Source organism: Diadema antillarum, unplaced genomic scaffold (genome assembly GCF_040938485.1).
Source record: "Diadema antillarum isolate AM-2024a unplaced genomic scaffold, OU_Dant_1.0 seq00001469_RagTag, whole genome shotgun sequence".
In the NCBI taxonomy this organism is placed as follows: domain Eukaryota; kingdom Metazoa; phylum Echinodermata; class Echinoidea; order Diadematoida; family Diadematidae; genus Diadema; species Diadema antillarum.
Genome location: NW_027272208.1, coordinates 979,068 through 1,099,253, shown reverse-complemented (window position 1 = coordinate 1,099,253; position 120,186 = coordinate 979,068). Strand labels below are relative to the sequence as shown.

Genomic DNA, 120,186 nt, shown 5'->3' with positions numbered 1-120,186 from the left:
GTATGGTACTACACACTGTGGCTATTTTTTTTTTTACAATGTCATCAAATTCAGTTACACATACATGTGTGTATGTGTAATGTAACGTAATTGCTGACTAGTCATGAGGGCATTCCTTTGTAATGCATCTAATGTTTCAGAGATCTTGCCGAAGCATACAGAACACACCTAATGCCATCAGAGGAGAGAAACAGAAGAAACAGGGCAGGGTATGGACTGATGTGGCAGCCAAGTTCATGAACTTCCTGGCATCACAGGTAATTCTATCCCAAATAATAAGATATTTAGTGCTCATTGTTGTCTAGAGAGTTCTTTAGTGTATTCAGTGCACTCGAGGTGCACCATAACAGCCTACCATCATCTTTTAGTGTGTGATAAAATCCATGTCAGTTTGTCTTTGTCTTTTTTCTGTGCAAAAAAAAAAGGTTTATTGAAGATTAAAGTTTGTTATGTGAAGTAGCTGGATTTGATCACTCTCTCTTTATTTGTCCCCGCCGAACGAGTTCGAGCAGGGGACTATGAAACGGGCTCCGTACGTGTGTGTGTCCGTGTGTGATCAAAATGCTACAAAATGCTACTCCTTCGCCATTTCTAACCCGATTTCGATTCCGTTTGCTTTATGTGATGGCACAAGGTGAGGGCTTCAAAGCTCTTACACAGAATTTTGACCTTTGACTTCTTTGACCTTTGACCTTGATTTTTGACCTGTATTGTACATTTTGCTACAAAATGCTACTCCTTCGCCATTTCTAACCTGATTTCGATTCCGTTTGCTTTATGTGATGGCACTAGGTGAGGGCTTCAAAACTTCTACACAGAATTTTGACCTTTGACTTCTTTGACCTTTGACCTTGATTTTTGGCCTATATTGTACATTGGCTACAAAATGCTATTCCTTCGCCATTTCTAACCCGATTTTGATTCCGTTTGCTTTATGTGATGGCACTAGATGAGGGCTTCAAAACTTCTACACAGAATCTTGACCTTTGACTTCTTTGACCTTGATTTTTTACCTATATTGTATATTTTGCTACAAAATGCTACTTCCGGCGGGAACATATATTACGCACCGCGTAATTTCTACTTTTCTTGTTTTTCTATGTTGTAGGTCAATGACGCCAGCGTGATACTTGGACTTCCACTACTGAACTCGGCCTTCATTGCTAGTTTCAAGTGAGTGAAGCTAAGTTTCTTAGTAGCAACTTTCCATTCACCATCCCTTACTTGTTTTTCCAACATTGTGTATTATTTTGGTCGCACATCGTTGACATTCTATGTATCTCAGTTATTAATTTACCCAGAAAAAAAAAGCAACAACTTTTTTTGTCACTTCCCCTTATTTTCCTCTTGCATCTTGTGACATGTTTTCATTTGTATTTGACAGCACTAAGATGACTGACAGTTATAGCACAGTATGTGATCTAATTGGTAACGACCTGACCTTTAGGCCCATTTGATCACACACAGAATTTACTTATTTGGGGATTGCTTTTCAAGACTTGCTTTTTATTTGCTGCCATTCACACATACAAAAAAAAATAATAAAATAAACATCACTTGGCTGCAAATGAAGCTTTTTACATTTAAGAATAAGAATAAGGGTTTGTAAAAGTATTTTTCCTGCCATAGAAACAAAAGGAAATTGATATTTTAAACAGTGAGAAGTGAAACAAAAGTGGGTACCCTAAAGCATACTTAGCTGCTAATATAGAGCTAATCATGTGTGGAACCCATTTGTTCTGAAAATTTCAGGTTGGAATTCTAAACGTTCTCTTTCATCTGCTTGTTTTTCCGTGAAAGCAGAGATCATTGTAGGATTTGCCTTACAAACTTTGCTTTTTCAACTATGTTGATGTAAGCAATATGCAAATTTTCACAACAAATTCTCCTTTTGCTGGTAAAAATACTGAGTCTTTCTGTATCTCTCTTCTTTCCTTGCAAGCTGAATGTCAATATCATAGTATGCATGATTATATGCCTTATTTCTTTCCTATTAACCCTTAAACCAGACCAGGCTTTTTGGCCTGTTCTGTGACCGGGAAAGGGTTAATTCAACCCCCCCCCCCCCCCCCCCCCCCCCCGAGATCTCAGCCATCAATTGCGGAGTCGCCCTGAAAATTGGCACATACATTACATTTTATTTCCCTGTTTTTCAACCTTTTGTTTTTTCGTTTTTTCTTCCACAAACTTATTACAGAACCTATTTTAAACATAATTATACTTAAATAAATTGATTTCAGCCATTGAAAGTGAAAATAATCATATCTTTTTGAATAAGGTGAGAAAACTGTATTTACATAGACTTTGTACAGAAAATCACGTTTTTGAGCCATTTTCGGTCTGACATGCATGTATGAAAGGTCGTGCAGCGTCGGAGCGGTATGTCCGATTTTCACGAAAATGGTGTCATAAGATGTGCGAGACTTGAAAGTAAAAAGTCAGCGAGCAGCGCGGTCAAAGGGGTTGATTCAACCACCCCTCCCCTGCCCTTTTAGGGTTAAAGCAAATGTGGTAATGTTTGACACTGTAAAATTCAACTCTTCTTTTGTCACACTATAACCAATTTTACATTAGTTTTCATTTTTTTTTTAACCAGTCTTGTTTTGTCAAAGTTGTCATGTATGTACAAGTCAAATTCAGAGGGGCCCAAGAGAATCCTTTCTACTTACACAATAGAATCAACATATTTTTATATCCATCCATGGTAGAACTTTTCTTTGACTTGTGCGAGGTTGACCTAAGCAATGTGGACTGTACTCAACTCTTTATGTGCCACGTTTGCACGTCCGACTCAGTCGATGGTGTGCCCAATCCGATTGAAAAGTTGCCAAATGTGATACAATGAAAGCGTTTCTCGCACTTCCGTTCCTCTCTCATATAGCTTTCATTTTATGTGGTGATTGAATATCAAGCGGTGTTCTGTAATGGATTTGCATGTAAATTTTAAGTTTTTGTCACTGTTTTGTGTGCAAAAGTCATGCCTTTACAGTGATGTAGCAACTGGTCATGTGAAAGAAACAGTCATAGATTTGTCATACAATGATACAGCAAAGCAACGCTTGGTATAATTTCTCCACAATTTTACTCTCTATTTGTCCAGCTCAATAGAAATCTGTAAAAGTTACATAGACTTGAAAAACAGAACGTTATCTCAAAGCATGACTACGTTTGTGTCTCAGAATAATGTGGCACACAGGGGGTTTCCACTATGACACATGAAGAGTTAACATGATATATCCTTTTGCAGGCCATCTCCCAACTTGGCATTTGCGTTGCTGCAAAAGCTGTGTAGTCTATTGGCTACAGAGGGCAGCAGTCAAGCTATTCCTGACTACAACGAAATGTGTGATGTGAAACTCGAGACAACGCAGCATCTTCTCAAACAGGCAACTGACCATCAGTGCTATGCTGTGAGTGTAGTTATGTCGTGTTTGAGTTCCGAGACCATTTTAGTCCAAAGTCATGTACACTATTGATAATTTAACTAGATAATGCAGGCAACAAAACTTTCTGGAAAGCATTCATGCACCTTGAAATAGCTATATGAAATGCGAAAGAGATGAGCATGTGTCTCCTCTCATGTCAAATTGTGTGTACACCTATTCGTGCATTTGTGAAAAATGTACAAAGTTTCATGCTGTGATAAGTTTTATAAATTTTTTGAATAGTTTACATGATATTTTTTCTTGACAGTTTCCCACACTCAACATCTTTCAACGACCCAAATGTGCCTGTTAGGATGACGAGAGCAGGTTTTTGACCTTCATGTATCAAGTATTTGCTCTGCCATACTGCCATACTCAAATACTGTATACGCTATATATTTAATGAGTCTAATTTTTCGCCCATCGGGACTTCCAACAATATTGCGAATTGGGACTTCCAACAATTTTCGCAAGTGGTTCAATTTGCGATTGTGGAGTACAGTATTAAATGCAGAAATGTATGCGTGCGTGCACATCACATTCATGTTGGAATCATAGTTAATAATTTTGTGTGTTTTTGAATTCGACTCGAAATTTGCAAGAATTAAAAACCTCGCAAATTATTCAGCATATTATATGGTAGTTGTCAAGTCTTCAGAGGCAAATATCAGGTGTAATTTTGTTTAACCATTTCTGCCCCACATAACTCTGTGTCCTTTAGGTCACTGAGGATGACAGCACAAGGAGTAAAAAGCTGGAGTGGTTCCAAGCTCTCTTCAGTACTCTTCTGAAGACCAAAAGGTAAGCAACGTCCATACTTTTTGGCTATTGTGATGAAGTATCAAGAGTGGAAACTGAACATGGATTTATTTGCAGGTGACATTATCACCTTGTCTTTTTTGCAAGATGTTATAATATCATGAAAAAATGTGTGTCATTAACCTGTTGAGAATGAGTCCTGAGCATACTCGGGCAAGTGTCTATGGGAAATGCATGTAGTAGCAAAATCAGCCCATCCTCAAGGCATTTAAAGAGAACGAAACCCAAATATATATTAATTGAGGGAATGCATCAATGATAGTGAAACTCATTAATGAAAATTTAAGGAAAATCCATCAAAAAATTATGAGTTTTTAAAGTATTGGTGCTGCCAATTAGAACAGGTGGAATTGCATGTCAGAGTAACAACTGAAAAGTCATGCAAAAAGTCAGAAACCATGAATGACTCTTTTCACAGGAAGCACAATCCAGCTTGGTACAATAGCCTTTGCATCCTTTTCTCTGTGGACCATAACATCATGGCAACTCATCTCCAAGAAGTTTGGCCCTGTCTCCTGGCAACCAGCATCCTTCAGGATTCCTCCTCCATGACAACGGCAGGAGGAGAGATGGCATCAGTGGAGAAAGTGGTGGAGTCCAGAGATGCCTTTCAGAAAATAGTGATAGAAACCTACACCAAGCTTAGACAGGTCAGGACCTGCTCTCAGATCTTTGTCAGGGGAGAGACTGTGATGGGTTTGGTTTGGTTTGGGTTGGGTTGGGTTTGGTTGGTCTGGTTTGGGTTGGGTTGGGTTATGTTGGGTTGAGTTGGGTTGGTCTGGTTTGGGTTGGGTTGGTCTGGTTTGGGTTGGTTTGGGTTGGTTTGGGTTGGGTTGGGTTGGGTTGGGTTGGATTGGGTTGGGTTGGTTTGGTTTGGTTTGGGTTGGGTTTGACTTGGTTGGGTTGGGTTGGTTTGGTTTGAGTTGGGTTGGGTTTGGGGTCGGGTCGGGTCAGGTTTGGGTTGGGTTTATATCTATCTTTCTTTACTCTCCACGTGGAGTGACAAATTGAAACAAAGTATGCAATGAAGAGTGAAATGTACAAATCAGTATCTAAATTTATTCATTGCATAACACTGACCCTGATAACGTAGCATACGGGAAAATAGCAAAATTGTATTGCATACTATAATCATATATAAACAAGGGAGAGAAAAAAGCAAATACAAGAGACTGTCATCTTAAGCAGATCTTGATTTGGATGTGTCCCATATACATTTACGTCATTATACTGTACTGTTACATATGTATTTGCACTGCACATGTATTCATAAGGAAAGGCGAGAGATTGTGGGATGATGACTTGAGTGTTTAGATATGTGGTAGGTTTTGGGCTGTGTGGTCACTGTATTGTGACTTCATGTGAGAGCGTGTGTGTGTGTGCAAGTGTGACAATTCAAGACATTATGAGTTCTGAATGTGCATGGTTGCAGTGTAAAGTTTTGCGACTGTGTGGGTGTGATAGTATGCAAACAGTTGCCAGTTTATAAGCTTTGATGAAGAAGAAGGGTACAGATTTGCTTCTCGTTCCTCCCCAATCGATTGCCAAATTTTAAAAGGTGCATTGTTGGCCACAAAAAGTGACTATTTGCTGCTCAAGCATGCTCCCTCGATATGATACACAGCTACGTATTTTAGAGTTGAAATGGTCTTGAATACTTTGGTGCCTTGTATGCTCATATGTTCCGTCGAGCGTAGATGAAATGGTGTGTGATGAGAGATTGAAGCTGTTGTTGACCTGACTGATCTAATTCTCGTGTAGAATCAAATGTCTTGATATTCCTATGTCATACCTGACAGATGGATAGACTGGTGAAAACGCTCCTGTCTGCCATCTTAACAAGAGAGGAATTTTCATTGAAGATTAACTTACCAACCAGCTTCCATACAAGGTATGTTTTAAAAACATGGATACTACTATTTCCTTTTATATAGAGATAATGACTGGCATGGAAAGGAATATACAGAAAGATTCATTCAAAAGGTTTGGAAATGTTGTTAAGGGAGGTTCCAAGTCCCAAGATGAAGTTTAAGATTCATAACTTCCCCAAAAAAGCATTATAATCCCTAAGGTTAAAACATTGTATACTCAATAACAAAAGTCATCATCTATTTTATGCTGTGGGTTTAGTTAAGATGTTGAGAGGGTAAAATCATACTAAACCTCTACTGTCGACTTAAGTTTTATGTGGTAGCCATATTCACAGAATGATAGTTGCTAAGGAAATAAAAGTATTGGCATATGTTCAGGACACTATTGAGTTGTTTGCAAGGGAACTTAAAGCAGCAAAATGTGCTGAAATGTCTGTTTCTCTCTTTTTATCACCACCAAGCTTTGCTCAGGCCGTTGAGTCACTAACACCTGGCTCGTCGGTAGCCATATGTGATATGATCCTGGAGGATCTGTTGACAAACTACGTGCCAAAAATTGTGACGTCTCTTCGGACTCGAACAGAACCAGCAAGGAAGAAGAAGAAGAAGAAACTCACAGCTGATGACATTTCCCCAAAAGTCCATGATGAAGAGGATGTGCCTTTGCGATTTGAAACCGTGGCAACCATCTTGGACATCTTTCTGCGGAATGCCAAGCTCGTGGATGCTGCAGAGGTGGGGCATATCAAGAGTCAAGTGTCGTCCCTCCTCCGTAAGATGTCCCATGATGTGCTGAGGCCTCTGTTAAAAGCTGTCTGCTCAGAAAATCAGGTGAGCTCGACATTCGAGGAATCTGGGCCCCATTTCATGAAAAGTTTATACTGTGATAGCAATTCTTGCTGGGATGGTAACAACAAGCTACCAGCTTCCTGATTGGCTGTTGCCATGGGAATTTGCTATTCTAGCAAGAGTTGCTATCCTAGCAGCTTTCATGAAATGGGACCCTGATGTTTGCATCAGCTGGAATTGTTGATAGAGTAGAATGGAATTGAAATACTAGAAATCTGAAACTTTGCTAGTGACCTTGGACACTTGACAAGGAGTTGGTATCTTTCATTTGTTTTCTCTTTGTATTTTTGTGAGATGGACTGGTTCTCTAGGTTTTGCTGTCTCCTCTTCTGTAAGGAGAAGTGAAGTGACATCTTTTACTTCTTTAGATGCAACTGTCTCATACATGAGACCTTTATATTATATCTGAAGCAGATGGACTACAGACTGTGTCACTTCATCAGAAAGAGAATGATTGCTTTCCAATTCTTCATGAGAAGGCATTGGTGTTTAATGATGTCAACACTGATATTTTCACATACAGATATTTTGATGAATTGACAGTCGATCAAACATTTTCACACATTTTTAATTTCACACTTTTTGGCTTTCCAGTCATTGTTTTAATTGAAAAAAAAAGAAGATATTACACAGACTTTCTTGAAGAAAGTGTGAATTCAAATCATTCTGCTAACCCGTTGAGGATGGACTGATTTTGCTACAACACGTATTTCCCATAGACCCTTGCCCGAGTTTACTCAGGACTCGTCCTCAACGGTTTAAAACATTGCTGGAAATGATATCAAGTCTATCTCAAAAAAACACTTGTATTCAAAGGATATTAGCAAGTAGCCATTAGCTTCAGCATGTGCATAGCATTACATCAGTGCCAGACTAGACTTGACACGGCCAGTGCAGTGTTATGTGAATGTGGAGCAAAATTTTGTTTTCTCTTTTGTCGTTATTTTCATGCAACGTTATTTTCTCAATAGAGGGGGTATTCTTGAAATTTACAAAAACAAAACCGCCATGAAAATGTAAGTGTTTATATTGATGGTCTCATGCATGTAGTTTATTACATAAAACATTCGACATCTTCATGAGATCCGTTCACACTCTCTTGTATGAATTTAATTGTGCAGAGCTTCACTCGTGGAGCTGTCCTATTGTGCTATAGCTGGGGAGAACTGCTTCTGCTTCTCAGACAGCACACCAACCTCATGGAGAAAGATCCCCCCACCAAGGGGGAAACCCCTCCAGAACATGGATTCTTCTCCTATCTTCACAGCTATGTGGATGCAGCAACATGGGCAAATGTAGTTGACTTGATGGATCGGACTGAAAGTGGAGAACTTCTTGTTCTGAAGGTGAACTTTAGAATGTTAGAATTATTGTTAAAGTAATAGCGTTACTCAATAGGACAGTGATGTATATTTTTGGGTGATGTGATGATGAAGACAGTAAAGTGCCTATACTTTAATAGCATTTAAGAGTGTAAATCTTGTGAGAGAATGTAGGAATGTTCTGCCAAGTGTCATTGTTAATGTATTTTCATCTTTATCAATTCAAAATTCTATGGAATGCTGCTGTGAGGTCAATGTGATTTTCATGGGTTTTTGGTTTGCAAGTCTGCAACTAGTGTACTGCAGTGCATGTGAGCAAAATATTTCAGGTTAATAATTGAGATGAATGTATGTGTACAACCAACATATACATAATTTCTTCATCTGCATTTTATAAAGCTTGCTCGTTTTTCATGATTCTTTATATCTGAAAAATAAGGGTCAGTTGTTGTGGCAACAAGCCAGGGGGCTGTCTTTGTTCAGTGATGTGAGGAGTGTTGCAGTCAGGGAGAGTCTTTCTGGGTGCATCTTACAAGCCTTGGGGCTGGCAGAGGAAGGATCTTGTCAGAACTTGGGGACCTGGGATGGTCTGGTGAGTTTGAAGTGATGTCCCTTACGATGATGTAAACCATGGTAGATGATTCTTTACTTTATGTGATGTAAACCATGGTAGATGATTCTTTACTTTATGTGATGTTGTAATGTTAAGAGTTTAGCTTGCACATTTCTATGTGAAATGTATAACAGACACATTGATTCTTCCAGGGTTGCGTTTTATACGATTTTGTATATATAAAACGTGTTCCAAATCACAGTTGTGTTTAAGACATTCAAAACCTTGCTTCTAGTGAAACACCATTTTGAATCACACCTCCACAGTGCGTTTCAAAACCAAGTTTCAAGACCATGTTTGTAATCACAACTACTGTTTGTAACAAAATATAAATCACAAAACACAGTTTCAAAACCATGTTTCAACCCAGAAAAGTTTGCTACTATATAAATGCACCTCAGGACAAGTATGGAAAGTAACATCGCTGCCATGAAGCCAAAAAGGTACAGATTATTACTTTTATAGCGAACAGAAAATAGAGTTGGTGAGATTTCATAATGTTAGTGCATGATGGTAACATGAACGTCATAACAAAATGTTTCCGAGGAGGAATTTTCTTTTATTGGTACTGCCTGCTACTTCAAAAATTCAATCAAGCTGAATTCTTCCCATGGTCTTTATTCCCTATAATTGCATAATTTTGTGGAACGAGAATGATTTGTCATTTTTGTAGCTTTTTAATTGAATACTGATCACTCTGTTCTTATTGCTTGTCTTCCAAAAGTTTGGTCATATTTCCAGGTCAAATCACTACACAGCGATGCTGCATTCCACTCTGCTTCAAGTCCCTACCCTGCTGGCATTCTTTGATGATGCTCAGTGCCAAGCTACAGCTAGACTCATCTGCCAGGCAGTTTGCACGCAGACAAGCAGCAGCGGACAGTGCGGGACGGTCACGGCATGGGAAGCAGCCACAAGTTTCCTGGATGCAGAGGCTTGCAAGGAGTCTAGGGGAATGCAGACCGCGCTGATAGAAACTGTAGGAGAGCGATTGAGGGAGATTCTCTGTCGGAGGTGAGGGGGCAGCCAGTCTAGTGTAGAAACACGTGAGGGAGTGGAGAAAGCAAGTACACACAAAATAGAAAGAGTGCACTGTGATTCATCCTAGACAATATTGCTTCAAAGGATGTGTTTGAGCGCTCTGAAGTGAACCAAAGTGAACCAAACCAAAGCGTACCGTACTGAACTGTGCCAGTTTTTGTTCAAGCACTCTGTTGAGAAAGCATACCTCGTGAGTTATTTTTAGAGGGGGTCACGCATTTTGTAGCAAGAGGGTCATTCACCTGGCGCGCTTAAACTACTTACAGCTGTCCAGAACAAAGAAAATGAACTCTTTGCATTATGATGTATGTGCATGTTACACGCATTCTTCACATGTTGACATTTGGTACGCTTTTGGAGCACATCAGGAAGTGGTCCACTTTTGGCTTGGTTCAGTTTGGTATGGTACGGTTCAGTTTACTTCAATAGGAGCGCGCTCGAACGCACCCAAAGATGTCTGCACCTTGTGACTTGTAAGAGGAATGTCACTATTTTGTGTATGATTCAGTGGCCACAGAATGTTTTTTAGTGGGGGAGGGGGTGAGGGGGTAGGGCTGGTAGTTGATTGGGTCAAGGGTCAGTGCCTCTTTCCCCTTCTTGATGGGGATAATCTTGAGAAGGAACCCTCAAATGTTGTAGGTTTTATTGTTTTTTCCTGTTTAGTATGGAGAGCCACAAGTGTGTGTTTGTGTGTGTGTGTGTGTGGGGGGGGGGGTAGGGGCTAGGATTTCAAGGTCCCTTTGATTCATATGAGAAGTATGACAATGTGTTATTGATTTTGGTAGGTGTAAAGGCATCTGGCTCCCAATGAAGCATCCATTCAGTCAAACTACAGTAAAGAAAGAAACCTCATACATGTGCATGTCATTGAAAAGCAAGAGGGGCTCAAGCCCTGCTGATCTTGACTGAGCATACGCCATCTTTGCAATCTAAAGTAGTCAGATGATGAGTTGTAAGACATCCAGCTTCTTTTGTTTTAATGACTGACGTGAGTTTGGAATGACACCTTTTTCTCCTCGCAGCATATCTCCACTGAACGCAAAGAAGGTCGGGTTAACAGGTGGCGTCAAACATGACATGATGCGTCTCAGCAATCTTGCCTCTGTCTCTCACCAATCGAAGGAGACCAAACTCATCGTAGACTTGTTAGAGCAAGGAACCTGTCTCTTGGAGGTAGTGTGCCAAGATTTAGATAAAGATATTTCAGAATAAACTTAATGGCCCGAATTCATGAAGGTGGTACAAATGAAACCATGGTGTAAACCATGGACAGAAACCATGGAGCGCCAAGTGTCACATGGAATATTTCATTATGAAATCAGTCATTTCGTCGATGAAATGATTATTTTGTAACAAAATGAACATTTCGTCCACGAAACGATAATTTCGTTAGCAAAACGGTCATTTTGTCAACGAAATGACCAATTTCTCAATGAAATATTCTGTGCGACACTTGGCGCTCCATGTTTTTTGTCCATGGTTTAAACCGTGGTTTCATTTGTACCACCTCCGTGAATTGGGGCCAATATGTCAATTCCTCTCCCAACAGGATTAAGATTCAAAATGTGCACACAATATCATGTTTTTTTTAATTACATTTCATTATGTTGTTATTTGATGGTGGTGATCTAATTTGCGGTGTCAGTTTTACAGTATGAAGATGATTTGAATGATTATTGTAATATGCCTAGACTGTGGGTGTAATTTTGTTTTGAGCTACAGATTGTACATCTGGACCCCAACATGAGTTGCAAATATGGGAAACTTCCTTCGATACACATGTGTGATCCCTCCCCCTTTTTTATTGCAATTTCTTTGTAGGACGACTTTGCAGCCCCTTGTCGCATTTACTTCCTATTGGAATATGTTTTAAGTTCTCATGCACTGTGTCTCATTGTGGTATGTGGAAGCACTTTCTTAACATAGGTCTCAGGTTACAAGATAGCTCCATCAACTTGCGAGATCTCCATTTGTTATATCCTCATAGCATGTATCGCTACAATGCATGTTATGTGTAAATGATTGCAGTCTTCATTTCTCATTACCTTGTTGAGCGAATATGGAGAAAATATATTACCTTAAAATTCCTCTTCAGCTACTTTTATGACTATCTTTTGGTTGAGAAATGATTAGCCAGATACCCAGTGGCTTGTTTTGAAATTACAATGCCTCTCCTTAGTAGAACAGAAATGGAAGTCAAAAGACACTCTGATTATTGGTATGTTGTGAATTCAAATGTGCACAGGTGCTGAGCAACCTTCCCCTGGCCCACCTGTCTCCTAGCAACCAGACCCAGTGCTTGGTGGTGCTCGGAGCTGTGGATCAGTACGTCACCCGCCTCCTGCGTTCGTCAAGGAAGACGACGAGGTCACGTGACCTGCTTGGGCTGTCTGCGGCACTCAGAAACCTGCAGGCGGTCATCTTGAGAGGGGTGCACAGTGTGGATGTCGTAGCAGACGATGATTTGAGTGGGCTGTACTCTCGGTTCCTGGCCATCCTGGCTGAAACCAGTCTGGAGGTAAGACTACCTATATCCCAAACACATTCTGGGAAACTGTCAATGAAGTATACTTTTATGTTTTTGCCCTCATATTTTAACCCTAACTAGGCCGGGGGGCCTCCGAGGCCCCCCCTCGACGTTCCGCGCGATGTATCGCAATCGCAAAAAGCTATCGCCGCGACGTTTCATGACTTTTTTCTTTCGAGTCTCCCACATCTTTTGACACCAAATTTGCGACGCCCGGGCGCGCGGTTCCGAAGTTACGCATAAATATGTACATGCATGTCAGACCAAAAATTGCTTAAAAACGTTAATTTGTGTACAATTTCAATGCAAACTGTGCTTACAGGCAAATTTCATAAAAGCATGATTATTTTGGTGTTTTATTGATTAAAATTAATGAATAACGTATTTTCTTGTTCGGAGTGATGTGGCGGACAAATTTCATCGAAAAAACAATGAAAAACATAAAGTCGAAAAACACAGAGAATTTTTTCTGATATCACAATTTTTTTAAATTACATTTGCTAAGGACACTAAAAAGAATATTTACACAAAAAATGTGCCTGTTTTGAGCTTTATTTTGTGATTTATACCAAATAGTCTGATTTTATGCATCATCATGCATAAATTAGCATAATTTAGCATAAATGATAATTTTTTTTTTAAATAACTTCATGGTATTTTAGATTACATCATAGGCAATGCCTGGGAGCCCCCCCCCCCCCCCCCCCCCCCCCAGCTCTATCAACTACCTAAATAGCCTGGCCTAGTTAGGGTTAAATGTCTACACTGTTGATTTGTTATTGGAAGAAAACTGAGAAATAAAAAGATGTGGCCAGTGGTCTTGCAAAGCATTTGGGAATTATTAAAATGAGATAATCATGCGTGAGTGGTCAAGAGTACAAGTGTAACAGCATCAAATGTGTGTGTATGAATAACGGTATACTATTGCTCTTTATAGAGTTACTTGACTTAAATTTTACTTTGGAATGTTATTTTTCGACCTTGTTAGAAATAAAAGAAAAAAAAACCTGAAAGAAAAAGAAAAGAATATCAATGTAACAGCATCAAATGTGTGTGGATTAATCAGGGTTTACTGTTGCTTTTTATAGAGTTGCTTGACTTAATTTGAATTTGAGCATAAAGAAATGTATTCATTCAATACTTTAATATCTTATGAATGAAATAGTATGGGGACAGGACTTTTATATAAGGCATAGCCTTTCTGTCTGTCTCCGAACACTTTCAAATGTATTGTATTTTTGTACTGATGCTTATTGTGATCATTCTTTTCTTGTTATTATGGTGTTGTCAATTTTCTGTATTCTCCTGTTTGTTTGTTTTTTACTGAAAGTGTTGAATAAATCTGAATCTGAATCTGAATCTGAATTTTACTTTGGAATGATATATCTCTACCTTGTTAGAAGTACAATGAAAAAAATGCATAAAGTATGTTAAATTGTTCATCTTCCATGGTAAAGCAACTAGAAATATCACAATTAGTGTACGATGTGAAGTTTATCTTATATTTTTGTAGGTATGGCAAAATGTCTGATGGAATGTAAATGTGCCTTTGTTTGCCAGTATATTGCATCTATTTGTAAAGATGGCTTCCTAGCACCTTATTGTCTTCACAACATGAATATCTGTCCTGAGCATTTGAACTTTTTTTTTCTTCTGATACTGCATCTCTGTGCAGGTTGTTTCCATGCATGATGGTCCAACTGAGTTCACTGATAGTACAGAGAACTTGGCTTTGTTGTGGCTCAAGAAGAAGGTCAGATGTAGCACAGCCTCGGACGATCTCAGCGATTACCTGATGAAGGTATGGTATTGGCTGGCTATAGTTTGTTGCAAGCATGTGAATGATGGGAGGGGTTTACTGGATGGTGTATTTTTGGCGTGATAAAACTGCAGTGCTACTCAGCTGGGAGCATTGCTGGACATGCTTTTATTCATGCGAGCACTTGTTAAAATGCTATGGATGCATAAATGATATACAACTATGCTTTTGATTCTGACTCTAGGTACATGTAAATAGCGCTCCCAGATGAAATTTTCAAGGTGTCTCACTTGCCAGCATGCAAAAGCTATAACAATATCTCTCCCCGACAAGTACTATTCGTTTCATGGTTTTTGTATCAAACGCTTACAGATTTGTGATGGACTGACACCCTGCATCGAGACGCTCCAGTCTTCCAAAGTTATACGTTCACCGCCAGGTGCTGCGTTGCTACTCTCAGTTGGAGCCACACTTGTACAGCAAATTCACCTTGCTGGTCGACGCAGGACTCCTAACGGGGAGTCTCGGAGCTCTCCTGCTATGATTTCAACCAGCCAGCTGAAGGCGTCGCTCGTCGGGATTCTTAAACGTCTGCTGGCCACGCCCGAGGGGGTCGTGCCTGATGAGTGGTGGATGAAGAGTGTCATGAAGGCTGCAAGAACACTCCTCATGTCTCGGCACTCGACATCATTCCCACAGAACATGGACAAAGAACAATCGATCTCTGAAGTGATGCCTGACGACGATGCTGCTGCTGATGATGAGGATGATAATGAGGAAGAGGAGGAGGAGGGGAAGGGCAAGGAGAGAGACGGTCCCGATGACTCACACAAAACCAGCGAGAGCCACTGGCAATGTTTCTCAGACTGCCATGAGAGGGCGCTCTCACTGTCCTTGCAGAGACTCGCGAACATGGAAGAGAATGACGATGATCACCTAGGTGTGACAATTTCTTGCCTGGAGTACCTGGCATCTTACTGTACAGTCAGAAAAACTTCTTCAGTGGCTCAAAGAGTGTGGGATGCGCTACACCCGGGCCTTATCGCCAAGTCTCCTGAAGGTATGCAAGCCAGAGAGTTAGTAATCATTACCTAAAAAATATGTCTGTATTTCCTTTATTCAGTTGATGCTGTTTAAAAAAAAAAAAGAAATGTATACATTTTCTCAGTGAGATTTGCACATAAAATAATGATCGGTTATAACACCCGGGCCAGCGACCAATCCTCAGCACCTGGCAATCAGTAGTTACAAAGAATACAACCATTGACACAGATGGTGATGGTGGGGTCCGTGGCGCGCGAAGTGGAAGCTGCTTGGCGTGGACGTTGTTGGAAAGCGCGTAGAATCCTGTCGCGATCCTGCATACGGCCAAAACGAACAATAATGGGGTCGGACTTGTTGCCAGCTCCGGTGTTCCCAGCAGGGGCCCTCCTGGGAAGCCTGTGGGCATTGATGAGGGGTATGGTGCGCATAGCTTCTTCCACCGGAATTTTTAGTAGCGTAGCAAAGGTAGAGAAGCACTCACCGTAGACATCCTCCCGTGTAGAATTGGGTTTCCCGTAGATTAGGAGATTCAGTTTACGTTTGTGAATTTCAAAAAGTGTGAGCTTCTCATCCAGTTCGTCTTTAACTTTCTCCAGTTTTTTTATCACGTCAGGGATTCGGTTGCTTTCAATATCTCCAATCCGATTTGAGGCATCAGTAGCAAAGTTTTCCAGCTCGTTAACAGTTTTTTTGATACCAGACATTTCGGATTTCAGAGAGTAAACGTCAGATAGGAGAGTGTCCAACTTCAAGTTGAGCTGGGCGTTGTTTGCTTCAGTAGCTGTTTTCATACTGGTTATCAGTACAGCCAGGTCGCTATTTGATGGCGCCGCGGGCGTGTCCGAGACTGAAGACGCATGGTCGAGTTCCGGGTATGGGGCGGCTTCGCTGTCACTGAATGTGTCAACTGAAGTGTCACTCAAGAGGGCATTTCGCCCTACAGATTTACCCGTTTTATTTCCAATTTTTGCGCGAGTATTCATGCTGATAACTGGTCCTTTTCTGAATGATGATATTTGCAGGTTAATTATAATACAGTTCGTTGATACAGCACCTCATGAAATGGTAGCGAAAAAGGTAGTTTGGAGAAAGTTCCGGGAGCTCACATTAGCTGCGTCCGTCTAGTCCGACATGCTTTATTTATTCGATTCGGTCAAATGATACTTGTACAAATTCAGGAATTTTAAACACTAGTGTCAAAAGACAAGTGAAAGGTACCTAAATTTAGACTATTTTTTCATGTGCAGGTTGTAGAAATTTGAAAGGACAGTGAATGAAAAATATATTTCTGTTCTATTCTGTACTAATTAATACCATATTTGTTTTTGATGTTTCATTGTTGTGTTTATGTAGGCTAAGACATTGACTTTACCCCTCGAAGTTCACTAAATTTTTCCTTGAAATTAGTTAGAAATCATTGCCAAAGGAAATTAGTTAGAAATCATTGCCAAAGGAGAAGGTCAGATAAAGTACATGTGGGTATATTACCCAAAGAAGCCTTGAGTTCTGGGATCTAACTTATAGTTATTATTGGCTGATCAATATTGATAAGGACAGGACGCACTCCAAATTGATTCTTTGTCATCACCAAAACAAGGTCGTCGGTCAGTGAGACAGCAGCTAGAAGGCCTGCTATTGGTCACTCTGAATGCCATGGCGACAGCTGATCTGAGGTCAACACTTCAAACGTTGCTCACTCAATTGGTAAGTGTTTGTCGTACTTCAACTTTTGATGCACACTTGGTACTCTTTCTAACTTACTTGCAAGCCAATCCTTTTTTCCGTAGCAATTTCAAATTAAAGAAGTGTTAACTGCATGTCTACTTTTGTATACTTTTATGAAACTCATGAAATTCTGCAAACCCAGTATGGAATAGATAATTGTTGATCCCATTCTGTTGTCTAAGTGTAGGTTGAACACAACTCTAGAAGCAGGCTTAATACCATATTTGGTTTATATACTCCATGTACATAGGGTTCATGCTTGAGGAGCTAGATATCACACAGTGATTCAAATGAGACATGGTTCCTGTTATTTTATATCCCAGGACATGGAAACAGAGAGTCGGAAATTGGAGTCTCTTCTTGCAACCTGGCAACTGTTGCCATCGGCAACACTTTCAATGGAGAGCTACATGGTAGTCGTTGAATTTGCACCAAGGGTGAGTTATCAACACTTCACCACTGTCTGTTTGTGCATGTGTGTGTACCTTTGTGTCTGTGTGCGTGTTTTCTGTGGATGTTTTATAGGCAAATGTAAGTAAAAGTAATGAATGTTTGTGCACCCCGAATTTCTTTAACACATCTTTTTTTTTTTTTAAGCAGCCATAACTAAAGCTTGGAAAATCCAATGCCAACATAAATTTTGTGAAGGATAGATGTGAATTCACACATATTTCATTTGTGCATGTTGGGTGCAGGGTCAATCCCAAAAGGTTGAAGGTCAAGATCAGTGAAGTCCATTTGCATGTTTCTAAAAAAGTAATTCTCCTGATTTATTGAAGTGACCATTTGAGAAGGCAGAGTCATCCAGTCAATGATTTGCTGCGATCGAATTGCTGTAAATTGTACTTTTTTTCTATGGTTATAACGACAATGCTATGTTTACACTATGTTCCTGGAAGCCCACTGCAGCCCAGTTTGCCCGAAACGTAGTACATTGTCCTCCGTGGGTAGGTGTGATATTCTCCTTCTTTACCCTCTCCGTATTCTAGTCTTGTTATTTCCAGTCCTCTCTCCAGGGAACATGTAGCCGCATCGCAATACGGACCACCTTCAAGTTTTGTTACGACCTTTTACAGGCTGTCATATTTTGTCACATTCACTACATTTTATGGCGGCCTGCTAGGTTTCTCATGAGCACCGTGACTGCTGTGGCAAATATTTTGACAGTTTAAAAATCTGATTCGGCATCCACAGCAATCACAGCCTGTCATGTTTGCCCATCCCGTTCCCCTTCGTTGTCTCACGTCCATCCCGTTTTGTCCACGGTGGCCTGAAACATAACTGCCATGGCCGCCGGGAACATGATGTAAAAAAGCAATAATTAGTGTAAGTATGTATTCATTTCGTCAATCATTTGGCACCCAGATTAACACAATGCTGCTGTGAGTGATATCATGCTCCGAACACTTGTGCAACAAGTAGAACTTCTACATTTGATGATTGCATCAGCACTTCCTATCATCGTATTTCGTGGTTTCTCTTTCTAGGTACTCCGGAGTTGCCAAACAATTCTACAGCAGACTGTGGGTACACATTCTACAGAGGGCGCCCTCCTTGCTGCACTGCTCTCAACAGTGGCAAAATTTGTTGCGCAAGGGAAGGTATGACATTGGGGAGCTTTATTTTACCTCTTGATTTCACATTAAGAAATACAGAGTGATGTAGATAAGTTTGTCTATCTGTGTCCCCATCATTGGCAGCGATGGTGTTTAACAACTTACCAGGCTGTGATATGACTAAAGTACATTGTAAGGGATTTATCTGTAATCTTTTATATTCACAATTTTCATAAACATGAATTTAAAGGGATGTGCTTTATTCTTTCAGCAAATTATAGTCATGATGTAGTTGTGCCACCTCGGCGTTATTGAATGGTCACATTTGCACCCAGTTGTGCATAATTGCCTGCAATAGCGAACCAAATGTACTGTGCTGGGATTTTCCATTGTAAACTGGAAAAATAATACTGTCTAGACAAGAAAATAGAGTCCATACAGAACCACTATTTGGATTTGTGAGGAAGATGTTATGCTTCAGCATCTGATGGTAACTATAGGTGAGGGAGATATGATTTTTTTTTTCCAACACATTCATAGGACCTGTTACCTGTGGAACATGCCCTTCCCAGCATGCACCAGTGCCTAGCAGTGCCGTTCCACACCATGGAGGCAGTGTCCTTCCCAGCATGCTTCACTGCCGCCTTCCAGATCCTCAACAGTCTCCTCTTGTGTTACCCTGGTGCCGTCCTAAGGGCTCTGCCAGCTTACATCAGCTGTGTCAATCATATCCTTTCACTCACTTCACATACATGTACTCATACGATCAGTAGACCACAGTGGCCCCTTTGCACTTACACCCTTCAGAGTACACACCAAATTTAAACCTAGAGGGGGCATGTACTGTGTAATAAGTGACATGTTTTAGCTTTCTACAATAACAAGTCTTACCTACCCTTGATCACATGCATACTGAATATCAGAGAATAAGAAGCAACCACTAGTTGGCCATTCTGGAGAGGATTAACAATAGTTGGCAGACAGGATCAATATTGCCATAGAACAGCAAAAGAACATACCTTACCTCAAGCCTACTCTCACGTTGTATATCAAGCAACTACAGACTAGAATCTTTCCATAATTTGGAAGATTTTCTTTACGTGCACATACAGGTGTCTGCCAGTTACTTTCAGATTGATAAGTAATGTCTCAGCTGGAATAGCATTGGGAATATAATTTGAACTTCAAAAGAGTGGCTCTGGAATATTTGTGTGTGTATGAGCTTGGCTTTTTCAAAGCCGTCCTTCCCCTTGAAAAAGGGTCAAAAAAATTGTTTTTTTTTTTTTTTTAAATAGTAAAACGAACAGAGTATGATATGATCTTGCTGGTTTCATTATCATTCGCAATGTTGTTATATTCTTGACTGCTACCCCCATACGACTGCTATCCACCCTGATGGACCGGAGTGCCCAACAGAGTGGGAGGAGAAGGGAATTGTCAGACGAGCAACTCTTTTTGTGTGCCGAGAGCATGCAGAGGTGAGATCAAGGGGGGAGATAAAGACCCTTTATACAGTAGCACAATGGTGGGGAAGTGGTGATTGGGGGATGTTGCAAAAAAAACAAACAAACAACTGAACCACGGCTGTTTCATGATGGTTTGGGGATGTCATGAACAAAAAAGTTGATTAAATGATGTTCTGACGCATGACTTTTACAATTCTCAGTTGAAACTAAGTCTTTTTTATGACCATAATGTAGCATTTCCTTTTTGAAAAGTCAAAGAAACTGGAAATCTGAATGAGAGTATGAGATGTACATGAAACATAGGTGAGATTAAAGGACAAGTTCACCTTCATAGACATGTGGGTTGAGTGAATGCAGCAATATTAGTAGAACACATCAGTGAGAGTTTGAGCAAAATTGGACAATCCGTTCAAAAGTTATGAATCTTTGAAGTTTCTGCTCAGTCATGGCTGGATGACAAGACTACTATAGCTTGTGATGTCACATGAGTACAACGATATAAAGAAAGAATAAAGAAAATTCAACATATTTCCTTTTTTCTCGCATAAAAAAAGAACCCTCGACTTCTCTCTTTCAGAAGGCAGGGGGAATAGTATTACCCTTAACATACGTCAGTAGCAAGTCGAAGAAATGTACACTTTATTCAAAAAGTAAAGTTTTGTGAAATTCTCTTTTTATTTTCCTTATATAGTTGTACGCATGTGACATCATACACTGTAGTAGTCTTCTCTTCCAGCAGTGACTGCGCAGATACTTAAAATATTCATAACTTTTGAACGGATTGTCCAATTTTCCTCAAACTTTCACTGATGTGTTCTACTAATATTGCTGCATTCTCTCAATCCTTATGTATATGAAGGTGGACTTGTCCTTTAAAGGAAGAGTAACATTTGTAAAAGAATTTGAAAAAAATAGTCCTGTCTTACTTGCATGCTAACTACATTTAGTTTTTGCCTTCGAAACAAACCATTACATTTTTCCCACTTTAACTGTGCGTCTCCTGCCTAAAAATATGATATCTCCCGCTTATAATTTAGCTTTCTCCAACCCAACTTTAATTTTGTCATGATGTTAAAAACGAAGGCTAAAATAGCACCAGAATACATCAAGTATAAACTAAGAACTTCCAGGGCCCACCCTATTCTGACGGGGGGGTCAAATTGACCCCCCTTCGACATTTCGCGCCATGATTCCGCAATGCGCAAAGATTTTGCCGCGTCGTGTCATGACTTTTTTTCATTGAAGTCTCGCGCATATTTTGAGACCAAATTTGCGACGTCCAGGTACACCGTTCTGAATTTATGTAATGTTTTGCATATGCATGTCAACTCGAAAACAGCTGAAATTCATGATATCATGTGCAAATCCAATGCAAATTGTGTTTTGGGGTTAAATTGATATAAGTTAGGTTATTTCAACTTTTAACCACTGAAATTAATCAATTCTAGAGTAGATAAGCTTGAAAAAGTGCCTGCAACAAATTTTGGCAAAAAAAAACAATAGAAAACAAATGGTCGAAAAAACAATAACATACATAAGAAATTAACAAAACAATTTTTAAAAAAAGAAATTGATTGTGCAATTTTTTTACAAGAAAATTGTTTGATGTGTCTTGAGGAACTCTGACACAAAAATTTAGCAATCGTTCAATCTTTTTAATGGAGTTATAGGTGAAAATATGATTTCATGCATAAATTTGCATAATTAATTTATTAAAAATAGAAGGCCAATATTATTCTATTGTATGACCATGTAATCTTGTAGTTGACATCCGGCTCTATCTTTAAGCAAAATTTTGCGGCGATCACGCGATCGGCGGCCGAGATTTGAAAGGGGGGTCAAATTGACCCCCCCAGCAAAAACTTGGTCTCAAATAGCCCAGTTAGAATAGGGTTAAGCGGGCCGTAGACCCCAGTAGCAAGGGATGTGGCCCTTTGTGCACATAATATTGTGCTCACATTAACATGATCAGAGTCTCCAGTATGGTAGGGAGGTCCAGGGCCCTGTTTCATAAGGCTGTCCATAGAGTTACGCATGACCTTATGAATGACTGGAATATGAATTGCCAATATGTGTGTCCATTTTTCTTTCTTTACGTTTTAACAAAGTATGACTTTGTCAATATTTCATCTACATTTGGGCCAAGACACACTTTCAACTAAAAACGTGTGTTAATATGTAAGCATAATCATTATTGTCTGCAAATGTCAACTTTAGCTTTATACTGTAAAGCGAGGAATATTCGCGTGCATTTTAATTTCGCGAATTTCGCGAGCGCAAAGATTTGCAAAATTAAGATGCATGTGAAAGTTCTTGTCTACGCTGTATGCATTGAATGCCAATGGCGATTCGCAAAAATTTCATGCCGCAAAATAGGCCGTCGGCTCCAATTCGCGAAAATTTCTTGCCGCGAATATATCATGTTTTACAGTAATTTGAAATTAGCAATGATAAGGAAACCCACTTGGCTTGCCATATATGAGTTGTTCGTAAGTCATACGTAACTTTACAAACACCTTTATGAAACATGGCCCAGGTGGGAGAATCTCCAGTTTAAGTGACGCTTAGGTTGAAGTCTCTGTGGAGAGCTACATAAAGACGATGAGAAGCTTTGCACAAGAGCATTAATTGCTGCTGCCAGCAGATTTTTAACCTTTGACCTTTGTTCATCTTGTCACTTGTTTCGCCCATCTTGTCATCCATATTCTGTGTGGCATTTCACAGGCTGTACTCCCTCCTGGCCTCTCTGAAACGAGACCTATCTCAGTATGGAATCTACCTGGTGACAGAGTATGTCAGTGGTTTGCAGAGGGGCACTCTGCTTCCCCTGGTCAAGGTGGGTAAAAGTCTTGCTCGAAAAAACAGAAACATTAAAGGCATCAAACTTTCGCAAATTGGAGCCGACGGCCTTTTTCGAGGCATGAAACGTGCCGCTCATATGTACTGGATGGTGAAGGCATGGCTCTTTGCAAAGTTTGTGAAAGTTTCATGCACGCAAAAATTAGTGGTTTAACAGCATTCAAATAAAGTCAATAATTCACCTTAAAATAATGCTGACACCTCCTACCTTTTACCGCAGTAGGTCAGGCAGGTCTTGCTGAAACTTAGAATACCGGCTTTGTCAGAAAAAAGAGGGCCTGATCAAAGCACAAATTACAGCATTATGATTCCAGCAAGATGTAGCATTTATTTGGTAGAATAAGAAACTTCTTGCTAGGTTGTACAGTGGACTCCCGTTATACCAAAGTCCTCGGGACCGGCAGTTTTCTTTCGTTATATCAAAATTTCATCATAACGGAACATACAAACAATAAAAAACATAGAGCAGATAATGTTTTGGCCCGAATTTTTACTTCGATGTAAGCGGAATTTCGTTATAACTGTGTTTGTTATAATGGGAGTGCACTGTATATGTCTTGTAATATGTAAGACAATGAGACTAAACGGCAAGACTATTGTGCTGTGTGGGTCACGTTCGGTAATTTGGCAGTGTAATATTTCGCAGTTTGGGACTTGTAAGACAGTGTAAGCAAGTGGTTGAGTTTGCAATAGAGAACCATGTTGATGGCATGAGAAAAAGTGTTTTGTCTCTTCGGGAAAATAATTAGAATTTCTCCCCTTGGAGACAGCATACAGCACGGCTATATTATGGGAGGAATTTTTAGAGGGACTTTTAAATTCTTCAAAAATTGAGTAAATGAAATCACCCTGAACTATCTTTTTTTCTTTTTTTTTACCATGTTCTTATTTTGCAATACTGTACTTGTGAAATTACAAGTTTCAAAAATGTTGCCTGCCATAACTCAGATGTATAGTGTAATGGTATCCAAGATGAGAAATTGCTAATTTTTGCCTGGAAGGTAATAATACTTCTTTCTCAGACCATCGGTTTCCAATCACCCACGAAATTGTCATACAAGTCCCAATTTGTGAAATATTTTCCTCGCTAAATATATGGAGTATACAGTAGTCTTCAAATTGTATTGAATGACTTTCATTCACAAACTGTTAACTCTCAAATAGAGTTGCAAGGATTGTGTTAGCAGCAAAGTGACTAATTACAAAAAAAATACTCGAAAACACTTCTTGCCTCTTCAGTGTACATTATGGCTTTCTGTCACAACCCTCTGTAACTGTTTTCACAGAAACCACTGGTGGAAGGAGTCTACAAGATCGTTGATGTGTGTGATGACAAGACCCTCTCCCTACTCCATGTCACGCTGCCCGTCAACTTGAAAGAGATCTTCAAAGCTTTCTATGCAGACTACAAGAAGCACCACAAGTACACTGGACATGTCTGAATACGCAAAAGATGTCGAACTGTCAACACCGGTTTTGACTCCTTTCTTTTTTCTTTCAGTGCCATGAAGAAAGCCTCTTCGACATTATTTTACCAAAGTGGTAAAAGTGTTTGGAAGTCACAGGGTAATGACCGTGAGAAAGTACACAAATATATTGGCTTGTGTGAATCACTTAATATGATTTGTCTGGTATTTTTAAGGTTTCATATTCATTTCTCATCTTTATGGTTTCAATTGAAATTATATTTTCACAATTTCAACACGGTCTTTTTATTCTCTTTAATAGTAGCTGAAGAAGGAATTCATGGTTGCTTGATCATAATACCCAAAGTTATTATCAGAACATAACATATTTGGTTAAATATCCTTTTATCTATAGATGGCTGAAAGAAAACATACAGATTTTTCCACCTTTTGTACAACTCGACCTAAAATGTTTGTGGCATCAAGGATGTTTAAGAGAATGGAGTCACAACCGTTTTATTTCCTTTGCTAGATATTCAATGCCGCCACTCAAAAATATTTGAAGCATGTACCAAACTGGGTCTGCCGCGCAGACAGGAAGACAATTGACTCATGTCTCACTGCATAATCACCAGCCACTTTCTAGGGGAGATATGTCTTTGTGATGGTAATTTCTTTTCGCCAACCCTACTTGTAAAAGATATATAATGGTAAAGACACGGGGATGCGCGCATAGAAATTGAAAAAAAAAAATGAAGTGAAAATAAGAATTACTCGACTTGGCAATACCCAATTAAGTATTATACTTGAAGATTATTCCATATCAGTTTTATTTGTGGGAATTAAGGGGAAAAGTGATAAAACTGGCTTTCCAGAATGGCACAGTTCAAAACACTTTCACATGATACAGCTCTGATTTACACTTTTGCACAATACACTTTTGCACAAATTTCTGGACGGGATTGACTTTCGTTTTATATGGTGTATCATTAAGTGAGATTTCATTTCATTTAATATATAAACAAGTAAAATATAGCCAACATTATGTTAACATTCAAAATGAATCTTCAGATTGCTCAGCAAGACGCTGGCATCGAACATCGATCATCAAAGGCACATATGCACCTGTGGAATTCTTTTGTACATCAATAGAAAACTAACAACTGTTTGAATAATTACAGCCAGTTGGAACTCCATCTCTTAAACCTCCTTGGTGGCATCATATGGTAAAGCTCATCATGGTGTTTGTTTGTTTGTTTGTTCGTTCGTTTGTTTGTTTTTTGTTGTTTTTTTTTGTGTGTATGAGCATTTTTTCCTTTTTTTATTTCTTTCTTTTTGGGGGGAGGGAGGTGGTTGAAAGAGAGGGGGGTGTTGTTAAACCAAAACAGCATTCAGAAGAGCGTAAAATTCATCTTTTACCATTGAGAATTTGCTTGCAATGCAATTGCGCATCAAAAGGGTCTACCAAGAAACTTGTCTAGCAGACATGATTTGTTGGAATATTGAGTTGTTTTGGAGTAATATGAGATCAGAGGTGTAAAATGATTGTGATTGTAGTGCACAACTTTTATTCCTGAAGCGCCCTCCCTATTTAGTAGTTGGTGGGTAGACGGTTAGAGTATACAAATAATGACTGCTATGAGGGGCACAGTTAAAATTATAGGCCCAAGGTGATGTGAAAACCGTAACCATGCCCGAAGCGAAGCTGAGGGCATGGTTATGGTTTTCACATCACCGAGGGCCTACATAATTTTAACTGTGCCCCGAATATCAAGCAGTCATTATTTGTTTTATATACCGAAAATAAAGATTCCGAAATATAGATACCGAAAATATAGATTCTAGTCTCTTTTACAGCACTCGTAATCAATGCTGATCGACAGCGCGGCGGTCGTATCATTGGTGCGTACATATACATGAGTGATCATCTATTATGTGTACAGTGTACGGGGTTGCGACTGTCTCCAAACCAGTCCGCTAGTCTCTTTTACAGCACGCTGATCGAATGCGCGGCAGTCGTATCATTGGTGCGTACATATGAGCGATCTATGTGTACGGGGTCGCGACTGTCTCCAAACCTATTTACTAACTGTGCCCGCGCCCCGGTCACAGTAGCTCAAAAATAGGGCACAGCTACAAATTGTATTTTCATGACTCCCCTTTTAACCAATCAGATGAGAGGATTCTAGAAATGAGGTACATGTACATAATATGTGATACTCAATTGTGCCTTTGCAATCATATTTTCCAACAAGCTGCTTACGATTTACAGTAACGTGGAAGGTCAATGGGTATTGCTGTGGCCCGATTTGTGGATTATCGATAAAAACTGGGTATGCTCTGAGATTGTAGGACTTCCGGCGAACCTTTTTGGGATTATTTCGCATTTTCATCATTACCCAATGGAAATTGTGTTAATACAGTGTTATTTCACACATTTGTTTTGCATATTTTTACATCATTTAGAGCAAAAGTTGACAGTTCTGCAGGCGTCTTTTCACTTTAACTTGAGGATCGAGTGGGGTGTACATTATATGTATGTTACACTTACAGTACATTGCTGGTTATATCTATGTGGGCATGGTTGAATTTCTCCGTGTAGAATTATGTGCTGGCATGGGCACTTTACAAAATGTCTTATGCTCCAAACCTCATGACAGATTTTTATCTGTACAAATGTATCTGAAAGATCGCAACCGTTGATCTATATTTTTTTATAAACATGTCGGAAAAAGGAACCCATGAGGTTTAAACCTGTTATTAATTGCTGTTATCTAGGACAATTGATAAAAATCCGTCGTAGCACAATCTTCACCTCTCTGCTCTAATAATCTCATGATTTAATGTCGTATGTTGTTCCTTCCTGAAGTGATTCTCTGAACAGTGCATTTCACATGATTGGTATTCCATTGTGGAACATTGGTCCTTTTTTTACATTTTGTAAAATTGTGGTAAAAGCCTCGTCTGTGGCAATATGATAGGACAGCTCTTACTTTTGCTACGCTTCCGAGAAATGAAAAGTAAATTGGGAGATATTATTAAAAGGCTTTCAGTGAACAGCTGACTGTGTCATGATTATTCAAGAGTTTTCACATTGACATAGATGAAAAAAAAAAATGGAGTGTCTGTGAGACTGAAAATTCAATTTTTTGTACAAATCTAAAAGTATGCCTACGCTTACATAAAGGGTGTCATCGTCAAAATATTAGACATTGAACCAAGAATGAAAACAATATGCTTGTACTCTTTCTCATGTAACAATATTGCAAGGGCTATTCTTTTTGCAAGATACAGATGTTCACATTCCTCTGCGTGTTATTAAGTCCAGTAAGAGAGAATGTTTCATAAAGATTAGAATACTGCTCTTACTAAAAGAAATACAAAATATAGAATGTGACATTGACCGAGAGTAGCTTTTTGATTTGTGTGAAAGTGTGTTTTAAAGTGCAAGTGGGTTTTGCCCACAGCTTCCTGAACATCATGATTCTGGTGCCATTGGAATGAGCCTGCTACGCACTAGTACTCATTGTCACTCCATAGCAGCTTCAAATGGCTGCCTGTCAAATTGTCCTTATAAATCCTGCAATGAAACCACACACACACACACACATACTTGCAGCAGCTTGTAGCATGTTGGCTCCATTTCATAAAAAGTTAATATGATAGCAACTCTAGCTTGAATGGCAGTTGTCATAGTAATATAAAGAATCCAGCTTCCTGATTGGCTGTTGCTAATGTGAAGTTGCCATTCCAGCAAGAGTTGCTATCCTATAAACATCTTTTAAGAAATGGGGCCCAGAACACAGGACAACATCCATCTCTGGCTGAGTAGAATTGATGCAAGCATCTGTCCAAGTGCCCAAACTTGGCTAAAATGTATCATACACATTACATAGACTTCAACTGTAATGATTTCATGGTACTGTTCCAATAAAATATGATACCCCCCCCCCCCCCCCCCCCCATACCACATTCCTCTGGAGATACACATCAGAAATACCACCATCAGGTCAAGGAAGTTGCTAGGCATGTCATCTCGTCCACACTTTCAGAGCAGGCGAAAGGACATTACGAAGTCTCATTTGTTTCACTTTCACACGGAGTCTACAGCATACGTGTATATTCTCACGTCTCCAGCAGCTTCACCAGAACATATTGTCACAATAAATATACTTCAGTAGACCGTTTCTGTACTGTATTACAATTTACTTTCAATTACAATTTAATTTCTTTTCCTGCAGCCTAGAAACGAAGCATTTCATTCACCTGCTCCCTCCAATTGCGTTCCATAGGCAGGAATTCACTTAGTTGTTGCTAGGTAGGGCAAGCCTCCAGAGAGCTTTGTGGTTGCTAAGGGCAACCTTCGCAAAGAAAGCATGCATAAGATCTGAATACATTACAGAACCAGTCAACTACACCATCGACTCTTCTCTCTCCATCAAGCAAAGCTGCTAGTTTACACTGATCAATGATCATCCTTCCATTCGGCATACAACTGATTCACACTGATATGACCACCGTAGTATACGGACAATGAATACAACATAAACAAATTTGACAAGACCAGAGAAAGGTTTCTAGCACATCAACAATATTTAATATCTCTTATATAATAATTCATATAAATGGATGTTAAATACACAATAGGTCATGGGGAAAAGCAAACTGCAATTCAGGTTAGTGATAGATTTGAAATACAGTGAATGGAAACGGAAGAATAATACAAAATTATGCAAATATAATATATTTCTCTACGAACTCCATTTATATACTGTAGGGTACATAAAAAGTATGGCATTATATAATGCAACTAAAACAAGTGCAACTTTATGTTATATACATCAGCCAGCCTTCACCCAATTTACATAAACCCTGAGTTTTAAAAGTTTAAATTTGCATACTTTCATGACACAATCAATTCCATGAAAATGTATGCAATTTAGATATTAAACTCGTGTCTGTTCCACCTAAACCTCTCTAGACAAAGACAAAAAGCCTCAATAAGTCAAAGTTACCGGTAAAATTAGGCCCTGTGAACTTGTGCTTGAAAAGTTTGCATACAGATTTGGAAAATAGAGGCTTAAAAGAAAAAAAAAAATAACCCAAAGCAAGGAGACTTTGGACTGTGCATAAAATGATGCTGCTCACCACTTCCACTGTGGTAAACAGAGCTGGAGTCAAGACGACTTTCACAATAATATGTGAGAAATGCTTTCTCTTCAAGATCCGTGTCTCTGTATAATACATGCTGTTGGTACGGCCTTCTACCGCACAGTCTCCAAGGACACCAATAATGACTGAACATCATATGCAGGGCTCAACACTAACGGTGGCCCAGGGCCACTAACGGTGGCCCAGGGCCACCAAAAATGCACGTCGGGCCACCAAATTTCAGAAATGAAGAAGTTGGTGGCCTGATCGGGCCACCAAAAAAGGTCGGATGTTGGCCTTTGGGCCACCAAGAATAAAAGTTAGTGTGGAGCCCTGTCATATGTAAATATGGCTGAACACACATGGTAAAGTACATATGCTACACAGCAACAACAAAAATAATCATATCTTGTGGTGATAAATGAAAATTCACACATTCTTTGATATGCATGTGATGGTGCTCAACAATAAATGCCGCACAATTGTAGACACAGGATTATTCACCTTTTTTTTTTGAAGCCGATGTGGCACACCTGACCATAACAACCACATCAACTTCAGAATGACGCAAAAGGGCATTTCATAATCACGCATTCCAGGCAAGGGGCGACCGCAGAGAAAAGCGCATCAGATGTGACCTGAAGCAACCGATCCAACTTTCATTTTTCGCAGTAAACGGATTCAGTAAAAATGCAGCAATATACATTAGCCCATCCTCTTCGAAAGGATGATTACAAAATGTGTTATGAATTCTACAAAATATGTACACATATGTAGGAAAAGTGTCTTTGGTAATTCAAAAATCACAAGTCATTTACCTCAGATTCAAAAGCCTCTCTATTTCAGGTGCATGAGGACAGATGCAGTTGCAACAATGCGTTAAATACAGAGAAAAAAAAGGATCTGTCCATTTGCTATACATGACTACGTAGCCCTGCTCATACACTGTATATGAATATGTGCAATTGTACCTCATGCTCTCGATAAATATGAATATATGTATTTGTCACAACAAAACAAAAAACCAACAACAATCATCGACATACATATTGACACGTATTGTAATCATCAACATCCACTCAGAAAGGCAGTTTGTAGTTACTTGATGAGTGGCTGCTGCATGAAATCTACAGCTTGACAGGTGGGTCTCCCAATGGGTGGAGCAAAATGTTGTCATGGTCTGAAAATGAACCTGACATGAAGCAGTCATCAACCAAGGGGAAATGACCAGAAAAAAATGACAAGTTGTCCGTCATCCCCTTTAAATTTGTTCCCTCTCTTCGACAAGGCAAGTGCAGCTGCATGAAACCATAATAGATACAAGACACTTTACATGCCCGTCTCCCGAGTCTTTAACATCAACTTTCTCAAAAGATTGTTCTTGGCACAAGTAATTTCCTTGCTTTTGTTCATTACAAAAATACCCTGTTTTCACATGGAATGGAGCATCTTTATGGCACAAAGAATCAGCTTTCATTTTGTTTTGAAACACATCTCACATTCATCAACTCACATTTTGGGACAAAAGGTCAAAATTAGAAGTCAGGAGCAGGTCACATACTGATGGCAAATAGGTCTCTAATAACAAAAGTGATCACTTGTTGATGTGAAGGTATATTTTGCACAAAGCCAAAACAGGCATTTGAGCTGTAACCATAATGGATTTGGGTGACTGTAAAAATGTTGTTCATGGATTGCCCAACCATGCAGCAAGGTCTGAATGAAGACACATACATACCGATGCTATACCTGGGACTATGAAGTAATTAATCTCCTCTTAGACCTCCCTCAACTCTTCCCTGATTAGCACTTCATACTAAATGGATTCTTAATTACTTCAGCAACCCTCCACTCATGGGGTATGTTCAGGATCACTCCTTGGACACAGTTTAGGTTTCACCACGGAGCTTTACAAGAAGCAGTAGCTCCATGGTTTCACCCTGCTGATATGCAGACAGACACATAGCAGGGAGGATATAATGTATTCAGTGGAAAACAACGAGTTAAAGGGTGTGTACAGTTCTGGTCGAGGTGAGGATTTAGCTTTTAACGTTTTGCGAGATATTCAAAAATCACTCTATGAGATGTCAAAGAGCATGCAATTCTAAGGGGTATCAAAAGTTTATTTGATGAAAATCGGTTTTGAAATGGCTGAGATATCCAAAAACAAGGTGAAACAAAGAGATCCTAATAAAGTTGTGGCCTGTCGCCTTTTATTATTATCACTTTTTTGGATATCTCAGCCATTTGAAAACCAATTTTCATCAAATAAACGTTGAATCCTACTTAAAATTACATGCTCTTTCATATTTCATAAGAGGCTTCTCATCATCTCACTTAAGAATGATCAAAACATGAATCCCCACCTCAACCAGCACTGTACAGTCCCTTTAAAGTGTAAAAAATACTTAGACAGACAAATAGGTTACTGATCTATTAGAACTAAGCATTGCCTAAACATGGTGAATGCTCATGATGGAAAATGCTCGTCATAATCGGTGGTTGGATGTACCCTTCGTCAAAAGAAGCGATCTAAAGATAACATCTGATGATATCAGGGAGTTGAGATGAAGTTTCTGTCCATCTCCTTGATATCATCAAACAAGCACAGAATTAATGTTGATATATTTTTTTTTCAGTTTTTCTCCCTCATAAAATGCAGGCCAACCATATTCAAAATAGAGTCAAACACTGGCACTTTTACACACATTAGTCGGACTGAGCTTAATGCGTTATACTACACTGTAGAATCAATACAGAGTTTGCTCTATACAAAATAACATCTGTCACTGATTTTCATAGGGTGCATCACGTGTGTCTATATTGACAAGAGAAATAAGCACTAAAATATTAAAGAAAAACTTCATTCTAATAATAGGAAGCCCTCATGACATGCATTGAATGCATTTGGTACAGAGTCTATATATGAATTAAATACATGTATCTACAAACAGAACTCATTTTAATCTTTACGGTGCAACCCATATTTCAAGGAATCTATCACAATATCTGCATGTTGACATCATTCACCAACATTTTATGGGTCAAAACAGCTGGCTACAGTTGGAGCAATACACATCTGAACTTTGTTCCATAACTTAAGTTCTATCTGAATGACATTCTGACCAAGCAGGTAATCCTAGATTTGTGCTTTCAGCTATTTACCACAAGAATGCTTTTCTGGTGCATAAATACAACTTGGAATAAAACCAGTGATTTGAAATTCTCATTGAAATTCAAAAAAAAAATTAGATGAAAAATTGTGAATATATCATTAAAGTGGTAGAAAGTGAAATGATAAATGTTTAATGAGCAAAATATCTTCTTCTCAGCAAGAGACACTAAATCTGTCCAGATCAATAGTACATGACATATTGTACACCTTCAAAATTGTAAGTTTATGGGTAAACTATTGACATAGTCAGTGAGCAAAACAACTTCACTATAGTCATTCTACATGGTAGGCCTCCTTGTCAACAGCAAAATCTATGCATATCCTGTGTATGGACAGTTTTGAACTCCCCTACAACTACAGACCCCACTACTTTCAAGTTTATCAAGTGAAGCCAATTTATCTAGTGTAATGGCAAGTTGATTATTTGTGTGAGTATGCGTGTGTCTCATTTTAATCCTCACTCCTCCCAAACCATCTTACCGGAGATGTTGAGCAGAAATAAATGACAGACAATCTAAGCATGAAATAAAATCTCATGCACTGAATATGTTTTGTAAGTCACTTCAAAATCTTACCATGATTTATCAAGCTAGTGAATGAAACACTTTCAGCATTATCCGACAGGAAGTTTTACAAGAAGATTATAAGAGCATATTCCTTACTGATTGATAAATCCCATGGGTATTTCTGCACTAAAATTTGTCGGACAGGACAGATCGCTCTCACACTCACAGTCATCATGAGATAGGCTGTGAGGAGTACTAGTATCAGGCAAGGCCTGCTCATGATGTAATAAATTCTCAGCTGGCAAGCAAGCCTGGCTTAACACAAGCTGGTGTACACACTGCAGCTACCACAGCAAATATATGTATATGAAATACATGAAATAATGATAACAATAATAATGATACTTGCCATTTACAGCCTCATTAGAAGTAGACCCTGTATGGTATAGATTAATTACGCACTAAAGTGCACACTTCCTGTCATTCTTACTGTTTAACATTGTCCTATATTTTCTAAGTGTAACCTTGCTATCAGCAAGCTTTCATTATAATTTCAAGAGGATGCATATGGCAATACAATATACTCGGCACAAAGTTTGGTGGGTTTTTTTTGTATATTTTTTGTGCCTTAATTCTGAGATTTCTTAAACACAAAAAACAAAACAAAAAACAAAAAAAAAACTGCAGATTCAATTCTTAGATATAATGAATATAATAAGGACATTAGAATTACATTTACATTATTTACATAAAATCTGATTCAAATGATTCTGAAATGAATTAAATTACATCTAATTAAAGTGCGTTATGTACATAAACGTGCATTTTTCCTACCGCAAGGACTGAGGGAAGTATCCTGAAAGTTACTCTGGAGTCACTCTAGGACTACTAGATTTAACAACAACAACAACAACAACAACAGGCATTTCATGGAATCAAGATGATATAGATTGTCTTGAAATATTCACTAACTCGTGGTATTTCTACTGATTGTCGTCACAATATCAAAACGTGTCGTCTCATATGAGAAATTCTCATACAACCAACGATGGCATGAGTCCCCCCACTGATCAGGTCTGCCACGTACAACACCAGAAGGCCTCTTTGATTAAAAAAAAAAAGAATATTAAAAACATGGATTTGTCAGTGATTTCACTGTTCCCTGTTTGTTTCTGGCAACTGTCAGTTGTCAGTTGAGTGTACATATACCATTCATCAATTCACACCAACAATCTTCATTTATATGAGATTACAATGTACCTCCACTTGTATATATAACCACAGAGGAACATCATTCAAAACTAAAAGAAGATCAATGTCATTATCTCTGTATCACACTTGACACTGCTGGCTTAGGCTAATTCACGTGTAAATGATTCCTGCAAAAGGCACCCACCAACGACTAAATTCATACCTCATCGGGATCCTTCATAATGATGTTAAACATATGACATTTACCAAGATTGACGCAAAAGCAGTCATCAAACAAGGCGATACATAGTATATAAGATTTTAAAAAACAAACATGATTTTTAAAAGAAAATCATATTTACATTAGGCGTCATTCTATCATATAGTTTGATTAATGGAAGCACGATTGAATATACTGTAATGGTGACTTGGGTGACATAGATTGTAACTGTAAGGATATTAGTATTCATACACCACTTATGCTGAATTTTGACAGTTTAAAAAAATCTCTCTCTCTCTGTCTGTATCTATTCTTACTGGCTCGCTCGCTCGCTCGCTCTGTCTCATAAAATCGGTGATTGATTCATTGGTAAAAGTGCACACAAACTCATGATATACAGTCATACAAGAGAACAAACCTGACTATCAGTACTAGCCATTATATATCGACAGGAGCCATCTCCCATGAGGGCGATCCTGTCAGTGTAGTGGCAAGTGACGACAGAAAACTGCAATATTATGAGCAATACCAGTGCTATTTGTTTTACAAAAATTTGTGCAATATAAAAAGAAAAAAGTCGTTCTCACAACATTTTCCAGACTGAATGCCCATGCACCATGGGCTAGCTTTTGATGTATGTCCCTTCCAGTTGTTAACAGTGTCTGGACTACAAGTGAGCATGGATGGCTATATGGCACGTACATTATATTGTGAAGCATGTTATCATGCATGCCAAATTTTGTATGTACACATTTAAGAGAGATTGAATTTGCCGTATTGGACATGGTATGACTTCAGTTAGCAAACTTTTGCTAAATGCAGTCATCTTTCCCACTACAAAATGCTCATTGAACAAAGTAGTTGCTCAAAAACAACAGCAAGGATACTCATTTGAATTGACGGTGTCGATAATGTGCAGACATACATAAGTACAATGCTGCACTTCAGGGACGGGGGGTACTGGGATAAAGTGATACCTGATGCCCAAGTCAACCTCTTATGATGCAGATTAGCGACAGCAAGGATCAGCTTGCCCGCAGTCTTTCAGTTACCTTCCACAAAATCCTGCAGCAATCAACAGTGTGGATCGACTGTTACGCCATGGACTGACGAGTAACAAAACCTATCTTGTCCCATTCCTCCCTCTACACAAAGGTTGCTCTCAATTTTCTGCCGTCTTTCGAGATGATGACAGTCTCCTTGCCCTGAAAGTTAGTGTCTCCGCTGGCTGCACTCTTTTGGTAGGCACCACCACTGGCAGGCATGGTGTAACCCTGTGCCCCTGTTGACGAGCCACCGCTGGCACCACCTATGGTACCACTGGACGAAACTCTTGGTCTTGCTCCTGCTGCAGAGGGGTGGGACCATGTTGGGTGGCCACCAACTTTCTTGTATGGGATTTGTTCGCGCGAGCCATGCAACCCTGGTGTGGTCTGGGCATCGGCACTGGAACTAGTCACTCTGGACCAGAACTCTCCGTGCTGTGAACCCTGTCGACCGGCAGGCTGAGTGCCACTTGACAGAGCGCCCGTGGAGTTCATACTTGGTGCAGAGATAGTTCTCCCTATCCCAGCACCCCTGCTGCTGTGGTACGAGGGAGGGGGCTTTAAGACCCGGCTGTACATCTGGCTCACATCCGGCTGTGCCTTTGGCGGGGCTTCAACTGTGGGACTCAATCCGTAGAAGCTCCCATCAGGAGTGGTGGGGATGGGGCAGTAGTTTGAGTAGCAATTGTTTGTTTCTGTTTGTATGTCCGGAACACTCTTGGAAGTCGGGAGGAAGGTGTTGTTATTGTTGGAGCAGGACAGCTGCGCGGCAGAGACGCTGCGCGAGTAGCCATTGGAGGCATAGCTACCGGAGTCCAGGATGGGTTTGCTCAGTAGATCTGGCGTGTGACCTGGCAGGGTGCTCCCAGCACTGAAGGGGTGTATAATGGGGGTCTGCCTGGGGGAGCCAATGTCTCTGCTAGGACTCTCCTGCTTGTTGTTTAGGGAAGGGGGAGGTGTGTAGTTTGCCATGGTCTCCTGTAAGGTAGAGTCAAGGTCTGACACTGGGGGCAGCGGGAGCTTGGACTCCGATGGGGAGGAGGTGAGAGTGGCATTCAAACTGGGTTGGTCCCCGCTGCCGTAAGAGCTATTAAACTCCAGTGAGTAGGCGGTGTTGTTGTGCCCACGGTCGGTGGAGTCATTCCCATCACTCAGACTGTGTCCGTAAGCTCGTGGACTCAATTTGTCCGCTTGATTTGCAGGGTAATTTCCCAACTGGTAAGAGTCTGGTGTCATAGACAGAGGCACCATGTCTGGTTTCTGGCTGTAGTTTGCAGTAGACGTGTCATCCCACGAGGTGTCCCGGTAGGTGCTACTCACGACAGTGTCGTTGAATCGCACAACCGGATTCCGTGGATTCGAACCGCCGAACAGTTCCTCGGCCTGAGAATGCGTGGGTAAGATGCCATCAGAGAACACTGCCCCACCATTCACCACAGCGTTCGGTCTGGGAGGCGTGGACTTCGGACGTAACTTGAGAGCTTCGATGTCGGCTGCCGTGAGCTCTTTGTGCTGATGGTCCTTGCCGGAGGACTCCAGTGGTTGCGTCCCGTAGGGAAGACCAAGAGAACTCTTTGGACGGTTATCAATGGGATTGGCGGAGGATGAAGATGTGCTGGGCACCTTCAGAAAGTCTGGAAGCTCAAGATTGCGGAGTGTGAGGCCCCTCTGGTCATCAAGGCGTTTATTCTGGGCTTTTGAAACCATGGCAATGAGATCTAGTGAAAGAGATGCAAGAGAGGAAAAGAACACATCAATGAACAAAGGGTACACCTTGAAGAGTTTAACCTTACCATCTTCCTCATATCAAAGTAATACCTGACAAAAATGTACCCAAAGAGTGCAATCTATTGACATTCATTTTGTGAATAATTATCAATGAGACACTACTTATCCACCTGCTTGTAGTGAACATCATACATCACAGGTACATGGACATCTCATTCCCAGTAGTATTACATTTCTTCTTTGAATTCCATGTAATTTCTGTGCTTTTTATTTCGACTGTTTTCGTGCATTGATAAACTTAGCCAGCTTCTTTCACCAGAATGTGGACTCAATCTTTCTTTGTATGCTTTTCTAGGTGATGAAAGTCTTTTAGGATTCTCCTATGCATTCTCCTATATATACTGTATTCAAAAGTACCGATACTCAAAAAAAAACTTGATTTGAGTGTTTTGGAAACAATATAAAACAAAACAAAACAGAACAAAGTGTGTAAGACATGTATGCAAATGAGCATGTTACTTCTGCTTGGCACTCGGCAGGGGCCTGAAGAGACAGTGCATCAAAAATAATTTGGCAACTCGTAACAGCGTGATCCCCAAAGCAAAAAAAGAGTACAGAGAGAACTTGCTAGTGGTCCGCATGCAATTCTGTGAGCCCTTAACCATAAGGTGTTGTAAGATTAAGATACATAGGAAAGAATATTCCCTGCACAGCACTACGGAATATGTAAGAAAAAGTGGGAAACACAGAAAGTGGAAATAAGAGAAGTTTTATGGTCTTTTGAAGTATTGAATGAATTAAATCAAGTGAAAAAAAAAGGAAAATTAAAAAGACGTCCTTACTAATATTTTCACAGAGCAGAAATAAAGAATGTCATGTTATCATACCACACTGAAGTTTTGACAAATATTACATGTTAACTTCATTATGACTGCAATAGATATCATTTAAACAACAGCTAGCATAACTGTTATGACAACACTAATATGTAACCAATATACAATGTAACCAATATACAATGGCAGATGTGTAATCCTTTTTCTGAATGCTATTGACTATACTAATGTGTTATCAAAATTGTAACAATATGTGAGCTTGAATAATGTAAAAATAAAATCAACAGAAATGATGGCATAATTGGCTGAGCTGAAACAAAATTGAAAAGCCACTTGGAAGGAAATGAACGTGCTATGTCATACTGCCGGTATGCATAAGGACGCAAGTCCATAACACTTGACTGTCGCAACTTTCTAGTTCATCCTCCCCGCCTGGGCTTCATTTGGGCCCCATCAAGTTTCCTAGGAGGAATGGGCTGTGGTATCATGGTCATATTGCCACTCTGGAACCTGAAGGACATGTGTTTAGAGCCACTGCAGTGCCTATGTTACTGCGTTAAAGGGAAACATCAGCTCCACTGCATCCCAACATGATCACTCTTTGATGGATGGAAAGACAAAGGTCATCCCCTAGGTTATAGCATTTAACTTTTAGACTTTGCTTGATGGCTTTAGAATTAAGTGGACCATGAACATGTTTTTTTTTTCTTTCACTGGTCTGTGGTGTTAAGGCTTCAAAACAAATATGAGTGAAGTGAGGTAGGTGATATCACACGCTGCGCTAAGGCTAGCCTGGCTTATTCTGTTGCAGTTAAAAAGTTGATTCCTACCTTTCAATTAGTGTTAAGATTTTTAATTCTTTTTTTTTTTCCAAATGCACATATTGCTAGCACAAACATTGTCTGCAGGTAATAGCACATCTTCACAGAGCTGAATCTGCTGCCTAGTATGCATGGACATTAAGCAATGAACTTTAAAAAAAGAGAGAAAAAAAAAATCCTTTGTGCAGTGTTGCCCTCTACAGCTCCTCATTGCAACTCCCAAGCATGATTGCCCATACTATGTCATCTCTTATGTTGGAGTGCCTAAATCTAATTCTTTTGAGGATTCTTCACAGGAGTATCAGAGAGCAAAATGTTACAAGCGCTTTCCCTCACTACCCGCACAACCTCACAATCCCGACTACATGACATGACATGATAGCCCATGTTCTACAATGCGGAGCTTGGACTGCAAATGAGTAATAAACAAGAAAAAAGATAGCAGCACAGATGCAAAAACAATCACTCATCCCAGTGGTCGCAGTAAGCTAAGCTTGATAATCTGTCTGATTATTTGTGCTACTTGATGTATAAAAGGCCTTAATGCTTGAAACTTAATGGAGTCATTGATGTAGTGATGCATTGGGACAACAAAAATATGAAGATCTACTCTGAACAAATGCACACTTTTGCAGTGAAGTACAACATCACTTGAATCTCATTTGTGTGTAAGAACCAAAGGACACAGTGTCTGAAAAGACTCATTCCGAGACATTTATAAGATGCCCCTCTAGTTTCTATGAGACTGATCACACCTTTCTTTTTTTCTTTTTCTTTTTTTGGTTGCTGTTGCATTATCCTAAAAATGGTAGTTATGAATGATACATACATGTCCATCAATTCTTACATCATTTTAGTAAAATTCCCACAATTGGGAAACAGAGAGATAATATGAATTTAGTCATTCATAGCATTAAAAAATGCATGTTAATGGGCTTACACTAGTTTAAAAGAAACTAATGACTGCTATTAATCAATATCAAAATCAATCATTGCTGGAACTACTCATATCTGGTATCATTAATATTCAACAATGTCACACTATAACTGAAGAGTAGTATGAAAAGAACATGGTAGGTACAATGTAGTTAAACATAATTATACTCTAGGAAAACAAAAGATTATGAAATAAGCACTTATATCGGCATAATCACAGATTCAACATTAATTTTTCACAGACTAAACTCTTTTTAAACAACTGGCTAGTCTCAATATGCACATGGCATAAGGACAGTTTGATTACATTCAAGGTACAAAAGAATGACTAAAACAGAATGAAATATTTAAGTGCCCTACGTTTGTATTTTGAGTGCACTTTTATAAACTCATAAGATTATGAAGGAAAAAGGGCAAGATTGTCAAACTACATACAGGGTATAAACACAAATGTTTGGATGATTTAGTAATGCAGTTGTTAGTAAAATGACTTCTCTCATAAAAAATGAAATAAAATAAAACAAAATTATCTAGATATTCTAATGACATGTGGATAGACCACATGCTTCTCACCCTTGGTGATTTCTGACCAAAATTTAACGAGAAATGGGTAACAAGCAAATTTGAAAGCAGATCTGATGAAAGTAGCTGGAAAAAAGGGCTGATGATGCAAGACTAAACAAACAAAAAAGAAAAGCATGCAGACCTAATTACAATTTACAACACTGATGATAACAGAATGTACAGCAGATAAATAAGGGGTGTGTATACATGTGTATGTGTGTTACGGCATGCATGCACCTGTGGACACATCACTAGAGTTACAACTGGGGAGAAGAATCCAACTTTTCCCTACCAATCTTTTATTCTTTTTTCAGAGTCGATGCAGATTTGCAAATGTTGATGCCATAGCATCAAACAAAGACCTCTGGACAACAAAAGACATAAATACATAGAAAGCATTGCATTAAACCACAGATAGCATTAAAGAGATTTGACTGGTAGAGCAACATACAAAATTTATCATGTCTGATGTATTTTACTAGAAGGCTGAAATCTACTCCTACAAGATGAGAGAGAAAAGAAGTAATATTCACAAAACCACTTCTTCACTGAGGAAACACTAGCTCTTCAAATACAATTTTGATGAATATCAATGCAGATAGACGGCATTATTCTGTTTGTGCTTTATCATCTCGATGTGATCGTTGGATGTATCTTCCAAGTGGATAAGTGGGGGAGAAGCATATTATATATACTTGTAATTCATTACAGCTAATAACCACACATTTTCTCTTCAAAAGTAGTTACGCATCAATACTTGTCAAAATCAATTTGCCACAGTAACCAGTCCAGCTGTGCTAATTCCATGATGAACAATAAATCAACCAAAAAGCATCTGAAGATCAAATTATGCAACCTTCTTTAATGACATGGGTCTCACATGTATTGCTTTAGCATTCCTTTTCAGACCAAGATGCATCCAATACATCAAGTATTGCCTTTCCTTCTTCATCTTTTTTTTTTTTTTTTTAAGGAATTTGCTGCTTTTGCTGTTTCCTTCCTACAGTGACAAATTACAAACAAATCCCCTCTTACTATTGAGATCGTCTGACCTGGCAGACAAAGTTTCAAAGAAACATTCACTAGTAAGTTAGTTACAGGGAGACGAGGAGTAACAGAAAGGAGGTGCAGAGCCTATCTACCAAGGGGTGCAGGACCAAGTGGGAGAGGGGTCAGGCGGCTACAACACAGTACAACAATTTTCAAACTGGAGAGAATGCTGGGAAAACAAGAACTCATGTCTGGGACAGGGGTAGAGGGAGGGGGGCAAGAGAGGAATGGGTTGACGTTTATGCCATGCACAGGCACGGTACAGAGTCTATAATGGTCACCTGGAGCAAATTGAAACATCAGAACAGACTAAAACTTAAGTTCAGACAAGGAAAAAAGGAAATCACAACTTTGATTAAAAAAATGCCTAAATTTTTTTCTCTTTTGCAAATTCATCGAATTCAGAGAACAATATTGACCTCCTGACTTTGTTCGTAAGAAAAAAAAATGGTTTCCTGTTTAAACTGTAAAAAGAATAATAATAATAATGATAATAATAATAAAATCTGGAAATTAACTCAGGCATTTCCGAATGCATGGAAACATGGCTAAATCCAACATTTGATCCCATATTAAAAGCTGCTTCTGGTCTGATTGTTAGTGAAAGTCTGCCTGCATAAAACCAGCTATACTAACCTTCGGTGTCCTTGTCCATGATTTTGAGATTTCCTTTCCTCCGCCCCTCCGTTCTCCCGTTGGTTAAGGCCGGTTCCGCTGCTGGTATAGCCGTGGGAGGTGCTGGGGCTGGGGCTGCGGTAAGGGTGCCCACCTTGGTGGCAGGGGAGGCGGCGGTAGCAGCTGAAAGGTTTCTCTGGTCTCTCCTGGTGTCACCAGGGGGCTGCATGGACATTGTGGCAGTAAGCTTGGAGAGAAAACAGTATGAAAATAGACATGAAAACTCTAGATTTTCCTACACGTGCTCTTAAAGGGATGGTATAGTCTCGGTTGGGATGGAGCTTTGGGTTTCCAACAGTTTCTTTTTGATGAGTCTTAGAGACAATGAGAAACCTCTTATAGCATATGAAAGAGCATAGAGTCCTAAGAGAAATTCAGAGTCTATTTGATGAAGACTGGTTTTGAAATGGTTGAGATATCCAAAACACAGCAATTCTATAAAAAGGGGGGACCCACCTTTTATTAGGACCCCTTTGTTTTACTTTATTTTTGGATATTTCAGCTATTTCAAATGGATTTTCATCAAATTAACACTGACTTTCTTTTAGATTTTTATGCTCTTTATAGCCTCATATCTGTTTCTCTTTTGGGCAGATTCATAATAAGAGAAATCCTAGTCTGGGTAAATACACGGTCACTTCATATTCTGCTTTGGAATAATGCTGGCAATGAAGGAGAGTAAGCTCAGAACACCAGACCTTCATATTTGTTGAATACATTTACCTGCCAGCACAAATGTGAGGGACATGGGCTTTAAGATATTCAACAAAGAAAGCACTCAACATTTTGTAGCATCACATCGAACCAAAATAACAATATAATAGATTTTTTTTTTTAATGTAATTCTGAGGCTGGCATGTTATGGTACATCACTGAAATTTTCACTTGCTAAAATTAGTTGAAGGTTGCTTTAATTTGGAAATGTGGACCACAACTAGTTCCTGTTGACTAGTGTGAAACTCCAGAGGATGAAAGGTAGGGAAAGCCAGGGTTGGCAGAGTTTCCTTTGCTTGTTTTTAACTCTCTCGCCCACATCACCCCCCCCCCCCCCCCCCCCACCAGCAAAAAGCGCACCAGACAGGAGGTGACTGGCTATCAACTTAAAGTACATCTTCACACAACTAGAGAAGCACTCTGAGAGCGCTCGGCAGACCTCCCCTAAGCAGCTCATTTCCACCACTGATCTTGTTCTTCCGTAGAGACCAGTGATTTCTACCAGTATGTATGCATGCTGAAAATCATCCGATTTCCCAATATAGAAATCTTTTGTTACATCGTCAATGCCAGCTGCACAGCGCGCCTCGCCCTGGACCAGAGACTAGAGCACGCACTCTAGTGCGCATATGAAAAACTCAAAAATACACAGCTTAAACTACCAGGTTCACTGACCCTACCTGCCAAAATATTGAAAATCCTTCATAAAATCCATAAAAATTCCCAGATCACTTCCCAAATTTAATCATCTGTTGATTGTGTCATTCTCAACCTTCCCTGTAAGTTTCATCTAAATCCGTTAACAACTTTTTGACTTATTTTGCACACGGACAAACAAACAAACAAACAAACGCCAATGAAAACATAACCTCCTCCCTTGGCGGAGGTAATAGATACAGTGTAAGAAATCAAGAGTGTGCCTCGGGGTGGTGATATGACTGAGGCATGCAGCTCGAAACATACCTTAGCCTTCAGCATCTCAGTCTGCACAGAGCTGGTCTTGGGGTCCTCGTCACGGAGGAAACTGTCGACGGAGGCTGCCCTCGTGTGGCTGATTTCATCGCCTCCCTGCTGCGTCCCGCTGGTGCTGGGACCAACGGACGCCCTTCCGCCAATGTCATAGGATCCTTGGGAGGTAGACAAAAAGACACAAACAGTCACAATGACTCTCAAGGGTATCATTCTGGTTGAATTTCCCCCATCACTTCCGACACTTGCTTCCTTTCCAACATTTTTCTCTGTCAACATTTCACTGAAAACCATGAAACAGTCAATTTAATCAACCCAGCACATCCTGCAACGGAAATTTGTGAAGTATGACTCTTCAAATAGAGAAATGCATGCCAATGACTGTGAAATCTTCTTTTATACATCAGGCATAAAAACAAACTGTTCCAAACAGCTAAACATGATGGATGCAGAGTCCATAATGAATCATTGAAAGGCAGTACATTTTCATCAGTGAACATTGTTGATGTCAGTGGAATTCAATTCAATTCAATTCAATTTATTTATTTCCAAACAGGGAGTAAAAAAGAAATACAAATAACATCACAGAATTTGCACCTTAGCTTATGCAAAATACAATGGATATCTCCAAAGTGGAGGAATCAACAATAGGCCTTTCAAAGGCTGATCCCTGTCAGATAATGGAGAAATCTACGTTTAAAAGACACCCTTCCTCACAAACTAACTTATCAAATATCCAAATTGACCAGACATAAATTTGCAGACTTTTCATGATATCTGTGTCTGTGGACTCAGTCATTCTTAAATCCAATGGTCTTCACTATTTCCTAAGACCTCTTCAATAGATTCCTCCGTTCCTTGGCCAATGCAATCCTTCTTACCACTGTATGTCTTCAGTGTCTCAATGAGAATCCGTTGTCCATCCAGCGAGGCCACAGTGAAGTCCAGGTCCAGGGGGACCGGGGAGTCACTCTGGAGACGGAGAAAAATGTTTTTTGAGCCAAGTTTGGGGGGTTTCTATTCAGGTAGTTCTATGCTTTGATATGATCTTACTGAAATAACTCCTGACCTTCAAATAGGTCACTGCTGTATCATTTCAAGGCTTTTAAAATACAGCAAAACTTGAGGATGACAGCAACAATAAACATGAGGATAATAATAATAATAATGATAATAATAATAATAATAATAATAATAATAATAATAATAATAATAATAATAATAATGAAAATACAATAAAAATACAATAACATAATATTAATATAATAATAAAAATATGATAATAATGATAATAATAATAAAAGAAGAGGAGAAGAAATACAACAATGAATATACATTACAAGATCACACAGAAACTACAGTGAAGCTCCAGATATAACTATCAATGGAAAAATAAGGAAATCCCAGGTTGGGATAGAAGATAAAGTCTGAATATTAAATTCTTGCAGACCCTCTTTTCCTTTTTGACAAATTCAACTCAACTGGAGGTGCTCCAAAGCCTGAAATGTAATCATCTTGCACCATTTGACTCACCAAGTGGACCACCAAGGCATCCAGGTGTAGCTTGTACTTGTAGGCCACTGGTCTCAGTACTTCAATGATCTTCTTGGACAGCTTGGACTTGACCCCTATGACTCTCTTGTTGGGCAGCTCAATCCTGCAAAAGCAATTGCACAAGAGTAAAGAGGTTCAGTGTCTTCAGCGTCATAAACCTATACTCTTCAAGCATTGTGGAAGAACGGATAAATCATTTCCTCTAGCTCATATGTGACAGCTTTCATTTGCACAGCCTCGTGAAAGGGTGTTGAAAGATATAATTATATTAAGTCATGCTCTTTCTAGAAAAATGTTTTTTTTTTAATATTTTCTTCATATTGTTTTCCAAACATGACGTCACAAACTGTAGTAGTCTTCTTATCCGGCAATGACGGTACCAAAACTTAAACAATTCATAAAACTGGAATGGCTTGTCCAATTTCCCTGAAACTTTCACTGATGTGTTCTACTGACATTGCTGCATTCATTCAATCAACATGTACAGTATATCTGGGTTTCATTCCCCTTTTTGGCTTGGCTTGAGTTTGGCCATGGTGTACACAAAAATCTGTGCATTTTATGTGAGCATAACATTGTCTACTGGACTCACTTGAAGAGGACTCTTCTCTCCACAATTATCTGGCGTCCAATCAAACTGGTGGCCATCTGGTCCATGTCCACCAACTGTGGGGAGATGCATGCAAAATGCCTTTGAATGTAGCGTATAGAGTCAATTGGAATATTACCAACATGTCACGGCCAAATTAGAATAAAAAAGAATATTCTGGAAGCAGGAACCTTGGGACAGGGGTAAAAGGCTTCCTCAACATTTTTGATTAAGATCTAGGCAGCACTCACCTGGGATTTTACTGCATAACTTGGGACAGACTCAAAATCACAACTTGGTGGCTTTCCAGACAAGCCGGAAGGAGACTTTTTTTAAACTTTTTTTTTCTAGATGAAAGTCTGCTTATATAAACGTTGGAGGAGTGTAACATTACAAGGCTACACCTGCTCTTCATCCACTTACGTGTATGTCTCCGTACTGTTTGATGGCGGATGCATAACCACAACCACCGCCACCATTTGTACTATGTGCACTTTCATAATTTTGTTCCAACCAGGGCAAGGTTGATCATATACCAGCACAAACATATTAGTGAGGGAAATGGAAAACTATGCTGGGAAGATTCTCATGATAACATATAGTTGGTCCAGAAAGTTGAATCCGTATAAAATCAACTGAATTATACACAAATTCCAAGAATAGCTTTATAATATTTGGAATGATCTTTAACTCAAGTTCTTCAGCAATAATTTCAGACTAACATTTTTTTTCTCCTCACTTTGGTGAATTTAGCATACATGAATGCTGAAAACAATGAGCATTTTTTAACAGAGGACTTCTTTTTTTTTTTTTTAATGAATAAATGAATTTGAATGGAAGACTTTCAGGTTTCGAGACAAAGAAGATTTGTCTGTCAGCTACAGTACTGACAGCAAATTATTTTCCACATATTCACGAATATTTGCGCATTTTGCACATATGCGCACATATTAGCGCATCGTAAATTCAGGAATATTCGCACATTGCAAATGCGCTATGTACTATATTTCACTTCGGATATCAAGCGCCAATTATTTCCGAATATTCACGAATGTGCGATTCGCGAATATTCGGAAATATTCCCAAATGTTCGCGTGGAAAACAATTCGCTGTCGGTACTGTAGCTATAGTCTCTACACACTTTTTTTCTTTCCGCTCATAGATTTGCACTTATTTACACAAAATTCACACTTTTTACCCTATTTTGTTTTTTGGGTTTTTTTGGTGCAGTAACACAAGACTACACTAGAATGCAATGTCATCCCAAGCTTGCAACGACTGTATTTAAGAAGAGTGAAATCAACATATTTAAGAAGAGTGAAATCAACCAACCAAACAGAATGTTGTCATCAATATCTCAATGAAATGAGAACATGATGGGAGTTTTATGTTTCAAATATTTCCATAGCAGAGTGACACTGATAGCAACCTGAAACTATGATAGGATGGGGTGATAGTGTCTTCAACTCAGAAAACTTCCCTGACCTGCACAAAAATCTTCACCAAATTCCCTTTTCCGGCATGAAATCTACAGAAATATCATGCGTATCCTTTTCATCAAGCATTTGCAGTGCTGTGATAACTTGATGAAATAGCATGCAATGAAGATTTTGAAGTGGGTAGAGGTTGTAGTTGTTGGTTAATTGATCAAAAACAAGACATTTACTTTCATAATTTTGTGGGCAGAACTAGCAAGAATTCTGTGAGGTGATGATTCTAAATGTGGTTGCAAACAACATTAGAGTTTCTTGAAAACATCACAATACCAAACTTTCATATCTTAGGTATGATCTTGATGAAACTGCTACCACTCTGCTGGTCTGCTATTAACATTAACTTCAAACATAGAGAGGCATTTCACTTTAAAAAGACAGCGCTCTTGCCCACATGTCATCTAGACAGATATGTTTCATACCCTGTCATGTAAGTAAATGAACCTGATAACAGATTTTCTTGTCACACATATCACTGGTTATGTCGGAACGCATTTCTTTCTGTCAATTGTTAATCATTAATTCTTAATTCTATTGATCAGTATGATACGGTTGGTACTCAAAAGTATGGTGGTGCACCATGAAAATTAAATGAGCACAAGTAAACAATAACAACAAAAGAGCAAAGGCGTCTAAAGCTTTAACAATCTAAACAAATTGTGTTTTAAGCCTTCATAATAAAATGAGCACTTTGAATCTTTTATTTGCAATTGATTGGACACATGCAATTGCATGCCCGTTGATATGATGAAAAAAAAAAAAAAGAAGGAAAGAAATAGCATTAAAGGTTCATGTTTTCAACGATAGATGGAAAATATACATGTAGATGTGGATATTTCATCATTTCAAGCAAAGTGAAGCATGACTGTTTCTATTCTTTACTTTTGAGTAAGACTTCCTGTAGGCATTTTTTTCTCCAGCAGGTTAACAATGTACCAGCCTGCCATAATATGAGGGTACTACTAAGTATTGTCCATGAGTTAGCATTCCATTTTCAGGCATTTTCTCCTTTGAATTCTATATAATTATGAAGACTTATATTTATCAAATCTTTCTATTCAAAATTGGAGAGCTATAATATAAAGAGCTTAAGCTTTGACTACACACCTGGAGAGGCAGAACAATAAAAACAATAATCAATATATAAATAAATATGCACAAAGGGAATATCAGCATGAAAACAAGAGGCACTGCCGAATCAATGTAGCAACAAAAAAAAAAAGGAATAAAAAGTGATATGAACATTTATTATCAAAATTTGCTATAATGCAAGCATTTATGATGAATGAGGCAGTGCACACAAAGCTTTTAAATGAATGAAAAGCAGACTATAAAGCATGAAAGGCTATAGCAGCATGGTAACACCGTATACAATGTAGGCAGGATCATACATGTAAACCATCACCAAATATGGCAAGAGGCTCTACTAAAGGCAGACATGGCATGGCAAAGTTACCAACTGCAATATATATGCAAGGGACTACAGGCATGACGGCACATCCATCAATCAAGCTTACACTCGCCATGAGAGGGAACTGTTTTTGGTAAGATTAATAAGGTAGCAACATGGGTATGGGAGGATAAGGGGTTACAGGAAAGAATGGACACTCTAGTTAATGGAGAGCATGTTTTCCAAATGATGAAAAGCGAATGAAGCATGGAATTTGACTTGGGCTAAATACGCGAGGTCATGATGTACTCTATGCGACATTGTAATTGCACGTTAGTCAAGAAATGGGAAAAGAAGGTCAAGATACAACTATTATGTCATTCAATTAAAAGTGCCTAATGTTTGTTGGTGTTTCATGCAGTCATAGGAATTATGAGCAAAGATGGAGCTAGCTTTCCATATCTATGTGTTGGCACCAAGGATAATGTTCTTGCAAAATACCAGTAAAGTCATGATGATGCTGTGGCCATATAGCACATACATAGATATACAACAACAAAAATGAAGGAGACCAACACTGATATTCGGCTAGTGTTCATATACCTTCTGTTTAACCGTATCACTCTGAAAGAGAAAGTTGCAGACAGAAAGAGAGAAAAAGATGCAAATGTGGAAACTGTTCACATGTATTTGGGAAAAATATCACACAATACTTTTCTTCACCACACAGCAAACAGAGACTAAGAGCCTGCACATCAACTCATTACCAAAAGGTAATTCTTGCCAGAGAAGGACACACACATTTTGCTTTGTCACTATTTTCCTCTCACGAGTTCCATTCCACCCTGAAATCTGATGACACCTTCACTAATTAATCCTCACTTTGTCAAAAAGTACCATCCATGTGTGATCACTGGTATCTCATTATATGTCACACCACATATTACCTCTGAATGCATAAGCAACTAGCGTTGTACAAGCACTCGGATTCAGTTCAAGAAATGCACTGCAGCAATTTCATTGACAAAGAGCTAAGTACAAAGGGCAACACATGGAATCAAATATAACATCTATTTCCCTCGCTATAAAAGAGTCTAGAATGAAACTGAAGTCCAGAAAAAAATAAAAGTCTAGAAAGTTTGATGCTACAGAGACTTTGTCCCATCTTCTGGGCTAAGCACTTTCTTCAATAAATTGGGATAATGACATAGACACTGTCTGTTTCTTTCAACGGGTCTCTCTTCACTTATTAGTTTTGCTGTTTTCATTTGTATTTTATCTGTCTTTAAATGACAAAGTGGCACCATTTTGTCTTCTTCAAAAAGGAAAAAGAAGGACCACCAAAAACTTAGTTTCCTAAGCTAAGCTGGCCAAGTGATCCAAAAATCTAGCTGGCGATGATCTCAATACACCACATTGGATTCTGAACTAAAGAACCCCCACCCCCACGCCTTTTTATTTGGTTTGTCATCCCTCACCTCCTTGGTATCGTTGAGGAAGATCTCCACGTTCTGCAGCCCAAGGCCTCGCTCCTCCAGCAGGGGCATGAGAACCTGCCCCAGGTTCTGGTCCGGCTCGGGGGTCAGCGTCAGGATCTCGTTGTTGGGGAAGATCATGTGGAAGCAGTGGTTCATGTCCACATACTGCAGAGGACAAGGGAGAAGAGAACAGAGAGAAGAGGGAGGAAGGAGATAGGAGACCGTTATAACAGAGAAAGAAGGGGGGGCATGATCAATGCCAAATGCATGGTTCAACATTGAGAAGTAAAAGATCTTGTGTGGCATACTGTGGCTTTTCTATAACATTTTTTACTTCTAGTACCATTGCATAAACATGCAATCTTACACAAATTTGTAAAAATGATCACTAGATGGTTTCAAATGAATTACACTGGACATTCATCTCAATTCAGTTGCAGGTCTTCATGATACTGGCAGGCAAATTCCAATAAGATTAATTATGGTGCACAGTCAAATACAGTTGATACAGGTTTTAAAGGGATCGTACAGTTTTGGTTGAGACTTAATTTCAGGTTTCTAACATTCTTTTGTGAAATAATGAGAAACCTCTTATGAAATATGAAAGAGCATGTAATTCCAAGAGGGATTCAATGTTAATTTGATGAAAATTGGTTTTGAAATGGCTGAGATATCCAAAAGAGAGCGATTCTAATAAAGTGTGGGACCCATACTTTACTACGATCACTTTGTTATACCTTGTTTTTGGATGTTTCAGTCATTCTAAACCCGATTTTCATCAAATAAACTTTGAATTCCTCTTAAAATGGTATGCTCTGTACTATATCATAAGTGTTTTCTTGGTGTCTCGCAAAAAGTTAAAAGCCCAATTCTCATCTCCACCAATACTGTACCATCCCTTTAAGGGAGGGGGGGGGGGAACCATTAGTTTCATCAATAATATGATCCTCATACAAGGAAAGATTTATACATATATAACCTACACAGTTACAAACCTCGCATAACAAAACCACTCACATACAGTCCAGGATGCACAGGAATCCAGGTGATCGACACTTGAGAAAAGTTTGTCTGAAACTGAACACGTTTCTACAAATCTAAACCACACTTTGGATTGGACACCTATCGCTCTGGTCATGGGGGGGGGGGGGGGGGGAGGGCAAGGGGAAGAGCTTAGTCTGTGAATTTGCCACAGCGGTACTGACCTTTCCTCCAGCTGGCCTGAAGTCACTGCTAGTGACTGAACTGTGACGACTGCTAACGCTGGTCTCATCATTCCCTGAACCTGCCAATCAAAAAAAAACAAAAAACGAAAATGATGAAAACCAAAAAATAACTAACCACTGATCATCAACGACGGAAAGTGTGCCTCCCACTGATTGTTTGTGTCCCTACAGTACCCATGATGGACAAAGCCAGTCGCCACTAGCAACAAACACAGAAACTGTCAGCGCGGGCACACGACGAGTACAGATGAATTGGATGAAGCGGTGATTAGGGGGGCCCCAAGTGGCCTGAAATAATTAATGGCAATTATAGTCTCACAACTTTCACTTCCCTTTTCCTGCCATGCCATTTTGCTTTCATCTCCATTCCTTCTTTGTGCAATGGGTGAAAATAGCAATGCATGCACCACTATGTCTAACAGATTCAATATGGCAATGGATTTTGGCAAGTGCTAAACTCAGTAGCAAATGACTACTTCAAACATAACAAATGAATATGCTTTCAAGCAAATTCAACTTCCTCATTGTGCCTAAAAGACAAGATAGGATACTGGAAAACACAATATATTCGCGGCATGAAATTTTCATTGATTGTCACTGGCATTCGATGCATATACAATGTAGTGTAGGTAAGAACTTTCGCATGCATTTTAATTTCACAGATCTTGGCTCTCGCGAAATTTGTGAAATTAAAACGCACGTGAACATTCCTCGTTTTACAGTACCTATTACATTGCAATCTGTAGCAGATCTTCACTAACATTTGGAGTCACCCTTAATTCTCTTGTGCTGGCAGATGCAATGTCATTCAAACAGGGCAATCAAAACACACCATACAATAAATTTTTATCACATCAAAACTCCCATTCCACAATTGTATTAGATCAAAGCGCAATGTTTATTCCTATTCCATAGTTTCTGCACTTCACATTTTCAAAAAAAAACAAAAGAATTTCTGCCTATTTGCCAGGTTTTTTTTTATTTAAACTTTCACACTGTTGTTGCAAAAAGTTTATAAAAGTACAAGCTGCAATATTTTTCATCTCCTCACTTGATGTCGGTTTGTCTCCGTCCTTGGGTTTCTTCTGTTTGTCTGTAGATATATCACAAAAACAAAGAAAATGGAAGAATAACAGAGAAAAATTAAAAGAGTAAAAAAAAGTGAATAGATCAAAATCTCATGCCAGTAAAGTGCAGTTTATGTCTCTTAGAAATTGAAAACAAGTTTGTATTCTCTACAAGTTCGTCACACCCTTCTTCTGTTTTGAAAATTCACTTCCTACACAGGTGAAACTAATACAGTAAGCTATCCACCAAGCTTTGCATCAATTTGACTAAAATATCAGTGGCCAGGGCAGCACGGGATGCTTAAGCTCCTACCTGATCATTTCCTCCAGGGGGGAAAAATGGTATATTGATTCACCCCCCTATGACAAATTGCTACCTGAAAAAAACTGAGAAGCCACACACATGCTCACATGTATCAAAGTGTGGTTTACCATACTAAAGGATAAGCTAGGAAATGTGGTTTGGGAAAACAGCAGCACGCTTGGACCACAACAAAACTGTAAGACTATATTTCAAGCACCCCATCCACTGCTGAAAAGGAGTATTAAAGTCATAAATATTTTGCCTTGTTTTTCTTGGTGAAAGTGTTACATTTAGTAATGAGTTGAACATTATCTCAGCGCTTCAATGAAACTATAAGAAAAGGGATGCCCATTTGCCACAATGATAACCAAGCCAAATCATATCTGCTATGCCATCAACAACGAACATGACGCAGAGAGAGAATTTATATGTCAACTGAGGTCAACTGAGGTAAGACCATCAAAGTTAATTGAAATACTCACTTCTCCATGGTAAAATTGATGTCTTTTTCTTGTCACCATTCTCTTCATCTTTCTCACTGAAACTTGGTTTCTGAAAGATGCAGAAAACAAATACAAACCCAAATACCATGAAAACAAACAAATAAATATCAACACAGAGGCAAAAGTACGTGTGTTTTGTCCCCGTTAATTACTGATGCATGGCTACATACAAGACAGATTAGGCAATGCCAAGCACCATGTGGTACATGTATTTCAACCAATTTGAAACTGTAACTTAGTTTCCTGTTGTTTTAGAGTGACCATACTTTAAAACAGAGATGAAAATGTGTATTGCAATGCTGAAAATGTCAGTGATAAAAATAAGTTACTGTTTGTAAATTATGCTCAAATTCTTCAAGCATCTCTAAATCAATAACATAAACTGTTAACAAATTTTGAATTGATATCCACATCACTACTTCCCAAAGACATGAAGTACTGAAAAGGCCTACTCCCTGATATCAATCATACTCCAAACGACAAAGTTGGAGATCACACTCTAATACTTTTGAATCCCCGAGAGAATCAGGTTTTGAAAGGTGCGTATCACAACAACGTGGCCATTAAACAAACAAGATTCACAGAGCTGCGATCAATCCGATCAATTACAACCTACTGGCTACGCCCTCTCTCACATACCTTTGTCACAATTTCCTCCAACGTTGCAAAACCAAATTTTTTTCAAAACATAAGTCCGGACACTGTAACTTCTCTGCCACCACCCCCCCCCCCCCCCTTCTTACCGGATATGGAGAGCCATCATAGGCAAAAGTGATATTTTGCTCAACAGGAAGTATGGCAAGCTATTTGGCATCAAGCCCTTTTCCTGCTTTGGCCAAAGGTCAACTCTTAGAAGACCAGAGCTTCTCCTAGTCTACAAAGTATATAGGCACAAGTATTACTCTTCATGGCCAAGGCCAAAATCATCATTTTCTAACTCCTATCTGCCCAGCAAAATTTATAGATTGCAATAGCCAGTGCCCTGCTCCCGGACGAAAATATCTTTAATAGGGGTAATAAAAATACTGGCACTTGAGTTTACTGACAGTCTACACGTACATGCATGAGTAGACGACATGAGACAGTATTGTTGTTCTCAGCCTTGACCTATAGATGCACAAGCACACTCAGTGCTGAAATATACCTCATTCATATTCCACACTGCTACACAAACACAACCATTCACACTTGCATACCATACGCACACGTACACACAAACACACACACGGCACACAAACACACAAAAATATGAAATGCTGCACACATGAAGACATTCCTCAAAAGACACTGAAATTGTAAAAACTAACAGAAACACATCACCACACAAGCAATCCCATACAATCTTTTACAGGTATGTGAACATCTTACGTAAACAGGTTCAATACACTTTGCTGTTTAAAATCATTGGACAAATACATTGTAACCATAACTCTCTTACAACGAACTTCTGGTAAAGAAAGTGGATCTAAGCAGGAAAAAAAAAGTCTTTAAATTAGCTTATAATGCAAGAGTTTTTCTCATAGGGAATCAGCTAAAGGGGGGGGGGGCTCAGATAAGATAAAACACTTTTGACACTTAACTTTTTTTAACATTTATGTGTGATTTTCATAGAAACTGTGTATACTAATCTCTATATCACATATTAATGGGATTTGGTGATATTGAACCTGTTCTAGTTACATATTTCTACCAGGCATGCCTTGAAAAATGTAACCTTCACCTACACTGCTATGCTGCCCAGTATTTTAACAGCGGAGCACCTGTCTATTTGTTTGTTGTCGTTTTTTTTTTTAAGAACTTTTTCTTGCTTACTATGATTAGGCATCACCTGCAGACTCAGGACTACTAATACCAACATAGCATGAAGGGGGTGGGGTGTGGATAGAATCCCTTTTTTAAGAGGACTATATTTGGAAGGTGACTGGTCGACTCTGAGACCACACTGCTGAGCTGAATGTAAAATCTGTGTGAGATCATCAGCTATCCCTCGACTCTGGGCCAAATTCCTTGGCTGCAGTGATGGTCCTCAATTAAACTCTAATAATTCCCAAACCATGCCGAGTCCATAGTACTTGTGCAAAGCAGATAGCCAGTTGTGAATTCCTAAGCCTATGATAGAGTGGCAGTGTGATTCTTTATGAACCATAGATGCATCAAAACTGTACGTGATACTCGATTCTTTTTTTCTTTTTTTAAGAAAGATTGGAAAAGACCCAAAGCAAAGTGATATTGTTCTATGTAACATTATGGTGGAACACATTCTTTATCGTGTCTTCCAACTGAATGTACCTTGCATTCAGAATGTATATTTTTGAATTGAGCTTTGGTAATTTCTTTAAGAAAAATCATCAACAAAAATCAAACAAAACACTGTTATCAGTTCATTTCCCATTCTTACCAGCAGACTATGACAGCAGACATAATTTGGCGTGTTTCTGGAGTAAGATACAGCATTAGAATTGTGTCAATATGAATGTTTCAACAGCCTTATGAAATTAGTTTTTGCTCCAATAAAACTCCCAAATATTCACATTTGCACCGACACTTAGTGCATTTCTAATCCTGGGCAAATATCATGTCATTTTGCTTTAATTCTACTGATACAGGAAATGAAGAATATGTATGATGTGCTTAAGCAAAGTATCAAAGTAAGAATTGGGAAGTTACTCTGCAATAAATGCTTGCTTTAAGAAAAAATTAATAAAGAAATGAACTGGGGCTTTAATAAAAAATTTCTCAGAATATCCTGTAAAAGGAGCTTTTGATAGTGTTGGTCGAAAAGGAGTTGCTGGTATGCATGTTGACAGGCAGCTGACAGCTGTGTAACAAATGTGTTTTCGGAGTGGAAGAAAAAATATCACATGACTCCTTCACACGACAGCTCCTTTAAAGTAACCGGCAATCTATACTCTATGGCTTAGTTTCCTACCAACAAAGTCCATGCCAGTTAAGCTTGATCCTCTCTTCTACAAAGCACAAGGTAGATCCAACTTTCATGTAGAATATCAATTTTTTGTGATCAGTTGATAAGCAAATATATCGAAATTTTACTTTTTCTTCCCCGCATTAGAGTGTATAGAAGTGTTTGTGCAATTACAGAATGAAAGACTTTGTGCAGAGTGAATTGCATGGATCTAAAGAATGACTGTACAATCAAACACTGGTTTTGAGCAACGGAAATCTAGAAAAGAAAAAGAATTTGTTGAAAGAGATAACTCAGGTACACCATGACAAAAAAAAAGAGAAGTGAAAGGAATAGCTTTAGAAAAGTGCTCCGTGGGAAAGAAGGCAAAAGATACATGCAAATGCAGTCATACCAACACCACCATGACAAACGGTAATAAACATTATCAGACGGGACAAAAACAAGACCAAAACAAAACTCAAACAAAACGACAAAGAAATAAAGCAGCTAATCATTATGTCTATGAATGCCTGGGAATGCTTACACTAACTCCCACATACCGGAAAGTGAAAGTGATGGAAGGAAAATGAGGCCACACAGTACGAGAGAGTGAAGCAACAGCCACAACAATGAAGAATACATGAGAGACTCTCCAATATTTATTAGTCAACACAGGGAACTTAGGAGACAAACATTGAGAAAAGGGTAGAGATTCACAAGGTATTGAAGAAAAGAAAGATGTATGGTATACACAAAGTAAAAAAATAAATAATTTGTGCTACATGAAAAGGAAAGAGCACACATACAGCTGCTACTACTTGCTTTGAAAATAGTGTAAAGACACTACAAAGGTTACCAGTTTCGAATTTCTCATTAAGTTTAAGTATTCCTATTCTAGCATCTGGAGCACTACTATGCTACTTTAACATTTGATGTGATTTTATATCAAAAATTTTATATAAGCCTTTATACAGACAGCATCAACATATTTCCATGACTTTATATGTTTGCTTTGCTCTTAAGTATTTCATTGAATATGCACTACATAACTTATTCATCAGGATATAATAGCAGTAGTTTCATATAGCACTCTTGATACAGAGTTGCACAACTTGGGATTACCTCTACAAGGGTGCTTCCCATCATTGTTTGTTTGAATATCTCAGGCACACAGTGTAGGTTCAATATTGCTGGGGAAAAAATGTGTGTGGTTCAATTTCTCTTCTTTCCTGTACAAAACCACTTTAAAAATTCATTATCAGTTTCACTTATTCTGATTCATTCACACATATTTTGTATTATAGCTTATTGGGTATAAGGTAGAACATTTTTTAATGTTGTTTGGTAGTAATTTGTATGGCAGCAAAGATTACACAGGCTGTTATTTGGGGCTTTATTGGCAAAATTACATACTGTATTCGTCATGCTGCAATATTCTTAGTAAGACTTCATAAGATCCCAAAGAAACTTGGGAGTTACTGCTGATCAAACCTCTTTCATTCATTTTGATACGTATGTGCAGTTGTGCAGTTGTATTGATGCTTGCATATGGACACATACATACATTTAATACATGTATGTATGTACAACATGTATGTGCACTTATGCATGTAACACATTTAAATAATTGCTTTCATTATCAAATGAAAACTGGTGGGTTATACATTAAAACTAGTTCTTTTTTAAGAAGTCGCACTTTCACACATATTACACTGCAAGGTGTCTGATAGTAATCATACTTCTGTTAAAGGACACCAAAGCCCAAATATAAATGTGAATTGAGAGAATGCAGCAATATTGGTAGAACACTTGAGTGAAAGTTTGAGGAAAACTGGACAATTGTTTTAAAAGTTATGAATTTTGAAAGTTTTGGTGCCCTCATTACAACTACAGCTCATGACATCATTTCAGACAATAGAAAGAAAATATAGGGAGAATTCCACAAAATCCCATTTTCATGGAAAGTAAACATTCTATATTGACCTCTTCTGACATATCTTAGGGGTAATGTTATTCCCCTGTTTTCTGAAAGAGGAAAGTCAAGTGCTCTTTTATTATGCTAGAAAAGTGAAAATATGTTAAATTTTCTCCATATTTTCTCTACATTGTTGTCCATAATGACGTCATGAAGTGTAGTAGTTTCCTTATCCAGTGATGACGGTCCAGAAACTGTAAAAAATTCATCACTTTTGAATTGATTGCCCAATTTTGCTCAAATTTTCACTGACATATCGTTGCTTTTCAATCAACGTTCATATTTGGGTTTTGGTTTCCTTAAAATAGATCTGTCAGCAAGAGGCTGAATGATAAGAGATTGTAATCCCAGGAAGAGTGAGAAAACATAGACGGTGCAATAATGAATGGATACGATGCTAGTCTCTCTCTAATCTCACAAGTTCTACTCCAATTGATGAGATGGACAAGATGACAAACTCTTTGAATGTAAAGTGGATATTGACCGATTCGGGTTCGTTGAGGGCAGCAGACAATTTGTGGCACTAGGCGCAGCCATGAGCTCATTTTGCAGTGTCCCAGCCCACCCCCTCCTCTCCCCCACCCCCCAGGCAACATGTTTATCACGCACTTGTAACAAAGGTTCACGCACTAAGCAAGCATTCTTGCGCTCAGTACGACACGCCCACTGGCTAAAACAACCATGCATCAGTTTTTCATTCCATGCGCGGAAGGGGGTGGGGGAGAGGGGAGGGGGGGTCGGCTGAGACACCGCGTAATGGCACTGCCCACGCCAAAAATACACATAGCGCGTCACAGAATCGGTCAATACCCACTGCGAATTTGCTACACTATCACAGAAAGCCAGACATTGGTGACTGATGAAGTGCAAAGGGGCAGTTCCTGTTTCTTAGATATCAATGATATTCCCAGAATATGTAACAATACTTTCTTTTTATACTGGTAGCCACAGCAAGAGGAAATAATGGGATTTTACGCTATCTTTGTTTTTTTCTGCTCTCTTCAGATTAAACACATTTATAATTTCTTGGAAGTTAACGACCATTGCAACACTCTATCTTAACATCGCTCTCAGACTCAAGTTTACATTTATCCACTACGGACACATGTTACAATCATAATGATGAAAAGGGAGTATGGGCAGAATTCCCAATCTAAAATCGACCTGCAGAGAAGCTAGATGCAGGAAAAAAGCATGATTTTCAGCCACGGTAATGTCAATGCTCTCTTCTTATTCACCCGCTCTCTCTCTCTCTTTCTCTCTTCCTCTCTCTCTCCCTGTCTTTTCCTCTCTCTCATATTAGACTTTACAAACAAATAAACTGTCGCTGGGGCAACAAGACCTTGTATCTGAAATTTTGGTGAAAATGACTTTTTTTGATTAATGGTCAGATAATCAGTTAAATGATGTTCTGTCCAATCCTAGCTGTCTTACCCCAAAAATAAAGCCACAAAGGCACATCAAAGGAAAGACTTTCCCATTTGACATAGTGCTTTGGCTGACATGGTTGGTTTTTTTTGATCTCCTGAACAGTTGCCATTTTGTAGATGCGAGGTCTTGTCACCCAGCGACGAAACACTTTTGTAGGTCATTAGCCATTTGTTGTACACACCTGTTCTACCGATGCACAGCTGACTATCTGTCACAAATGGACAGGCTTTTCTGCCTTTCTTCTCCCTTCTCCTTCCTTCCTTCCTTTACTCCTTCTTTTGCCCTCTCTCCCTCTCTTTCTCCAAGTTTCTCAAAGACCAGTGCCTCATTTCATTTAAAAAAAAAAAAAAAAGTTGCTATGATAGCAACTCTTGCTGCAATTGGCAAGTGTTATGGTAATGACAAGAATCCCACTTCCTGATTGGCTGTTTGTATGGGAAGTTGCCATTCTTGCAAAAGTTGCTATCCTAACATCTTATATAAAGTGGGACCAAGATATACTTGATTTCTCATTGTGCGAGACATTCGTCTACCCCCATACTTTGCCTCACCTTCTTGTCCCCCTTCTTGTCACTCTTCTTCCTGTCCATCCTCTCCTTAACCGGTCCGGACATCGCCCTGCCGTTCCTCTCCCCGCTCCCACTTCCTTCGCCTAGCACCACCAGGTTGTTGGCACTGGCGCTCACGCCCTCCTCCCCCGCCGCCGCTGGCTTGCCGTCGGTCTTCTCCAGGCTGATGGGGAGGGGCAGGCTGGCCATCTCGGCCAGCACGCAGTCCTGGTACAGCTTGCTCTTCAGGAAGCGGGCATAGCTGTCAAACTTCATGAGCTTAAAGATCTGGGGGAAGGAACAGGGGCAATGTCCACAAAGTTAATATCAGCAGGGCAGAAACCGATATTTCTGCATAAAGCTGCGTTTACACCAAATCCGGCACAGGTCACAGAACAGGGTTTTTGCTATGGTGCGCCAAAAGGAACCATGTCTGATTCTGTTACAATATAACTTCCTCGCTAATAATTTTGTTACAAAATTAATCTCCTACTGTTGATTTTGTTGCTCTTGATTTTGACAGAGGAATAACATTTTGGGTTATTTTGTACCAAATTACTGATCATTTTTTTCACAGAACCAGACATGGTTCCTTTTGGCGTACCATAGCAAAACCCGGCCCGTTGCCCGTAACGTGCTCAGTGTAAATGCGCCATAAGAGTCTTTCTTGCATTATATCAATTACAATGTGACAACGAATGAATATTTCAAGGCCCTACAGCTGCGACTCTTGGCGGATTGCATGGTTTGCTATGGCATCGCAAGGCCAGATGGTACGCACCAGCACAGCAAGGCGGCAGCGATAGAATAGGTTTCCCAACTGAAATGACACCACCAGTTTAGTCTACCGAGAGGCAGCATGGATTCAAAAATGCCCTCCACTGCATTAAAGGGCAATCAGAAAGTTCATGTAGGAGCAATGCAACATTTGTATACAGCTAATGGACAGCAAGTGCTGGGCCCATGTGGCACCACAAAATATACACAAGAACCACTCCAAGCTGTTTACTGTATACGCCATATATTTTGCGAGTCTAAAATTTTCGCGAATCGAGAATTCCCGACGATTTCGCAAGTGGTTAAATTTGCAATCGTGGAGTCCTGTACTGAACGGAGAAGTGTACATGCGTACGGCACTTTCACATCGGGATCAGAGTCAATATTTTCGCGTGTCTTTAATTTCGCAAACAGCACCTGACTTGCGAAATTCGCGAAAATAAAAACCTCGCAAAATATTCGGCGTATACAGTATTCATCAAATGTATCACAGTAAGAGCAAGCAACATAGCCCACTGCAGAGGGAGCTAAAATTGGCATTGCCAGATTTATTACTGGTAAGGTACAACCATGTATACCAGTACTTCCACAGGGTAACCAGCTGAGACACATTGCCCCTTTCCAGGCTACTACTTGGGGATAAAATCTGAAATAAAGGGAAAAACTATGGAAGAAAAGGGGGAAAAAAAGAAAACTAATTGTCTTTTTATCGAGATGGTGGCCACAGTTAATATGTATGCAGTGTACTTTCATTAGGCAAGGTTTGAGAGCTTCCTATTGCAGGCACAGAAGCCTCTCAGCAGCCTCACAGCATCAAGAACTATATGCTTTAGTCACAGCAGGAGATGAAGACATGACCCCATAAAGCTCTTAGTCCATTTTGCATTGCTCCCAAGTTGCAAAAAAAAAAAAGAAAGAACCTTTACTAACTTCTTTAGTTTGATTTTTCTGATTGCTGAACCAGAACAATGATGCATACTGTAATACACTATATACTTTACTGCGAGTCTAATTTTTGCGATTCAAGACTACAAAATAATTTTTGCTCGTGGTTTAATTTGTGATTGTGGAGTACAGTAAAGAGCAAAGTGATGTGCACATTTATGTCGCATTCATGTCCGCATCAGAGTGAATATTTTTGTGTGTTATAAAATTCAGGAATAGTACCCAACTAGCCAAATTTGTAAAAAATAAAAACCTCACGAAATATACGGCATCTACAGTAACTTCCAGTGGTGTCATGTAAGTTAATGTACTATGATCTAAGATGCAAGCACTGCAAGTACTGCATACAATGTGGTATAATTTGCTTCGTTCTCATTTTTGCAAATTTTGCAAGTTAAAAAGTTAAGAAAATATTACCTCCAACGACACACACACAAATTTCAGACACAAAGTTGAGTGTCTGACGTGCTGTGTACCACTTTATATTTGCATGTTAAGAATCTGAATATATGATTTTTACGGAAGGTTCACTTTAAATTGATAAAAACAATCCTGTCGGAAAGACAAATATGGGAAAGAAACCCCCCCGGTATGAAGTGTGTTCTTACACAACATGGAATTTTCACATTGGAAAAAGAGAGAGAAGTGGATGAGTGGATGTTTGCCTTCTCATTGGGTTGTGAGAATAAACACAAAGAGGGAGTGTTTCTGGTCTTCATAGCAAAGATCATTTCCTGCATTCACACTGAACACTTGTTCTTTTCTCTCACTCTCCTGTTATCTTTTCTTCTCCAGTGTCTTTGCTCACTTCGCACACAAAACTGATTTCATCGGCAATTAGCATGTAATACTGTGGAATTGCGTCCCATGTAACTCCTGCCAGTGCAATCTAAACTTTGCACTATTGCCCACTGTGCAATCCAATCTCTCTAACTACTCAACTAGATTTGGTGCTGCTTAATATAATGCTAGCTAAAGAATTTACACCGGTTGACTAGATCATTCTCTACAAGAGTCTCTACACTGTGAAGGTATATGAGGGTCATCTAAATTTTGTGAGCATGTTATCAACTTATGATTATCTACTCCCTTTTGTACACCTAATTCAATTCTAAACCAGTAATGATTATCACACATATATGTACAAACATTCACCTAGATAAAAGAACTACTGTACTGACATACTTGTATACATTGCAAGGAGTGAAAAAAAAAATAGATGCGTTTATGAGAAGCTATAGGTTTATCTGAATAAGCGGCCACTTTTCCTCTGTACCCCAACATTCCCTGGCATCGGCATTATGCAAGTTTTACTGCTATAAATGTAAGAGAAAAAAAAAACCAGCACCACCATGCATGCATAAGAATATATAAACTTACTTTCCCTACCGCCTGCAGAATAAATAAAAAAGATAAACAAAAATGACAAAACCAGCCAAACATATTTCCATAGTTAGAGCATTATTCAAATTTGTGACTATGTTGTGATACACTAAATAAAGGAAATTTCCCTCCTGCACTGCAACAAAAACAATTTCATAATTTCTATGCACAGAGTTTGAAAAATACAAAAGCACACACAGTTTGAATCTCCTGGAAATAGATTAGGAGAGAGAAAATAGTTCCTTACAAGGTGTACATGATCACTATTCATTTTCTCCCTGTATAAAAGGAGAATGAAACCAACATACATATGTAGATTGAGTTCATGCAGATTAGTAGAACACATTTCAGTGAAGTTAAACGAAAATTGGACAACCCTCTCAAAAGTTATAATCTTCACTAAAGTTTAAAGGGGATGGCTAGTAACTGATCAGTGGGAATCAGTGGGAATGTTTGGGGATGATTGTTCCAATCCTTGTGGGATTCATTTAAGAGTACATTATGTATCTATTGTTGTGTGAAAATTGTTTGCTTCAGAATGGTCTCATATTCAAGTAATGTCCACTTTAATGTTTCCAGGTTAGCATGCCTATAGAGTGACAGGGCATTAAACTGCACATTACTTGAATATAAGACCGTTCTGAAGCAAATAATTTTCACACAACAATAGATATATAATGTACTCTTAAATGAATCCCACAAGGATTGGAACAATCATCCCCCAACATACCCACTAATTCCCACTGATCAGTTACTAGCAATCCCCTTTAAGTACCACTGTCAATGGATTACAAGACTACAACAATTTGTGATGGGCAGCTGTATAATGATTTAAGGAAAATATAAAGAGAATGCCACAAATTTTCATCTTTTATGAAAAGTCCACATTCCTTCCAATTGTCACTGATATATGTTGAGGGTAAGGTTATTCCCCTGCATTCTAAAATAGATAAGCAAAGTGCTCTTTCACTGCTAGCAAGAAGAACAATTCTGACTTTTTTAAAGATTTTCTTTATATCGTTGTCAAACTGTGATATTAAGAATTGCTGTACAGGCTTCTCATCCAGCAATGGTGGTGCTGAAACTTTAGAAATTCATACCTTTTGAATGGATTGTCTGATTTTCCTCAAACTTCAACCCTTTGTTCGATTAATATTTTTGCATCCACTCAATCCACACATACATTTGGTGTTATTCTCCTATAAATATGGAAGGCATCTTTCTCAGTTGTTTTTAAATTATGATTCCTATGACAAGGCTCAACATATTTGGAAGCCTAGTGGCACAGGGCCACCAGACATAGATGTCCAGCCAACTCTTTTTTCATATCCAAAATGACATGTTTTTGGTGGCCCAACTGGGCTCTGTGCACACGCACGCACTTCAGTATGCTGCTCCGATCAGGGTTACTAAATCCCCACTAGTTTCCACTGCCAAAATCAGTCTATTTCATGGCCAAATTCAGAAGAAAAAAAAAACTATTTTTTTCTCAAGGCCAGATTTTATTTATCCAAGAATAGAAGTAGGTATATCCCTAGGTTAATATAATCACTTCATAAACCTGTGGTTTCATGGCAAATCATGTTTGTGCCTCAATACGATACTGATGTTAGCCATAGTAAACTAAGTCAATGGTAAGTAAATGGTATTTAAAATTGTTTATCTTCTCTACCTGCCAATTTTCACATAATGAAAATGATTTTTAGTCATTTCAATGTTGGTTTATCAAATGATTTCTCTTTTTAACACTTTTCTTTCTTACTTCTTAATCACATTACATGGCATATGAAGCACTTTATCATACATGCCAATTTTCACATAATTATTATGTTTTTTACGTATTTTTTTACTTTTTTTTGGGGGGGGGGCACCCAATTTCAGTGTCAGGCCTCCATGAAATAAAATTTGATGATTTTGATGGCCAGAACAGACCAGAAAAAAAAAAAGTTTATTGTTGAGCCTTGCCCATGATATCATATTATATCTACTGAACCCATTGTCATGTTTTATTACATTATGAGTCAGTTTCTCCTCAAGTCCTCAGTAATATATTGTACAGGAGGGGCTACTGCTGTAAACAAATGACGTCGGATGTTGTTAACCTTCCATTCTTGCCAGCCAATTCATAACAAGAAAGATTGGTTTCATGTACATCACGTTCCAACTTTTCAAAGAAAACAAAGGAATAAAAACATCAACATAACCACACCTTCAAGCATTCAAATGTCAGCCCATCGGCAAGAAACAACAGCAAAAAATCACCAAAAAAACCCCAACTTTCCAAGTCTGGAAACCTTTTTGCAGAGACAGGAAGTAGTTCATTTCACTGTCACAGTGAACAACCCACAGTTGGTTCCACTACTGAAATAATACCCTTCACACAGAATATAAATAGACCTTTACACGGCAAAGGACACCTTTAGACTCTGGGGATTCTCTTACCCATTTGGATTATATACTATGTACATACATTTAGATTGAAAGAAATATAATGGCAGAGTATTAGAACTATTGACAAATTTCAAGCCCATGACAAATGTGAACACAAGGATGGGAAAAGGTGTGTTGTAAATTTGTACTGTTCCCAAAGTAGACCTCCCAGCCTTTCTAACTGAAAAAACAGAGATGATTTGGCTCAAAAGTACAGAAGAAAGAACAGTTCCTATAGGAATGTGAAGTAGAATCATCAAGAAAAAGAAGAAACTTCTATTGAAACAAGAGCTTGGAATGGTAAAAAATTCTGATTCTTCCCTCCAAATTTAGAATGGTTAGGATGTCTGCTGAAATATGTGTATTCATAACATCAAACGATGAGACTCTATGTGCTACAAGTGTAAACAAACTCTGAAAAAAAAGTACAATTTCAAGCTTAGATTACTGAAGGCACAGTCTAGTTGCTGCAGTGGCTTGCTGTCAAACTTATCTGCACAATGTACCTGTTGCTGTTGCGTCTTGAACATTTCCGGGGTTGGGTTCTTGATGGCTTCTTCCACCAGAGCCCTGGCCCCACTGTCCAGGTTGACAGGCATGAGAGCCTTGGGGGCGAGGTGCTTGTCGTAGATCTCCTGGGCAGTCTTTTGCAGCTGTGGGGATAACACAGGCACAAATAACACATATATACCCACAATTCAAATAAAGTCTATTTAAGTAATTGTAGTTAGGTTTATTTCATCATGCATTGTGATGCTCCAGTGCTTAGCCAATCATCGGAAGCCCACGTGAGCCCATTTCGGTGTAAACCCTGTCTGGGAGTGATAAAATTCTGTGAAACAATCCATTTTTTCATTGCCTTCACCTCATAATGAAGACTACAACCTGCTTAATATCACCATATTTTCACTGGGACTCTACAACTTTGCACTGTCACTGAAAGCAATGTCTGAAAATAATGACTCCATCCAGACATAAATCAGAGATTCCATCAATTCCAATATATGACTGCCAGTTGTGCAGTACAAGTATCATTTTGTCTTCAAAGGCACTTACAGCTTTCTGTTGTTGTACATGTTGTGTGATATAACTGCGCATGGTTTCATGTCATACCAAGGTACTAGGTTCTTGTGGGGGGAGGGGTGATTTGCACAGGGCACTGCAGACTAACATTTCTGTAGAAACCCCACTTCAGACATGCGGAAAAAAGAGAAAAAAAAGTTGTCTCCCGAACACTCCCTTTTGGACACAAGAGAACTGTCTGTAAGAAATACTAAAACATGGACACAAAGTGTACCATACCATGTGCACACAATGTTTTGACAAGATATGTCAAGTTATGTAGTGCATTGTGAAGAGAAGGGATGTTGATGATATACACACTTGTATTTTTTTAAGGCAACTTATATTACCACCGATCTAATTCTCAAGTGATTAATATCAGTGTAAACGAGATAAAATTTCACACTTTTGATATCAAATGCAAGTTCCCGGATTGATGTGTAAAGTTCATGATTTTGCAAAATACTTCGGTGAATTGAAATCTTGAAATTTGTAGGTTAATGATCTGCAATAGATATCCCTTGAAGTGGGGTACTGTATGAAGATATGTATCACACTTGTTCAAGACAAAAGCTGTAAGTAATGGATACTGCTGGAGTCCATGTTGGCTAGAGCTACTGTACCCTTGTGGCATAGCAGTTGGAGAGACAATTACTGAAACAGGTGATGGCTTCAATAATATATCAGAGAACGATGACATTCTCATGGTTAGGCATCAGGACGATTTCAGTTTTTTAATTCACTCTGGCTTCAGGACAAATCTCATCTCTATGGGTCTACCTATTGTTAATCTCTTTGGGTCTACCTACTGTTAATCATATGAATCAGGTCACATAACCACGGGTATAAGAATCAATATACTGGACAGCAATTATTCAGTTTATGTAAAGTATCTTATTTTTTTGTAATTCCACCCTTCCCAACCTATTTCTTGTGATGCAATAATGCAAAATGATAATCCACACATTACAGACATTCCATGAAATTGATAATGTTGAACGCACGATTGCATATCAAATGCAAGTATCTGTCACTAAATGTTGATAAAATATGCTATGTGGCATATAGATACAAACACGCAAGGACTATCTTACAGCGTAGCCGCATGTATTGGTTATGATATCAGAAACTAAGACTAAATATAGATGTCGATGCACTTTGTCAGAACCAGAGACGAGTCTGGAATGTACATCTGAGAACAGACAGCACAAGTGAAAAGCCATATTTATATTTAAAGAAAAAAAAAAAGAGAGAAGAAGAAACAGACTTGCCTGTCACAGGCAAATCATGTCTTTCTGCTTACCCACTTATCAAGAAATACTCATATGGCAGAGAGTATTTTAATGATTTGACTTGGGCCAAATATTTCAAAGTGATGCACGAAACAGACACAGCCTTTTCCAAGGGTGTCATTCCACTGACACAGAGTATAATGTACATATCTTGAAGCCAGTGTAAGATGGGACATAACCAATCTTGAAGCAAGAGTAAGGAGGCACAGATATAGCACCAGTAATACTACCCCAGAACTTCAGTTTCCTTGCAAAGAAGACATAATATCATATTGAGGGAATTATGCAAAATGATAATATGTAAGGGCTTTAAACAGAGACTGAACATGTCAAGCTCACAGACATTCACTTTATTGATATGTTTTCCTTATCCCCCCCCCCCCCCCCCTTCATCCCACTGACTATTTGTAAATATACCACTGTACAAGGAAGTACCAAAAATACTTGGTGCTAAACTTCAAGGACATAATGTGTATGGGGCTTAATAAGAAATTGTGTTCTCGGCATTATCAACTGATTTACAATGGGGACTTCAATCCTTGTTGTATTTAATAAATAAACACACACACACACATACCTCTCCACGGTCTGTGATTTTGGCCATCTTTTCACAGGCAATCCAGAACATGATGTTCTCCTCGCTAAATTCCTTCTTCAAGAACTCCTATATCAAGTGGGGAAAAAAAGAAAAGAAAATACAATATCATCATGCCATTAACCTGGGAATATATTGACAGAATGCATATGAAAGTAACATACCATCATTACTACACTGCAAGTCTATACTGCAAGCCACAGAAAGAAACACAATTTTTTTATAGACCACATCAGCTGGTTGCATATCATATTTTGAGACTAGACACAAACTGTAATGAAAGTGCTTGTCACCTTTGTACCTACACATTACATTCTGTTGCCAGCCTCAGTTATCCAGTCACATAGTAACCGGCTGAAAAAGTGAGATACACTTGAGTATGATACTTTCTAGCAAGCTGTGTTGGGAGTACATACAATAGTATAAGGCATAATATCCACTGACTAGTCCTGTGATAAATGACATGGCAATTGCACATTTTACAATTCATATGATTCATATGATATGGGAATCAATGAGATATGAGTGAACATACCCCTTCCTTATATGTCTTTGTTTCTTTGATTAAATTCTGACTAACAAGGATGATCAAGCTTGGGAGGGCAAGTATGGTATTAGGCGTTTTCACATCAGCCCGATAAAAATCCAAGCTCGAGATATTTTTCACGATTGCGAATTAGTACGCTATTTCATTTCTTATTCACATCAGCCCGAAGAGACTTAGCCTGAATTTTTTTCGAGCTAATTCGACAGCTGAGTATGTGCAAACAGCATCAGTAATGTGTGTGCCCTCTCAAAAATTCCTCATGATTTGTGTGCAGTTTGCCTCGATCGATCGGGTCACACACGCTAGGCATGATGGGATGCATCGCGCTAATTTCTCGAGTCGTTTTCACATTTTCAAATAGCGCGCTACTATCCCGCTATTTCAGAAATTTCCCGAGTTGGGACTCGAGAAATTTTCTCGACCAGAGCGATACAATTGGCGCGCTAATTTGTGTTCACATTATCAAATAGCGCGCTATTTCATGATCGGGTTAATTTCCCAAGTCAGAATATAGCGCGCTATTTCGAAACATCGGGCTGATGTGAAAACGGATATTGTGTCATAGTGATTGGCATTTATGTCGTGGCTTTCTCTTTGCCTATTTGCATGAGAATTGCTACTTTGTATTCGGTTTCAGCTAAGTTTTGCAATGGAAATGCATGAAGATGCACAGACAAGTGTATGTCAGTTCATATGAAGATAAAGGAGAGATTCTGGAAAGTGATGGCTAGAGTACTGAGGTCAGACTGTCCTATAACAGAAATCAACAGACAATGGCATTACAGGGCTCGACACTAACTTTTTTCTCTGGTGGCTTGTTCGGGCAATCTGAAATCTTGGAACATAACAATCCATTTAAAATTTGAAGTGACCAATCGGGCCACCAAAAGATAGCCTTTTCGGAAATCTGGTGGCCCGACAAAAATTTTTAGCAGCCCCGAGCCACCGTGCCATCGCTAATGTTGAGCCCTGCATTATTATTTAGAATTCACCTTTCGGTAGTTTAGTTGGGCATACGAAAGATAACAAGGTATAGTCTGCGGGCAAGTCATGCTAAATTAAATTAGATTGTTGAGAAATTCATCACGTAGAATTTGGGCATTTTCATCAGCACAAACTTTTTGTGGGGCATGAAAATCACACAATGCCAAAAATATGCTGCAAGCTACATGAACACACTCCCATCTGATTGTAGCACAGCTACACACTATAACTATGACATCCTTACCAACCCCTCTACACAATTCACAGCAATCACTATTTGCAGATATGTATTTCACATAATCATTAAACATGTTGTTTTAACAAACTTGGCCAACTTTTTAAACATACACACAAAAACACGCACACACACACAAAAAAAAAAACGCACACCCTTACAAAGTTTGCAAAATGTAATGATGAACTACTGATGTACATCAAATTTATGTATGGAACAAAAATAAAAGCAGTTTTGAGAGAAAAAAAAATGACAGATCATGTAAACGTGACAGTGGCGAATCAAGGTCATGACCTTTATAGCAGAAGCTTCCTGGTTGCAGGAACACAATGAATCAGCTCTTGGTACTAAAATGATGGCGGTTTCTGGTAGAGTGACAATGGCAATGCACCCTTCAGTCACTGCACAGCTCCTTGTGCAGCGAACAGACTTGCCAGCACAGCTGTCACACAACATTAATAGATTATCACCAAAATACACTTGCCAGTGACAGGTGTGGTTCGTGCTGCCATTAATATCTCAACATGAGAATCCCCCCAAAACAGAGAGCTAACAGTCTAAGGACAGGAGGAACATGTGTCATTCCCCCCTAAAATGCCAACACGTTGCCATAAGTGGCGTAGAGCAGAATAATCACTAGGAGCTTATATCCCATTTCTATGTTTGTGTTCCACAAACAAGTTGACTGTGGAAGTGACTTTATTAAAAATCTGGCATGCTTCCAGTATAATTCAAACCTGATTTCCTAAACAATCACTACTGCCATAGCTCCAATTTTTAAAAATATTTTTGGTCTCTTCAAATCCCAGTAGTGTGGGGATAGCATGGAGTGGGAAGGCTGACCCGGTTCCGGTTTTATCACTGATCTCTGTAAACACGACATACACAGCCGAAGAATCTCGTTTGGAGTAAACCGTTACCGATGGGAGCATGCTTCGATGCACATATTCGCTGACCGGTGCTTTTCATGGTTTTTGAATGCATTCCGACGGGCAGCGACTGAATCAGGCCACCCATTAATCCTAATGTTACCAGCTCTTTAAACATGATTACATGGATGGTTGTTGTTGTTGTTGTTGTTGTTGTTGTTGTTGTTGTTGTTGTTGTTGTTGTTGTTGTTGTTGTTGTTGTTGTTGTTGTTGTTGTTGTTGTTGTTGTTGTTGTTGTTGTTGTTGTTGTTGTTGTTGTTGTTGTCAGTGTTGTTGTTGTTGTTGTTGTTGTTGTTGTTACCACCTACCGTGAAGCAGCATAAGCCAAGCTCATCTGTAAGGAGCCGCTCAAAGTCAACAGCCCATCTAGACACTCTTCCTATCGTTGGGTCCAGTTCGCCATCACCCCCCTGGGCTGCCAGGTTCGGGTTGCTGGCTGAGGCATGGAGGCCCTTGTCATCATTGTTGAGATCTGGCGGGTGTTTCATGAAGAATTTAAGTCCATCTTACAAAGTTAAAATCAACTTAAAATTATAGTATGCCGTGTGTGTCTTCAATGGTATTTCAACATCTTATGATTGAAAATGAAAATTTTGGAGATTTTTTCTTGCAGCCATTAATTTGCAACATAAAATGAGTGGCACAGGAATTTGTCAACAACGATTAACTAAAAATCATTCTGTAAAAGAAACTACAAATGGAATTTGTCAAACAAACCTTGGAAAATTGTTTGTAAAAAACAAAACAAAAACACTTTAGGAAGATATCAGAGAAGGATGCAACTGTCAGGATGTGTATTGCATATATTATGGGTAACGCAATGAAGTCTTGCTTCTGACCGGAGTAAAAATTGGCCGAGTCTCAAATCTAATCCAGATAAAACAGCTTTGCACAAAAGCACTGAAAAAGTGGACATTTTTCACACATTTCACACAAACCAGAAACTAGTGTGAAAATAAAGCAGGAGAATATTTTTGCTTGCCATATGTTCTAGTAATTAATGTCTTGATTCAACGAAATTAAAATCACATAAAAATAAAATTCATCTTACTATGCATCCAGCTGAGCATCACAAATTACACAAAGATAGAAATGCACTTCTACGGTATGTGTCAAATATATATGTCACTTGTCAGCCGTGAGTAAATAATTTTCTTCACTTACCTCCATCAGATGATGTAAGTGTTTGCTGTAAAAAATAAAACAGAGAAATAACAAGCATTAACCAAAAAAGCACAAAAAATCAAGAAAGACATATAGACAATTTGCCAGCAATTTAAGAATGACATGATACTAGCTCTCATATTCAGTCAAGAAATGGGATTTTACATAGCCTTGAAAAGTTAAAACATAAACTAGACAAGTGATCATGTTTATTTTACCCTCTAACACATTTATCATACAATGTGAAGCAATATATTTTTCGACATTGTAGTATTGTGTGCGTAAGAATTTTATATATGTATAAGAAATTAATTATATCATATATTATGCATGTGTTATATGCTATATACTTGCTGGTATTCTGAAAGAGCATTTCCATTTGATGTCAGAGCCTCCTTTCAGATGACATTTGGTGGAAAGTGACAGGACTTCCTTGAGAAAACTGATCCCTTCAGGGTGATCCAGGGAATAATTTTCCTGGTATTGCATCGCAATTTGCTATGCATTTTTACAACACTGCTACACAAATTAACTTTTGTGTAGCAGTTTTCATCCATAAAAGTGTAGTAGGATAACATTTACAATATTGTTCATCAGCTAAAATTGCTAATCAAATCTGAGTTGGAAAATTATTCCCTGTGATCCCATGCAGTCAAAGCACTCTCATAATGACGATATGAGTTTATGACACTCTACATATTATGAGGTTATGGCAGAATCAGAGATACCAGTGCCTTCCAACTTGGAATTTCCTTCAGTTTCTTCTGGATAGCCCCTTGAATTCAAGCCAGTGGATTTATGATTACAAAAGATACAATATAAATCAAATAAAGAGACAGAATATTGTCTCATGAGGTCAATGTCATGTATATAGTGTGTTCAGATAGTCTTGTTTAGTTTTGTTCCCTGAAATAGCTGAATGATGCCTGGCTCCTGAAAGCTGATGCATTTCAACTATAATATGTTAAACATTACAAGTGCAGATGAACAATTTAAGTTACAGTACAAGTATACAATCGATTTTAAACATGCATTCGCTCGAAGCTGAGAAAAAAACCCAAGTTATCACAGGGGAAGTCATTAGAATTCCAGTCATGCCAGATGCAAGAAAATTTCAGAGTCAACTGAGATAGAGATGGGTACACTTGGCTGGATCTGCATGATCAATCCCAGCAGTTTAGGCTAAGCCACCTACACACCTCATGATACAGGTAAAAGTGTCAGTCTGATCGAGTAATAACAAACTATTTTGGGTCATAAACCTTGACTCTGCCCCATTTCCTGGCATGAGCAGGATATATCACTTGTGAAGGCCTCCACTGACTTGTTCTAATTGATGATAAAACTACTGTAACCTTCGCAACAAGCAAATCTTACTAACCTACGCACCTCTGTTTTACAAGCAAATTTTCTCAAGTGCATACTTGTATCTTGCCGCACATCTCACTCGTAACCATGAAAGTAATGCAGCTTTATAACAATGACCATATCGCTATGGATGCACTTGTAAAGCCCTATGCATGATATTACAATAATTCTGCACTCTGCACTTTATCAGGTGGCATTCATAAAAGCAATGTTGAGGAAAGTAAATGTTAAAAGACCAAACAAACATACAAACAGTATTTCACATCCTGATGCTCACTCCACACCACAGACATGAAAAGTATCCAAGTATCAACAGACAACTTTACAGCAAAAAGATACCATTTGCTCTTCTTTTGTTTGTTTGCTTTTTTATTACCTTTTCGCTGTTGGCATTAGCGCGCCATGGGAAGATATAAGCCATGTTCCAATAAATCCATGGAAGAACAATATGCCACCTTCTCAGAGACGCAGGTAGTCAAAAGTTTCTGGATGCCTGCCCTTTTGACAATCACTCTGTCCACAATACGGGTCTAGACAAATTTCTCTATGTCCTGTATTACAGTTAATACCACAGATGGTCACAACAGATAAGAGAATCCCACGTACAGCACATTAAGCTCTTACAACAGAAACAGTATCCACGCCGTATCTAGAGATATATACGCACACCACTGAATCAAGAGGAAGCGACCCAATGGGAAACTAAAGTCAAAAGGAAATACGTGCACTACCGGTGGAGTTTACATTCCATGTGCAGATACACAAATGTAGAAACTATCTTATCATCATATTGACCCACACTTTATCTATTCTATCTCTTGAATGAAAAAAAAAAAATGAAACTTGTGGGGAGAGCGATTTCATATTTTACCAGACAAGGAAGTGCAAATCAACAATTGCAACAAGTTGATAGGCGCAGCTTCGTTAACCCAAGTATGTACATGCCAAGTTTCATTGGGATATCAAATGGTTTTAAGTTACGTTGTCCACCAAATCCATTATGGAAAGACAGACGGTTGGATGGAAGGACAGACAGACGAACAAACATCCTAAAAAAATAAATGCCTCTACTCTCTAAAAAAAATCGAATGAAAATATTCACTCTTAAAAGAGTGAATACAAAAAAGAGTGAATTTCGAGTGAAAATGTTAATTTTCACTCGTTTTGGAGTGACCTCAGGGATCACTCCAAAATCTTCGAGTGATCCCTGAGGTCACTCCAAAATGAGTGAAAATGAAAATTTTCACTCAAAATTCACTCCAATTTCACTCTAAATTCACTCTTTTTTGTATTCACTCTTTTAAGAGTGAATATTTTCACTCGATTTTTTTTAGAGAGTACCAATACTGTGTGGCAAAGTCATCAAATACAGTCTTTCACATCATGGGTTTACTGTGTAGTCTACCTAAGTACTAAGTGATGTTAAACAAAGTGCCTCTTTGGTTGCATTCAAATCTTCAATAGCTAGGTAATTTATACTAGTTAGCCTAAGATTAGGAGACAGCAGCTATTACTGAGTACACATTTTTAGTTTTCCCTTTTTTTATATATTTATGTTAAACATTTTAAAAATTTATATTCATGTAATCATTTTAACATGATTTTCCAAATCTATTGAGTAATTAAATCTGATGATTTTTTTTTGTGTGCCATACTTTGATTTCTATCAATGAATGTACTGTAGATTTTCACCTGTAGTATGCTTGCCTTCTTCTCATTGTATGTATGTATAGATGAAATATTGTATTTTGTTTATGGTCACCCTTTAAAAAACAGCCCTTGCCTAAAGTGCCGCCCAAATAATCTAAATGTAAACGTAAACGTAAACTCAAAACTCAAACTCGAACAGATCCTTCTCAAGTTATTAGAATAGCTTAAAATGCTTAGTTCAAAACTTTTAACCTTGAAGAAATTTGACTCCACTTTTGCTTTTATCAATATCATATGGCATCATGAAATTATTTCTCACTTATTTTTTTTTCTATTATGTTACACTTTCTTTTCCACACTGATTTTGTAATTGCTTTAGATGCTTTAAGCTACAAGTTGTCAGTTGTGTTGCTCAGAAATTATCAAATGAAATTTTATTGGAGAGAGTACCTGGAGACGATTATAAAGCTATCCTATTTTGTTTCTGGACTACATGTATCTCCCTTGAGGAAGTTGCTTTACTTGTTGTAAGTCAGCTGCTTTCATTTTGTTGTCTATACTACCAAAAGCAAATGCATCTTCTTACATTATAATTGTGGTGTTCATACACTTGCTGATTTTACACTCGACAGACAAGAGACATATTTATGAACTAGAAATGTCGCTATGGCGACTGATGCCTCCGCCACAACGCATGATTCTCCCAATAGGTGTATAGTACAATGTCTTCACAATGTGTGATGACAGTTTCACGTAACTGGCAAAATATTGACATGACAGGTTTGCCAGAAATATCTTGAATGTTCACTTTCCTTGAACTGGGTTTGCTATAATTGTCTAAGAGTGCAGGTACACATATTTGGGGAATTGAGGATTTTTACTTTACCTCTGACCGACCCTTTTATGAGTTTATGCATTGAGTACAATTTTCAAGATATGAAGGAAGAGTGTAATTACAGTACAAAATATATATATTTTTTTGCATTTAAACCTGGCTTTGACCCTTAACCTTTGACCTTCTGGCTGGAAATTTCCCAGAGAATCTCTATTAGGTAATACATGCACAATGTATTTATTAAGTTTTAAAACTAATAATGCAAGCATTGCATATACTAGTATATGAGAGAAATAGTAAAATTTTGAGGAGTTGAACTTGACCTTTGACCCATGACTATTGACCCATGACTCCTAAATTCCCTCACAATAATCCCTGCCAGTCAGTACATGCATATGTACCAAGTTCCACGAAGATACAAACCATTTGCGAGAAAAGTGAAATTGCAACATTTTCACCTAACCTTTTACCTTTTGACCTTTGACCTTATGACATGAAACTCTCTCTGGAGAATCTTCACGCAATACTACAAGTTTACACTAAGTTTCAAGAAAATACCTTTGGGCATTGCATAGATATGGGAGAAATAGCAACATTTTTAGCATTTGACCTTGACCTTGACCTTTTGACCTTTGATCTCTTGCCAATGTCACTAAAATCCACTCAACTAATTGCCCCATCGTACATCATCCTTGGCTTAAGTTTGGTAAAAGCTGCTTTATCCAGTTTTGAGTTATCACGTAAACAGATAAATTTTAGGACTTGACCTTGATCTTTGACTTTTGACCTCTGTCCGATTTCACTCAAAAACTAATCAAGTAATTGTCCCATCATACATCATCCTCAGACAAAGTTTGGTGAAATTTGCTCGATCCAGTCTCGGGTTATCGCGTAAACGGATACAATTTCATGATTTGGCCTTGACCTTTGACCTTTGGCCTTTAGCTGATTTCATCCAAAATCTAATGAAGTAATTGCCCCATCATACTTTATACTTGGACCAAGTTTGGTAAAATTCCAGTCCATATCACTCAAGTTATCGCATAAACGAATGCGGACGTACGTACAATTTATGTTATGTATGACTACATCCAAAAAGATTGTGGAATTGCAGTTTCACATTTTTCATCATATAGTAATATCGTTCTCTAAAATCAAATGTAATGCCTTATTCTGCCTTGCATACAAATGTGTACTTTATATGTACCTCAATTTATATACCTCACTTTTAAACAAACCCTTTTGGGAAAAAATACATACAATCCCTTGAATCAAATTAATTTAGAGTTGCAATGACTTAATAGCGCATGGTCAACAATTTTTCCAGTCAATTAATTGACAAACAATCTCATATTCCTACAAATTAACAAATTAGAAACTTTTGAGGCCAAGAAACTATTGACACATCTAATCTGCATGTGAGATTGTGACCAAAATAATACAATGAGAGACTGTATAATTCCACAACTCTGATATTTGTGTGGTTTCAGTGAAACTGTAACTTACATTGTATCTGTTTGGTATTCCAGTTATCTTGAACATGAAGTAGAATTTTATACAGTAGAGAGAAAGTTATGCATCTCACAGTAGGCAATCCTATAGCAGTGACAAGCTCAAGAAATCAACCTGCCAATGTCCCATATATGCCACTGATAAGTTTTATTAGATATCGGGAGCTGCTAGCTTTTTTCTTTTGTCCTTGTGTTGAAATTCACCAAACAATACAGTGGAATTCATTATCAAAGATTTTTTTTATCACTCTCTTCTTCAGAATGAGAAGAACAGAGCATTGTTTCACACTACCAATGAGCAATGTGAACTGGAAAATGTTACAAAAATCATCACAAAGAATGACACATACAGTACATGTGTACTTGAAGAAATGATTTCAAACTATAGCCAAGGTCTGGTCCAATACACTGTATATCACCACAGATAACATAGCATGGTATTGAAGGTGGTTGTGCTAGAAACAAAACAAAACAAAACAAAATAGAAAAAAAAGTACTGCTGCCCAGAACTGGAGATAAATCATGTAAGCCTACACAACACTTACTCTCATGGAAAAAAGTTTGTTTGATGAACCATGGCTTGGCTGCCCACGGGTTTTGCTGAGTTTGTTCTTCGTATTGACAGGCATGGTAAATGTTCCTCCCAACTAACACTGCAGCTTCCAGTCTTGTTATATGATCACTCTATGCTCACAACAACTAAACACATGCTGTTATCGATATAGATAAGTTCTATAGAAGCATCAAATTCCTGCAGAGAGGTCCAAGTTCAACCAAATATTCACATCTGAGGATAAAAGTGCAAATGAGAAATTTGAGTCTCTTAAAGCAAGAAATCCTTTCCGCGGACACTTTCTCCTACACACACATCCCAGTCATTTCTGTCTCGTTTCACAGTTTTGAATAATACCAAATCCAGAGTGATTGAGATGATCCCCACAATCCAGACTAAATACAGTCCAGTTCGTCATTCTCTGCTGAAGGATACTGCAATGTCATAGTTTGAAGAAAGAGACACGGAAAGAGTTTTAAAAATTCCAGAATTCTAGGAATTCAAATATTGTGACAAACAGCGAAGTCTGAAAGTCTAGCCAGAGGCAATGTGATGAGCAGGAAACGCTTGAAGGGTCTGTGTGCCGATGGCATTAGATAGCTATTCACCATCGTCTGCTATGTCTGATGCGCGGAGCCCAAATGAATCAGCTTCCAGATTGTGGGATATCTAAACCATCTGCAGAGCCTAACGGACGAAGACGGCGGCATGATACAGATGAGAGTTCCTTTCAGTTTTGCACCCACTGCAAAGCATTGCCACCAAAGAGTCAGAAACACACTCTGGCAAAAAGAGGATCCTGGCCAGTGAGGGAGCTATGATGGCTACTGTTTCATTCCTTCACTCAGTCCAGGGAGGTGAGTACACCTCCCTGCTCAGTCCAACAGCCACTCATGTTGTCACCGATACAGAGCTTGTTTACAACTGCACTTCCTCTTCATGCCCAGCTTGCAAAAACTTTTGACATGAAAGCTTTTGGCTTCCTTCCCCACCCTGCCTCCACAATAAAATAAAAAACAAACACACACAAACAATAATGGCAAGAGACATGCAACAGTGCATGTGAATCATGTTTTACTGGATATCAACAGAGTCTAGAAACAAAGCCAATGTCAATTCAACATACGTTGTAGATATACAACTACACTATACCTGTATGTGAATGCCACCTTCTGGAAAGGATTTGAGACATAAATCCACAGATTTAACTCTAATTTCACTGAATTAACAGTTTAATTTCATTCATTTCATTTCCAACGAAAATGTGATTACAGTAAAACATTTACATCTTTTCAGCAATACCTGTAGAGTAAAAAATCTGGTGTCTCTATCATACTGAGAAGTTTGTGACTATTCATCATGAGTGGATAGTTATCTTCATTCACAGTATGCCAGCATTCATATTGTTGGGATCGTTTATCAAAGCCGTTAAGTAACTAGATCATAGGAAATTGAAACTTAAATTCTCTTTGGTGTGAAACACTTTTAAGCTTTAATCAATGACATGCAATCAAGAGCAGTTCAGATTTTGAAATGACAAATGTTTACAACCTAATTGAACACCTCAACAAGTGAAACAGCAACTGTCACAAGTATCATGTGAGCTTGATAATCTTTCTTCAGACCTATATTTATAACTTCATGAGGTTCATGCTGAGACGACTTTAGACGCCATGTACGCAGGTTTACACGAACAATAACCAGACACAGCCCTGGCTCAGAGTAAACGGCAATGTGAGGCCAAGCCACAGTCCCAAGTTTGTGACCAAAACTTTTTAAAACACTTGAAGAAACTGTCTGATTTTCCTGAAACTGTTACTGATGTGTTCTCCTAATGTTACTGCATTTACTCAATCCCCATATATTTGGGTTTTATTCTCCTGTAAGAGCCCCTGATTATAGTTTAAGCAGACATTTACTTTACAAACCTACAAACAAACCCTTTAAAAAAATGGGGATTAAAGTAAATTAGCCTGGCTATATACTTGGACACAAAATATGTACATGTAGCACAGTAAGTCATTTGTGTTATTCACATGGTTGTTCATTTTTCCTGTAAACACACTTGGCTGTGGGCTGTAATATTCACAAGTGCGAGACCACTAAACAGAAATGAGGAGTTCAATGGCTATAGAGGGCAGCATTGCAAAACTCACAATCACACCATGGACTGACTCCACCTAGTAAAGATATTCATGCGCACAAAGGGTATATGATTGGTTTCATTTGTTTGTTCATGTTTTCCTGTATGCTCATGACAAGCTGACAGTGGTTATGCCCTAGTACCTTTAAAAATCTTGGTGAATAACAATCACTGCAGAAGGGTAAGACTAAAATGTGTCACACTGATCACTTCCTGAATACATATCCATAAAAGGAAGAGGTTTCTTTGTCAGTGACATAAGAGATGCAATTATCTGTTACTATGGTAACAGAATAGCATGTAAATGTGGCTCTCTTTATAGCCCCATTCCATGAGAACTAAAATGTCCTTAACAGGCTTTTCTTATTGATTGCACATGGTCATATATGGTTTCCTCTTCCATACCCAAGCAGCATTAGACACTCTTGGCCAGCCAACCTGAAATTCAAAATCCTCATGCGAAGCCAAATATAAGCCGAACCATTCTCCGAGTTAACTACCTACTTTACTCTGTACATGCAATGGTACGTGAGGATTTTGTTCAAAGATACATGGACCATCAATTGATGATGGCTGCAAAGAAGGCGATCCCTCCGACATGTAGAGATGGCTGTGTCATTTTCTGTTCTACTGTTAGAGACAACCTGTAGATTTGGGCTGATTCAAAGTCCTTTCTGTTTAGGCTCATACATTCACTAGGATTGCTGCTCCACTTATAATATATGTGAGGGACGTTTCTCCTGTCCTGACATAATAACAAGCTATTCTATTCACCTGTACCTCAACAACACTTTTAAACACTTGAATCTTTTTTTTAATCTTCTTTTTTTTTCTTTTTTTCTTTTTTGCATACATTGGCTGTTGCTACATTGGGCAGAAGTTGGGGGCAAGCTCTGGTGTTGTTGAGAAGAACCATTGTCAGAAAGGCATGTATAAAAATAAAACCAGTCTACTGCATAGTGTTTTGCTTTGACTGTCTCTCTCTCTCTCTCTAGGAATGGGCTACGCAGGAGGAAGAGGGACAGGTACTGTATGGTTGAGAAGGGGACAGTAACAAGATATCACTTCTCGCTGCTCAGTGATGATCTTTTCTCCAATCATACAGCAGCACCCCAATTCAGGCTGACCCGCTGGGCTGTGATCTTCTCTCCTTGTCACGTCATCAGACAATGTCAGGGACTAAATGCTCCTTGAACTTTGCCCCCCAGAATTCCATCACATTTCCTATCACTCATGTCATTACTGATCCCAGATCTCCCCTTACGCGTGTACTGAACTATGAAAATACAATCAGCAATTCATCCAATAGCTGACATGTGTTATCATCAAGAGCACTTTTGAAATGTAAGAATGAGTTCAAAACCTCCTAAAAATTTGGCAATGGGAGAGAATATTGTTTCTTGCATAATTGACAATTCCCAGGCACTCATCTATCATCTGCGATTTCTAAGACAAATTGACTAAAAAAAAAATTTTTTTTTAAATTATATGAGCCTGCAAACACAGTAGTCAGATTATACTGATCACAAAAAAACCAACCCACTAATAATAATAATAATAGAAAGGAATACATACATATTTATCTATGGTCTAGAAGGGTTGATACATGTTATTTGGGGATATAATTCGGACTCTCTCCTCTTTAACAGCCAAAGAACTTTTATGATGAAAAGTTTGATTATGAGCTTTGTTGTGTAAACAAACCACGTGAGTATAGAGAGCATACTATGTACCACAATCTTGTGGACACATGCTTCAAATATCATGATAACATATGGAGGTCAGTGATTACTTTTCATTTTAATTGCTCTTTCTTCCTTACGTTCATACTGCTATAATGTACCATACGACAAATCCTCTTCTCTTTCCAGTATTCCACTTTCCTTCAGGGAGAAAAGGAACTCTAACCAAGTATACAATGTAGCTGCTTTTGCTTGAAAAAGTGATCTTTCTTTAAATTGTTATTATTTTCTTTGAATATTCACGGGCTGGTTCTGCACTACTCTCAGCAGCACCTTGAAATGTACTATCTACTTTAAGATTTTGCTTTCCTCTCTTTTTTCCTATTAAACCTCCTTCAATAATACTCCTTTTTATTGTTTCCACTTGTTTTCTTTTTTCTAGAGTATATTGGCTGACGTGATGCACATGGCACTAATGGATGTTGGCAACAGCTCTTGAGAATCCCAGTACTCCTTCATAATCAAGGTTCAGCCACCTCTACTGTCCCACTCTACTGGATTTAAATATGAATCCAGTTGACAAATGCATCCCCTGGATTCTGCTCTTCTAAATTTACCCACAGAAGACAACATAATTTTGTTTACCTCTGTATGCCCTAATCAGAATTCACTCAGAACTAATCCTGAACGGGTTAAAAACTATGTAAATCTGGACAAAGTCAAGTGCCACCACTATTGCGCACCTGGCAGATACCCAGGATTTATAGCGCTTGCCTTCATCTCCGTCATGGCAACAAAAGTGGCATCCAATGCCACAGCTCACTGCTCCACTGCCGCTTCCCTTGGCAGGGCTATACATTATTGTACGGAGGGGGATTGAAATGCAACCCAGCAATCTCTATTGATTTTTCTCCTTCTTCATCTTTTCTTCTTCTTTTTTTATCCCTACTCCCTAGACACTGCGACGTGGCAATGCAAAAGCAAAGCCAACTTCTCAACGTGTAGCGTACAAGCAGCCACACATGGAAAATAAACAGAATGTGGAACTTGTCATTTAAAAGCAATGCTGGACGGCTGTTGGTACTGGAAACATTTGTTTCACCCCTCATTTTTTATTCTCATTTACATTGAGGAAGGCTAACATATTTGACTGTAATCGAGTACTCTTGACTGAGCCAACACATTTAAGTGTTGTGAATCTCATCCCCCCCCCCCCCCCCCCGACACTTTTAAGAGTAAACATCGTTTCACCTGGATGGGACACTTCAAGTCACTCTCGGGGAATAAACTCTGCGGTGAGGTTTGCTAACGGGGCGTATCTGTGAACGTACATGTATGTCTTCCGGCGAATCGCCATTGGTTCTGACGTCACACTTGGCGGGTAATACAGCATTCTTCTACAGACAATGCCTGCTTTTCATTACAATATGGCATCCCTTGCTATCAGTATGCATGAAGACTCTTTCAGATCCCAGGCTTGGCCTTTTCTCCTCCATTGTGCAACGGACAATAGAATGTTTAGAAAAAGGCTCACTCCAAAATCAATAGCAGAATGAAGCCAGAGGTAAAGCAATGCCCCCCTCACTAAGAATACCATCTTCCTACCGAATACCCTCCCCCCCCCCCCCCCCACATCCAGATGGTTGCACAGGTCCCCACAGGCCACTTCTGATGGTCCAACATATCCATTGTTACCCCCTCGATGGGCCATTGTCCTACATGCTCTGCTCAAAGGGGATTATTGATCCGCATGGTTTTCGCGATTAAAGAGGCTTTTTAAGCTGATGAGGAATTTGTATTGGCCCTCATCAAATGGTAGAGTCAGATCCCAATGATCTGCATTCATTATAATACTGAGATGGGCAATAATTGAACTGCTAAGGTGAAATGAGTCTCCACGAAAATGCTCTGCAGGTTCTGTCTCTATTTATGTTACATAACATACACTGACTGTATACTAGACATAAGTCCAAATAACTCCTGAATTACCCTGAATAAGTTTAAATGTCTTCATGTGAATATGAATAGCAGGACTAGATATGGAATTCAGATGATAATCATTCTTGACAAGACAAGACAAAAGACAAGACTTTCAGCAAGTTGCATCTTGTGGTCAGCATGTTCTCTGTAACTACAGATGTACATTGTACATGGATATCTACATTATAAAGTCATACAGTATGTTGCAGTGAAAGCATCGCAGCTAATCTGCTCCACTAAGTAAGCGATGGCCATGCAGGGTTGCTTGCTGAATTAGATATTATTTCTACACATTTTTTTTTCCAAATATTCTTATCCTTTTCCAAGTAGAGATAGTCAAATGCAGCATTTAGTGCCATTCAAGTACAAAACTGAGAATGAGGTGCAAGGTTGTACAATGTAGATTCATGGTATCGAGTCATTCATTCCACATCCACTATTTACCAAACATTTGCTGTATTTCTATGCACAGAGCAACAAGTACCTCTCTGACAAAGTTTGCTATTAACAAATTCTTGATCAACTGCTATTTGCTCCAACCTTGTTTTACTGGTTGGGGTGAGGGTAAGCAGCTGATAATTATACAAAAGCTCTTTTTCGGATTGAGAGGCTAATTCTCTTTGCCATTGCCACTTCGCCTAGGAATTCTCTGTAAGGCCTCTTGAGACTGTGTGCATACTGAGCCATTCTAATACTTTAATCCTGGCAATTAATGTCATTTCAACTTCGGGGCTTAGTGGGCACCAGCTCCCAGCATGGAGCTGGGCGAAGCAGCAATTGGTAAGTGGCCCCTCTCTCACAGTGTGTGCACAATGTTGGATTGTATCAAAACCCTTTCCAGAGCTTGGTGACCTATAAGAAGGGGGGAAAATCCTTTTCATACTGCAAATCTCCTTGATTTCAGCACCATAAAGTAATCCATCCAGTACTCAAAAACTCTGTTTCAAGCATGCTCGAACTTATTTCATCAATACCTTACGGAAACTGGTCACACAACAGTGTATTACTGCCTTGATCCCATAATCGCTTGTTCTCGATTTGCAGCCAGACAGAAAGAGCACACACACCAGAGATTTCCAAGAGAATTACACCTATTTGACTACTAATCCTAATAAACTCCAGAGGTGCATCCATGGCTACAACTAATCTGACAGCATTAGCAGGATGCCTACAAAACAACCAATTGTATCATTTACCAATTACTGACCCTTATGGTTCATCCCAGGTGACTACCAACAGTCAGCGACTAGAATGAACTCAGAATATCATGCCACATGACTGAGTGAACAACTCTCCCCTCTCGAGTCTAGCTGGATCAAAGTACACATTTGTGGCCATTCAAATGCCATGAAAATTCTGTGATTCCACAAAACCTTTGCATTTCGTATGCAGACTTATTATACTGGTCATGAAAAACTAGCATGTAGGTTAAGGCCCTATATTGTGAGCTGATGACATCAGCTCATCCAATGGGTCTAGGGCAATTACCCACTGGGCAGCTACCCAGGACCCTTCCCCTGGCCCTAATCCTAATTCAAATCCTGAACCTAATCCTAACCCTAACCCAAACTCCTAACCCTAAACCTAACTCTAACCCTAATCTTTGCTCTAACCTTACTACTAACCAGTATTTAGCCGGGGGGGGGGGGGGGGGGGGGGGGGTAATTGCCCAGATATGCATCCAATTTGTATCATGTAATAATGACTAACATTCCTGTTTCATGAAAACATGCGAAAGTTGAAAACTCCTTAATAATGTGCGATTTCAATAATACTTTTGCCCTGTTTTACTCTCTTGATGATTTCAACTTTACCATGGAATTTGGTATTTCACTTCTGGATCTAGCTAGTTTTGTCAGCAAAATGTCTACAGCAGACACATCAATGCTAAATATGAAATAATCATTAGGAAAGAATCACTCGATATGAAATCACTACATTTCTGAATTTCTAAAACTTTAGTTACACAGCTAAGATGAGGGCTACATATATATATATACACTAAAATGATCACAAACTGAAAAATCTGTACCTTACACAATCACACACACACACACACACACACACACACACACACACACACACAATTGAGACAAGCCTGGTCTAGCTTGCCATTATATTACCCCCTCTGCAACACACACAGCCATATTTTGATTTTCGAGCGATTTCTATAGCACTGCTTGCTATAATAAAAATTCATGCAACGGTGCATGAAATTGACAAGTGAAGGATAGTTGTGACAACGATAAAGTGCTTTCAAACCAGATGTTCTCAGTCACGTCAAAAATATTGTCCTTCATAAGCACAAACTCCAGTACAGCCAAATGTATGGGTCTCTACTCAGTCTCCGTTGGCACGTTGGTTCCAAAGAACTTTGCAAGCATCTAATTGTTAGTCTACAACAAATGCAGCTCACGCACTCATGGACTTGGACTTGAACCGTTTGTGACGGCGTGTACACTGTAATTGATAACATACATTGTAATGGTGTCTCTCTCTTCATCTTTCTCTATTTATGCTTTTCAATGACTTTGTACCTCCCACGGGAATGAAAAGACGACAGATATCTGAGATTGACATACCTACAAAGAAAAAAATATTGTTAAGTACTATAAATGGAATAAATGGAATTACACAGGTTCCTGTTTGAATCATGATTTTTAAGAGGACTACGTGAATGCAATTTGTCAGTATATGACACTATGCATTGAATACCAGTGGCAATTTGTGAAAATTAGTGTATATGCCCCGCATATTTCTGGTTTTACATTATTTGAGGGGTAAAAATGAATAGGCCTACACTACAATGCTAAGCTTCTTTAATGCTTAGCTTCACTTTGGTGTAAAAAAGGCAGAGTGGAATATTAACTAGTTGAGGACTGGCTGATTTTGCTACAACACGCATTTCCCTTAAAGGGGATGGCTACAATTGTAGTAACTGATCAGCGGGAATCAGTGGGAATGCTGGGGGATGATTGTTCCAGTTCTTGTGGGATTAATTTAAGAGTACATTATATATCTATTGTTGTGTGAAAATTATTTGCTTCAGAACGGTCTCATATTCAAGTAATGTGCAGTTTAATGCCCCGTAACTATACAGGCATGCTAACCTGGAAACATTACACTGCACACTACTTGAATGAGACCATTCTGAAGCAAACAATTTTCACACAACAATAGATATATAATGTACTCTTAAATGAATCCCACAAGGATTGGAACAATCATCCCCCAGCATTCCCACTGATTCCCACTGATCAGTTACTAGCCATCACCTTTAATGCTGAGAAGGTTTAAAAAACTATTGTACACCCAAGCTGCAGAGTACTGTACAATGTACATAGTACTTTTGCAGTAACCATCATGAATGTTGAACATCTTCTGCTGATACCGAATGAACATTTCAGCAATAATGGGGTTTCCTAAAAAAAATATATAGATCAAGACAATTTGAAACAAGAGTACAGGACAGTTTAAACTTTGACACGCTTGTCAAACAGAAATATGTGAGACCTGCATTATTACTTTTGGTGGGCTATCAACAAAAACAATGTGTACTTTACAGCAGTAATGGGACCAGAAACAACCTGTACAAGTTTCATGTCTTTCTTCTAACATTTGATATTTGATTCCAAACAACTGAGGCTTCTGACATTTTGAAATTGTGTAGATTACAATGTGATGAGAGACTTACAGCTACACATTAGCGGACATAGGCATCTGCTACATTCAAACTTTAGTGTCGAAAGTCAGGGCTTGATATGAGTGGTGGCCCGGTGGCCCAAGGCCACTAAAAATTGACGTCGGGACACCAAATTTTTCTTTCGGTGGCCTGATTGGGCATCTAAAAATCCAAAATGAATTTTTATTTTCGGGCCACTAAATTTCTTTTTGGGCCACTAAAATTTCAAATTCAAAGAATTTAGTGGCCCAAAACAGGCCGCTAGAGAAAAAAAAAGCTAGTGTCAAGCCCTTTCTTCTTTCTTTTTTATATGAATCATCAACTGTAAACTATTAAATTTCATGTATCATCTATCTGAATAATTATACCCTGAAGTTCCTTGAAGTTTTTGTTCAGCAAGATTTTTCTATGACAGTACTATACTCGACATATATATATATTCACACAGTCAAACACAATGGTAACTAGAGGGAAACATGAAAAGTGGCCATTTTAGACAGATTGGAAACCTATTTGAATTTTGTGTTATATTTGTTTGAACACTAGCGTGGGCTTTTTTTTTTTTACTAATCTACAAATATACGACTAAAATAGGGCAAATTTGGGTGGATGAAAAAGTGATGACAAAGTTATGAAAAAGTTTGGCAAGTTAAGCTTACAACTGTAAGCGCCAGGGCATATGAAAGGTTGTTGAATACAATGTGACTTCTATCTAGGAGACTTTGTAGTGGACACAGACAGGCAAGTGGCCACTAGGACAGGTGTGAATGTGTATGACCATGTAATACAGCAGTGCATGAATATTTGATAGGCCCCACATCAAATGGCTGTCATCACTGGACATCAGCACTGAATATTGTAAAGACATTTCATAGCTTTGTAACAAAATCATATTTCAAATGAAAGTGCTAAACCTGTGTCATATTTTTGTTCCCAGTACTCTCTGAACTCTATACATCAAATCACCTAAAAACACTGAAAGATAAACCAAAATAAAACCTGACATACCTTGCACTTTAGTACACCCCAGCGTGTACATACAACTGTATACATGTGCTTCCATCATTAAAGAATAATAATCATAATAATTGGCTTCAAAATGCAGCACTAATGTCCATGGAAAAATGGCATTCACATTACCTCCATGGTGAACAACTTGACAGATAAGCTGAAGACTTCCACACGCAGCATAAAGGACTTCTACAAATATGCATCAGACTCCTTGTAGCATTATCGAATTCAGACCCCATAAAAATGTATTTTCCTGAACTCATGCACTGAGATGATAACAGAGAACTACTGCAGGCAGGGAAATAAATACTGTTTGACAGTGCTGCTCAATTTCCCACGACTATCAACTCTTCATACAGACAAGTGCCATGATAACGTGCAAATATCTGAGGATACAAAACGATAAGACTTTTGATGAGCCAACAGACCAATTAAGAGCAATCAAAAGATTTAAATGTCCTTGTCATATCTCTCATGATGTGATAAAAGTTCATCCCCTCTCTTCAGCTATGACACTTGGGCCACACTTCCATGTGTACACTGTGTAAACAATCTATATAAAATGTAACTACAGGTACATTGTACATGTAAATTCGTAGCTACACATTTTAAATGATACATACTGTTTGTATGACTCAACAACTGGCTGCCAGTGGCATATGGAGTGTACAAATGCAGATCAACATATATAGAAAAGGAATTTCAAGAAGGGTTATCCTTTCTTGAGAACATGCTGTATTTACTCCATGAGCCTCCATTTTCTAAATCCGACTAATAAAGATTTTCTCACTCATGCCTGGAGATTTTATCATAATTGCAATCATAATCAATTATCTCTCTTTTAAGACTGCACCACGCCTTTTATACCACCTACTATACTATCTCTCCCTCACTCTATCTTCTGTATTTTTCTCACAACAAATGGATAATCACTGACAAACCCTTGGTAGAAGTAGCATTATAGATATCAGCCAGAATCATATTCATTCCATTTTTCATAGCTTCATGAAAAAGAAAAAACAAAACAAAACAATAGTTATTGATAGGTCACACATGCTGCTGAATACCTATCAAAGAGAGAAAAATAATTTCAAAATTCTATTTAATTAGATGAATGAAAAAATTAGTATAATGAGTGGTGCAGTCAATTTAACACTGAAGTCACTGCTGATCACAGATCTCAGTAACATCAATATTAAATTTCTACACAAAATGACTCGTGGCTGGAGCCCTTGAGAACACCACAAAATCAGCGCACAACCAATCTGCCCCAAAATTTCGGTCCCCAGGAATTCATCTGGCATAGCCATTTTCCGACTCATTACAGAAATTCAACCCCAAGCGGAGTAAGAGGCTGTGGCCATTGGCCCTGCGGCAGCATTTGATTTTCTTTTATACGTTTCTGGTATCTCCCTGACTCTTTCTTCTAACATCACATGCAAGCTACCAATCTATTAAAAAAAAAAAAAAAAAAAAAAAAAAGATTGCTACCATTTTGATCTTCACCAGGCAAATTCAGATTTCTTCTTTTAGTGCATGCAATTGCAATTTGAGATCCAGTGCTATTGCCATGGCAGCACAGATAAAACCAGCAGATTTTGAAACAGGTCTTCAAGGTCATCTTTGTACATGTTATCCCATAATCCTACAATTACAAGTAAAAGGACTGTATCTTCTACAGGATGTATTCAGTACCTCATTTCAAATACCGTACTGTATTTCACTGCCATCTGTTGTGAAAGATAAGTGCCTTTCACATACTCCATAATATGCCTATACGACGACCATTGACAATGTTGCTGCCTTCACTCAGCACAGCAAATACTGCTCTGACTTTGAAATAATATAACCATTAATCACCAATGACCACGGAGGAGATCTGTTTGTTGCATGATTCCTGATAATCTGAACTACATGAAAATGTCCACATGAACTGATGGCAAGTGAACTTGTTGAACTTCTAGAAATGAATCACACCATAAAAGAAATAAAAAAAAAAACATGCAGACATCTCATTGGTATTTTGTATTTCCACATCACTGATGTCTCATAAGAGAAGGTTATCAGTCATGGCCATGCATGTATCATTTTTATCTATTTTCTTCTAATGGGCCACCCTTGGACAATTTAAAAAACAAAATGTTCTACCTACACAAACACTATGTCCTGTTGAATAGACAAAATGTATCAATTTGTCACCACATAACATGAATACCCCCTCTCACACTATACTTGTACCTCTCTTTCTGACGTGAGATCTCACGCATTAGAAATGCAGACCAGAGTGCACTGCTGTCAAACAACACTCTCCCTCAACACCTCTTGCTAAGCTCAAGAGATCACCCTGTCATCAGAGGCATATAGCCTCCGTACCACCATCTCAAGCAGCAAGTTCAGATGGGGTAGACCTTTGGCCCCGCCCCACTACAACAGCCATTCCCATGGAAACCATCACTCTGTTCGCTCTGAGGGTTTCACAGTGACTGGGGGTCACCGCAGAGATCATCGGGGAAAGGCAAGAGTTGTTGGGGCAAATTTCTCCCTTGAAATGGAGCTAAAATCTGAGGTATTGTGGCCAGGAGCAAGAAAATAATGGCTGTTTCTTCAAAAGACAGGAATGCAGGCTAATGAATATTGGAGATGGCAGGCAGCAGAGTTTGCAGTTCAAGTTAAAATCCATTGTAATCATAACCATTTACCAAAAGCATAGTGGCATTCTGTATGACAAATTCACAAATTTGCACAGAGATAAAGGGCATCTGAAATCACACAACAACAATTCACAAGTTTGGAGTTGCTGGTATTTATATGATATCAGCGAGATTGATAATGAATTGTAATTCATTACTTCAGTTCAATTACATTTATCTTTTTCATCACAAAAAGAAATCTTCCGTGTAATGTCAAAAATTTGGTGTTTTTAATATTTGAAATTTCAATTGTACATAAAGGGTGATTGTGTATCAACAACTATGTTTCATGCCACTGGCTGGTACCATGGCAGTATGTCTTCCCATGGTCACTGTGTTCAAAAACACACCACATTTATAACTTACTTTGAGGAATCTACTTTGATGGCAATCAAACCAGATTTACGACACGTTTCAACAATCTGAACATTAACAACTTTTGAGGTAGTTCGATGGGACTTTCAAGTACATATATTTACAGTGTACCTTGGCATAAGATTATGATGCCACTTGCATACAACAACTGGTAATGTACAGAACAAGAGCACAATATTCACTAGAGTTCAATGTTGTCATAGAGCCTTACTTCACTACATGTTCACTGCATATAAACATTTCATCTATAGTCATATAGATACATGTACATGCATGTGTGGATAGAAAGACAGACAGATAGAAAGATAGGTAGATAGATAGATGTAGTTCTTTGACCAGACAGCACAGGGTTTCAATTTCATCTAGATACTATACATACAGACAGATAGATAGATAGTAGGTAGATAGATAGATAGATAGATAGATAGATAGATAGATAGATAGATAGACAGACAGATGATACGTGTAGATAGATAGATAGATAGATAGATAGATAGATAGATAGATAGACAGACAGATGATATGTGTAGATAGATACATGTACTTCTTCAACCAGAGAGCACAGGGTTTCAATTTGATAACCTCAAAATGTTAGCTTTGGTCCAGATCTTGTAAAGAGACTTACACTCTCAAATATTACCTAATGATGTATTCATTAACTGCTGCACTACCAGTGGTTCCCAGTCCCTCAGTATAGCTTATTGACATGATTGTCACAAGGAGTGCAGAACATTGTTACGTATCTCTTTGTTCCCATCTGGGTATTTCTTTTTGAGAAATCCCATTCAGAGTTCAGAATCACGACTTCCTGCCCCTTGTCTTAAAGGTTTTGTTTACCTTTGGGAGCAGTGATTTAAAAAACGTTCAAGATATCACATTTGATGCATAGGGTTCCTATGTGTAGGTCTGTTGTATCACAAAACATCCTACCATACAAAATCTTTGCAATAAAGCCTAAAATATAAGTAGATATCAGTATTTCTTTTCATTAGACCGTAACTTTAGACGGTTTAGTCTGGAAACATTTTTATTATAACTATTGTTCACATTTTGTGTATTTAACAATACCTAACATCGATTATACGGATTCAAATTTTAACAGTGGTTGTTTCTATCCCTAACTCACATTTTCGAACTATATTAAAGCACTAATGCTGGGTTTTTGTTTCTTTTGCAAATGGTAAATCATGCCTTTAAACTGATCATAAATCATGCTCACTGTTATTACCACATCTGCCTGATCTTTGTGATTGCTGTTTTAAAACACAATAGCACTCCCGATGGTCTAGTGAGCTGTCATCCTACATACAAAACACTCTTGAACTAGAAATATTTATCGATGGCACTGATTGTGACATAAAACTTACAGTCCTACCAAGAAAACATTCTACCACCCCAAACATCCCTACTCGAGTGAAAAAAGAGAAAAGGAAATCGTATTCAAACACACCGTGTGTATTCCTGTCTATATGTGGACATCTTTAGTGGATTTCTACGCATATTTTCCTGTTGCAAAATATCAATTCAAAATTGTTCATAATAGGTCTACCCAAAATTGCATCAACATCTGTTAATGAATCATACTGGCACATACATATGTACATTGAAATTGTTTGAATAGAGAGCTGAAGAAAATAGTACATTTCTGTCCCATGACTCGTTGAGTAGGTAGATGTGAAGGGTGTTTACTGGATTATAGGTTATTATCTTATTTGTACTAAAATCGACTTGGCAATCTGCAATTTCTCTTGGGTTCACGTCGGGAAAATAGAAATATTAAAAGCAAAGAATTAAATATAGCATGGATTGAATTAGTGAATAAGCACAAATTCTCTACGACATCCTAAGTGATCTAAGAGTATACATATACACTGCTATTATTCTTAGCAACACAAATCTACATGAATTATGCGATCATTCCCTTGTAATAGTCATCAGGGCTCGACTTTAGCGGTGGCCTGATGGCCCGGTGGCCCAGGGCCACTAAAATTGATGGTGGGCCACCAAATTTTTTTTTTAATGGTTATTAAATCTTTTGGTGTGATTCAAAATGACTCATAACCTTTGCCTTTGTTTCCAGTCACCACTATATCTTTTTCGGGCTACCATGATTTCAGATTTAAAGATTTTAGATGCCCGAAGAGGCCCCCAGAGAAAAAGAAAAATAATGTCAAGCCCTTGTCATAAAATATCATATTAATAAATACATAAAATTATATGGCCTGTTGCAACTAGCAAGGCATAAACTTGCATTTTTTCAATTGCTATGCTTTGCTAAATCTCTCAGGTACTTTACCTCTGTGGCCACAAGTCTGGTTGAATCTTGCCGAATCTTCCGCAATCTTTCAATCATCGGCTTTGAAAGACGGTTGGAGCTGCTGTACTCTGAGCAATCACTGTTTCGCCGGAGGAGCTGATAGGAGGAAGAGATGTAGTAACATTTATGATATCAGTATTACATCCATTAATGCCAAAATAAAGTGCATATCATTTACACAAATGTGTGTACAGATGTATAGCATGAATACACATGTGCACCTGTAATATCAATTTGCATTAAATCTAGGTTCTCAGGAAAACGTCTGTAACGTAAATTCCTTAAACCTTGCTCAATTTTGCATGGAATCCCAACCCTGAATTAAGAATACTGACTTACTCTGGCACCTAAAGCCTGCCCCATAAAAACAATTATAACCCGTTGAGGACGGTTTGATTTTGCTACAATACGCATTTCCTATAAACGCTTGCCCGAGTATACTCGGGACTCGTCCTCAACGGGTTAAACAAAACACCTAAAGCCTGCCCCTGAAAAAACAATATTAATTAAACAAAATTTTACAAACAAATGTTGGTACACTCTCCAATTCAGCGATAACATCCTAACTATTGTGTCATCAACCAAGCTCTTCTTGGGAGGCATTCCCAATTCTTTTGATTAATTCCACATCATTTATCAATTCTTCATCTTTTAGAAAACAACAACAACAACAACCCAGAATGGTATCTATGGATTCCCGTCAATGATACAACAACCTTGTATAATACAGACACCTGTAGGCCTACAAAGTACAGAGAAACCTTAAGGGTCACTAAATTATAGCTGCCCTGGCAAAATTCAATTTTTCATTGACTTATTGTATGCATGTCTCCAGTTACAGGAATAAACTTAAAGGACAAGTTCACCTTCATGAACATAAGGATTGAGAGAATGCGGCAATATTAGTAGAACACATCAGTGAAAGTTTGAGGAAAATTGGACAATTGATGCAAAAGTTATGAATTTTTAAAATTTTTGTGTTGGAACCACTGGATGAAGAGACTACTACAGCTTGTGAGTCATATGCGTACAACAGTGTAAAGAAAATGTAAAGAAAATTCAACATATTTTCACTTTTTTTGCATAATAAAGGAGCACTTGACCTGCCTCTTTCTAAAGGCAGGGGGAATAATATTACCCCTAACATATGTCGGTAACGAGTCAAGGGAATGTGTACTTTTTTTCAAAAGATGACATTTTGTGAAATTCTCTTTATATTTTCCTTATATTGCTGTACGCATGTGACATCTAAGTTATTCATACACTGCAGTAGTCTTCTCATCCAGCGGTTACTGCACAAAAACTTCAAAAATTCATAACTTTTGAACGGATTGTCCGATTTTCCTCAAACTTTCAATGATGTGTTCTACTAATATTGCTACATTCTCTTAATCCTTATGTTTATGAAGGTGAACTTGTCCTTTAATACGGTATCAATGTTTACTTTTGTAACTACAACTGTGCAACCTTTTAAGACAAGTTAAATGCTAGATTTTTCTTTCTTTTTTTGAATAGCAGTAACAGAACACTTGCTGCATAAGTTCAGATAACATTGGTAATGTTACTTCTCAGGTGCATAGATTTAGATCCTTAAACCTAATCTCATCTTGCCCCAAATCTCTCAAAGTTATCTACAAGCTCTTCTACACACCTGCCACATATTCATCATCAATATCTGTTCCGGGTACCGAAGATATCACTATATTGCATATGAAGTGTGTACACAATTGCACATTTCATAACTTCATATTTGATATAAAAAGATAAAAATCCAAGGGGCATTTATCAAACTGCAATGAATCAACCCAAAAGCAAGAAACATTCATGCCAGCATTCTTGTTGATTTTCAACTGTGTACATGCTGCTGCAGATCGTTTGAATGCTGACTCCATATCTACAGTGTATGTGTGCCGAGTTCCCCTTCTGAATCAATGGCTAACTTACACTAGAAACAGCAAAATCCAGGTTATATATCGCAAAGCAATAATTGCCATGTACATACACGTACGCCTACATGTTCTAGTCATAAGGCCCAAGTGTCGTCACAAGTTTTAGATGCACAAGTGTATACAATGCATTGTGGCAATACTGTGAATCAGGCACCATGGAGAGAAATGCTGGAATGCACACAAAGTGTGATTCTATTCAAAGAGTACAACACAGTTGTCAAGGGCAATTCATATAGTTCTTTGATTAGCTATTAAAGGTCACTGGGCATTTACGGCAACTCTTATTTCATATACAGTACTGTAAAAGCAAGGAATATTTGTGGCATGAAATTTCCACGAATCGCCACTGGAATCCAATGCATAAAAGTGTAGACAAGAACTTTCGCATGCATTTTAAATTCACGAATCTTGGCTCTCGTGAAAACAGCAAAATTAAAATGCACGGGAACATTTCTGGTTTTATACAGTCTTATTCATTTCTTTTTATTACTTCGATACAAAAACAACCTTGGGAAAGCCAACAATCACTACTTTTCATGAATCCTGTTCACTGAGAATAAAGACAAAACATACAAGTACAGGCCATAGGGACCTTGATATTTCAGGGCAAATGAGGCATTCAATGTACAATAACACTGGATGTTATATGTACGCTGGAAAATATGAAATTTAAAACACACAAATTGACTTAAAGAGTTCAATTGGATTGAGGCAAATACAACTGGTTTTCTATCATTCACTCTGAATGCAGCCTAGACTGCAAATCACTGCACATATAAGTTAAAGTTCAATGTATTGAACTCTCGCTTTACATGTATGTGACCACTCACAAGCTGGTATCTTTGATTTGTTTGGACATACTTTTGTAGCATTGTTAGTGCTGCCCCCCCCCCCCCCAAACCTACAATAAATTATGTCTTGGGCATTTTCAACAAGAATTTTTAAGAATATTTGCTCTACAACAATTTACTCCAAAGCGTAAACATTGTCCACTCGTGTGAAGGACATGAGGGTGCATACCCTAAAACTCAATACAAATATTTAGTTTTGAACAAGGGTGAACTGATTCACTGGGTGCAATAGCCCCCCCCCCCCCCCCCCCCCAAAAAAAAAAAAAAAATGGAGCAAATATAATACAAATTAGACAAATTAGAGTACAAGTGTCAGGAATCAACACTAAGACACAATTCACTTTTTTTTTTTCTTTTCAAATAGGTTAGAGGAAGAGTTCAATTGAATCTATTATTTTGGCTTGACAATTTTTACCACTGATTGTCATAGTAATACAGGTATGTCTAACAGACAATCAGCCCTTGACCTACCCATTCAAAAGAAGAAAAACTGATTAAAGGTACTGTTTACCATTGGGAGCAGTGATTAAACAAAAATGTTTGAGTTATCACATTTGATGCCTATGTGTAGGTCAGTTATATCACAAATCATCCTACCATATAGAGATTTTGCAATAAAGCCTAAAATATCAGGAGATATCATTATCTTTCTCAATAAACCATAATTGTATACAGTTTATTCTGGAAACCCTTTTATTATAACTATTGTTCACATTTTGTACACTTAACAATACTTCAGATTGATTATACTGATTAATTTTTATATCGGTTTTCTCTATCCCTCACTCACATTTTAGAACTATGTCGAAGCACTAAAGCAGGGTTTTTGTTTCAACTGCAAATGGTAAATAATGCCTTTAATAATGAATCAAAAAATATATGTAAAATGTAAAATAGTATCACTTTTTATTTCATCCAGTCAGATAAATTTTCTTTTCAGACCACCCATTTTCCCTAAACTAGGTCAAAGATTTTAAAGAAAAAAAAGTAGCTTGGAGCTTTGTACAACATAAAAGTAAATGACCATATCACATTAATTTAGCTCACCTTTATGAATATTACAGACCTTTCTTCAAGAGAACTACAGTGTAGTCCACTCACACTGCATTTACTTGCATCTATAGTCCAGTTCAAAATGCATGAATATTGTCCTTATATTTTATTGCATATGCTATTATTTGTGAGCATAATTCTGCACAAATCAGGACTTGTATTTAAGACAACTTCGTGAGTGGTTAAATTTGCAATCAACACCTGAGCAACAGAATGCAACTCGTTTTTTACGAAACAAAATGAACAGCAGGATCCCAATTTTTAGATGATAAATATGCATTATACTTCGCATTTGTGTTTGTGGGGGGCAATATGATGGTACATTAATGTAAGTACATGGACATGCTATGTTATTATCTAGAACAGATATCAGTCAACTCACACAACTTTATTTAAAAAAAACAGCAAAATACTTGGCATATTACATGTACAGTATGCATGCTAATGAAAAATCACAGCGCCTCAGGGAATAACACGAAAGTGTAAAGGGATTTAATTTTCAATGCATGCATATTGTATAACACATGTACGATGTATTCCAATGGAATCATGGTATTGACTGAGGGCACAAGAAGCAAATAGGTCTCCTCCCCCCCCCCCCCCCCCCCCCAACATTGGCCTTTGTATGACTGCTAGGCTGCTGAATGGGGGGGGGGGGATTGTATGGCCTCCTGCATGTACACTTCAAAGGGAGCCTCCCCCATAAAATACCCTTTAGACCCCACACTACATTGTATGCAGCTTGTGTAAGCCCATTGAGACATATGGTACAGGTGACAATGCAAAGGACAGGCTTATTCTTCTCAAAGGCACAATACCAGCTAGTCTACCTTCTCGAAGCCCCAAAATAGCATATTATCCCATGCTAAAATCGACTGCAAAAACAGAGTAATACCAGACAAACGGAATGCTAGCAATCTTATAAGAAATCATACTAAGGATTAGAGAATTATGGAATTTTACAGTGTCCCAGATTTTCACCTACACTTTGTAGTACAGTCATAGTAATATTGGTCGCAGTGTATATACATGTATGTATGATGTTGCACTATAATACTGGTGCTTTACCAGATCACATGAGGCTTCTACATAGCTATAGCACACTTGTCTTCATTATTTGAAGAATGGAGGTTAATACAACAAAAGTCTTTAAAATATGCCTTGTTTTGTGCTGAAACATGAAACTGTAAAATAAAGCAAAATTTTTACTGAAATATTTGCTTCTAAACCAGCTTTTAATTTTTAAGACTGAAATAACATCCAGTATACTGTATGCATGTACATCAAACACACGTCATTCATGTTTTCACTGCCAGTTCACTGGTTGATTTCCACATGAACATTCTATATTGAATATTTTCCTGATGCAAAGAGCCTACTGAATTCTGACTGGTGATATTGTAAAATTCTCCCAAAACTCTCTTAAAGGACAAGTTCACCTTCATAGACATGTGGGTTGAGTGAATGCAGCAATATTAGTAGAGCACATCATTGAGAGTTTGAGGAAAATCGGACACTCCGTTCAAAAGTTATGAATTTTTCAAGTTTCTGCTCACTCAAGCCTGGATGAGAAGACTACTATAGCATGTGATGTCACATGAGTACAACGATATAAAGAAAGTATAAAGAAAATTCAACATATTTTCACTTTTCTCGCATAACAAAAGAACACCTGACTTCTCTCTTTTAGAAGGCAGGGGGAATAATATTACCCTTAACATATGTCGGTAACAAGTCGAAGAAATATGCACTTTATTCAAAAAGTAAAGTTTTGTGAAATTCTCTTTTTATTTTCTTTATATGGTTGTATGCATATGACATCATACTCAGTAGCAGTCTTCTCATCCAGCAGTGACTATACAGATACTTTAAAAATTCATAACTTTTGAACGGATTGTCCGATTTTCCCCAAACTTTCACTGATGTGTTCTACTAATATTGCTGCATTCACTCAATCCACATGTATATAAAGGTGGACTTGTCCTTTAATATGTCATGTACATTAACCAAATACAGTGCATACTTTATGTACAAGACTTAAGAATTTTCACTTGTCTCTGAATTCCATTGCAGAATAGCTGAGAAGCTCTCTTTATTTGTGTTTATTAGTTTGTTTGGGTTTTTTTGAATGGTTTACCATATAAAGGTGTCCCACATTATCTACACATTTCATTGAAACTGTAATCATTCATCATTATTTACACTGCAGTATTCCCCCATAAAAAGGCAATTTTTAGAAAGGGTTGTAAGACTTTTTTTCCAATGCAGATACACATACTGTATAAGTGGTTATTTTTGCGAGGGTTTAATTTTCGCGAATTTCACAAATCACAGTTGGATCGCGAATTTTGTTTGACCAAAATGTTCCATTGCACGCGCTCTGATGTCACAATAAACAAACATGTGCCGCGCGTACTATCAACAATTACAAGCGCGCTTACAAGCGCGTACTTTTGTCACTCATTTTTGTAATTAACTTCGTTTCTCATACGTACATGTAGTACACGGTAACTGTGACTGTGAGGCTACTCATTCGTCTTTCACAGAAAATAGTTGCCATTTCTGTGCTAAATTCAAGAATCTGTGAGTACCAAATCTGTTGACATTCGAGGTGTTGTATAAAACAAATAGTGTATGGTCTTTACTCGTGCAATGGAACCAGATTTCGCACTCGGTGAAAGATGAGGTGCACTATTCACCTCGGCTTCACCTCGTTGAATAGAGCACCTCTGTCTTTCACCACCTCATGCGAAATCTTGTACCATTGCACTAGTGACCATTCACTATTTGTATACTAACTCATGAAAGCTTCCAAATTTGAAATAAAAACTTGATTGCAGTATCATGCACATTATGATTCAGCAGTCTACTTCTGGCCTACAAAGTCACTACAATTGCACTTTTCGAACAACTTTGGGAACCCATTTGTTGCTTCTAATGAAAATCCCTCAGGATAAGATTATAAATGACAAACATATACACCTCCTACATGTACACCTTATTCTGATTATGACAAATTGATTCTTACATTGGCACGATTCTCAAAACCTGACACATTCAAGGCATTAAACTTTCCCGAATTACCACTGGCACTCAATGCACTGTGTAGACAAAAAACTTTTATATAATGCTACATACTTTCGCAACTCTTGGCTCCTAGCAAAAATTAAAGGACAAGTTCACCTTCATAAACATAAGGATTGAGAAAGTGCAACAATATTAGTAGAACACATCAGTGAAAGTTTGAGGAAAATTGGACAATCGATGCAGAAGTTATGAATTTTTTAAATTTTTGTGTTGGAACCGCTGGATGAGGAGACTACTACAGCTTGTGAGTCATATGCGTACAACAGTATAAAGAAAATGTAAAAGAAAATTCAACATATTTCAACTTTTTTCGCATAATAAAAGAGCACTTGACTTGCCTCTTTCTAAAGGCAGGGGGAATAATATTACCCATAACATTTGTCGGTAACGAGTCAGAGGAATGTGTACTTTTTTCAAAAGATGGAATTTTGTGAAATTCTCTTTATATTTTCCTTATATTGTTGTACGCATATGACATCTAAGTTATTCATACACTGCAGTAGTCTTCTCATCCAGCGGGTACTGCACAAAACCTTCAAAAATTCATAACTTTTGAACGGATTGTCTGATTTTCCTCAAACTTTCAATGATGTGTTCTGCTAATATTGCTACATTCTCTCAATCCTTATGTTTATGAAGGTGAACTTGTCCTTTAATGAAAATTTCATGCAGCAAACACAAAGCATTTATTCAAACAGCAACGTCTGCACATAAAAGACTAACATATTTCATTGTACCCATGCACTGCTATGCATGGGCCTGAGTGACAGGGTGCCCATTGTAAAATAAAGCTGAAAGCTATGGGTGTAGGCCAACAAGAATTGTGCATTGTTCAGAGATGACACCACGACAACACTCCCCAAACCACCTGTGCACAGCTCAAATGCTCTCATCATCAACACACACGGGTTGATATCAATTCTAAACAGGTTTTGGAGAAAGAGTTATTTCACCTACATTTCTACATACCATTACTGTATGTAAATGTAATATATTTTCTTTGACTGTCAGTCTTTGCACACTACAGACTTCATGCACACACTGATATGATCCATCGATGTGTCCTTTCATTCTAATTTGCTCACTTGCAAAGGCCTTTGAAAATTTTTTAGAAAGAGTCTTTCGGTAGTATTAGCACGTTTTATATGTTATCACTGATTGGGAAATTTCAGTCACATCAAGTGGGTCTACAGATTTATTCATGACTGCGAAGAGATTCAGGAAGATACATTGTAGATACCAGGGCCCCGTTTTATCAAAAGATAAAATCAATTTTAAATTTCCTTACCACACAGGCTGCCATTGTAGACTTACAGTTGAAATCAACTATATAATCAATTTCAACTCTTCATAAAACAGGGCCCTAGGGATTCCCACCTCCCTTATAGTCATACAGAGCATCTCCACCTGCAGTGCAGTTTAAATCACAAAGATTAACCAGTCACTCTCATACACACCCTGCCCTACCCCAGGGGCAATGTTTGGTGAAAGGAAGCCCATATTTGCTAAGACAGAACTGTTTTTACACTTTTCACACATTTTGGAAAGGAGAACTTTCTTCCAGAGCCTGTTTTCACACTCAAGTGCATCACCGGAAAGAAGTTGAGTAAACATGCCTTTTCTCCTCTTAATTAGAAGTGAGGGTATATTTTTCAGTTTGCGATAACCTACAGAGAAAGCTTTTTCTAGAGAAATCTGAGCAACAATGCAAAGCATTTGAGAGATGAGTAATGTCGGGGTAAACATCTACCCAGTTGCTAATTAAACCTACTACAGCTTCAAAAGCTATAGACTGAAATGCAGAGGAACTCACACATTGACGAATAGATGCAAGCAAAAATGCACAGTGTGGTACACCCACTACGTGTAGTACACTGACAGGGTGCTGTCAATGGAAGGGCTGTTGCATTAAATACATGTACTTTATATATTGTAACAATTTGAATGGTTGGTATCAATGCCATAATTTCGTCGGTTGATAATGATAAGGGCGTTAAGTTCTGACAAAACCCATGGGCCATAGTGTTCAAAACAACTTAACGCCCTTTTCATTCTCAACAGACGATTTGTAATCTGCTACAGTGCCAGAAATCACTTGCATATGGTCTAGAAATAAACAAAAAGGATGTCCAGAAAATTTAAAGTTTCATTTATAACAAATACATAAATACTTATAACTACTGGCATACAAGTACACTGTTAAGTTTATTATCAGGAAGACAAACATATCTTGAATGCAATATCATTGAACACCTTTCCAAGAACAGAATGTACAACTGTATTACAGTTACTTCTGTGCATGTTCATGTACACGATGCACAAAACATTAAAGGAATGCAGTTTGTCATAGAAATGAATACAAGGTAAAAGCTCAGCTTCTCCGCCATGTTTTATGGGTCACATCGTTTTGACATATTGTAGCAACATGTAGTACTTTAAAATGCACACCCAATAGTGAGCAAAACCTTTGAAAACATCACGAGACCACAACTCTTCCTGGCAGACACCTAATACATGGACTGCTTACATGTGGATACAGAACGTTTGTAGTTTGCTGTCAATGACCAATGACAAACTCATCAAATATTTAACTGCACTTTTTTTATGCTACTTCAACTTGATAGGGTATCAGCAAATTGACAAAGCCATTAATTGGTAATTTAGTTCATCCAACTTGTCAACAAGGAATGCAATCAAGGAATAGGCCAACAAGTGTCATCAAACTGTGTGTACATGTACCTCTTTGTAGCAGTGCAGATTTTTAGACAGGCCCAAAGCACATACAACTATTGTACGTATTAAGTGCATATTTGACAAGAACAGAGCTTGATACACTCAAGCTCCTTGGTAAACTGGCAATGGATTGCTTTGCATACACATACAAGCATGTATACTTGTAGGTGAAACATTTGAGTACCCCTTCTTCATACCCTGAAGTGACTGTACAGCACATGAATATTATACACACACACACACACCCACACACAGAAAAAAATTAAAAGAACACAACTAATGCTACAAATCCAGCGATTCTGAACTACATGTCAAATATCTCACATAATAATAATATGAATGGCATACTAATACTATTTTTTTTTTTAAATGATATGGGTTGCGTCAAATAAAGTTTCGCAAGTTTTTCACTGAACTGTATTATTGGCCAAAAGCTTGTGGATGTAAATTAAATGAGGTCATGACATTGTTGGCATCTCACAAACCTCCATTGGTACAAATACACCAAAATATCATAATTTTCATTGATAAGCTAGCAACTGCAACCCCTTATATCTTATAGTTCATTATGTAATACGTGTTTAAAAGGACCAACACCTACTAGCACCTGTGCTACCTCTTGGTTCTTTTAGCAACCTCATTGTGTACAACATTGCCATATTGTAGCTCTTTTTTTTTAGATTAATAGTTTTAGATTACATAATCATTTATAATTTTATATTATAGATTATATTTAATATGTTTTGTTTAGATCATTTAGACTGTTACATGTAGTATGTATTAATATTGATGTATAAACATGTATTCAAACTTTCCTGTACATATGTTGCTGTTATAAATAAACTCAAACTCAAACTCAAAAGTCATCATTGCTGATATGTAAGCTAAGTTTCACAATAAGTCAAAACAAAGGATACGAGTTTCTCATTGAACTTGACCTCGAACATTAGATTTCATATCAAATGCAGATATATTAGGAGAGACTGTTGTGCAGGTGGGATTGTACAAGTGCTGTAAGTTGATTGCAATATCATTTCAACTCAAAATGTCATCTGTAGTCAAATCACTGTTTTCTGAATAGGACGTGCTAAACTTTGACATTCCATTGCTTTTGTCTGACTTTGATGACGTTCTTACAACTTTTCTGTTTGGGTTTATTGCACTTATCAAAGATAACTTGAACATATGGAGTGGCATTTCACTTAGGATTCAAATTCAGTACAAGAGATCCAGCAATGTGCATGCATTTTTTTAGTAATCTAGACTAAACTTTACACTGTAGTGTGCATTGTGCAGCTGTACTGTATACTATGAGCTGTACAAATGATAATTTTAACAATAATTGTTTTTAATAAAATTTGTCTTTTGAATGGACACTGCATCCACCATTACATCAATGTCACCTCAACAGATCTGTTGCCAAAATCAGTTTCCTTGGGGTAGGCCTTTTTTCATTGCACTGTGGCTTCAATGCTAGTTCGATGTGAAAAAACAAAGTGGAAACTCAGCAGGAAATGGACAGTTCTGAACGAGTGCAAAATTTCCTCGGTCCTTTGAATTGCTGATCTATTTGCCCTGAACAGATGGGAAATGTGCTTTCACTAACAAGGATGTCACTTCAAATCCAATTCAAATTATTGTAATTCTCTAACCGATATTTTGTTGTTTCTCCAGGTTTTACAATGTACATTGTATTGAAATGACCAAAGACCGACATACAGTATAGCAATTGAGGATGTCAATGGAGTTGATGATAGGTTTCAGTCCATTTGATTAACTCACAAGACTCTTGGCTGAACTTGCCTTTAATATACAAAGTATACACATAGTTCTTTATTCCAATGGTCATATATCATCCAACAACAATACAATTTGAAGTGGCTGATGACACCTCTAATTCAACGTAAGCTTATGTTACAACATACGTAGAAAGTCAACATTATGTTGAATTCCTGTGTATCAACTTTTGCATGTAATTGTGCATACATGTGGTTCTAACGTACGTACTGTAGATGGATTTTCTCTAGTCTGATGATATGAGTGTATCATACACTCTGTAGTCCACTCAAGAGAGGTTCGAGATACAATAGATCACTGAGTTAGAATGTACAAAGTTAAAAAGAAATGGGAGTTTTAATTCTTCTGAAAGGCAAATTACATTGTATAAGGGTGTCACAGGCCAACTTGCTCCACTTGCCTCTGACAAGTTATTAACAGTCAGTGTAACATGAATGAGCGGCTTGCCTCTGGCACAAATGCCCATATGCAGGCAAGGGGGGGGGGGGAAGTATTGTGTCAAGCCCTTAACGTACATTTGTACATGTAGATTATTGTGGTATAGCCTTCACTCTGAACAGATCCTAGAGCATATATCCTCTTTCCTAACTGGATAATGCCTACATCTCTAAGATTAGCATCTTCATACACAATGCTTGGGTGAGATGAAGACAAGCCTTAAGGCGTGTTCCCTGTAGCCAAGTCACCGTAAAACAAATTCTTTTCAGCAGCACACAAGGGGGCATGGGCTTATTCGTTGGACTGTGAACAATCAATATGATTAACATTCCTTTGTACACGCAGCGGTTCTTGGCTAGCCAGAAATCCTTGGACAGTCCAATAAAAATCATTTAAAGTCTTTTAAACATCTTTCATAAAAAAGAATATTAGCGCTTTCATAGTATTGCTGAGGTTGACATCAATGTGGAGGTTCTTGGTTGCAAGAATAGCTTTTCTGATTAGCAGAGAGGATTGATAAAGGGTTATCCTTCAGCAACCCATTCGTATTTCCTGCATGAAAATTCACTGACAATAATTCAGAAGTTTCAAAAGGAGATAGCACTTCAAGAATAAGTGTAGATTAGATAAATTACATTTTTGACACCCAACTGATGAAGCCCTTCTACAATGTACTAGTAGTTGAGAAGGAATGCTTAAGTACTGCCAAAAGGTAGATAAATTTGTGTAAAAAGATGCCACTAACCAAATGCTATGTTGCCAAGTTACCAAGTACTACAGTACAGTTAACTTCCTTGCATTACATGTATATTTCAAGATAATACAAATTACACTGCATTGGTTTCTCACTTTTTTCTTCAACTGCACTGTGTGTTTTAAACCCAAGAAATTGGGTACGCTAGCAGTCAGACTACTGTATGGAGACAATGCATTGTACTGTACTAGGAGCATGAGAGTGCTTTTGATGACCTTCATTGTTGTTGTTGTTTTTTCTCACATAAAGCAGAGCTATTGCTCACAACAATATGCATGGTGTACTTAGTATTCCATTCCTTGGGCATTTAAGTAGCCAAAAAAAAAAAACAAAAAAAAAAACAGCGAACTAAGGCTGCCATCAGATTAAACTCAAACACAGTCTCTATCTTGATGCTCAAACCCATTATTCTAATAATTACTTTCAAGGGCACTGTACGGCATTTTCACAAAAAAAAAACCACAAAGTGGATGTGCTACACTATATTTGCATAGTACTGCACATAAAAAAAAATCTACTTCAATATATAATTGATAATTTGCAAACAACATGAGCAGCATATCAATTAATACATACCAATACTGCTGGCTTTAGAAAGAAATACTAGGTTCTGATTTCTTGCTAAAACTTTACATTTGTACATGTACCCTGTCTGCAGGGATTTTAGATTCAGACAAGAAGTCAGGCAAAATGATATGATTTTTCTCCTGTCCCATCTTTGCTTTATGTTAATTTACACCATTTTTCTCATTTAAATGGTGAAAGTTTATACATTACTACTATGAAATAAAAATCCAAATTTTGTATCAAAATAATAACATTTTTTTTATACCCCATTTTCCAAATTTGTTCTGCTGAGGATGCCCTGTGAATTCAGATGTGCACACAACATTTAATAAAGACTTCTGCTTTCCTTTTAGAACATGAACCCCATCAAATAAAATTCAGAATGATTGAATAAAAAGGTTAAGGCTTCAAAACATATTATACCAGTAGGTTACCACGTGCACAGGTCGAAACTTACCTGTTGTGTTTGCTGAAAGGCTTGATTCTCCGACAGCCTCCTGGCAAGCTCTTCCTGCACCTTCCTGGCTGTGGACCTGTCAATGGCCACATCTGGGTACACTGCAGATTGCCTGCTGTACATAGAGTGCCTTCCACTTGGGGGCAACCCTGTTGGTGGGCCCATGATCTCCTTGCTCTTCTGGGAGTTATCTTCCAGTGTAGAGGAACCTGAACTTTCCGTGTTTGGTTTCTGTGACCGAAAGTCACTTTCACTTTTCTGCTGAGGGGGTTTCAGCTGGCTGGGCGTCCCAACCGAAGCTCTTAGCTGAGTCTGGAGAGGCACTTGCACACTAGAAGGCCTCACCGGTTGTTGGTGGTTGGGGTACGCTTTTTGTTGGTTTGGAACTACTGATGGACTGCGGAAACCAACAGGATCTGGACGAACTCTCGGAGTCAGGCGCCCTGAAATGTCTTTGCTACTCCTGTAGAGCACATTCCTTGGAGATGTGTCAGACTGAGGTGAAGTGGAGGGCTGGGAGTAAGGCACATCTGATGACATTGATGTGTTGATTTCTGCTCTGACAATGTGTGTGCTGGCACCATAAGGCGTTGATGTGGCGTGACCATTTCGCTGGTTGCGCATCATAGCTGCAACATCAAGAATCGGCCTATGGTCCATATGCGCGCTAAAGTCATTCTGATCTTTGCTGTTTCCATTTCCAAAGCCACTGTCACTATTGCTGCTGTTTGTACTGTTACTTCTTCTAGGTCCACTTACAAATGGTGATTGACCATAGAGCTCTCCAAAGAAGTTCAAGTCACTCCTATCCTGATATAACTGAGACACCCTCTTCAGAATGGGCTTGGCTGAGGAAGGGAAGATGTCACATGTGTTGCTTTCAGGATCAGTGTTGCATATAATAGCAAACTGGGCAGTGACACGAGCATGCACATCATGCCTCATGAAATTAGGGTCCACCATGAATACATGGCATGAACTTCCAATAGGCTCATCATCACTGTCAATGGCATCGATTGTTTCTTCAGGGTTATGGGAGGTGACGATGCCAAAGAAGCGCTTGTCATCAGGACACACACCACTGAATGCTAATCGTTCTCTCGGGTAGACCACTGCAACACGCTGATTGCTGTTGACAAGACGAACTCCATCTGTTCCGATCTCCATCATCATGAAGGAGTGAACCCTGTGCTCTTTATGGAGTCTGCGGACACAGCCCCTGATAGCATGCAAACTGGCAGTAGGTAAGTTGGCAGAAGCAGGAATGTCAATGGAGCCTAGGTACCCAACCATGGCTCTCATGTGTATGTTTTCTTCATTGTCCAGAACAGAAGCACCTAGTATTTGTCCTTGGTGCACAATGGGTGTTGTATTACCTGAGTAGGACATGGATTTATGTAAGTTCCGTTGAGCAGTATGGCTCACATCAGGATACATTAAGTTGCTCAGTTCAACAGGTGAAAGGGGTCTTAGATCATCTGGATCACCATCATCATAAGGATTCTCTTGAACATAATAGCTAGAAGGGGTTGGGGTAGAAAAAAGACGATTCCTTTGGTCATTGTGTCTCTTCGGCTTGCGAATCTTTGGTGGGATGCTGACTTTTTCAAAAGCTTTGCCATTCCAGTAAGTGTAGTCATAATTGTGTGGTGACTTTCTGAGAATGATTTCCGGTTTCCCCGACTTGTTATATGGGCTCAAGTGGCCTGGAGCAAACTTGGATGAATTGATATGCATGTCTGCCTGAATGCGCTGGACTTCTGCTCCTCGCAGCATGGCTTGTGGAATGTCCTCTGGCATTGCAGAAAACGAGTCGAGAAGCAAGCCACTCTGAATTTCTTCTACAACCATCTCCGCACGAGGTTTATTCATCATTGACAGAGGAGTGGCACTCTGTGATCGCTTGGTGTGAGGGTATCTTGTCCTCGGCATGTAAACATATTCCTCGTCAGACGACTCCGAATAGTCCACTTCAGCCACTGTCAAACGTAGCACTCCAGTTGTGGCCCCAATAAGCTTAATAATCTGCTCATGGCTTAGACGGGTCACATTCTCACCATTTACAGCAATCACACTGTCTCCAGCCTTCAGCCCAGCAATTTCTGCTGGGCTGCCATGCAAAATGCAGCTTAGCACACATGGCGATTGTCCCGATACAGTGAAGCCATATCCGTTACGACCTCGTGGAACCTCTACAGTTTTGAGGTTCATGAAATTAGTTCTTGGCAATTTTGTCTTCCGTCTGCCTGGATACATCATTGTTAGGTGGTTTAGCACACATCGATATTGAGAGACTTTGTCACCAAGTTGAGCAAACAATCACCACACCAGCAGTAGATTCTACAGCAACAACATGGTCATGGACATGAGTCATATTTCAAGTTATCGCATAAAATGATGAACACTTTTAATTATGTTACTATCTACAGAGTTACAAGTCAAGAGTTTGACTTTCTAAACATGAAATTGAAAAACTGCATAGAATGGCCTAGGATGATTTGGGATAGGCAATCAAATGAACTGATGTCCCCAGCAGCAGGGATGATCTCGCAGATTTAATGCTCCCTGTGCAGAGCAGAGTCAGTCAGGTGCTGATGAGGTGGTTGGGCCGGGCCTAGTGCTACTGCTGGGGCAAATCGGCGAGCTCCTCACTCAGCTAGCTCAGTTCCTCGACAAGACATGACAGAAAACCATCCGGTTTCATTTAGCAGTTTTGAATTCCATTTTTAATGTTTGCAGGATCAAACAGTAGTCTAGACAGTCTACATAGAAGAATTCAGCGCAAAATCCCTCAGTCTCAGAATTAGATCGTTCACACAAAACATAAAATTGACCTTATTCCATCGGCGTATTTGTACCTTTGTCCCACTGACTGACCACTGTACATTGTATCGGTTGGATAGGTTGATGCATTCACAAGACTGCACGATCGGCCGAAGCTTCCGCGGCGAGAAGATGCAAGTACCGCACCTATGCACCTGTTACTGTAACGGCTAGATGATTCGGCGACACAGGTTGCATGCAACACAGGTTACTTCATAGCACCAGACTCATCCCTCATTCCGTACAGAGAGACAATGAAGTTCATACAACTGCTAAGACCAAGCTTTAAAACTTGTTCCTTAGTCTACAATTGCTCGTAGTTTACAATATTTTGAGTTATTTCCGGTTAAACGTTCGTAGTCCACTCTCCCTGGTAACACGACGCATTCACAGCGCGAGGATTGGATCGGTAAGTACGGTATACTCAGTACATTAGAGAGGAGCTAGAGGTGGATTATCGATGGAGATAACGAACGGGTACCGGTGGGGTGCGTACCTCTATACGGTAACTTCACAGTACATATTATGTGTACGTTCGAATGCTGTTACATTACATGCGCACACACACATACACACACTAAACTTGCATCAATATTCTCTGCATACATACAGTAAACGGGATCTGTAACTGTACAGACATGATCGTTGCTCGTTGGGGTTGTGCGCTCTTGGATCGTCTACTGTATAAAATGCACGTGCAGTCCCTGCTCTGCGCATCCCTCCAGAACCACACTATTTGCACGTGGATTCACCCTAACGGTTGAGCATGTGATCTACGCAACACTATATGATTGGACTGTTGCAATAATCTGTGGACGATGCGATTCTGTAACAGGTGAAAAAAATTACCATTCTTTTCCCAGGGAGTATCGCGCGTACTAGTAATCACATTCCGAGTAATACTAGTAGTAAATCAGATCGGATCTTCTCCTTTATTATAATACTCAGTATAAGCTCTTCATGAGATACTTACTCAGAAACTCGGGAAAAAATGTGATTACAGTATTTCGTACTTACAAAGGCAAAGAAAGAATAATCTATGGAAGACCACTGCGGGAGTCAGCCGAGACATTATTATACATTGTATAGTACTACTAGTATAATAGTGTAGTAGAACAATGTACATGTACAATGTACGCATTCGATGAGCCGCGATTAGATAGAACTCCATGTAATTTCATACGTTCTCCAAGAACTTCAGAATGAGTACACAAAATAGCTATAATAAAGTTCTTGTTCATTGCGTTGGTGATTCCGCTTTCGAAAAACTTGATATTCTAATTATATTCACCCAAGGGTAACAGAATAATGCACATAAAAATATGCCCAATTTATCTATTTATTCGTGCCCTTGTTCGTTTGTTTTTAGGCCTACCCATTCTCACTAAAATTGTACCTTATCTGCGAGACATTTTTTTTTTTTTTTGCATATACATGGCTCGACACTAACTTCCTTGTTTGGTGGCCCGATGGGGCCACCAAAATCCTAAATTTCAAATTTTTGGTGGCCCGAGAGAAAAATTTGGTGTCCCGAAAAACAATAAAAAACATTAAAAGTCCTGTTTTTTTTTTAATGAGTCAAATATTTAAGTTTAAAAGTTAGACATATCTACTCATAAATTAAACTTGCAACACTCACTCTCAGGCACTCATTCAGTCCTTTTCATCCATCCTTTAAATAAATTTAACTGCTAATTTCCGGCGCAAAAAGTTACGAATTTATTAACATACTTTTCAAAAGATTGTGGTGGCCCGAGGCGGGCCACCAAATTTGCCCTTTTTTGAAATTTGGTGGCCCGACTTTCATTTTTGGTGGCCCCGGGCCACCGGGCCACCGTTAGTGTCGAGCCCTGGCATATAAGTTTTGTCCCTTATAATGACTTTCTGCTAATCATCAGTTTCTTTCTCCTGATCGGGCACGTACGTCATGAATTATGGTGAAGACAAAAGTTGAAATCTTTTAATAAAGATCGAAGGGACACATTCTATTCTTCAGTCCCTAGTTAACTATAAGTAATTGATATGCCTGGTAGGCCTATAGTATTGTAGGCATGTATACCTTATATGTGCCTGGCATGAAGTATTGACTATTTATGTTGAAAGTCTTGACTTTCATGTACACTGTGCTTAGGGGCCTATATGTTATTGATTACATTGCGATGGAGAAAAATTTAAAACTGAACTGAATTGAACTGAACTTTACAGGGCGGGTGGCGAACATGGTTCACTCCCTCCTGCATTAAAACAAAAACAAACAAACAAACGAAAGTGCACACAAATAACAATGAAAGAATAAAATGCCCTCACTAGAGAGAATGGGGACAGAGAGGGAGATAGAAAATATATATATCATTCGTTAGGAACTCCTAGTATATGTGGCGGCTTTTCTTACCCTCACTATTTTCCAAGACTAATTCATAAAAAATGAAGGAACTATAGATAACAGCTTTGATTCCCCCCCCCCCTCCCTCCCCCCCTCTCTCTCTCTCTCTCTCTCTCTCCTCGCTCGTAGCTCAGTGGCTCAGTGTAGAGGTTGTACCTTCAACTGTTTTTAGTGTAGAATTTTTCTCTTTCTTTTTCAGATGAACCTTTGACTTATCCGGATTTCCACTTTAATTATTCCACATAATTCACAATTATTGTCTGTTGATTTACTGTTCATATTAATTTTGGGAGCAAATAAAATAATAAAGAGTGAGTACATTTTGTGCGAGAATTTTATTATGATTATATTAGCTGCATTCGTGAATATGCAAAATTAATACATGAGGGCATTTGAAGTAGTACCTAGCATTCGAAATGGTGTTGTAATAGGGAGATTGAGTCTTGTAACGCTTTTAATAAGCTTGCACAGAAACTTCTGTATCGCAGGCAACAAGCTGGTAAAACGAGTATTCGACGTCTCGACAAAAGGTGGCGCTATTCCGTACTTCATCACAAAACCTGTACTGTATGACAGATTGTAGCAGTGAGACATGTCATAATGCACGTCACACCTGAAACGGCAACCGGTAGCACGAAGCCTGACGCGGCCGTGTGGCGAGCCCTATTGTTTAAAATACCATTCCATTAGAATTCCAATTTGTGATGTCCAAAAATCGAGTTTCTCATATCACAAAATGGAATCTGTGATATCAGAATTCCATTTGGTGATATCAAGAGTTCCATGTTGTGATATCACTAATTCTTGAATAAATGCAAATAATATTATGAAGTACAAGTAAAAGATGGTTAACATATCCAAAGTTAAAAATTCAAAGTTTCTAAAAATTCCAATGTGTGAAATCTGTGGCGTCCGCTAGCAAAGAGAGGATTTGTAATGCATCTTTTCAAAGACAAATTTTAACGAATCAGTAGACCTTCGTGTATACTGACACATTACAAAATAATGAATATTTTCTTTTCAAACGTGCGCAGCTGTTAAACATAATGCACTCATCAGCAACCGAAGGAAGATATTCAATGCATGTCATATAACATTATCTCAATTGAAGTAAGAGGTGTTCCGTATTGTGGGAGTTCCATGGAAGTAATCGTGTTCAATGTCACAATGAAATAGCTACAGATTTACTTGTGCACACGCTGATGCATTCTCCTCACTCATCAAGTATAACTATGCAGAAGCACAAATCAGCAATAAACTCAAACAAGAAGTATGTCAACTTCTCAGTGAAACACGCGGGTACCGATGAAGAAATTTAAAGCGGGTGCAAGGGACCTTCTTCTACTTTTATATCATTATTATTAATAGGATTCTAATTATATTCCATGATATTATTTGCATAATTTAAGAATTCTATTACGTGACGCTCGTACAAATATTCAGAGGGTTAGCATGTTCGAAGCAGGTGACAGAAGTTGACGTGGACAGATAAGACGTCATATTACTCAGTATACATGAACGCCAGATGTCTGTTTTTATAAATTATACATGACTTTATTTACAACGTTACCGGGCATCTCGTCCCCGGTAACCTTCTGTCTCATCATTATCGCAAAAGATAGTACGAAATCTCATTTTCTTTGCTCATTTTCCCACTAATAAATCATATTCATTTCTGGCCAGTTTCCTTCTGTTTGCGTTACATAATTATAAGCAAAAAGCTGCATCACTTCGGTCATCCCCCGCATGCGAAATTGAATTATCCTTCGGGTTTATGTCAGGTTAAGTGTGTGCGTGTGTGTCACACACGATCATACACCTTGCAATGCTACAGCTTCTGACCATTCGAGCATATTGTCTGTGGGACGAACCAAGGAGGTTCGAGAAATGGAGTCACAACAGTCTTATTCGCTTTGATCCCATGCTCGAAGCCGCCACTCAAAAATATTTGAAGTGTGTGTCAAACTGGATCTGCCGCTCAGATGCGAAGACAATTGACTCGTGTCTCATTGCATTATCACCAGCCACTTTCCAAGGAAGATAATTATGTCTTTGTGATGGTAATTACTTTTCGCTATCCCTACTTACAAACGATGGGCTGTAGACAATGATGGTAAAGGCACGGGGGTGCGCGAACAGAAATTACTCAAATATTACTGAAATATAGATATCAAAATTACTCGACTGTACGTGTCTGTACGCTAATCTGACATACTAATTTATAAAGAACTATACTTGAAGATGATACCATATTAGTTTCATTTGGCGGAAATAAGGAGAAAAGTGATAAAACCGGCTTTCCATGAGGGAAAAATTTAAAACACTTTCACAAAGTATACAGCTCAGATTTACACTTTTGCACATATTTTCGAACGGAATTGACTTTTGTTTCATATGCTTTATCATTAGGTGAAATTTCATTGCATTTGATAACGAAAGGAGCAGCATATACCCGATATATGTTAGCGTTAAAAATGAATCTTCAGATTGCTCAGAAAGATGGCGGCTTCAAACATCGAACATCAAAGGCACAAATGCACCTGTGGAATTCTTTTGTCCATCCATAGAAAACTGACAGCTGATTGAATAATTATAGTCAGTTGTAACTCCATCTCTCGAACCTCCTTGGATGAACACTGTTACTAGGACTTTCTAAAGCTCAGTCGGTAGAGCACCGGGCTGTAGCAACGGTCTCGGGTTCGAATCCCGATGAAATCCCATTCTCTTCGCTTTATTTTTCACTAAAAAAAATAGAATTCATTTCTGGTCAGTTTCCTTCTGCTTGCGTTCGAAAATGTAAAATAAATACACTCTGCATGCCTAAATTAGAATCTGGTTAAAGCTATGGGCATCGGTGCCCCGACTATATAGTATTATAGTCCAGTCAAAATAGGGTTTCACCCACCACTAATTGCAACAGTACGAATTCCACTGCAGTGCCACTTGTTATGGGCTCCTAAACACCATACTAAAAGTCCCAAGAAATCCAATAGGGTAAAGTGGCTAAATTTGCATAATATGCAAATTAGCTCCCATAATGATAAAAATACAGTGTTTCCATGAAAACTATGCTTCTAGGTTTCAGATTGGAAACCCGAAAGTGTTTTAACCTATGTTTACAATGTCAGCTAGTGCGATGCAAACATTTTCATGTACATAATCTGCGCCTCATTTGCATAATATGCAAATTAGCTCCCCATAATGATACAAATACAGTGTTTCCATGAAAACTATGCTTCTAGGTTTCAGATTGGAACACCCAAAATGTTGAAACCTATGTTTGCAATGTAAGTTAGTGCGATGCAAACATTTCCATGTACATATTCTGGGCCTCATTTGCATAATATGCAAATTAGCTCCAATAATGATTAAAATACAGTGTTATTATGAAAACTATACTTCTAGGTTTCAGATTGGAACACCGAAAGTGTTGAAACCTATGTTTGCAATGTCAGTTAGTGCGATGCAAACATTTCCATGTACATAATCTGGGCCTCATTTGCATAATATGCAAAGGTTACCGAGCCAACGGAATATTCAAATGTATCAAAGTGCCCGATATATGCATATCAAGAGTGTTCAAATGTGATATTTCGGTTTCTCTTCACCAAAAACAAACTTTTCAGCATTAGAAACCTAGCATGAATAAATTTAAGCGAATAATAGTTTGTTATCAGACAGATAATGATAGCTTATCCATTAATTACGTAGAATCAAAGTACGAATTTAAACAACTGTCAACATCTGTAACTTGTCCAATTTTGTAATTAATGAACTCTATTTGGAGAGTTGCTTATTCGAATCTGGATGATTCAGCTCTTGCACCCTTGAGGGTTTTGAGGTATTGAAGATAGCACAGTCAAAGGAATGCATGGAAAGCATGTCTCAAAAAAGGTCGTTCCCTGAGTTATTTGACTATCACTTGAGTTTTATGACTATGTAAAATTATCGTAAGGTGCTACAATCATTGAACATTCTTTTCATCCTACATAGTTTTACGCACCTCATTCAATGTAATTTTCTATTACAAAAAAAGTAATGTCTATATTATGTTCTTGTCGAAAAATGAAATAAGAACTGAATTGAATTCCTGCCATATCAAGACACTTTTATTTCTATAAAGGTTGCCGGAGTAAATATGAAATAACAACATTGATCTGCAATATCCATACATTCCAAAGGGTTCACTTGCAGAGACCACCTTGTGGGAGGTGCTCAAAGTAACCCAACGCATCCTAAAGGCAATGAAAAACATGCAGTATAATACAACAGCGAAAAAATGTTCCATGGGTACATGCCTCAGAAAAGTTCTTCCGTCTGTCTAGCACATACTCTTTTATTTTCGTAAAATACAATTCAGGTAATACAGGAGACGTTGCTTTACAATATCTATATTGTCAAAAAGTTGGACATTCAAACGCAAGCCCTTGGGAAGTGCCCAAATCACCCCTACACTGACCTTCGTGGTCCCAAAACGGGTTAACAAAACATGCATTATATGCCAAAGCAAATTCAGTTGTACATGCACGTAGAAAGTCGTTCTGCCGGGTTGTAAATAAAAACACTTTACTTTTCATGATTTTTAAATGGTAGAGACACTGCTTTACAATATTCATATAGTCTAAGGGGTGCACACTCAAAGGCCACCGAGTGGGATGTGTTCAAATCATCCAACCCCTAGGGCAATATAGGAAACATGCACTATCATTTAGCACGAATATGTTCCAATTTTCCAACGGTTGTGCAGCAAGTGCCCTATTGTTTTCAAGAAATGCAATATAATTAAAAGAAGAAAAATTGCTCTACATTAACTTTATTGTCAAAAGGGTGAACATTTAAAAGCAATCCCTTGGGAAGTGTCCAAAATTACACCTCCGCTCAAGCCCCATAATTACAACACACGGATACTATGAACGCAAATACTGACGTTCTTTGGTGCATGGTCTTAGAAGTAGTTCCGGCAATACAGCTACACTCTTTTATATCAATGAATGTCGTGGAAATGATAGAAGAAGCACTGCTTCACAATATCTATTCAGTGAGAGGATGCACATTAAATGCCAATCCTGTGGGATGTGCCCCAAAGTACCCCACCCTCGTGGCAATATAGAAAACATTGAATATCATTAACGCGAATATACTATATGTTCCAAACGTACATGTTTCAAACTTCGATCATGCCATGCAGCAAGGGCACTTTTGTTTTCAAAAATACATTGTAGTTAATAGAGGAGACATCCCTTAACAATATCCATATTGTCAAAAGGGTGAACATTAAAGGACAATCCCTTGGGAATGGTCCAAAGTTACACCTACGCTCACGCCCCCTTAAGACAAAACACAGATATTAGCAACGCAAACACCGTTGTTCTAGCGTGGATGGTTTTAAAAGTAGTCCCGTCAATACAGCAAATACACTATTTATCAATGAAAAGTCATGGAAATGATATATACAGTGAAGAGGATGCACATTAAATGGCAACCCTGTGGGATGTGCCAAAAATATTCAACCCGGCCTCACGGCAACGTAGAAAACATATAATATCATACAACGCGAATATATATATGTTCCAAACGTACATGTTTTCAAAATTCCATCGTGCTGGATAGCAAAGGCACTTTTGTTTCCAAGAAATGCAGCTAATTAATAGAGGAGACATTGCTCTACAATAACTATATTGTCAAAAGGGTGAACATTCAAAAGTAATCCCTTGGGAAGTGTCCAAATTCACATCTACGCTCACGCCCCTTATTACAAAACACAGATATTAGCAACGCAAACACCGTTGTTCTAGCGTGGATGGTTTTAAAAGTAGTCCCGGCAATACAGCAAATACACTATTTATCAATGACAAGTCATGAAAATGATAGATCTATACACTGAAGAGGGTCCGCATCAAACGGCAACCCTGTGGGATGTGCCAAAAAATACTCCACCCTCACGGCAATATAGAAAACATAATACGATCATAATGCGAATATACATATGTTCCAAACGAACATGTTTTCGAAATTCCATCGTGCCGTATAGCAAAGGCACTTTTGTTTCCCAAAAAATGCAACTGATTGATAGAGGAAACATTGCTCTACAATAACTACATTGTCAAAAAGGTGGACATGCAAAGGTAATCCCTGGGGAGGCGTCTAAATTTACACCTACGCTCACGCCCTTTATGACAAAATACGGATATTAGCAACGCAAATGCAGTTCTTATAGCATGAATGGTTTTAAAAGTAGGTCCAGCAATACAGCAAATACACTCTTATATAAATGAAAAGTCATGAAAATGATAGAAGAAGATTTGCTTTACAAGATCTACGCAATAAAGAGGGTGCTTATTGAAGGGCGACCCTGTGGAGTGTGCCCCCGAAATGCCCTTGGCAATATAGAAAACATATAATATCATATAACGCGAATATTATATGTTCCAAACGTACATACTGTCAAAATGCGATCGTGCCTTATAGCAAGGGTATTTTTGTTTTCAAGAAATGCAATGTAATCAATACAGGAGACATTGCTTAACAATACTTTTATAGTAAAAAGTGGTGCACATTTAAAGCGGCCCCTTGGGAGGCGCCCAAAGTTACCCCCTCAACCCCGCGTCCCCATATGCAAAACGTTCATTATGCCAACGTGAGTACTGTTGTTATGAATGTGCTCTTACAGTTACCGCTAATTTGCATTTTATGCAAATTATTTTTGTACGACCGATTCGAAAAGGCATCTATCGTGTTCTTTGACTTACGAAATATAAGTTTATACATTTAATTCTTTAAAATTGGACGACGGGAAGCTGAGATCTGTCAATTTCCTCTCATTTCAG

The 120,186-nt window shown here is 38.5% G+C and overlaps 2 protein-coding genes across 2 annotated transcripts; one reads left to right on the top strand and one right to left on the bottom strand.

Moving 5' to 3' along the window:
* Nucleotides 1–140: 140 nt before the first annotated feature.
* On the top strand, nucleotides 141–24,485 carry LOC139709771 (unhealthy ribosome biogenesis protein 2 homolog; the record flags this gene model as incomplete). Its single annotated transcript, XM_071621732.1, has 22 exons — nucleotides 141–257; nucleotides 1,109–1,173; nucleotides 3,248–3,410; nucleotides 4,147–4,226; nucleotides 4,663–4,894; nucleotides 6,044–6,135; nucleotides 6,577–6,946; nucleotides 8,086–8,310; nucleotides 8,726–8,878; nucleotides 9,624–9,913; nucleotides 10,963–11,113; nucleotides 12,186–12,458; nucleotides 14,143–14,268; nucleotides 14,599–14,955; nucleotides 15,127–15,286; nucleotides 16,868–16,974; nucleotides 17,319–17,432; nucleotides 18,483–18,596; nucleotides 19,092–19,278; nucleotides 19,930–20,029; nucleotides 22,742–22,853; nucleotides 24,163–24,485. Coding segments are annotated over 22 exons (3,744 nt in total), but the record flags the coding sequence as incomplete, so codon positions are not given.
* A 10,446-nt stretch (nucleotides 24,486–34,931) lies between these two features.
* On the bottom strand, nucleotides 34,932–110,517 carry LOC139709754 (regulator of G-protein signaling 12-like). Its single transcript, XM_071621716.1, is given in 19 exon segments — nucleotides 34,932–37,289; nucleotides 42,143–42,368; nucleotides 43,859–44,022; nucleotides 44,746–44,836; nucleotides 45,398–45,521; nucleotides 46,011–46,084; nucleotides 49,494–49,514; nucleotides 50,369–50,533; nucleotides 51,574–51,653; nucleotides 52,646–52,687; nucleotides 53,448–53,509; nucleotides 55,042–55,091; nucleotides 60,331–60,615; nucleotides 66,369–66,515; nucleotides 68,794–68,880; nucleotides 71,815–71,978; nucleotides 72,671–72,695; nucleotides 94,447–94,563; nucleotides 108,154–110,517. Coding segments are annotated over 19 exon segments (5,802 nt in total). The 5' UTR covers nucleotides 110,413–110,517; the 3' UTR covers nucleotides 34,932–35,670.
* Nucleotides 110,518–120,186: the final 9,669 nt, after the last annotated feature.